Below are 111,701 nucleotides of genomic sequence, written 5' to 3'. Positions count from 1 at the left end.
GGCCTAGGAGTGGGTCGGCTATCACCGATTTCACAACTGAAACCATCTCTTAATGGGTGCCGAGTTCTCCTACTGCTTGGTCCCTTTTGAGATGGAGGTAGTGATAGGGAGAGTGAAAAATTAGAGTGTAAAGGTGATTTTGTATTGTTGTTTTCATTATCTGTGACAATTGTAATATATAAGTCTACTGCTTTGCTGTACAAGTTGACAAGTTGTTAGTATAAAAGACAAAAGGGAATATTGCTCTGTCAGAGTTTGGTAGAGATCAATGGTGCTGATGATGCTTGAAGATCAATGGTGTTAATGATGTTTGGAGATCAATGGTACTGATGAATCATGACTGTTATCAGAGAGTACAAGACGATTTGGAAGGTACAGAGGGATTTTAATTTGTTTCTCGGAATTCTGTTTCAGCAACCAAGCTGTTGAGTTGTTGTTTTCAGTCTCTCTCAATGCAGCATTACCAATTCTTCTAATTAATGGTAAGTGGAAGTCCCTTTTGTTCTGAATTCTGTTCCAACTAGCCAAGCTGTTGATCAATTGTTTCTACTCGGTTTCAATACATTACCAATTCTTCAGTATAATGGAAAATGGACATCTCTAATTTTGTTCTTCATAATTATAGGAAGCTAGCTAGCGGCCTGCCCAACCTGCTCCTTACCCTTTTTATACATATGAGAGTAACTTTTTCACATGGTTTGGTTCGGTTCTCAAAATTATCCACCCACATGGATAGATGATATGACCATTGAATAGCAAAGGCATGGTCTGGAATGGATTAGCCACTTTTCAAATTTTTGTAAATTAATATTGGATTAAATACGTGTATCCCTTAAAATGCACCCAATATTCCTGGTATCTTCTAAGGTTATGATAATTCCATGTACCACGCCTGAAAATTCCACGTATCATCCCTACTTTATCCCATTAAAACCATTTAAATCCAAAATACTAGAAAATGACTAAACTATCTTTTCTTCTATCCTTTCTAAAATTTGAAAAGACCTAATGACCCTCCTAATCTATTTGCTAAAATTTAAAAAGACCAAAATACCCTCATCTTCCCCAAATCATCATCTTCTTTTACATACCCACCACCACCACCACCCACCATTAACACCATCACCTCCAACTTTGATACTGCTGCCTCCAACTGAGAATCTGAAAACCAAAACTGAAGTTAAATTTAGAATCAAACAAAAATAGTCTTATAAAAAGAAAAAAGTTCACTGAGCTGCCACAAATTGGCACTCGATGCTGCTGGTCCGTAAAGCAAGCCTTGGAAGCTTAAGATTGTCGACGACACCTTGTGTAAAGTGCATGACAGAATCGGAGATGATACAAGCTATGGCATTTTTTGTTTTTTTGGATTAAATACGCGACTTACCAAACTGGAATTTCTCCTCCCAGTGGTTTTTGGTAGGATGATGATGATGATGATGATGATTCACACTTCGCTGGAGATCCGATTTGGTACACTGTTGATCAAAATCGCTACAATAATGTTTTATGTATTTAAATATTTCAGGTTTCATTTGTGCTTCAGCTCTAGTTTTTAGCCTCACGGTAGGATTCCCTTTCCGTGGTCCACTTCTAGCAGCCCAAATGCTTTTAGTGATTACTTTATCTATCTGCGTCGACAACATTCGTGACCCTTATTAATTCCATATGGTGTTACTGAAATTTTGAGCGAAATTATACACCGCGCAGGGTTTTCAATGCTCCTGATGTTCATCTTTTGGTTTTTGGCTGAGAATTTGACGAAAAAGATCTGGAGGCAGCTTTTGAAGATGTAAAAAAGTTTTATTGAGAATAGGGAGAATAGGGCAAGAGATCGACATCGGGTCCTGTAGTAGTGCCTGCACCCAGCGTGGCCCCAATAAGATCGCTTGATGGAGGAGCATTTAACTGAATGAAATTTTTTAATTCACCGGGGACTCGGTGGTGGAATCGGTAATGGTGGAGGAGTTGGAGGTGGTGCTGGAGGTGGGGCTTCATTCACGGTGGTGATGGTGGGTGGTGGGTGGTGGGTGGTGGGTGGTGGTGGTGGTGGATATGTAAAGGAAGATGATGATTTGGGGAAGATGAGGGCATTTTGGTCTTTTCAAATTTTAGCAAATAGATCACGGCAATGAGGTCTTTTCAAATTTTAGAAAAGATAGAAAAAAAGATAGTTTGGTCATTTTTTAGTATTTTGGACTTAAATATCTTTAGGGGGTAAAGTAAGGGTGGTACGTAGAATTGTCAGAACCTTAGAAGGGTACGAGAAATATTGAGTGCATTTTAAGGGGGTACGTGTATTTAACCCATTAATATTCAATCAAACACCCATGTATGTCCATGCACATATTCACTGAAATTTGACATGTGAGAACAAACCTTAGAGTCTTCCTGTGTACAAATTTTTGTTCCCATCTAGTGTATGATGTGGCAGTTTAATTAGTTATTTGAAATTTTGAATATTTCAACATGACATACCACAAAAGGATTGTAGTTTTCATAAATCTGAGACTGAGCATCATAATATAATTGTCATTAGCTCAAAAAGAGTTACTACAAAAGGGAGAACAAAAAAATCAACCCGAGATTCAAGAAATCAAACATGAAAAAATTTCTTTAAGAAAAAGGAAGAAGAAATATCTTGTACACCCCCCCCCCCCCCCCCCTCAACTATGACTTATTTTCTTAATATACCTAATTTTTCAAACAATTATTTGACACCCCTTGAAACCTGAGGTGTTAGTTTACTGGTAGAAGTTGAATTGGACACATTTATACACCCAAGACCAGGCCTAATAACCCAAGAAGGTATGTATCCATAAAACCAATATCCAGGGGTGCATGTTTGGCCCAGCAAACCAGGCCCTGAGCCTAGCAAGGCCTGGGTTGGGCTTTACAGCCTGCAGGGCAGGCCAGGGATGAGATTCCTTGGCCCAGGCCAGAGTCGAGCTGGGTTAGGGCTGAGGCCTTGGGTTGAACCCAGCCTAGCCCTGTATATAAATTTTTCACATTTTTATATAAGGAAATTTTCAGCGCCACCCCCTCAAATGGACCAATATTTTAATGTCAGCCCACTAAGGGCCAATATATCACTTTGGGCCCAAAAACTAATGAAAATAACTGAGAGTTAACTGAGTGAAAGTAAAATGACTAAATTACCCTTCATGCTAAAGACATAAAAAATACCCCAGCCTTCTCCCTCTTCCTCTCCGTGTCTTCTCCGTCTCTGGCTACCATGCATCCGTCACCCTCCAACTCTACTTCTCCCTCTCCCCTCCCTCGCCGGCTCCGGCTCCGGCTCCATCCCTCTCCCCTCCAAATCTGGCCCAAAACTCCCTCTCCGACCTCTGCCATGACCCTTCCTCATACACTGGCGGCAAGCTCCTCCTGCAGAACGACTTTGATATGGCCTCTGCCTCCCTCTCTTCCATCCTACACGACCTCGACTTGCTCCTCAAATCCAGTGTTCTCTCTCAACCCGATCCCGGCTCCAGCAAAGAGGAGCTAGGTTTTTTTCCTTTTTTCATCCGCGACCTCTTCGCTCGCTTGCAGATCGGAGGCATCGAGTTCAAGAAAAAGGCCCTAGATTCGTTGCTCCAGCTCCTCAGAGAAGATGACAAGGCTGCTATTTTGATCCCAAAAGAGGGCGACGTTGGCCTCAAAGAAACCCCGAAGAAAACTAAGTGGGTACCTGAGATAAATACTCCAAAGCATGATTGAAGTTTCCCTGATCCTGCAACTCTTTACCCTTCTCAAGCAACTCAATGGCGTTAGAGACTTGTTCAGAGAGGGCAACGCTGGCTTCTCTCTCAGTTGGGCTCACTGGGTCGAAGTAGGGAAGAGCAGAGCAAGAGCCGGGTTGATTTATAATGGGAAGGATTTTTGTGGGAAATTATCAGCTATTTATCCAGGGATTGCATCTTCGAAGAAGGGGTTTTGGGCCCTCTGCTTCGTCTTCTAGACAGGCTCTTAGGGTTTGAAGGAATAAACACACTCCTATCTTATCGTTGAACTTCAAATGTCTGGGCAACTGGGAACCTGCAATCACCGCTTCTTCCTTCTTCCATCTTTGCGATCTTGCACACCGGAGAACCTTCAATTGGCGGACGACTTGCTCTATAAGTGAAGTCTACTTTCCATTCTATCTATTCTCTCTAATCCTCCCTTCCCCTGCTACCTGAGCAAACGCATTCCCTTTCCCCTGCTACCTGAGAGCAACCTTCGCTTTGCTGTACTCGAGAACTGGAAATTAGATGATGAATAGTCAATAGATTATGGTAGATTTCATTTTTATATATGTTTTTTAATTTTTCCTTGTGCATCCAATTCCTTGTTTAATCAAGAACTGGCAATTTATAGAGTTCGATCTACGTACAATTTTTTGGTGAACTTGAAGTAGCCTTTGTTTGTCTGAGTTTAAATAAAAAAAAAGTTTCAGAGGCTGCGAAGTGTCTGTGTCTCTTGCCCTCAATCCTTCTCACTGTGCTTGGTTTTTGTCTTTTTCTTTCTATGGTTTTCTCGAGGTTTTGGTTTAACTGTGGTTAGCGATTGCAGGGGAAGCCATCGAACCAAAGACTCGGGAGATGGAACTGAGGAGAGGGATTTTTTTTTTGAATTTTTTTGAACTGAGGGAATGTGGTGGTACTGTTAGGAATTCGTTATTCATGGTGGGATGGGGGAGATTGAAGAGGGTGGTGGCGGGGTTGCAGGGAGCAAGGGCTGGAGGTGGTGGTGGTGGCGGCGGCTTGGCAAAAGACGGCAGAAGGAGAAGAAGATGAAGGAAGAAAAAGGAATAAAAATAAATAAAGATATAATAAAAAGGGCAAACATGTCTTTAAGAAAAAATCAACTTGCTGACATCACTAATTAACAGAATAAATGCTAACCCCGTTAGTTTTTGGGTCTAAAGTGATATATTGGCCTTTCGTGGGCTGACATTAAAATATTGATCCATTTGAGGGGGTGGCGCTGAAAATTTCCCCTTACATAAACGTAAATCAAAATAAAAATAACATACGTGCCTTGGGATATATAACTTTATTCACATGCGTCACATTCTGGATTCCTTCTCTTAACTTTTCATTGTGAGAGGAAAAATTTTCTTTTTTTCCAAGGGTGGAGAAAAGTGTTAGAGAATGGATTCGTTTTTAATCCCATATTAGAATTTAAGAAGAAAAAAAAAACGGAATTAAGAGTCTATAAACAAGATGGATAGACTCGAAGTTGGTTGTTAATCCCAAAGAGAGAGTCACAGTTAGTCATGAGTTCAACTCTTCTTGGGCCGATCTATTCACAAAAAATATGTTATTCGACTAACAAAATAGTCTAATGACAAAAATAGGGCCAAGCTTAGTCCTACCTGAGCCCGACAGGGCCGGGGCTGGTGTGAAATAATTCAGCCCAACATAGGGCTGGGCTTATATTTTCAAAACTCTGGCCCAGCCTGGCCCTGCTGCACCGCTACCAATAATCCCATCCCATCTAAGCACAGAGACTTCGCTTTGTCTCTCTATCTAGACAAGCCCAGAACAACCAATGGAAGACCATCATTGCTGTGGATTAGATCGTTTGAGTTAGGGCTTTCTGATGCTTGGCTATAAGCCATGGTCAGACCATGAAAACTAAATTTTGAAGTAATTTATCTTGAAAGAGGCTATTAGATATGTTCCAAGTATATCTAGTTGGGCCATGGGGGCAGGTCTTCTAATTCATGAAAATATGAAAGCCCAAATCAAGGCCCAATAGTTCGGTGCAAGGGATATATACAATTGTGAAGATGCCACCAAACAAACTGTAGAACAGGAAATTGTAACCACACGAATGACATCGCATATAGAGGGCAGTTTCCCTTCACCCACGGGGAATGGTGAATCCCTTGCTTATGGGTATTGTGAAAAATGGGAGGACATTATTGACTTCATACAGTAAAAGGTAGAGTAATAATGACCCTAAATGGGTGGGTGTACCCTATTCCGAAAACTTTCTCCTTCCATATCAGTGGTATGTTATGTTCATAAATAAATAAAAAATTCATTTCGTACTCACTCTTGCAACCGCTCATTATAAAACTATAACAGCAAGAAATTAAAATTGGATTTCAGTGTGGATCCCTTTCTTTGGCTTTTGTTACACAAGGCAAACTTGATTACTTTACACCAAAAGTATGATGTGGATAACATACTGAGCATTGAACCCAAAAAAAGAAAAAAAAGGATAACATATTGAGCACCTGGTCTGACAACTGAACTGCCACGTGGATCTCTGTTTTTTTTTTTTTCTGAATATTTTTCTGTCTTGTTGGCCCATTTGTGCTTAGGATTTTGTTGTTACTGCAGAGCATGGAGGACATCATGGTTGGGCTTGGATGAAAGTTGGAGCCCAATATATAAATGGGCTGCGTTGGGTTTGAGTGTCTAGAAGGGGTTTGTGTTCATTTTCAGTGCTAGTCTCATTAGCTAGTACAATCATCTGGTCTTGAGCCATTGCTAAGTCTTAATTAGCCTTGGTCAATGAAGGATAGCCTTCTTCTAAATAGACGCCTAAGAAGTGATCAATATGTGTGTGACTATTGAAAGACATATCTAAATAATTAACACACATGTCTTAGGGAAAAGAAATAGTTTTGGATATGTCTTTTGAAAATAACTCCTGAGCGTGTCTCTTCTTCTTATATAAATAAAAATAAAGTTTAATCATTTTTACCTGCCTTTCCATCTCATTTGATGTTAGGGGTAAAATGCAAGCCTTCCAAGACTCTTGTATTGATACTCCCCACAATAGGTTTTGATTGCTTCTTGGGGTTAATCTACTAGGCTCGTTGGACTGTTGTTTCTCCCAATTGAAGGAAGTTTGCTCTTGAATGTAAAGTTATTTTCTTCTTTTTCTCTTTGCTTTCCCCGACTTCTTTTGCAAGGGGACCCCCTTCTTTTCCTTGTGCTTTGTTGAATATATTGGTTATTCATCCCAAAAAAACAAATATCGAGAAGAAAAAAAAACACCAGAATTATTGAAAACTCAATAAGGCATCAATATAAGTTTAGAAACCCACAAGCACCACTAACGCGATAATAAACTATAGTCTAAGACCTGAACACAACACAAACTGCAAGAAGGTGATTGATTGGTGGAGTTGGGGAGGGGGAGATCTGGAAACCAGAGAATATGATCCACACATGGCCTATACTTCAACTATCACTAAGGAAGCAAAAAAAATTTATTGTCTCCAAACTCAAAAGCATAAGCTATAGCCTTGTAAAATTTGTAAAATCAGATTGAGCTAATGCCCTTGAATTCCTAATAAGGTGATGAGGAAACCCTTGTAGTCCCTAAATTTTTTCCCGCTTATGACATACTCAAGAGTCACACCTTTTTTCTTGAAAAAAAACTCCTTAATTTCCTTCAAATCCTTCTCCGCACGCATAACAATCACACGTGTGATCATGTTCGTATTAGTCCACACCTTAGGAAGTTCATTGTACAGCACCTAAACCACACAATCTAGAAGCCCGTGAGAAGCTCAAAGAAGAAAAGGAAGGAACTGCAATATAATAAACATGTCTCACCTTTGTAAAGTATTTTGGAGGGGCATTGATGCATCGGATAGTTGTATGCAATGCTATTAAGAATTCATCATCTGGAACTTTCCACGAGTCCTTAAAACCCCGAAGAGGTATTTTACGATAAAATTCTCTTCCATTTTGATTAGATTTACAGTCCTTGGTTATTGAAGTACCATGCTCAATCTTGTAGTGACTAAAAGTTGCACTTAGCTGTGCTTTGCTCCTTGTGCCTAGGATTCTAACTATCTCTTCATGGTTACTCCTGTGCTTTCCGTTGATAGCTTCATGAAGAATATTAGCTTCTGCCCTAGCTAGGCTTGCATTTATGTCATCACCACCATACCTGTAAGTGCTAACTAATGCAACCAAAAGCTGAAACATAAACAATAACATTGAAAATCATTAGATGAAATAGCACAGTTCAACCAAAAACTATGATGTGTTAGGGTTATTGCCTGACGGAGGTGCTTTTTGGCATGTAAGGCAACATCTTCTTCCAAGGAACGCTTGTAGCGTAAATGGTAGGCCTGCTTCACTTCCAAGAGTTCATCGGGAGAGTTAGCACACGCAATTTCGATGATCACCTGATAAGCACGATGCCTCAAAGCCAAATTAATTAACATGACATCTCGATCGGCGGGGTCTCGTATCCACCAACTGCTCTCTATGTTTACATAAAATTTAAAATCAAATTAATTTAAGATAAGATTTACTAGAGGAAAATCTAGTAAATATGATTTTGTTAGATTTATATATATATATATATATAGTTGAAGTATAAATAATAACCTCAAAATCCTTAAAAGGTTCAGATTCAAATTCAAAGTGTTTCATGAGATCCTCTTGATAATTTTCTTCATAAGCCTGCCTGATTTGCTTCCTTTGAATAGCATTTCTATGACCAAGTATAGAGATTATGGCCTTCTCATCCGTTTCCAATCCTAACAAAATGAAAATTGAAACAACAAACTACTTAGAATAAATTCCAAACTTGGTGAAATTGATCTTTCAATAAAATTGTTGCTACTCAAACCATCAACGAAATGTAAGTAATGATAAATTGAATAAACTACACAAAAGATGAAAAGAGAGAGATGAGAAAGAACCTTGAATAGCCTTCCTAAGGACCTCTGCATCCTCAATGGGAGAAGGGTGGTCAGGAGCTACGAGGGTAGCCATTTTTTGAGATCTTTCTACTCACACAACCTCTCCCTGTTTATCTATGACCATCTCGTCTCTAGTGAGGCTCTTGGTGTTACTCTCCCTTCCTTTTTATAACAAAAAATGCTCATAAGAACCAGCTCTATTCATAATATTGTATTCCTTAATTTGGCCAGTAATAAATGAGTTTTAAATGACAAAAAATGATAAATGAGGTTGCCTTTTTTATAATCATTATTATGCAGTTGCCTGTTTTTCCAATGGGAGAAAGAACGCTAACTGGTGCTGTGTGTGGGCGTGTATTTGTGCCCAGACACAGCCCCTCGTGAAAAGACCGCCGCACCCTCCTAGCAAGGTGGAAAGGTCCAAGGGTGCGGCAGTCTTTTCGCACCGGGCTGTGTCTGGGTGTAGGTACATGCCCTCACACAGCACCGGTTAGCGTTCTTTCTCCCTTTTCTAATTTAGAGTAATAAAATTGCCTATTTTTCTAACTCTTGTCTATGAAATTTATGAAAGAGAGAGGTTTCCTGAAAGTCACATGGCCTCTGCACCAGCGCAAGGGGCCAATGGGAGTGTCCATAGAAGCATCAACAGGGGTAGAATTTTCCCCTTTCATAGGGATGGAATGGTAATTTCGCACCCCTTGGTGTCTTGACGCAAGAGCCACACTTTCAAGGTTCATTTTTCCTTTATAGAAGGGATGAAATTTCTTGTTTTCTAATTCATTGTTATCAAATTACCTCTTTTGCAACCTTGTTTTCTTTTCTTTCTTTTTTCCTTAATTTGTTTCTTTTGTCTTCTCCTTTTGTTTTTTTTTTGTTTTTCTTTTGATTTTTTTTGCTTGTTTTTTTTTTTTTGTTCTGCTTCTTTCTTTTGTTTCTTGTTTTCTTTGCCCCTGTTTGGGCTCATGAACAGACATTATCCTTTTTTCTTTTCTTTCTTCTTTTTTTTGTTTTTTGCTCTTCTTTTTTTGCTCTCTTTCAACATAATAGATAGTATTGGAATCATGAGGGAAATGGCCTAAGGTCATGCCTGGACTTGAACTCTAGACGACATGAAAACAAATGACCTAGAAAGAAGACGACGCTATTATTCGGGAATGGCGAGCTCGCAAGAGAAATCAAGCCAATGAGGGATTAATATAGAAAAGAAGGACTAAGAGGTTAACTCTTGGGAATCCGCCAGAATGATAGACGGTAGAAAGAGTTTTCAGTCTGAGTAGACCATCTTCTGATGATAAAAGTAGCGACATTCTGAACGTTTTCGAGAAGGAAAGCTCAAACAATGGTTGACCGAGCCTGAAGTTGACTTCTCGGCTGCCTACGTATCCCGAAAAATCAGGAATCAGGTCGGACGTAGTTCCTGCTACAGATGATATGCTAATGTCAAAATTTTGATAGTTAAGTTCCATCATAGCCGAGTGAGCTCGAAGCTACCGAAGGAAATCTCACTGCATCTAGCCTAGGAGGACTTTCTTAGGCTGTAATGGGGCTTAGGACTTGGCTTCAAAGGAAGGTAAAAGGCTCAAAATACGCTCCCAGAATCTACTTGGAATTGTGATGCCTTTTGCCACCAAAGTTTACCCCTCTTTTTTTCATTTTTTGTGAGGACGTCCTCTTTCTTGCCCCTGTTTGGGCTCATAAATTGTCTTTTTCTTCTTTTTCTCTTTTTTTTTTTTTTGCTTCACTTTCTTTTTCTTTTGCCCCTGTTTGGGCTCAGATTGAAATTTTCTCTCTTTTTTCTTTTTCTTTTTCTTATTGTGGGCAATCAAATTCCATTTCCGCTTTGAAATTCTTGTTCTTGCTCTTCTCCTTTTCATTTCTTCTCTTTTTTCATTTTCAAGTGCACTTTTCCTTTTCCTTTTCTTTTTGAAATTCTTGTTCTTGCCCTTCTTTTCATTTCTTTTTTTCATCTTCTTTTTCTTTTTTTGAAATTCTTGTTCTTGCCCTTCTTCTTTTCACTTCTTCTCTTCTTTTTTTTCAAGTGCACTTTTCCTCCATTGAGGCTATTGGCCATTAGTACATAACTAAGCCATTTATCCATCTAATTCATGTATGACCCATAAAATGTGAAACTACACTTTTGTTTTCCCATCGAGAAAGGGTGTGATTGGACAATTAGTCATGGATTTAGGTATTGATATTGTATCGTTCGGCTGATGCATATCAGTATCGATGGTGATGTTATTGATACGACACAGATACTGGTTGATATGGTCAAAAAGTGATTTTTTTGGTCAAAAGTGGTGTTTTTATTGGAATTGGCATGATACACGTGTCAGCAGCGATCGACACCGACATTGATACCATGAACTAAAAGCTTGGGATTGGAGGAAGGGTTTAAGAGGGATGCAATCCCAAGAACTAGAGAAATCAATAGCACAACAATCCAAGGACCTTATGGCTGAGGCAAATGGTATTTTTAATGTGAAATTACATTAAAGGATAGAGATCATTGCTTGGGCCTCTAGAGCCTGCACATGCGCACACACAAGCATTGCCTTGGGTGGGATTTTCGCTTTTCCATGGGGGCAGCAGGCTACTTTCGTGCATTTCTATCTCTAGGTGTAGGAGCCAAACACGCTACATGACCACACAATGTTTTTTTTTTCTTACATTTATTATGCCTAATGAAGTATGACCAAGGTTTTAAGTCTCTTAACCTATCCATCAATAGTTATCGATACGTATCTTATTTTTAGGGTATCGATACGATATGACACAATACGATACCTAAAAAAAGTATCAACTGTATAGGTTCAATACTAATCGATACACTTGATACATCTCTTATAAACTATATTTTACTTGTTACTTATTTATAGTGTGTTATGCTTCAAAACTGTATTTTGCACGTATCCTAGACATTTCCATGTGTAACTTGCGTCTCTTCGATACGATACGTCTCTTAAAATCACCCTTCCAATACGATAGCCGATACCGATACTTTAAACCTTGAGTATGACAACTCATGACCTAGCAGTTGAAACTCTAAAGCCTCATTGTATATATTGGGGTCCGTGGATAAGACAGTGGTGGATTCAATAAAACACATAAGAACGGTTGGGTGTAAGATGGACAAGCTTGCTGTGCTGTTTAACAGCCAGCTTACTCATGCACATTACGATGTGGTGAGCCAGATCTATAACACCCGGATGTCCCAAGGGGCTTTAGTGATGGATTATGTTGTCATGAAATGATTAATCTGTTTGAGAAGTTGGAGTCCATAGGGACAACATTCGATCTATTGTACAAAAAGAATGTTATCTTAAATTCTTTGCCCACTACCTATGCTCCTTTTCTCATGTCTTACAATATTAGCAATAAGGTATTAGAGCTCACCGAGCTGGCCATGTTTTGGTAGAGGCGGAGAAGACCCTAAAAGGTAACAACCTGTAAGTCAATACCACTGATGCTAAGCCTTCTTCAAAAGGGTAGAACAAGAAAAAGGATAGTAAGGGGAAAGCCCTGAAATCCAAGGGAGAGGGGAAGGGCAAAAAGAACGCATGTGGCAAGTGCTTCTTTTACAAGGAGGGTCACTAGAAGAGGAACTGTCATGCATTCCTGGAGACTGTGAAAGATAAGAAGCCAAAAGAATCAGGTACTCCTAAAGAAGGTACATGTGATGTATTTGTTCTTTATGAGTTGATTTTGTCTATTAAACCATCTAATTCGTGGTTGGTGGACTCCAGTACCATTATCCATGTTTGCAATGTAATGCAAGAGTTCAAGGAGATAAGAAAGCTGGAAAGAAATGAGGTGTGCATGAGGATGGGCACTGGGGCTGAAGCCATGGCGATGGCTGTTGGAAGTTATATTTTGAATTTTGATTTTGTTAATTTAGTTTTAAAGGATTATCATTATGTACCCTCTTTTAAGAGGAAGATACTCTTAGTTTCAAAACTTGTTTTGGATGAGTATAGTTTTTCCTTTAATTCTAGATTAGTTATTCGTTTAAATAATTCTTTTGTGGCAATTGGTTATTTGCAAAATGGTTTGTATTTCCTAGATTGCCCGGTTAAAACGAATATTGTTTCAAATGTTAATCTGAAACAGAATCAACTCCAGTGAATATAACGTATTTGTGGCATCTAAGATTAGCTCACATTAACATGGACCGAACCAGTAGGTTAGTAAAGGATGGACCCTTGGATAGTCTAAAGGTCGAACCCTTTCCTACCTGTGAGTCATGCCTTTAGGGCAAGATGACCAAGAAATGCGTTAGCAATAAAGATGCTAAACCCACAAATCTATTAGAGTTAATACACACTGACATGTGTGGACCCATAAACATACAAGCAAGGTATGGATATGAATATTTTATAACCATTACAAATGATTACTCTAGATATGGATACATCTATTCGATGCGTAGGAAATCAGAAGCCTTTGAGAAATTCAAGGAATACCAAGCCGAAGTCAAAAGACAGTGGGATAAATTCAAGTCATTACGATCGGATCATGAAGCAGAGTACTTGTCAGATGAGTTTACAGGGTATCTCACATCACAGGGGATTGTTAGTCAGCTAACGAATCCTGGAACACTACAACAGAATGGTGTATCCGAACGGTGCAACTGGACTCTATTGGATATTGTTTGGACTATGCTCACTTATAGTGAGTTCCCTTTATCTTTTTGGGAATTTGCCCCAGAAACAGCGATGTATATCTTGAATAGGGTTCTAACTAAATCTATGTTTAAGACACCATTTGAGTTGTGGAGAGGGCGTAAGCCCAGTATACAACATCTTAAGGTGTGGGGTTGCATCGCACATGTGCTTAAGCAACAGACAGATAAGTGTAAGAACCATGGATTCCGAAAAATCCAAATTCTCCGACAAGGGGTTGGTTTTGCGCGATGCGAACCGGATCTCGCCGGTGAAACCTAAACCAAGGACCACGATTCCTCCTAAGAGAAGGTGTTTCGTATGTTCTTCGGGGGAGTTGAGAAGACCAGAATGTCGTCAATATACGCCACACAAAAAGGAAGGTTGCCAAAGATGGAGTCAATCCAACGTTGGAAAACTTGAGGGGCAGTACAAAGACCGAAGGGCATAACCGTCCATTGGAAATGGCGATTAAAAGGAGTGGAGAAAGCGGTAAGAGGTTTGGATTCCTCAGTTAGCTTAATTTGCCAAAAGCCAGATTTACAATCAAATTTACTGTAAATAGAGGCGTGTTTGGCACGGTGGATGAGAACATCTTTGCGAGGGATAAAGTATCCATCAAAAATAATGTTTTGGTTTAAACGTTTGTAGTTTATAACCATACGGGCTTTGCCACGTTTTATTTCTGCATGATTGCGAACCATAAAAGCGGGACAAGAGTGAGGACTAGTAGAAGGTTCAATTAGTCCGAGAGCAAGTAATTCAGGGATTTGTTTGTCAAATTCCTCAATATCGGCTTTGAGATAGAGAATAGGTTTTACTCAAATGATCTTATGTGGAGCATCGAGCTGGATGGTACAAAAGCGAGGGCTTTTATCCCACCATAAGAGGGGAAAATTACTAAAATTGGGTTCGAGGAGATCGAGTAGCCAATGGGTGTAGGTGAGGTTAATTCCGATAACGGGAATAACACGCTCATGCTTGAAGTCTTTATCACAAAGAGACTTATGGGTAGAAAGAAGTTTAAGGGTAACAGGACCAATAGGGTGCTGGAGCTATATAGTCTGAGACAGCAAGGTGAAAGGTAAATATTTGTGGAGGAAATTAGTTCCGAGGATGAAATCACCATGCATAGAGGGAAAACAAGTGAGTTTAGGAATAAGAAACTCTTGATTTCCGAGTGTAATGGGAATATTTAGAGCTTTGTACTCTAAGGTCGTTGTGGGACCGGAAATGCCACTAATGAAAGTAGGCATGTCCATTTTTTCCCAAAAAAACCGGGAATTGCATTATGTTTACAAATGCAGCCGGTAGCTCCGGTATCCATAAGGATATCGAGGGCATAAGGTTTAAAACCGGGAAAGGAGAAATGGCCTTTGACATAGGTATAATTTTTTGGATTTTGGTGGGTCTGAAAAATGATATTTGTGTCGTCCGTAACATAACGGTGGAAAAAGTTAATGACTGCTGTGGAGTCATTATCAATTTCAGAAGGTAAGGGACTCTTGTAAAGTCTACAAGAAGGAGGTACCCAATGAGGGAGGGTTTTGGTAGTGCCAGGGATATTACGAGGCACATAGCGAGAAGAGGTTGAGTGTTGAGAAGAAGATGCGCCTAGAGAAGAGGTGCAAGAGGTGCTAGAGGTGTGAGTCAAATGACTAGGAACAGGCGTTCGTCTTTTGAAATATAGGTTATTACCTGAAGATTGTATTTCAAAAGTGGTAGGTTGTTTGTCTGTCAGTGGTTTAGGGGTATCTAAAATATCAGAAATGAGGTTGGATTCGATTCCACCAATAAGAGCATTGATTGGCTCAGAAAGGAATCGGTTATCAAAAATAGCAACAACAACAGGGGTGTCGATGCCTTGGCGAAAAAGCGTCGTGAGTTCTATTTGGATGAGACCAATGTGTATGTATCTCAATTTTGGGTGTCTGGCGGTCAAACGTTGTATTTGAGCCGGGTTGAACAAAGAAATTTCGAGACTAGCGTCGTCTGTGGACTGGGCAGTGGTATTGCCGCAGGCTCGGTCAAAATAACGACTAGTCCAAAGGTTTGAAAGCCGTGAAAGCTTATAGACTTCTTCATGCTTCATCTCTTTAATTTTGGAAAAGAGATTGGGGTCAAAGGAGACATCTTCACGAAGAAGATTGTTGAGGGAGACCAAGTCGAGTTCAGAAGAGTGAATCGGTTGGATCTCAATTGGAGGAATAGACGTCGGTGGTTCCGTTGTCTCAGATTCCATAAAATAGAAATCAGAATCGTCGTCCGATTGGGAATCGTTGGACTCAGAGACAAGTTCATAGAGAAGTTCAGTTGGGTCTGAAACTTCAGAAAAGAAAAGAATGGAGATGATTCCATGAATTCCCAACAATTTGGGGTAAGGATATTTTGAAATATTATGTTTGAGATTCCTTATTATCAACTTCTGTATGCATAGCATCTGCAATCTTGCCAACCAATCTTCAAGTTCAATGTAATGGTTTTTCTGTTTCATTGAAAAAATTTTACTTCCTCTGATAGTAAATCAATAATGTCCTTCCCCATTTCTTCATTCATGTCAGGATCATGTTTACCACAGTATGCCAAGAAAGAAATAAAACAAAATTACAAAAAAAAAAAAAAAAAAGAAGGTATATGACTTGAACTAAAGGAATTAACCCAAAATTGAGTAATTCGAAAGACAAGAAAAAATGACCAGCAAGCTTCACTCGGTAAACTCCTACTCAGGCTTGAGTCATCTCAACTAAGCCTCGTGAGAACTACTTGGAGTTGGCAACACAGTTCCAGAATTTGACATTAATCATACACCGCAACAGAGAAGGAATCCAATTCTCCTAGCATTGTAAACCATCTAATAACCTGAGTCCTTCAACCTAGACATTAGGTCTAGTAAGGTTGATTGGTTACCATTATCAATGATTTTTGGTAGAGGATTTAGCCTCACAATCTAAACCCCCCTCCCTTCTTTTAATAAAGAAACCAGTTGGGTCCTTTTCTGATCTCACGATTTCAATGGAGATTACATCACTATTTAGTATTTATCTAAGAGTTTCTTTTCTTTTTTGGCCAAAAAATTGCCAAGACCTGCTATTACGTACTTGTTATTAGCACTGTTATAAGAGCACCACAGTCACATGGAAAATGACATAGAAGGTACAGGTTTATGTGGATAAGTATAACTAAAGAAAGCTACTACACAATTTTGCTTTCCCTCCAGCTTTTCCAATCTAAAGCTAAAATTCAATCGCATACTGAATTGGGCAGTAGGAGTTTTTTTTTTTCTGTTCACTCTTACAATAAAGCTCCCTCTCTTGTTTTCAGGGAATGTACCAAAAACATTCAAAGGCATGACCAGGTCCTCATCAAAGTCACACAAACTTTTTAAGCCTTCTACCTATAATCACATAATATTTGCAATACGCATAAACAGGTATAACCTTTGATGGCAAACAGCTTACTACCCACATTAAAAGTCAGTTAAAACTTTCCTAACTTTAGCTTACAATCCCTCCACAACTAACCTATGCTAAAAGAACAAAAGGCTCATATAGTATGAGATTTAAAAGTTTGAGAGAGCAACATGAATGTGATGATTTGAAAGAAAATTTGAACTGACATTTGATGCTATGTTCGATGAAGATTACCAAGAGGATATGTATGATTGAAGGGATAGAAAAATATCCAAAACTCATCAAATACCACAATGCTCAACAATCATGGATCAGGAATAAACAAGTAATTCCATACAGGAGAAAGAAAAAATCTCCATTGTTACCAGTAAAGGAATGAGAATATAATAAATCCAACCTTCAGAATTTTTCTCAGAGGGAAAGCTGAAGGGCCGACCTTGACCCTAAGCTTGTGTAGTACAAAATTTCAAATAATCAGCTATAAATAAGCTCTCCAGGTTCCATAACAACAAGTACAGACTACAGACCCCATACAGAGAGGATTGAGGAAGCGGCGTTAAAAAAGAAAAAAAAAATCCAGCACAATACCAAATTGAATATGGGCTTCATAACCTTCAAAATGAGAGGGGGGGAAATATCTCGGCTAAAGACCTAATTCAACCAGACAATACCCATCCACCACACACACACACACACACACACACAAATATCCAGAAGAAGAGGGGCAAAACCATACCAATGTGTAGAGTTGCAGGGACTTCAACCACCAATAATCGCGCGAATAAGCAGAGTTGCAGTGTAATCAATCGCTGGTGTAGCCCTGCAAGTTTCAACAAAAACCAGTGAGAAAAGAGAGAGAGAGAGAGATGGGCGAAGCGCCATACCGTTGAGATCTCGATTAGCCACCTGAATCGAGCAGAAATTGAATTAAGAATGAAGCAGTTCCGTTCAAGCTTCAAGTAGCGCTGCAAGTTTGAACACTAAACCAGTGAGAAAAAGAGAGAGTGAGAGAGGCAAAGCGAATATCCTCTGCCGTTAAAGGTTATCCTCATACAATCGGGCAGAAATCGCAACTGCCTAACGAAGAAGACAACTCTCAGCACAAGCGGTTCCGTTCGAGCTTATCGAGGGGTTTTGATATAAACTGCGAACCCACGTCTTCCTAACTCTTTCCCTTCTAAACGACCAAAATAGCCCTACTAAAGTGCCAAATGAACTTGAACCTTGAATGAACTTTGATGATATAAAATGACATATATGCCCCTAGAATATTAAAATCATACATTATTACTCTGACTAGTGTGAAAAGACCTACTTGCCCCTAGGATGAGCTAAAAGCCTAAAAGCATTGAAACCAATGAAGAGATGTGTGCAAGGCAGGGTGACAAAATTTTGGTGTCTCCAAAATGCCCCTTTTGACTGAGGGCATTGGCGGACAATAGTCAAAGAAAAAAAAGAACCCCAAAATTTTGTTACCAGGGTGTATACACCGTGATGCAGCCCTGGACCTAGACCATGAAGAAGCCACCACCTCACACCCTAAGGTTCTTCGAAGATCGGTTCGGGTCATGGAGAGGCATGCCAGGCAAGGCCAGCCCCTGCAGGGATAGTCCATCCATTCCTTATCTTTCCAATAATTTTAAGGAAAGAAGTTGCACCTAAAAGAGGGAAGATTTGGATTGATTTGAGATTATCTCAGTTTCTTAATAAATAATGCTTAAATAATAAATGATCAATCAGCTAGCTAGTATATTGGGTTGATTGAAGATTTGATTGAAAATTGGATTGAAGGGTGGATATCTGATTGAGAGTATATTGGGTTGATTGAAGACAAGATTGGATTATGATTAAAGTATTTTTGCTGATTGGAGATTCTGATTGAAGTATTTTTGGCTGATTGAAGATTAGAGATTGAAATCTTTTCTTTCTTTTCTTTTCTTCCTTATTCATACTCAGCTTTAAGTCTATATATGTAAACCTCCATGATAGAATGAAGGCAAATTATGAAGTTTAATGAAAATTGCTCAATTGAGTATTTGGAACTCTCAATTGGAGTTTCCGTTGCAATTTTGATTTTCTTGTTCGATTGATCTCACGTAGGGAACGTGATTTCGACTCTCCCGATCCATAGCTTCCAATGAGGTTGCATTACATTGCCAATATGTTGTTCGAGGACAGCCAATATTGCAAAGAGAGATGCAAAACGAAAGTTAAAAATAACCAATATTCAAAAAGGATACAATCAAATGTAATCAATATAGGGAAAATTACACTGCCACCCCTGAGGATTATACTAAATACAGTGCGACCCCTGGTGTTTTCAAAATATACATCCAACACCTTTAAGTGGACAGTGTCAAGTATAACATTTAAATGGCAATTTCCATCGCGATCCTCTACTGTCGAGCTGTCTGGCCGGACCGTGCAGCCCATACACAGTGAAGCACGTAATGACTGCCTTACCCCCACTCGGGCAAGGCGGTCACTGCACGCCTCACTGTGTCTGGGCTACATGGTCCTACCGGGCAGCTTAGCAGTAGAGGATCTGGATTGTGGCAATTTTGCCCTTCAATTAAGGTAACTCTATTCTAATTTTTTATTTTTCTAACATAAAAAAGTGGGACTCACCACTATTTCTTACTCTTCTTCTTTCTTCTTCAACCACTGCCCCACCACCGCTGCAACCTTTGTCCCACTCCTTATGATGTAGGGTTTCTAGTGCATTTATCACGCAATCGAGAAGATCAAATGGTTTCTCCTTTCTTTAATTCTGAATTTTCACAGAGAATAAAATGGGTTCGGTTCAAATGGCATGTGAAAAAGGAAACACATCGATTTTCCATCAAATGGTTTCCCCTTAATTTCTTTAATTCTGAATTTTCACAGAGAATAAAATGGGTTTGGTTAAGATGGCATGTGAGTTCATATTTTAAGCCTATCGCCTGCTCTTCCCTTTTCAAACCCTTGTTCCTCTTCTTCTTAATAACGAACCCCATATTAGAATTCCTGTTTCTGCAGTAGGATCCTGAGGTGAGATGTGTACAGCGTGGGAGGGAGATGAAAGAAAATTGTGAAAACAATGAGAGTAGAGTGTGGGGTTGGGAGGAAGAAGAGGGAGTGGGGTGGTGGTGGCGGCGGCGGCAGGAGGCAAAATGTGTTTTAGAAGAAGGAGAAGAAGAAGAAGGAAGAAGAAATAAAAGAAAAATAAAAGGATTGAATAAAGAAACAAAACCGAGGGTAGGTTTGAATAAAAAAATTTAAAACTAATGAGATAGGAATAGCAGGTTTTCGGTTTCTCCATTCTTCTTCTTCTCGTTCTCAACCGAGACTCCCATCCGTCTCCGCCACCTCTACAGCCACCGGTGCCCTTTGCGATCCCTAACCTTTGCAATAATTGACCGGTGCAATCGCCGCCCAGCTGTGCACCACGTCGTCGATGATGGCCTCAGCAGCCACAGCGAGAACCTAAGGCAGGTCATCAGTGATGGGCTTGAAGATGGCCCGAGGCAGAACCCTAAAGCCATTGTCAGGTTCGAGGAGCAGGGGAAGGGGGTGTGAAGTTTGGGTTGCCCTATGAGCAAAATGGTAAGCTCACATCCTATTAAGGGTATATTTGTCATTTTAAGGCATCAATGGTTAACACGTCAGCAACTAATGGGAATGTTCTAACGGAGTAGGGCTGAGTGTAACAAGTATCCTAAACCCAGGGGGTTGGGTGTATATTTTGAAAACACAAGGGATGACATTGTATTTAGTACAAACCTCAGGGGATGACAGTGTAATTTTCTCATCAATATATGGGACTAAGCTAAACACAACTACAATTACTACAAACATAAGAGGTGTGAATGTGTTCAATCCGGAATCAATGTTCAAGATTGGAATAACAAGTATAGGAGTTCGATCAATCTAAGGGTCGAGAGATTCAACCAATTTGTACACGAGTACAACGGTGATTGAAAAGATTTTGATCAAACCACACGTGAGTGTGGCAAGGGTCGAAGGATATATGGGTTGACTAAACTATACGCGAGTATAGCGAGAGTCAAATAATTTATGGTTGACCAAACTATATGCAAGTATAGCTGGGGCCAAAATAATCGTTGACCAATCTGTACGCGAGTACAACGGGGGTCAAAAGGGCTTTGATCAATCTACACGCAGGTGTAGCGAGGATTAAGGATGTAGGGGTTGACTAAACTATATGTGAGTATAGCGGGAGTCGAATAATCTATGGCTGACTAAACTATACACGAGTATAGCTTGGGCCAAAATAATGGTTGACCAATTTGTACATGAGTACAACGGGGGTCAAAAGGGCTTCGAACAATCTACACACGGGTGTAGCGGAGATTAAGGATGTAGGGGTCAACTAAACTATACGCGAGTATAGTGGGAGTCAAATAATTAAGGTAGATTGATCATTCTATATGCGAGTATAGTGGGTAAGGGTGTCAATCGGTTCGGTTTCGGGCAATCGGTTCGGTTTCGAGCAATCGGTTCGATTTCGGTTCGGTTCCATGAAGTGATAGTGTGATCCAAATCCGAACTAAGAACCGCCTCGGTTCTAGAATTAAATCCAAATCCGAACCTGCTCAGTTCAGTTCGGTTATGGTTCCAATTCGGTTATAGAATACAGTTCCAATTCGGGTCTTGAAACAGTTTTAATTCGGTTATACAGCTCAGTTCTTATTCGGTTTGCTAAACGGTTCTACTATTTGGCTTTAAATTCCCAGCAACATCTACTACTAAAAGTCCTATAAATGCCCATCTTGTATTTTTGGGCCTTACATTTTTAAATGCACACTTTGAAAATCCATTTAATTCAAAAATTATAAAAGGCTGGAACTTGGAACTTGGGAGAAACGAAGAGTTGTAGAGAATAGAGCTAGTAAAACCTTTTAAAAATTATAAAAGGTTGGAACTTTGAACTTTGGAAGGTAAAGAGTCCCCTGCAACATAGGAATGAAGAAATAAAGCATTAAAGCCTAAAGGTCAACTATCAAACGTAAAGTTTAAAACTAAAAAAAAACTAGGGATTTAGGTTCGATCATTCGGTTCGGTTTCGGTTAGAACTGACGATTCTTACATCGAAACCATATCCGAACAGAATAAAATTAAAATCTTACTTGGTCGATCCGAATCTGAACCGAATTAATTCGATCCGATTCAGTTCGGTTAATTTGGCTCAGTTTTGGATCCGGTATTCGCTTCCAGTTACATTTTGACACCCTTAATAGTGGGGTCAAAAGAATAAGGGATGACCAATCTGTATGCGAGTACAATGTGTGAATCTTGGTCTTTTGAGAGATGTTTCCTAGTAATTTTATATACATGATTGATTTTTATTTTTGTTAGAAAGCATGCTTAGGCTTTTGTTTTACATGCTTATGTATGATTTTTTATTTAGTGAAGTTGAGACTTTTGGAAAGCATGTAGGGACTATGTCATGTTTTTAGGGGCTGTGTCGTGTTAAAATTAAGAAGAACCATTATGATTCATATGCTATGAATGCTGTTTAGTATTATAAAGAATGGAATCATGTTTTGATAATTGAAAGAAAGGTGCTTTGATCTATGATTCACAATGCTATGTAAGTTTTAGAGTTTTTAGAAGTTGGGATTTTTTGCTTACTAGCTAGGAATAAGTTTATAGCATGATTTTGGGAGTGGTTTATGTGAAATCTATGTTAGGATCATGCTATGTTATTTAAAAGTGAGATGCATATATGGATTTAGTGATGTCTCGGGTTGTTAATAATTAAGAGAAATGGATATATGTTTGAATTCTTGAAGTTAGGGGAGTGTTTGTTATACCTTGTTTTACATCTTGATTAATGATCAAGGGACTGTTTTGAGTAGTTTAATTTTAGTTCCATGTTTTGAAGTAGAAAGAGAAATATATACCATAGTTTAGTCTATTTTACTTACCCATGCATGCTAGAATATGTTGGGTATCTTGATTCTTGAATGCAAAGGGCAGGGCTGCTGCCACACATTGTTAATATCATGATTAATGGAGGACTATTTTGTACTAGCAAGTGGCTGGAAAATTTTAAGGAAGGCTGCTCATAACCTATTTTGGGTTTTCTGAATCCAAGTTGCTAATAGCATGACTGATGATTTCTTTGTGTATGCTCGTCATCACTATATATATCCATGATTACCGAAAAAAACAACCTTTATGACCCAAAGCCTTGTATACTATACTATATTCCCCTCATTATACTTTCTCAAAACAAGAAGTGGCTAAACAGAGACCACTGTTATGATCAAAGGAGTATTACTACTTCTCTTGATAGTAAATAAAGAAAATTCTTGAGGAATCGAGAAAAAGCTTGGGTTGAGTCTGTTCGGGTGAGTACTCTCTCTCTCTCTCTCTCTCTCTCTAATAGACAAAAAGGGACCTTTTCATGAGGTAAAGCGGCTAAAACCGAGCTTAACAAAGACGCCCTCTAATTTGTAAGGATCAGAGAGAGAGAGAGAGAGAGAGAGAGAGATTTTTCAAAATATGATCTTCAAAAGTAATCACAAAAAAAAAAAAAAAACTAAATGATTCAACGAAATACCAGCACTATATTATTACTGATAGAGTTTATGAGTAAACATAGTTCATATTAAAGACACATGCATCCATGAAGTTTGCCACACATGAAACGTCAAACTACTGGTTGGAGCAATCAGCTGGCTTGAAATACACCTTCTTATCATCAAGATCATGGCCAACCAAGAAATCTATTTGAGCCGTGCTCCCAAAGATATCCGGAGCATCATCTTCATTCGGGACAAAGACAAAGCATTCGAAGTCTAATATTTGAACAAATATATTCAGGTGTTTCAACTTCAGGTCGACACCACCAGAAAAATGGACAATGATTGACACATTGACATTGGTACCAACTTCGTAGCATAATGTTAATGGTTCAGTTGGGCAGGGAACACTTTCACCATCAATCAATTTCTTCACTTCGGATTCAACATTATTGTAGAAGTCGGATTGGAGATATGTCAAAGGTGTACCTGAATCAAAGATAATATTTCCCTGCTCCAATCGTCTCTCTTCCACCCGAAATTTCATCGCCGGTTTACCCTACTGATGCTTCATATCTCATGATAATATCATTTGGTACTCCACCGGTGGAAAGACTTACAACTGTTGATACAGGTAGTGATCTAATTTGGATTCAATGCGAGCCTTGCCCACAATTTGGATCCCCTACTGCCGAGCTATCCGGTAGGAGCTTGCTGCCCAGACACGCTGTTGCATGCAATGACCGACTTACCCCCACTCGGACAAGGTGTTTGGGCAGGGGAAAGGCGGACATTGCGCATAACACCGTGTCTAGGCAACAAGGTCCTGCTGGGCATCTCGGCAATAGAGGATCCAAATTGTGGGCAAGGCTTGCATTGAATCCAAATTAAATCACTATTTGTATCAACAGTTGCGAGTCTCTCCACTGATGGAGTATCAAATGATATTATCATGAGATATGAAGCATGAGTAGGGTAAACCGGCGACGAAATTTCGGGTGGAGAAGAGACGATTGGAGCAAGGAAATATTATCCTCGATTCAGGTACACCTTTGACATATCTCCAATACGACTTCTACAATAATCTTGAATCCGAAGGGAAGAAATTGATTGATGGTGAAAATGTTCCCTGCCCAACTGAACCATTAACATTATGCTACGAAGTTGGTACCAATGTCAATGTGCCAATCACTGTCCATTTTTCCGGTGGTGTCGACCTGAAGTTGAAACACCTTAATATATTTGTTCAAATATTAGACTTCGACTGCTTTGTCTTTGTCCCGAATGAAGATATGAAGCATGAGATATGAAGCATCAGTAGGGTAAACCGGCGACAAAATTTCGGGTGGAGGAGAGACGATTGCAGACTGTTTGATATTATTGGCACAAGACACTGATTGACAAAACGCATTCTCCAGACGTTCAAAATAAGTCAAATATGGGTCATAGCATGGAGAGAGCATTGAATCCCGGTGGATAATATGGACACTTAACCCACCATTATCACCGGCTTCAACTACAGAAAATGTGGAAACAAGGTAAACAGAGAAGAAGACTATGACAAGAGCTGCAGGTAATGGTGAGCAAGAACTAAAAGCAAACGCCATGATTCTATCGAGTGTTGAGCAAGATGTGAGAACTGGAGAGTTCTTACTGCTCTACATATAGAGAGAAAGATAGGTGAGACTTCACGTACGTGAACGATTCACAGCCGTTCAGATATGATAGAGAGAGTACAAGACGATTTGGAAGGTACAGGGAGATTTTATTCTCGGAATTCTGTTTCAGCAAACCAAGCTGTTGAGTTGTTGTTTCCAGTCTCTCTCAATGCATCAGAGAGTACAAGACGATTTGGAAGGTACAGAGGGAATTTATTCTCGGAATTCTGTTTCAGCAAACCAAGCTGTTGAGTTGTTGTTTCCAGTCTCTCTCAATGCATCAGAGAGTACAAGACGATTTGGAAGGTACAGAGGGAATTTATTCTCGGAATTCTGTTTCAGCAAGCCAAGCTGTTGAGTTGTTGTTTCCAGTCTCTCTCAATGCATCAGAGAGCACAAGACGATTTGGAAGTGATGGGTCACTCTTCACTACAACCAATCCTTGTATGACACGTGGCCAAACCAACCAACTACGGATCGATCAAGCTAAGGTCGGGAGATTAACATCGAGATATCGACCTCGGATAAGCCATAAAGTAACCAGAGGGGTTGATTAACTTAACCCAAGAAAGGACTCCGGTCAGGTTAAAGACACACCTCTCGCATGTCCCTAATCACACTTCTCCCTCACATGACCTACCTCTCGCATGTCCTTAATCACACTTCTCACATGACTTAGGGGAAGATGAGGACATTTTGGTTTTTTCAAATTTTAACAAATAGATCAAGGCAATTAGGTCTTTTCAAATTTTAGAAAATAGAACAAAAGGTAGTTTGGTCATTTTTTAGCATTTTGGACTTAAATGTCTTTAGGGGATAAAGTAAGGGTGGTACATGGAATTTTTAGGAGTGGTACATAGAATTGTCAGAACCTTAAGGGGTACGAAGAATATTGAGTGCATTTTAAAGGGTATGTATATTTAACCCATTAATATTCAATCAAACACCCCATGTATGTCCATGAACATATTCACTGAAATTTGACATGTGAGAACAAACCTTAGAGTCTTCCTGTATACAAGTTTTTGTTCCCATCTAGTGTATGATGTGACAGTTTAATTAGTTATTTGAAATTTTGAATATTTCAACACGACATACCACAAAAGGATTCTAGTTTTCATAAATCTGAGCATCATAATACAATTGTTATTAGCTCAAAAAGGGTTAATAAAAAGGGAGAAAAAAAAATCAACCCGATATTCAAGAAAGCAAACATGAAAAAATTTCATTAAGAAAAAGGAAGAAGAAATATCTTGTACACTCCCCCCCCCCCCCAACTATGACCCGTTTTCTTAATATACCCAATTTTTTAAACAATTACTTGACACCCCTTGAAACCTGATGGTGTTAGTTTATTGGTAGAGGTTGAATTGGAAAAGTCCATTTTACCCTTATCATCTTTTCAATTGAAACTTATAAAATGTAAAATTACCAAGTTACCCTTTCAATGTTTTACCTAAAATAAACCCTAAAAACCAAATCGATTCTTAGCATCGTTTGAGAAGAAGCTTGGTTGGCTGCTCCATCTCCATCGTCGGCGATAGGAGAGAGTGAAAAAGCCAACTGAAAGTTGGCTCTGGTTTGATTCCAAAACGGCCAATACTACAAAAGATAACCAACAAGCAACCCAAGAGAAAACGTGTAGCAGAAAATCAGAGCCTCAAATGAAGCCAATAACCACTTCGAGTAGGGCTTAGATGTAGCAGAAAATAAATTGCAGAATTTATAAATCTTCAAGCATCACTACCAAAGGGTAGTTTAGGCATTACAAAAAAATTAACCAATGATATCATCACTAAACTAACGGACATGACCTATTTGAAAGAAATGGTAAAATGCAGGAGGTGTTCAAGTAATTATTTAAAAATTTGGATTCTTTGACAAAATGACAATAGTTTGGGGGTGTACTAGTAATTTTCCTTTTTAACATCTATTTCTTGAGTGGGTGCCATACTTATAAATAAAAGAGTGCTTATTAGGAAACACAGCAGGAAAAATATATTTATTTCTCTAATCGTACTAGCCATACGATTAGAGAAGATGGAAGGCCATTTTCATCATATCCTGTTTGTCATAATTCAGTTTCATGAAACCAAGCTGCTGAGTTGTTTCCGGTCTCTATCTACCAATTCTTATAATGGAAAATTGTAATTCCTTATGTTCTTCGTAATGGCTAATGGTAAATGGACATCCCTTTTCTCCAAGAAAACTAACTGCTAATGGAACTCTTTCACATGGTTAGGTTCTCAAAATGATCCACCCACATTATCTGTCATATGGGTAGATGATGTAACCATTATTTCACCATTTGAAAAACTGTCTAACTGAAATTTGACATGTGAGTAGAGACTTTTGGCTCATCTTCTCCTTCCTATAAATAGAGTAAAATTTGACATGTGAGTAGAGACCTTAGGCTCGCCTTCTCCTTCCTATAAATAGAGTGGTCTCCTTGTTTAATACACCAATTCCCATTGAGCATCTTGAGTTATGTTCTCTCTACTCTGTCATGGGTAGTCTCTCGAGCACTCAGAGTCCCAAACCTTTGGAGAAGCTCTAAAATTTAGGGGGAATCCCAAAATATTCTGGTGAAGGAAGAAATTCCCCAAAAAATCAAAAATAAAATACTGAAGTTCTCCTAAAGTTTAATATTTCATCCGATTACCGTAGAAGTATCGGGTTTCCACAAAATTGCCCTGATAAACCCTTTTTTTAACACCAAAAATGTGTTTTTCTCTCTCATCCCTTTTGTCCATATTTACTAAGTTTTATACCTAGATCAATAATATGTAGACACTTTGTCTATTTGAGCACCCGGATTAGGGTTTTTTGCCCTAACCCAAGCCCTTATTACAATTTATTAAGATATGTCATGTAATTACCATCTATGTTATTATGTTATATTAGTATATTACATACATGCATGTGTATTTCAAAATTTCAAAATTGTATTTGTAACCTATGTAGGTCACAAAAGTGTTGTAATCTATTTTCTTATTCCTTTATTACCCATTATGAGAATCTGCAAACAACTGCTAGATTAGTTAGTTGGTGGCATTGCAAGTTGGTGCATGCACCCCAGGAGGTCAAGGGATCGATGCTCCTGGATTGCATATTGTGCCAAAAAAAGATACCTTTCTCCTCCTCCCCTCTCCCCCCTAGTTGTAGATTGTGGGCTTGTCTTAACCTTCCCCTTAGCTTGTAGTTGGCCTATGGGCCCTTGAGTAGGATAGTCCGAAAATATATATATATATATATATATATATATATATATATATATTATGAGAATCTCATTATTGGATAAGAGGATGACAGAAATATAATTGTATATTTAATATGGAACAATTTGTGAGGCCCACCACTTATGCAGTAATTGCTTTCATAGGAGTATAAATGTGATTACAGTTGTAACACCCCGTTTTTCCTAAACACTTATATTATTTTAGGGAGATAACATCACCCCATTGTTTTAATTTGGGAAAATTTCACAGACACCCCCTAAAAGTATCCAATATCTCAGAAACTTGCCATACTTGGTCAAAATGGCAAACTTCCCCCCTGATGTTAAGCAGGGTGATCCCCAAGATAAAATGTCGATTTTACCCTCTTGGAAAGATTACTAGGGCAAGACTGTCTTTTTTCCTCCTCTTCTTCTTCTTCCTCCCTGTTTCCTTCATCGTTCAATTTTCCGGCAACTTTTGCCGTAATACAACAATTTTTTCAGTTGGACCTGCTACTTTTCCTCCATCTGAGCACTCCAAGGTTGGCTTCTCCCTGAAAATTTCCCGAACCTGTAGTTACCTGACATCGTTTTTCTTGTTTTCTTTTGAAACCATGGAAGATTTGACTTTTTTAAGGTTTTAGTGGAGTTGTTCTTTAGAATGCAGGGATTTTCTATTTTTGTGAGCTTTTTATCTCCTTCTCTTGTTTATTTATTTTTATTGATTCTTCCCGTTGGAGCGTGAAGAACAGAACCTCCGTTTCATGTTGTTGTTGGTTTCTCAACTCGGAGGTGCTCGAAATGGGTATGGAAGAACTGCGATTAAGACTCCTGGAGAAGCATCTGGATAACCAGATGTAACTTTACCGGTCCCATTTTTTTCTCTAACACCCCATTTAAACCTCTTTTATTTCTTTATCTCTCCCACTCAACCAAATCCAAATCCAACATCTGAAACCCTTTTCATTTTCTCTTTGATTGACAGCGGAAGAAGCAAGAACAGGGAAGGGGGGCCATGGGACTTCTTCTTCTTCTATGGAATCTTCTGTCAGCAAAGGCTTGAATTGAATGTTTTAATTCAAACATAAGAAAGTAAAACAAATCATTTTTCTTGTTAAAGTTACATCTGGTTATCCAGAAGGTTTTAGTTACGATGAAAAACACGGGAATCAGTGAGTATTCTGTTGGAAAAATGACTCTGAGGTAACCTAGAATTGGGGAAAACTCCACATTTCTTGACACCTAAAGATAGCTTTAGGAGAAGAGCAAGTAGCAGATTAAAACTCCAATAGAAAGCAAGAAAACCTTTCACTTTCGATCAATCGAGAGAGAGAGAGAGATGGACTTACACAAGAGCTTTCATGTCGGTATATTTGGCCTTCTTTTGGATTGAGAAGATCACCGTGACTTGTGAATCTGAAGCCAGAAGAGCAGCAGCGAGAACTCCTAGTCCACAAATGGCACACCTCAGGACGAATGGTCTGTATTTGGAGGTTGCAGCGGTGGAGCAGAAAGAAACGAAGAAGAAGAAGAGATTTCCCAGGTAAGGGTAATTTTGCCATTTAAAAAGAGTTAACAGATACTTATCTGCAGAGACTAACGGAGTAGACTAAATTGAAACAAATTCATAAAAATAGGGGGTGTCTGTGACATTTTGACCAAATATAATAATTTTATGAGATATTAGATACTTTTAGGGGGTGTCCGTGAAATTTTTCCTTTTAATTTTATTACCAACGGATACATCAGGGGGAAGGCTTCGAAGGACGCCGGGAGTTGGCATTATCACATAAGGAAGTTTTAATTTATAGGTGGGTATTCAAATTTTTGGCGTGAATATTAAGACAAAAAGAGATTCTACGTTAGAGGCTGGTAGAGTCACTTCCAAGCTTGATGTTTATTTATCAAATCCTAGAAATTTTTGAGAATTTTTGTTCCTAGCTAATTTGTGGGCCCCACTTGGTGACTTGGATGACACATCATCATAGGTTATGTATCAAACCCTAGCAATTTTTGAGAATTTTTGTTCCTAACTAATTTGTGGGCCCCACTTGGTGACTTGGATGATACATGTTATCATAGAAGATGGGGACACCTTAAGTGACGACTACATGTGCGCCAAGTGGAAGAAGGGAGGATGTGAGGTGGATGCCTATGTGGCGATGAATCTGCCATGTGGAAGGCAAGATTCCAAATAGAGGGTGGATAATGGGTTTGAGTAATTAGTAAAAATATAACTAGTCAAAGGCAGTTCAAACCACCTTAGGGCCTATCCCCATCCCCTAATCCCCCCTATTATACAAGTTCTTAATCCAAAATAATTAGTCAAAGGCTAAGACTGTAATTTTTTAAATTAAGTGTACAGTGGTCAAAGTGTGGAATGGATGTCTATTGGTGGACTAGGGTGGCAAGGTAAGATTAGCAAGGGGTAAATGAGTATCTTCACCTTGGTCAAAGGATCTTAAGGACAAGCTAAGTCAAGGTGAGGGTAAAAAAGTAACCTTACATTGGTCAAGGGGGTAGAACCAAAATTAAGGCAAGCGTATCAAAGAAAATATATCTTATTGGTTAATGAAGGAGTAGGGATATAAACAGATTGAATTCGGTCAGATAGTCATATTGCTACTATCATATTCGTATCCGATTATATTCGGACGGATTCGGATAATATCTTTTTAGTTTCAGATGGATACAGATTTTCAACTATCCGCTGACATCTTTACCAATAGATGGACATTATCTTAACTTATAAAATTATAAAAATATAAAAATAAGAAAACAAAATCCAGTAAGGTAACTTAATCGGATAGACGGACACAAAGATATATTTCAAACATTTTATTGTTGTTGAATTGTTAAATGAATCGGATAATGATCGATCGGATAAGGGGATTATCATATTCGTATCCAAGTAGTTTTTAAATAGATTCAGATTCTCCTAGATAGCTACGAACGCAAATCGAATGTGAATTTTTAAATATCGTGTTGACATCCTTAAAAGGAGGCATGTATGGGTAGTGAAGGTAAGATAGTTATTTCATAGGAGATTTGAAAAGATGAGTTAAACAAGTTAAATAAATCATTTAGGAGATAATTTTTAGGAGAGTAAAAGAAGAGAGAGAGAGAGAGAGAGAGTGGATTGAGGAAAACAAGAGAAAGAGAGAGGAAGAAAACGACCTCGAGACGGACAGAGAGGAAATCAGAGGAGTGGAACAGAGTGGCCTGAGAGGGAAAAAAATCCTCTCCAATGCTATATTCTTGTGGTGCTCTGCAGTGCGAGCCTGAGAGCTCGACATGTGAAAGTTACGACATCCAATGGTATCAAGCTCGAGAAGAAAGAAAACAAAAACTGTCTTGCATCGCTTACACCATTGGATGATGTTTCTTCCATATGTCAAGCTCTCAAGTCCGCACTGCAATACACCGCAAGATGCCCACGCTGCTAAGGATTTTGAGAGAAAATCATGGGAAGGACAAGATGAGTGACACTGGATTTTGGGAAAGCTGAAGGTTGGACTCTTGGAGGGCCAAGCTAAAAGAGGACATTGGATCTTCAGAAGGTAAATATTCATTTTACCATTCTGATTTTGGGTTCTTAGGTTAGAAATTTATAAATAAAAAATAAAAAAAAAGAGAAAGAGAGAAAGAGGGAGGGACCTGGCTCCTGTCCAGCCGTGGCAGGAGCTGAGCGGTCTAGCCCCACTAAATGACAACAAAAACAGGGGTGAGATGGTCATTTCACATGTGGGGCCCAAGTGCCCCCCCCCCCTCTTTGTGTGTATGTGGTGGTAAAAAAAAAATTTGAAAATGTCTAACGTGCTGCTCTTATATTATGATTAGAGTTTTATATTTATAATTAATATTTTTAGGCATGTAAGTATCTATCATGTTGTTATGGAATATATGTTAGTTATATATTATGATATCACATAAAATATAGGTTGTTTAATAGAATGTTAAATAAGTGGGACGATATATGTATATAGCAGAATATTGAAAGTCATAGTCACTTGAATAAGCTTTATGTAGCTTATAGAAAGAAATTTTTTAGTATGCTCTATACTTTATGATAAGCCCCAAATATGACTACATGTAGTGGCATTGCAATATAGAACTACATTTTGAATTAACTTCTTAAATAAGAGACTGGTTATGTCATTAATTAAAGTAGTAAATATTGGGTTGTTTACACAAGTTGGGCGTTGATAGAACCCAACACATTTAGATGATATTTAATATGGACTCTATTATGAAAACAAGGGGTTGTTTATGCATGCTAATCCTAATGGGACATGATGGGTCCACAAGATTGTATAATGAACCATATTAGAAAATAGGGTAAATTACATATCACCCCCTGATTTTCAATCGAAACTCAGATCACCCCTAAATTTTGAAAAAACTCAATTATCCCTTTCTACAGTAACTAGGGATGTAAACAGATCGAATTCGGTCGGATAGTGGCATTATCATATTCGTATCCGATTATATTCGGACGGATTCGAATAATATCCTATCGGTTTTTGGACGGATTCGGATAATTTCCAGATAGTGATTTTTTAAATACAGGTTCTCCTAAATGGATATAAATACGGATCGAAAACGATTTTTTCAACTATCCGTTGACATATTTACCATTTTTATGATGAGGGTGAGGGTTGAGACTTGAGAGTTCAGTAACTACCATTTCTTCTACTCTTCTTAGTCTTTTATTTTCTTACGGTTTTTACTTTTGATTTTTTAATAGATATGTAATTCCATGTATCACATTGCATAAAACAATATATATAAACCAATAGCAAATCTAGAAAAAGAATCACATTATCATAACTTATAGATTTATAAAAATAAGATAACAAAATCCAATAAGGTAACTTAAAAGGACAGACAAACACATAGTTATATTTCAGATATTTTATTATCGGCGGACTGTTAAACGAATCGGATAATGATCGGTCGGATAGGGGGATTATCATATTCGTATCCGATTAGTTTCAGACGGATTCGGATTTTCCTAAACGGATACGAACGCGGATCAAATACGGATTTACGAATATCCATTTACATCCCTAACAGTAACGATGTTAGTCTACTGTTAGTTATTGGTGTGAAAAGACTATTTTACCCTTGTACTAAAACATTAGAATTAAATTTATAATACTACCCTTCCTTTATCTTCAACATTGGTCAAGGATAGTTTAGGGATTTAAATTTATTTAACTGGCTGACATCATCCCTTAACAGCATAAAACATTAAAACTAACATTAGGAACTAATTTGTCAAGGTCTAAGCCAGGGGGTGATCTGTAATTTACCCTAGAACATAATATCAATGCATGCGGCTGAAATTGGGATTAAACAAGAGAGAATTGATTCACTCATAAGTTATAGTGGCTACGTGACATTTACCATGGACCTAAGTGAATTATTTAGAATATAATACACCTACAAGGGACTTGTTTGAGAGGATAATAAATTTATGGGATACCATGAACTTAGAAAGAACCTAATATGAGCATATGAAATTTACCATATATTCATGGATCAAAATGATGTACATCCTGGACCAACCTCACATTTTTAAATAAAATAAAATTATGACCCACTATGAAATTTCCTATATATGAATTTGGGTAGGATACCCCCTATAACCCACATCATAGGTAACACTTAATCAAATATGCACTTTATTAAATTGATGGGCAAATCCAAGGTACCTCATTCCCAAATTCAATTTGATAATAATGGGTACATACATATTAATTAAATCACAGATTTCCATGATAATTATATACAAAGATTTAAATACCAGACTATAAGATGTTAAAATCCTATAATCTTATCTTCGGGCAACCAACCATATCCATCTCTAGTTACCGTCGAATTTGAACCCACCAATGCTTGGTAGCATCAACAAGAATATTTGTAAGTCTAATATGGATATGGGTATCACATTCTCCCCCCCTAATAAAATTTTGTCCTCGAAATTTTCACGTGCATATTAAATAAAAAAAGCTGAGGGTATCTGGACCTCATGTCCCCCTTGTGTTCCCATGACGTCTCTTGAATGGAGTGGTTTTCCAAAGCACCTTTACATAGGAGATGAAACGATTCCGGAGAACGTGATCCTTACGATCCAATATCTGAACTGGTGCTTCCTCACAGGATAGGTCCTTTGACAGCTGTAGTGGCTCATAACTCAACACATGTGAGGGGTTTGATGGGTATTTCTTAAGCATCAACACATGGAAGACATTATACACTGGAAAATGCTGGTGGCAATGCAACTCTACAAGCAACTGCTCCAACTCTGTCTGGAACCTCAATGGCCCAATATATCTAGGGATCAATTTGTCCTTCTTCCCAAATCTCATCACTCTCTTCCATTTATACAGTATGTTGTCCACTAGATGCATCTTGGTCTTGATGGAAGATCCTAAAATATAGACATTTGGTTGTTTTGGTTATTGTTTGAGCAAAACACCAAACAAAATACGAAAAGAAACAAAAACAGAGCAAGATGACACAGAGAATTAACATGGTTCACACACCAGTATGGTGTGCTACATCCACGGGCAAAGGCGAAGCTGTTTCACTATGTAAATCGGAGAAAGTTACAATGGAGAACCCTCAAGAACACTCAAACGGCGCTGCTGCTCTCTCCCTGAAACCCTAAAACGAAAAACCCCAAATTTCTCACACTTTACAACAAAGCGGGTAAAGAATATAAATACTCCTCCATCGGATCCGGATCGATCCATCGGATCAGGTCGAACTATACCAAATCTCAGAAAAAGTTTCATTCAGGTCGCCACCAAAAATGTCAAAGCGGGTCATTCTTCGAAACGGGTCCAAGAATTTGAGACACGCATAACAGTTATTAAATCCAGATTGGATGATGGCTCTTCCACCCTTCTTTGGTTAGACAATTAGCATTCCTATGGGGTTTTTTTTAATGTGTATGGAGGATCCATTCATTATCTTTCTAAGACTAATAAATGTGCCAAGGTATCTTCCATTCTCATTGATGGTTGATGGAACCTTGGTCCAATATTTCCTCCTAGTATGTTTGAGGTACGTTTAGCCTGTGAGGGGATTAGTAGAAAGCCTAAAGGTTCTTTGGATTTGGTTTTATGGAATGCTTTCCACTTTGGGAGGTTTTCCTCAAACTCAGCCTAGAATCTAGTAAGATCTTCAATGGATCTGATGCTCTAGTTTGACGTAGTGTGGTTCAAGAATCACATCCCTAGGCACAATTTTATGTGTGGAGAGTGTTGACTCCCAACTCAGTACTTTCTTCAAAAGAGACAAGTTCCCTCTCCCCTTCTTTTTGTTTTTGTTGGAATAAAGTCGAGGATATTGAAAACTTATTCTTCGGATGTCCATTCTCTTCTTGTTTATGGGGAGGGTTAATGCATAAAGTTGGCTTAACAACCAGAGGATTGGGAACCTTGAGGTAGAGTGGAGATGGATAAAGAAAAATTTTAAAGAGTAACCATTTTAGATTCAATTGCAAAGGTTGCGTTGGGAGCTTCCATCTATCACATATGGATGGAACGAAACCATAGAAATTGGGCTAGGCGGTCTAGTTTGGGCTAGGCGGTCTAGAACTATTCACCAAATTTGGGATTCCATCCCATTTAATGTTAGGGGTAAAGTGCAAGCCTTCCAAGACTCTTGTATTGATATCCCCACAATAGGTTCTTGGTTGCTTCTTGGGGTTTATCTACTGGGCTCGTCGGACCGATGTTTCTCCCAATTAAGGGAGATTTGCTCTTGAATGTAAAGTTGTTTTTTTTTTTTTCCTCTTTGCTTTAGTACATGCAGACCTAATCATTAGTACATGCAAACCTAATCAGAGAGTTTGAATTCCTTGGTGCATGTTCCTTTGGGTTTGAGATTTGGAGAGAAGGAAGGCCCTTTGAAGGTAACTTAAAACCTTAGAGTCTCCTCTCTCGAATCCTCTTTTATCGTGAGTTCCATACCCAAGTTCAAATCAGATCTGGTGACTTTTGCCATATACAATTTCAGCTCTTTTTTTTTTTTTATTTATTTTTTGTTTTAGGGATTCCTTGCTTCTCTACTTCAATTGATTCGCTCATAGTCCTCAATCTCGCAAATAACTCCATTGTCGGAGGGATTCCCACCTGCATTTCATCTCTGCGAGATTTAAAGGTGCTCAATCTCTCCTTCAATAGCCTGAAATATGACATTTCATCCATATTCATATTGTCGGAGAAGCTACTTGTTCTGGACTTGAGTTCCAACGAATTCTCTGGTCTTCTACTGAGTAAAATTGCAGCAACAATAGAAACATCTGGTCTAGTACTTCTTGACCTCTCTCACAATCGATTTTCAGGTGAAATACCAGTGGTTATTACAGAGTTGAAGGGCTTACAAGCGTTGTTTGTTTCACATAATTTGTTAACAGAAGAGAATCCAGGAAGAAGTGGTTCACTTGTTTTAGTTGGAAAGGTAAAATGGTCTTAAAATTGTATTTATAGAGAACCAAGACTTTATTTGAAGTCTTAGTGTAAAGCGTATATTGGTCAAAGGAATTTCATATGTTAATATCGTTAAAAAATGGGTAACGATTGATATTATGATAGTTAATGGGTGTTTTTTATTTTTTGGTAACAATAGTTAGTGGGTGTACCTTAAAATATAGGTAAATCTTAGTGGGTGGCACTGATAATGTTCCTTAAATTAATGCCATCCTACTAAACACCAAAATATCAATTTTAACTTAAAAAGTAAAGAAAAAAATATTTTAACTATTAATTAGTGATGTCAGCATGTTAGTATTTTTGTAAAGAAATTTTTACCCTTATTTTTATTTTTTTATTCCTTTTTCTTTTCCTTCTGTTTTTTTTTTTTATGGCCGCCGCCACCACCACCAACAACCCTCTTTCTCTCACTCCCCTACAACCCCACCACCAAATTTTGGTTTAAAAACTAATGCAAAAAGCATTTTAACTGTTAATTAGTGATGTCAGCATATTAGTATTTTTGTAAAGACATTTTTGCCCTTGTTTTTATTTTTTTATTCCTTTCTCTTCTCTTCTGCTGTTTTTTCCAATGGCCGCCGCCGCCGCCACTGCCACCGCCTCCGACCCTCCTTCTCTCACTCCCCTGCAACCCCACCACCACCCTCTCCAGTGTCCCCCGCCCCCCATCAAACCCTCTTTTTTTTTCTCTCGTAATCTTTGGATTTCTCCATTCTAGGTTTCTGCTATAGTTATTTTCTCTCTTTCTCAGATATTATCCTATTTTCTTGTTGCTAATTGCTATTGACGTTCTACCCTCAGAGTGGAATCCCAATGAATTCCTGCTAATTCTGATCCAAGAGGTCCATAGAACAACTGACAAAATTCTTGTGGAAGAAGTAGCAGAGATATCTGAAGACTCTTCAACCTCTGTATCGAATCAGTACCATAGAAAATGAGGGCTTTCTCATCTATCCACTGCATTAAGCCCTCACTTTTACCAAAAATACTTTAATTTCCCCCCTAAAAAATAGTAAATCGCCTTCTCTTCCTTCAATTTCCCCCCAAAAATTTCCTCCTTTTTTAGCAGGTTTCAGAATTAGGGTTCCCTGGTTCTTCTTCTTTTTCTATTTTAAGGGTTGTGAAGTTGCAAAAATCGAATTGGGGATTAAGGATTGATTTGTGAGACCCGTGGAAATCAGCAGCTACAACGTTGTAACAAGCCAGGGGATTAAGGATTTGTAAATAGATGGAAGTAGAGGATCCTCTGCTCTGTTCTAACGAGCCAGGGGAAGAAGGTGGGTGATGGTGGCGGTTGCCAAAGCCTGTTCTCCGAGCCAAGGATGAAGGGGGGTGAGTTGTTGTAGGGGAAGCCCTTGAAGGTATCCCAGAATTCCAGTGGCGGTGGAGGAAGGGGAGAGAGGAAGCCGGTGCGAGAGGAAGGAGGAAAGGTGCAATGGCGCCGGTCAGTTGCAGGCTTGCAGCACGTGGGCACAAGGGTGAAGAGGTTGAGAGAGAGGAGTGGCGGCGTAGGGAGGGAGATACTCTTGCAGATTGATTGAATGGTTGGGATGCCTTCCATTTCATCCAACGGCCTAAAAGATGATAGTGATATACGGTATTTTAGTCATTTTCATTGTACACTTGACCCGTTAGTTTTTTGACCAAAATTAATATACATGTATATTTTTATAAGGGACCAAAATTGTAGGCCTGTCAACGGATTGGATTCAGCTCAGATACGGATCGGATGTAATTGGATTCGGGTATTCTCTAGTCGAATATGGATACCTCTAAATAGATTCGGATGGATTCGTATGCGGATCGAATTCGGATTTTTGACCATCCATTTACACCTCTGCCTTGTGTAACCCGAACCTTCCTCCCCCTGGTGGATACAATTCACTCTCAATCCATAGTTTTAGATCATGGTTCTCTTCTCCTCATATTCTAAAACTTGTTGAATTTTTAAAAACTCTTAAGATCATTATTTACTTAATTTTTTATAATTAAATATTCAAACTCATATTTTTATCGGAATATTCGGATTTTTTTTCAAATATTTCTAATCGAATACGAATGCAGATAAATTCGGATTTTCAATTGTCGATTTACAGCCCTGCAAAATTATTAATTTCGTGGGGTAGAGGTCGGTGGGAAAAAAAGTGAAGTGCTGGTCACCAACCATTAAAGGCATTAACGAATAGTCCGAGAGTGAGAAGTTTCGTCGCTGAATCCACTTTCCTCTTTTCATTGGACTTGGTTGTCACTCCCTTAATCTTGAAACCAACAACGTATGGGAATTGGGATCCTTCCCCAAAAACCCCCCACCCCAATTTTCCCTTAAGCCAAGTGGAAGAAGCAACAGTCAAGAGTATTTTTTTTTTTTGGGTAAAAGCAACAGTGAAGAGTGGACGACATGAGTTACTGAGAGGCCAGTTTTTGGAGAAACAGTCGCAATTTCTTTCTCTATCTCTGCTAATCAACCATGCCGGTTTTGAAATCAGGGAGTAGGCCACCATGGGTGGGTCTAGGAGCAGCAGTTTGGGTTCAGATAGCAGTTGGGAATGGTTACAACTTCCCTCTCTATTCCCCTTCTCTTAAATCTGTTATGGGTTTTAGTCAACAGCAGCTTACCATGCTTGGAGTTGCTAATGATATCGGAGAAAATTTTGGTATTCTTCCGGGTGTCGTCTGCAATAAATTACCACCTTGGGTTGTTCTATCCATTGGAGCTACAGCTTGTTTTTTGGGTTATGGAGTTATCTGGCTTGCTGTGAGCCAGACTGTTCAGTCTATGCCTTATTGGGTGGTGAGTTGATTTCCTCCCTTACCCATTTGAGAATATGGTTTTGCTTTTATTTACATTTTGTCTAGTGAATTCTTTTATTTTTATTTTTATTTTTATTCTAATTGCAACTTTGATGAGTAGAGGATGATTTTATGTCGTTTGTTGTGCAAGTGTGGTTGGTCGCTTCTGTTGCAGGTTATGATATGTTTCTTGAAAGGACTTCGAAAATAAAAGCTCACTTTTGGGCTCGATTAAAAGTTTGTCTGTACTTACGCGATGCAGTAGTCTGTGGTCGTTGCCTTTAGCAGTTTTTAACTTTCTGCACTTGCTTAAGTAGTTCTGTGACTTGTGGAATTTTATTGATCTTGAGCTTATACTACAAATTAGAGAAAACCTTGGAAATTTTCCACTTTATACATTATGAATACCGAATGAACAAAGTAAAATGACAATCGTGATTCCCTTCGGAGCATTGGATTCGTAAACCCGTTGGAGCCTTAATGCTATCAATCTAGTGTGAAGTGTCCTCTAATTGGTCAATATCGCAATTGAAATAACATAATGATCCTTTAACACGACCACCAGACAAAAGCCATGGATGGCATTTCCTTTGTGTTACATTATCTATTTATTTTTAGAGCAAGAGATCGCTACTTGGTCACATGGTCTCTACACCAGCGTCTGGGCCAATGAGGGAGCACGCATGGGTATCTATCCAGGGGGTAGGGGTGTGATTTCACGTTGCCCTGTGAGAGGACGTAGGGGGGGCCACCAAGCAGTGATCGTTTTCCCTTATTTTTATTAGACGAGTGAGATTTGATCCATGCATATCCAAGATCTTGAACTTGCATCAAGATCTAGTAACACCCCCTCCCCCCCCCCCCCCAAAAAAAAAAAAAAAAAAAAATTTGCATCAATATCCTTTATATCTGAGTTCCTTTGGCCTTGCTCTGCATGATATTTTTCTCTTTACTTTTGTCTGGACTTGTGTGGTATCTGATTTTGAAAGTATTCATAGATTATTACTTTAGCCGATTAGGAATGCCATAGCCTTGAATACTCATGTAACGCCAATATATTTTTCCTAGGAGGTATTCTCAGATCTGAATTTTATATCTTGATGCTGTTATAGATGGAGTAACTTTCATATTGAACTTTTTAATGGGTCAACTCATACTTCTTTCTTTGATTTGTATCAAGTTCTTGTGTTTACAAATTTTATTTTTTTTTGGTGAATAAATAATTCATTACCAAAGAAGGAGAGAACAAGCAAAACAACAAACAGAGCCTTGCCTTTACAAAATGGGAGAGGCATGGGCATGAAGGAGAGAGGGGGATAGACCCCCAAGAATTTACAACAAGCCTATTTCTAGAGGAGTCAATACACTGGGTTGTAGATCTCTAAATCTTGGACTAGACTTCAAAGAGAACAAAAAGAGCTAAAGAGCAACCCAGTGTACAAGGCTCCCGCTGCTGCAGGGTCTGGGTGGGGCAATTGTATGCAGCCTTACCCCCTGCTTCACAGGAGAGGCTGTTTCCAAAAATCTGTTGGAGAGATCTAGACTTAGAGATCCAAAAAAAATGTAGCTACCAAAATCTTATATTTACATTGATCCAAGCAGGAATGGTATCTTTCAAATCTTATAGTTCTGTACCTGAGCACACATGAAATGTCTTACTTATTGAACTTTGGGGTTAGAAGATGGGCTCTCAAGTATTCCTATGTCTTTGTTGTGCATGTAAATATTCTAGTCTTGCAAACTAAACGCCAAATTACTTCATTTGCTGAGGTGTCTTTCAGTTTTCAGGTGACTTTACTGCTTGCTTCTCATTTAACTAATGTTACTTTCAAATATTTAAAACCTCTTCTAGAGATTAAGTAGGAATAGCATTATTCATGCATTCTAGATTTGTGTTTCTAAATGGAAATATTTACACTGTGGTTGACACATGGACTATTATGTGAACTTCAGGGAAAGCTAGGCAACTGTTAGAAAATCGATGAATCCATCTAATTTAGAGGATTTAAAAAAGAAACCATTTGGTTGCAGTCACAGATGTTCTGGTGATTGTCCCTTAAGGGTTCATGAAATGCAATTGTGATAATTGTTTTTTAAGAATTCCGGTTGGAGTTGTTTGCTTTTTTTAAATCATCTTGTCTGAAGATATTTGTAAGGCTGGTTGCTGGTTTTAATGGCTTGGGTACATTATCCTGATTTCTTGAGACTTGTAGCTAAAATGATTAGTAAAATCTTCAAAGGAGTAGGGAAGATTCAATTTAAGGTCTCAGAGTAGGGAAAACTGGCATTGAAACTTTCTCATATTAATGTGCGATACAGTAAGCTGTATAGTTAAATATTTAAGCAATCTAATTCAATGCTCTTAGTTGGTTACTAGTCTTGATATCCCTGTTACAGTGGATGAATGGTTACTCATTTTTGACAGGCTAATGATAGTTTTAACTTTTACTGTAATTGGATGTAGATTGTTTTGTAGGGTTTGATGAAGGATCAATCTAGTGCCTGTAAGATTGAAATCTGAGGATAATTTGAAATATGATTAGAGTTGAGTTTGGGACATTGAAGCATATCAGGTTCCAGCTTGGGTTTATCTGCTATCGTAGAAAGTGATGAAAGTAAAATAAAGATAAGCTAAGGTGTGAATTTTTTAGGCAATTTGGTTGCCATTATAAGTAGAAAGAAAGTGAAGTATTTTGAGAGAGAAATTTCTTCAGTCCAAATTGGATATTTTAACAATACAAAAGTGATGGAAAGTTCTCCTCTCTGGGAATATAACTTGTCTAAGCAGCTAAATGCATAAAATTGGTTTCTATCAGAGAATAGTTTTAGTTTCATCTCTACCTGCTCAACTTGCAACCAGTCAAAAGTATGAAGATACTAGGTGAAAGCAAAAGTATTTTCCAACAAAATGTTACTGTTGTGCTAGTCTGTCTGCCTAATTTTTTATTTTTTTGTGAACTTTCCATCCAATTTGGACCGAAAACTCACTTTCTCTCAAACATTATTAGCGTTGGTAATTCACTTAACGTTCTCTCTACTATTCAGAACAGACCAAACAGCCAGCAGCAACTCTTTCTTTAACTTGACTTGCCTCAACTTTACTGTACTTTTATTTCACTTTATACACAATCACCCCTGGGGAAAAGTTTGGGTTTAGGGTTAGGGAAATCAGGGCTTGGTGAATAAGTGAGAATTATGGATTAAGAAATCAACATTGATATAGTTGGGGTGAAGTAGAGTAAGTAGGTTGAAAGGCAGGTAGGTTCTGTGTTCCAGGGCAGCCTGAAGGTAGCAAGATGAATGAATTGATAAATATAGATTTAATGGAGTTATATTTAGTTTCTTGAAGAAAAAAAATTGACCGAGATTTAAAGGACAATGAAACAATTAATTTGGTTTCTGTTTTTTGTTTGATCACAGATTTTTGTTCATTAGCAAACAGAAAATTTAGGATAACTCTGCAGTCCAATAATGAACCTATTTGGCCTAGTTAGATATTCAAAAGTCAAGTGAACTCACTTCAATCCAAGGTTTGACTGAAGTAATCATGATCAAAGACACTACTTTGTCATCCTCCACATTCCTTCATGAAGAAAGGACCATCATGAAGTTATTATCAGGCATGACAACTCAACTTCTTTTTCTTTTTTTTTTTGGGGGGGGGGGGGGTTTAATCAACCTCATCACCACTTTTCTCTGGGATGAGGCAAATGATTGTGGGTTAGTGTTTTTCATGATATTTATGTCTCTAAACTTTGACATTAGCTTCATGGAGCTCTTTTCAATGGTATTTCTACGCTTACCGTAGGATACAAAGGTAACCACTCTAGTTGGTGGTATGATGTACTCAGGGCATTAATGTCCTGATCTCGATAGTCAAACTCATTTGCTAGCATCATTCTTTGATCAGAACAGATGCAATTGAAATGGAGACCTTTGAAGTTTTGCTGGATTAGGTCCTGGGGGATAATGGTGAAAGACCTTGGGGTTTCAAAACTATGGGATGGTGCTTGCCTGTCAGAGCAAATTCCTCCCATGGATATATTTTTATATTTAACGAAGGATATTTGCTGGGTGCATTAAATTGTAGACTGGTAAAATTACTGTAAGTTTGGTGAGACCATCTTTTGGATCTCGAGATATAATTCCATTTTCGCAAACAAAAGGTGGAATCTGTGCTGAGCATTATTCCATTTGACCAAATCCCAAGGCATTTGTATCAGAAAGTGTACCACCCTTACAGTAGTCTACAGAATATTGAATAAAATAGTGGTTCTTGGATGAACATTAACCATGGTGGGGAAATGTGTTGCATATCATGGTCCGGATATGCTAGTTTTTTTTTTTTTTTAATTTGAAATGTTCTCTAATAATATATTGCGTGAAGTCCCAAATGGAATCAGCTCATGTCTTGATGGGATGATTAATGTTTATTATCGCATGTAATGTAGAGGAAGGTCGCGTTTGGCGTGTTGGTCAAGTGCTCACTTGCTGAACACTTGGTCATGGGTTCAAGTCCTGGACACAGCCTCTCTGGAAACAGGGGTAAGGCTGCGTACATTTGACCCTCCCCAGACCCTGCTAAACGCGGGAGCCTTGTGCACTGGGTATGGCCTTTTATCGCCATATAATGTATGATGGACAGGAAAATGTATATAATTTAATGGAAGTGCTTTAATGGACCAAATACAGAGTAGATATGACTGGATCTGTATCCTGATCTATGTAATACCTAACTGCTGGCTTGGGTACCGGATATCCATTAAAACAGCGGAAAGGCAGAGAAATACAAATTCCTGCTTATGTCATGTGTGTTTATTTGGTTTAAGATCAACTTATGCTCTCTCTCTGTGTGTGTGTGTGTGAGAGAGATCAATTTATATGTATTAAAATGTAATATTTTCTACAACAATAATAACACAAACACACACACACACATAAATGCTCATAAATTACCGGAGCATGGAGTGGATATGGGAGCAGGAACAGGGTGCAGCAATTTTTAAAAGCTCTGGATGATGGAGACTCTTGGGAGGGGATAATATACACGTATTTTTTTAAAATAAAAATAAAGAGATCGAATTGTTCTTGTTGTTGCTATCATGATCATCACCATTGTTATTATAATTATTAGTTGGAGCAGAAAGGGTGGAAACACAAATAACTCATTTACATATAAATGTGTAACTGCTAATAATTTAGAAGGTGAAAAGGAGTTTATACTGAGAGAAAGTCATCAATTAGCTAGCATGCCAGTTTAGTCTTACTTATTCATGCCTCAAGTCTTATTTTTGCTGATGTTTGATCTCTAAATTATCACTCGTCTTATCTCAATTTTCCCTAGCAATTTTTTTTTCCTGCAATCTCTATTAATTTTCTCTATTGCCACTTTCAGTTTGCATATCCTGCTTAACATCTTACTTTCATTACCTACTCCGGCTTGGGCTTTATCTTTATGTGTGTCTTACAACAGTGTTAATATTATGGCAGTTATGGCTTGCTCTTTGTGTCGCCACTAATAGCAGTGCCTGGTTCAGCACGGCTGTGCTTGTAACTAACATGCGGAACTTCCCTCTCACCAGGGGCACTGTTGCTGGCATTCTCAAAGGATATGGGGGAATAGCTGCTGCAGTATACACAGAGATCTACATTGCAGTGCTGCAAAACTCTTCTTCAATGCTCTTGCTGTTCCTCACACTTGGAATTCCTCTTGTATGTTTTGCAGTAATGTATTTTGTTAGGCCTTGTACGCCAGCAGCAGCTGGAGATGACTCTGCAGAACATGGCCACTTTTTTTTTGTCCAAGTTGCTAGTGTTGTTCTTGGCATCTTTCTTCTCACAACCACTATATTGACTGATGTGCTCAACTTGAGTGCTCCTTTATCCTACATATTTGTTGCTATCATGGTTCTCCTTCTCATGGCTCCATTTGCAATCCCTGTAAAGATGACACTCTACCCAACTAATCCTAAGAAGCCAAGTACACTTGGCCTACCTATCGGTTCATCAGATAGTCTAATTCCAGGTGAAGGCAATTCAGACAAAACAAAACCATTGTTGACTCCATCTTCATCAGCAACACAGCTTGGAAGCTTAAATGACAGTGATGATGCTTCAGACATTGATATACTTCTGGCTGAAGGGGAGGGAGCAGTGAAGAAAAAGAAGCGACCAAGGAGAGGGGATGATTTCAAGTTCCGTGAAGCTATTGTGAAAGCAGATTTCTGGCTTCTCTTTTTGGTTTACTTTTTTGGGGTTGGGTCTGGAATAACTGTTCTCAATAATCTAGCTCAGATTGGAATTGCACAAGGTGTGGATGATACAACAATTTTGCTCTCTCTCTTCAGTTTTTGCAATTTTATTGGCCGTCTTGGTGGAGGTGCTGTTTCTGAGTACTTTGTCAGGTCAGTATTATTTTTCCCCTGGTATGCTATTTTTTGAAATCTCTCTCTCTCTGTGTGTGAGAAAATAGCACATGAAGTTCAATTATGCACTTACTGCTAGACCATAGCCTAAAAATCACTGACTGGAAACTGCTGATTTTGATCAATCAGCAACATCCGGCAGAAAGAGAGTAACAGATTGGACAATTAGGATTGGAAATTTATTTGATCCTTGCTCCATGACCATCTATTTCATACAAATTAATGAACTTCATAAGCTCATCACCCTGAGACAATATTTCTGAAACCGCTGATTGGAGAACCCTTACTTTTACATTTAGAGAATGATTATGATGATCCAATGGTTTCGATATCTCTGCTATGGCCCGTCAATAAGGCGATCCTTACTTGGTGCTGTCTGTGTTAGTGAAACCATATACTGTTGGTTGTGGCAGTAAAAGACTACAGAGGCTACTACACATCTACTATATTTCCTTTTGATCCCAGATAAGTTTGTTTTGATGTGTGATAATATTTTCCCTGCAGGTCGAAAACAATGCCTCGGACAATTTGGATGACATGCACACAAGTAATCATGATTATTACATATCTTTTGTTTGCTTCAGCTCTCAGCGGTACCCTTTATGCTGCTACTGCTTTACTCGGGATCTGCTATGGAGCTCAGTTCACTATCATGATCTCAACTGCCTCTGAGCTTTTTGGGCTGAAGCATTTTGGTATAATTTACAATTTCATGGGGATTGGCAATCCTCTTGGTGCATTCCTCTTCTCAGGTCTTCTTGCTGGTTATGTATATGATAAAGAGGCCGCGAAACAGCAGGGGTTGAATTTGCTCACAAAGAGTGCTTCCTGCTTGGGTCCTAATTGTTTTAGGCTTACATTCTTGGTTCTAGCTGGCACCTGCTGTCTGGGCTCTGTATTGAGCATAATCCTCAGTATTAGAATCAAACCTGTTTATCAAATGCTATATGCTGATGGTTCCTTCCGTCACCCTCAAAATTTGAGTCACTGAAGGGAGTTCAGTTTTTTGGGACATGAATATTAATAAGATGAAATGCTTCTATGGCTTGCTTTCCAATCTGTCCTTGCACCCTTACATGCCCAAGGGAATTGGGAGTTCCATTTCTCCTTGAAGATCTTGAAGCTTTGGGGTTATGTGTAGCATGCTCGAGGCAAGATGCTTCGTCCATTGTTGTAATTTGATCTTCATTCTAGTCCAAAAAATATATATATTAATGGTATTGGAGGGTTCATATTGATAATGCTTGGAGTATCAATTTTTTGTTTTAAATCTGTCTTTATTGTAAACAGAAGGTTGCATCTATAGCTGATGCATTCAATATAGTCTTACAATGATTGGTGTGGTAGGTACCATATTTTAAGGCTGGAGGGATGTATTTTACATAAAAAAATCTCTGTAAACTGCAAAATAACAGAAGTTCATTATATACTATTGTCTATTTATCTTCTCTGCCCTGTAAAATTGAATAGTGGCTGGATTTATCCTGCGAACTTGTTTCTTGCGTAAGAGTTTTTTTAAGCCACAACTGTGCTTGCATTACGTATGGTGGATAGTGGTTGAGACATTGATTGGATTCACTTAATATCTTTTTTGTGCGTGTGTGTCTGCAAGAATTTTTATCCGTTGCTGTACAGGCAGTGCTGCTGTACGCATCGTGCAGTGTAGCAGCAGCCATGTCTGCACAGCAGGCTCCACTGTACAGACATGGCCGCTGCTGCATCGCATGATGTGTACAGCAGCGGGTGCTGTACTGGAGCGGATAAAGGTCCGTGTCTGCAATACCTGTAACCTCCCAAAAGGACTTTCTAGTTATCTTTTATTTGTAAGTGATCACAGAAAATTAGTGGCTACTCTTGAGATCTATATACATGCCTACACTTCTGTTGAAGTCCTCTTTGATGAATAACTAATTAATATAGAAGGTATAAGGCAAGTGTCGGGGCTGCTCCGGTAGCCTTCACATAAGCATACCAAAGTTACCAAGTCCCAGCTCTAATACCATTTGTTGGAACTCGGTTACTCAAGTTAATAAAAGGTTGTCGGTAGACCTAAATGCCTGAAATGCTAATTTGCATCTATTGATAGAATCACTGAGTAGATGAATTTCATATTCCGGGTTTATCAAAAGAAACCAATGGGCGTTTGCTGAATTTCTTGAGAGCATATAGGAAGATTTAAAACCACTCAGGGAATATCTAGATTCATTACTAAACTCTATCGGATAACATGGTTGTACACACTTGCCTACTATAATCATTTCCATTACAAACTAAGCTCTTCATGCTTTCTTTCCTATCACAGCAACCAAAAAAAAAAAAAGGAAAAGTGAGGTGGGGACTGGGAGGAGGTAAGTAAGAAGGAAAAGAAAAATACTGAAGCAAAGTGGACATCTTCATGACAAAAGCAGACCCTATGGAAGGTAAAGTGGGTTTCTTCATTGCCCCCATCATTACAAAAACAAAAAAAACAAAAAAAAGGCAAAATTCTCTGGTGGAAGAACTGAAAAACCATCTCTCACCAATTGTAAGAAGATTGCAGTAAGAAACTTCATGTTGGTTTCAAATCCTGAAACATAGCATCCCACCTGATCTCTTGAACAGCACTAGCCCAATACGCATCATCATCATCAACTTTGTCATCGTTGTGAAGTTGATAGACCACTGGACTACCTCCACTACCATTAGGAGGCCCTGCAACCTTTGGACTTCCATTTGTAAGCATCAACCTCTCTTGCTTCAGTGTCATCACCCTCTTATTCCTCTTCAACATGGCTCCTCTCCAACGCTTACTATAATTAGGCTTCGAAACAACGACGAGAGCAGAGTCATTGCGATGAACCCATGTGTGGATATACTTAGAAAGAGATCTCTTGGTTTTCTTCACTGCAGCTATAAGCTTAGACACAGCATCTAACCTTCCACCCTTCTCCCTCCTAACAAGCTTGAGTATTTCTAGCCTATGTTTGGCTATGGATATGCCCATACTCTGTAAGAACTCATGGTTGAAGTAAGTTACATCTTCTTCCTCAAGCTCATTATGTGCAAAAGCAAGGCCATATTCATATACCAGAGAAGGCTCAAGGTCAGTTTTGGATAACCAAGAGAACCAGTCCATGGTTTTCTGTTAAGATTGGTGTCTATGTGAGATGGGTTTTGGGTATATATAAAGCAGGAGATAAGATGTAGAGTGTAGACCCATGAATGGGAGTGGAGGAGTTGTTGGGTTCACTTAAATTCTCTTGCTTTTGTTCTACTCTTTATCTGTAATTGCAAGGTAGTTGAAAGAGAGAAATGAGAGTGAGAATTTGGTTCTTGGGACCCTTTAGTAGTTATTCACCCTAAAAACCGGTCACATGATCAAACACTTGTGAGTAAGCCACAAGGTTTCCTTTTGGAAAGATTGGCATCAATCACGGCTTGGAAAATGGTTAGTCTGTGGGTCACATTTCCTAGAGTTGCGTGTATTGTGGGGGGAGGTGAGAAATGTATATAAAGATTATAACTTCAAAATTTCAAACTTTATTCTCTGCTTATTTATTGAGTTAGGTTACACTAAATTAAAGCAACCTCTTTTCCAAAGTGTGGAAAATTTGATTCTAGTCTATACCTTTATCCACAACATTCTTTGAATGGTTGAAGTTCTGATTGTGGAATCTAAACCATCCAATCCAAGAGGATTTGAATCAGATGGGTTTCTGGGTTATCACCAAAGTGGTCTGTATCAGTGTATGAAAGGTTTGTCTATGGCCACCAGTGAATCTACTTTCTGCAGAAAAAGCCATTTGGGTGAGACTTGCAAAAGATCTATATGCGGCTGTGTTTGACTTTAATTTTGGAACTTATCACAAACTAATTTTTAGTTTATTGAGTGATTAGTACACCATAATGATATTGTAATAGGCATGTATCTCAAATTTTCTTTTTGGATCCAACAGTTGTGGAGATTCATGGGCATTTGTGTTCCTTATAACCTCACAAAATCATTACATTTAGGCCATAGATTAGGCATCTTATTTGCATGTATTTTTAAGTGGCTTTAACAAACTCATTTTTGTAACTATTCTGATCAATTCATACTTGGTATGTTTTAAAGTTAATTACCCTCAAGTTGTAATCATAGTTACAAGAAGATTAAGAAACTGGTTGGACCATGGTCTAGTCTGGATTAGTTTGGTTCAGCCAAAGGTGCTCTTTAACATGCAAAGTTTTGCTTGGGTTATCGGTTCAATGGGGCTGATCTGGTCTATCTTTTATGACATTGTAGAGTATAAAACCGCATCATTTCAAGATACTGTTAGTGATAGTTGCAGCTTGAGAGTTTGTGACCGTAATAATTGAATTAAGAAACAAACTCTGTGGTGGATAATAATACATCTCTCTCTCTCTCTAAAACACAAAACCCTAATTAAATGGTGATGATTTGATCCATCTTGTGTTAGTTGCATGCGCAAACAAGCACACCCTCCCATGGATTTCAAACTTGCATGGAAGGAAAACAAATACTAAATAATTGAGGTATTGGGTCCACGGTTTTAAAAATCGGATTGGAATCCGATTCTGCGATACTGAGTTTGAGTGAATCAGATCGTACTCAACCGATTTTGGGATATTAGAATAGACTAGAGGTGTCAAAACCTAATCCGAATCATTAAAATAGATTGACAAAAATCCAGACTAAACTAAATTGATCATTATCAGACTGGTTTTGGACTGGGGTATGACAAGATCGGGACAAAACCTGACCGCACTGCACCGACCAATATCTAGACTGAAAACTAAACCGAATGAAACTTATACAAAAACATTTAATATGAGGTTATGAATAGGAGAGTTGATTATTCATTGATTTCAATATCAGGGAGAAGATTTTTTTTTATTTTTTTTATAGGTAGTGAGAAGATTTCTTGTTGTAAGAGGACGTTACAAATCGATAAGTACTAGGTTATGAATAGGGAAATTGTTGATTTGTAACAATATATTAATTGATCTCATTGTTCATTACCTAAAATTTGTTGGACAGTTAAATGAATGATTTGATAGTAAAATTCATTTTGTGATTTCAATATTAGTTATTCTTTCATTGATTTCAATATTAGTTATTTTCCCCTTGCAATGATAAACAATAATTTTTAAGCTACAAACTCTATTTCATTGATTTCAATATTTGTTATTTTTCCCTTAAAATTTATTCTTTTTTGTTCTAATTACAACATGAACACATCAAATTAATTTTCCTATTCTTGGCTATAAATGTAAGATTTCAATGTGGTTGAAGCTTGAAAACAAATCGATCTAAACTAGTATTAATCCGATGTTGAAAAATTGTAACCATCTGAAAACCAAAACTCTTTAACGATTTGGTTTTGGTTTCATTCATTCTCAAACTAAAACCGGTTTAACCTGATCAAAATCAGACCGAACCAATCATTTGACATCCCTAGAATAAACCAATCCCGTACCTCACCCTGAGTTTTAAAACTTGCTTGGGTCGACAGTTTCCTCAACATGTCGGTCATGCGAGAGTTCAGAGAGATTGGAGTGGACCTATTACCTGTTTTGAGAATTCATTGATGGGATGATGTTATTACCAAAACAATTTTTTCAAAAAAAAAAAAAAAAAGATAGGATGAGATTGTGACCTAGTGATTTTATGGTCTAAGTATAGGGAACGTAAGTCAGTAACTAAAATGGCCCAGCCCAGCCCAAATGTCAAATCACAAAGTTGGTTACTTGGTTGTTACGGATAGGTAAGGACGAGGCCAGCCCAATGGTCCATGGTCAAAACATGGTTAACTTAGGTGAAAGCGTAGGCCCACAGTAGGCCCAGCCATTGAACGTGGCCATAGCCAGAGACCAGCCCGGTCGGTTTCACGTGTGTACATGTGGTCACAGTCCACAAGTTCACGGCTCTTCTACTTATGGGTCGGGTCCATTCGTAGTACTTAATGCGAATTAATGAATGAAAAGTCCCAAAGACCAAATTTCGAAGTCCTTTCCCCACACTTCTTTAACCCTCAAGAGGGAAGCCCCAACCACATTCTAGGGTCTTTATAACTTCCTATCTAATAAATACACCATTAGGAACGAGGTCCTTGTGAGAAATAATAAAGTAAAGAGTGTAAATTGACAAGTCAACTTTCAGTTTGGGGTCAGGGCCAGGGGCCACTTAATGTGGAAAAGCATGGAAATAGAGAAACTGGAAAATCATGTGTGGAGAATCTTCTAGAGAAGGCTACAGCTAAGGAGCTAACACAGCCGTTCTGTAGAAGGAACCTCTTTTATGTGTCTAGTGGGATCCACTCTAGTGTATAGGTGTTAGATTGGATCAGCCAAGTACGAGATAAGTTAAAGGATTTGATTTAATGCGTTTCACCAGTTTTAGAGCTTTTGTCGTATCAGTTAAATATGTAACATTTGGGATTTGGGACCGCACCCATGGTTCTAAGTATCTATATCATATCGTCCGTATCGGGCGATACATATCGATTTTGCTAGTCGTCGATACCGATATCGTGTTGATACCGTATCGATTTTACTGGTCGTCGATACCCATTCTAATACCATGCACTAAAACCATGACCGCACCTTAAGAGCAACTCTCACACACCTTAGTTTAATCTCTGTGAGGAGATGAAAATCGAGCCAAGATATGTGAACGTACAAGAATGACTCACAGCCGTTTAAATGGAATTTACTCTGTGGGACGTACGAGAGTGACTCACAGTCATTCAGATGGAATTTACTCTGTGGGACCCACATGCAGTGGATTCCATCTAAACAATTGTGAGCCGTTCTCGTACATTCACGTATGAGAACGTGACCCCAGCTTGAATTCCTAAAATCTCTAGCATTAGAGAGCGATTTCAAGGAGACATCGGTCCCTCTACCAAGAGAGAGAGAGAGAGAGAGGGATATGAAAAGCGAAAATCCCAACCCTATTGATGCTTCCGTGTGAAAAGCTAAAATTCCAATCCTATTGATGCTTTCGTGCACGCTCCCATTGGACTTGGGGCCACGTTACCTTTCAAGGAACCCTCTCCCATACATATGAGAGAAAGTTGGGCACGCGGCTGGCTTTCCTGAAGCTAATGGCTATGCCCAATGGAGAGGGTGGAATGAGGAAGAACAAAGGGATCATTTCCACCAGGTTGAGAGAGAAAGAGAGACTGTACTAGTGCCGGCCTGAGGTAGTGGGTGGTCTCTTGGATTCCATCTGTGCGGCTCATGTCGGTACAAGAATGGTTCGTATACGAGAACATGAGCTGCACTCCATTTTTTACATTTTAATGGCTGTTTTAGCCAAAGACGGAGCAGACCAGTTTTGGGTGACCCAACTTCAAGTGATCCGGGTCAGCCGTCAGCGACACACATGCACATGCACTTGCCCAAACGCTGTCGCCCACAGATTAGACCGTAAAATGGGTAACTGTGGGCGATCAGCTCCTTTGGGCGGTAATAATGAGTCGAGTGAAAAGCTGCGAAAAACTAGACTCCCCCAAAACGTTTCCCAAGTCCCCCACTCTCTGTATAAACCCCAAACGCAGTTCCTTCCTTTTCTCGGTTAAAACTCACATAGAGCTCACCAAACTCGTTCACTACTCTCGATCTCTCCTCTCTTTCCTTGATTTCACAACGATCCTTCTATCTCTCTGCTACTTCAAGGACGAATCCAAACGATGTATTCTTGCGCTTCGCTGAAGAGATCTGCGACCTTGGTCCACCTACTCCCCGGGATCCAGCACTTGAACTATCGTTCCATTTTCAATCAAGCAGAAGGCTTGTCTTCGTCTTCATCGAGCTTGTTTGCTTCGTCGAGCATTGTGGAAGATAAGTGGGAAAACTCTGGTTTTGGATTCTTTCTCAAGTCCGTTTCAGGGATTGCCGTCGGTTCGGGCTTAGGGTTCTTGTATTGGTATTCTTCTTTTTCTTCTACAACTTTAGCCGATTGCTCGACTGCAACAAAGACCACAGCGGAGGAGGATCCGCAGCTTCATTCTAGTATTCAAGATGCGGCTGAGGGGAAAAAATTTCGGTACCTCTTTGGAGGTATTTTCTTTTTGTTTCCTTTCTACGTACTTGTGTCGCTTTTAATTTTCTACAAATTTTGACTGTTTTTGATATTTTCTTGTTAGATGGTTTGTTTATGAGGAACTGTCTTTTCTTTGGGTAACTCTGAGCTTGTTGTTGCATTGGTTTGAGTTGCGTACTCAGTTACAAGCCGTTGATACTTACCCACATTTAGACTACATAGAAATTTCGTTAAAAGCCAATATTGATGTATGTTCTAATTTGTGGTTGATGATTGTGCCATCTTCTGTTTCAAAGAAAATGAAAAGGTTGCGATTGTGTTTTCTATCCAATGAAGTCGTTCGGTTTTAACGTTGATTTCCTTGCGGTTAAATCAATGACTTTGTTTATGAGGAAGATATGTAGCCTAATCCTAACGCCTCCTTAGACTTTGTGATTATCTTGCGAAATGGTGGGTTTTTAAAACGTCAAGGACGTTATGTTTGATTTTTAGATGACACAATTAGGTGCGTTCATATTCTTAATTTGTATGATTTGGTTATTTCATTTTTGCACTTTTTAATAATTTCATATGCTGTTCTGCCTGCTACTGATAGTTCATATTGGACTAATATGACAAATGGTACATTCTTTTGAAGGATAGTTTCTTCATTTGTTGCTGCAATCCTAATCTTCAGAGGAAAATTATGAGACTCTTAATTTGACATAGAACTTAGAAGACAGATTATTAAAATTTGTCTTGTCCTTAACTTCCTTTATATTTTTGCATCACTGATTGTAATCCCCCCCCCCCCCTCTCTCTCTCTCTTCATGGTGTGGTATCTATTGCATGCTTGTAGCTGTTGTCATCTGTCTATTTTCTTAAAACTGTAACACTCACATGGATTTTTTCCCTTCAAAGTCAATACCTTATATAAAACTGCGAAAAGGCAATTGGTCCTTGAGTGTGATGGGAGAAAAAAATTACTACCAGATTTTCTCCTTTTCTTTTCCTTTTCTTTTTTTGGATTTAAAAAGCAAAATAAATCTTGTATTTTATGATATGCATTACATAGAACGTTGAGCATAGAGGTTGGATTGCGGATGTATTCAAAGGAGTTAGTCAATTACTTGGTACTATCCTCCACACAGTGAGAAAGCCCCCTTACCTTATGAAACCAACTTTTTTTGTTAATTTTGTTTTTCTTATATGTAGTGCATTATTTGACTTAGCAACTTATTTGATATTTAATAACTGTTCAGACCACTGGCATCTTGAAAATCATCAGATATTTGGTTATTATCTGGCTGGTTAGTATGATTTGACAAGTTATCATTGCTTGTCAAACTCTTCATTTACTAATATAAAGTCCTCATTGAAGTTATGTTTTATCAGTTGAAGTATGCCATTTTTCTCTCTCACCGCTCTTCATGTTCTTGTTGGTTCTGTTTCATTTCCTTTATGTTGAAGTCATGATTCAACATATTACCTAATTATTGCTTGCTTTTTGGTTACTGCAGATGCATTTAGGAGGAAGGTTTTCTTTAAATATGAAAAGCGCATCAGGATGCGAAGTCCTCCCGAAAAGGTAATCAACTTTGGGCAACTTTGTCTTTAGTAGTACAATCATGCAACAATACTTCCTTTCTTCTTAGCAAACTCAGTAACTTGATGTCTTTATGTATGTTAGAATCCAATGTATTTTCACTTTGTACTCAAATACAACGCACTATATTTGTTTGAACATTGAGGATCGTTGGAGTTTCACCTGGTTTGGTCTCAAGTTCCATGGCTTATTCTATCTGTACATTCATATTTGTCCTCTTTTGGTTATGGATCTTATTTTTCACTATTCAACATAATATCATCCTTGGGCCTAGGGATTGAATTGCATACATCGGACTCCTTAAGCTTCAAACTGTACGTAGCATTGAGATGGTGACCCAGTTAACAGTTTTTTTAGGGACTGAATTACTACTCTGTAAATACTAAATACGTTATGCTCATTGATCCATTACCTTTGCAATGTCGTCAGGTTTTTGAGTATTTTGCATCTTTTCGGCATCCAGGAGGGGAGGTATTCATGACACCGGCAGACTTGATGCGAGCAGTTGTTCCTGTATTTCCTCCATCTGAATCAAATCTCATTAGAGAAGGGTATTTGAATGGGGAGAGGAGCCCTGGCGAGTTGCGATGTGATCCTTCAAACTTTTTTATGCTTTTTGATACTAATAATGACGGATTTATATCTTTTGCAGAGTGAGTTGCCAAGCTATACTCTCTGTTTCTCAACATGATTTGTTGAATATGAGGATTTGATTCAATCAGATGTTCAGTTTTTTTTTTCCACTCTTTTTTATATATAAATTAATTCATTTTGTTTCTTATCAGGTATATCTTTTTTGTAACACTCCTCAGCATCCCAGAATATAGCTTCTCCGTGGCATTCAAAATGTTTGACATTGATCATAATGGGTATGTGTCTCTTAGACATTCTAGTTTGCTAATTTTTGACAATGGCATTGTGGCCAAAGGGCAACATTATGATCTTTTGTTTCCCATCCTTGCATCTTTTTGCTGTATTCTTATTCTTTCCCAATAAGCTTCCAATCCTCCCCAAAACTTCAACCCCCCCAAAAAAAAAAAAAAAAAAAAAAAAGAGAACTTGGGACAGTTAAAAAAGGAACAGCCTACTTCGTTCTCATCACCTGCTGCCATAGTTGTCAAGGCGTTGCCTAGGCATCTAGGCACCTTGATCCTTGGACGCCTTGGTCGCGTAAGCCGACACCTTGATCTCCATGGTCACCTTGATTTTGGACCGTCTCCACCGCCTTGGATTGCCTAGACACCGTGACAACTATGCTTCCTGCCCTTTTGTTATCTCCCCTTTACTAAGGTGACTAGTAATGGATATGGATGTGATTGATGACTGTTTTTACACATATACTATATTGTTGCCTTTAGCCTTGTGAAAGGCGAGAACCCTTTTTTGTATTTACACTTTTATGGTTCTCTAAAGTATGCAGAACCTATAATATCTATGCAATCTATGGGACATGCCATCCATATTTAATAGGAAGTAAATACAGTAGATCAATGGTAAAAGGTTTGCACTACCAAGGCAAATACGTGGGTTTGAATCTTGAAAGCGGCCACTTTGTGTAAAAAAGGCCAAAGGTTAGGTTCGTTTCCGAACTCAACCCTCTAGGATCCTGCATTGGTGGGACCAGCACTGGGTTATGGCCCCTTTTTTTTAAATACAGTAGGACATAGTTATCAATAAAAAATTTAATCTACATTAGGAAAGGATTACGCAATAATATTCAACTACTTTTTCATAGTCTCCCCGCATGTGGTGCACACCATTCCAGGGTGTCCCAGCTCAGTGTTCATTCACAAATCCTGTAGTGAAATTGAGACTGCTTGATTTCGGAAGCTAATTGATGCAGTAGCACTTGGCTAGTTGGACAAGTATGACTGGGTTTGGAAACCCAAAACGAGACCGAATTGGTCCAACCCGAGTTTTGAGTCCAATAAAGGCTGGTGGTAGTTTAATCTTTATGTCTTTTATTTTCTTATGTTTGCTTTGGGTAGGATACATAGGAGATAGTAGGCTAGTTATTTTTTAACTCTATTTTAGTTTTAGAGTTGGATTAGGAGATAAGAGTTTGATTGCAAGTTAGTTTCAGTTGTAGAGTCTGATTAGGATTCTTTATTTTCCTTTGGGAAAAAGGAGCTTGTCTGGGAGTGTGGCTCCTGCACCTAGACATAGGTCCCCACAAAATGATCACCCTTCCCCCCATGAAAGACGGAAATCCCACCCTATTGATGCTTCCGTGCACGCTACCATTGGCTCGTGCCAGTGTAAGGGCCACACTCCCACCGCCTTGGGTCGCCTAACCGCCGTGACAACTATGATTCCTTTATATAATTGCATGTGCCCAACGAAAGAAACAGATTTGAAAATAGAAAGTTGATATTGGATTTTGATCAAAGTGAGTGTGCATGACTCTTTTTCTCTCCGACAATTTTGAGTTCCTTCTCAGATATCTTCCCCTCTCTCACCGGCCATCCACCAATTTGGTATAAGAGCCAAATAATCCCTCCATCTCCCTCTCCATTTCCCTCTCTTTGCTAAGGTATGATCTGTATTTCCCTTTCCCCTTCTTTTTTTCGTTACTGTTTTCATCCCCTACATCATTTGAAATCCCAATCCCCTCGGCTACACCTTCCCACCCATCCCTTCGATTCCCGCAACAACCCCCTCACCTTCTTTTTCTCTCTGTGACATCGAGCGAGCCCCCCTCCCCTTGGGTTCCACTAGCAAAGAGAGAGAGAACATACCTGGTTTTCTGCCCTCCGTTGCAGTCGACTCCCTGTCCTCCAAAGTGGCCGGCTTCCTCGGAACTCTTTGGTTTTCCACCTTGCACAATCGCAAGGTTGAAGACAAACCATCCCCTTTCCCACGATAAGTTCTCCTCTTAACCCCACTTTCCATATTGCTCCTCCCTCTCGTCCTTACTACATCTTCCCATTAATTTATTTCCCATTCCTAGTTTGCCCTCACTACCTTATACGTTATCTTCCCCACTTCTCTTCTCCTTATTCCTATTTTTCTTTTATTTTCCCATTTTACCCTCACCTTTTTAAGTCTTTTTTCCTTTTAAGACATTTTCTTTTTATTTCCGAATTACCCCCTTCCTATATTACCCACGGTAATGCTTTGAAAGGTTTATTTCCCATTATACCCCTCCGTCCTCTATTAAGTCATTTCAGATTCCTTATATTTATAGTTGTGCCAATCTCTCCTAAACTTAAGTTATTTACTGTTTGGTCACTAATACTTTGATTTGAGTATTCTCTTGCTCGTGTATGCCCCTAGTGATTCCAAATAGGGTTTCTGAACCCCGGGATCGTCACCAATTTGGAGATTATAACCATATCCTCACCATGGTGGTAAACAATGAGATTCTCCAACAGCTTAAATCCTATGAAGATGAAAGCAGGATAGAAATTGCCAACCTCACACGGATCGTGTTGATATCCTCAACACAACTATCAGTTCCATCTAGATAATGATGGCATCCATGCAAGCTTCTTTTGACTGACCGGTGGCTTCTGATAAAGGAAAGAGTCTCGTACAGTTTAGGGATTCTTCCAATTCCATCCCACAAGGTCAGTCTCATGTTACGCATCCGTCACCACCACTGTCGCATCTTGCACCACCACCATATTGAGTTGGTCAATATGACGGTCCTCTTTATGGAGTTGAAAGAGGAGTGAAGCTGGAAGTCCTCGATTTTTATGGGGATAACAATCCATAGATGTACCTTGACTGGGTTCACAATTTGGAGATCTTTTTCAGATGGTATAGGTTGACTGAGGCCAGAAAGATCTTATTTGCAAAGGCTACGCTGAAGGGCACGGCTTGAGTCTGGTGGATCAAGTACCAATAGTAGAATCAGATTCAAGGCATTGAGTTAATCACTACTTGGTCTGAGATGAGTGAAGCCATGAACTGAAGATTCTTGCCTACCTACTACAAGCAGCCATAGTTGTCAAGGCATCGCCTAGACGCTTTGACAACTATGCAAGCAGCACATGCACCTCAAGTTTGCACAGTTGAGGAGTATGTTGCCAGGTTTTACTATTTAGCCATTTATTTTGATTTTGAGTGGGATGAAGAGGTATTGGTGACACAATTCCACAATGGTTTGCACTCTCGAATTATTGTTGCATTAGCATCAAGTCGACTGCATACAATGGAGGGTGTTGTGAAGTTGACATATGAGGAACAAAATAAAGTCTGAAGCGGCCATACACCGACTTTTATAGATACTTTTCCTAGGGGTGATAATTCCATTCAGCAACAGTCTTCATCCCAGGAAATTCATTTGGCAAGCCACAAGCTAGGGGTTCATCACTAGCATCTTCACAACCTAATCGACCATTCTCCACCTCGACGTGGTTTCACCAGACCGCCTGTGATGCCAAAGGCTAGTGCTTAGTGTCCCAACCATTTGGTAGCTTAAATTGATAAAGATTGTTTTATACCTTATGTCCCTGAAGAGCACCTGAATGTTGAGACGGTTAATTTGGAGGCAGAATGTGAGCCGGGTGATGTCTAAGACAATGATAGTGATGAGGAGCACCAATCTTGTTATGTTCTTCGTCTTGTGTTGACCACTCACAAGGTCACCGAGGATGAGAATGGTGCCGCAGCAGTATCTTCCAGACCCGTGGGAAGTGCAATCACCAATTACTCAGCATGGTGATCGATGGCGGTAGTTGCACTAATAGTAATGTCGTCTTTAAAGATGTTCGTTAGCTAGGATTGCAAACAACGCCATATCTAAATCGCTATAAATTGCATATGTGAACAACACCAATCTCAAGATTATTGATAGGTGTTTACTCACACATTCTGTTGGTGAGTTTGTGGATATAGTACAATGTGACGTCCTCCCTTTGAATGTGTGTCATAATCTCTTTGGTCGATTGTGACTATTTCATAAAAAGGCTCAGCATTGTGGGTATGCGAATACCTACTCTTTCAAGCACAGCAACAAAGAAATGAAGTTTCTTCCACTAAAGATCTCTCCAACATTAAGCTCAAGAAGGTAGTGTGATCATTCCCTCCTCCAGTGTGTCGACTCAGATGGCCTCTTTGGTCCTTACCCAAACTCGACGGAGTCTAGTTCTTTTCAGAGGAGAGTTGATGTAGTAGCACTTGACTGTTTGGACAAGTATGACCTGGTTTGGAAACCTAAACCTAGACGGAACCAGCCCAACCTGGGTTTTGGGTCCAATAAGGTCTGTCTGGTAGTAGTTTAATATTTTCATATGTTTGCTTTGGGTAGGATACATAGGAGATAGTAGGCTAGTTATTTTTTAGCTCTATTTTAGTTTTAGAGTTGGATTAGGAGATAGAGTTTGTTTGCAAGTTAGTTTCAGTTGTGGAGTCTGATTAGAGTCTTTATTTTTCCTTTATCTAATTGCATGTACCCAACTAAAGAAACAGTTTTGAAAAATAGAAAGTTGATATTGGGTTTTGCTCAAAGTGAGTGTGCGTGACTCTTTTCCCCTGCAATTCTGAGTTCCTTCTCAGATATCTTCCCCTCTCTCACTGACCCTCCACCACTAATTCACGCATAGTCAGTGCTGTCTGTCCTATCGATGACTCTTTCTATTCATTAGTCCAGCAAGATACAACCCAGTATAGTTCTCAAGGTGACAAGGCGACCCAAGGAGGTGGAGGGGCGCCTAAACGCTTAGGTGACACGGCGTTGGCCTAGGCGCCCAAGTGTTATTTTTATTTCCCCTCTTTTCTAACATCATTTAGTATGCTACAACATATACCTTGTATCATCAAAAGTCAATATTAAGCCACATCAAGTCATCAAAAATCAACTTTAAGCCACATCAAGTCATCAAAAATCAACATATAACTAGAAGAAGCCTGAAGGGGTATGATTATCCTATAACTCAAACATGTGAATTGAATTGATTTGTCAGAATCTTCTTCTTCATTTAACACTTACCTTGTGTTGCAGTATAGATTTTCATTACTATCGTCATGATCCTAGGAGATGGTCTCTATGACTTTGTGAAGGTCCTCAGTTGAACTCTCTTTGGGTTGTTTCCACAACTCTGCGGTGAAGTAGAAGAAGAAGAATAGGGAGAAAGAAGAATTGAAGGCAGAAGAAAATGAAAAAAACACAGACGGGCAACTGGAGAAGAAAGGGAAAAAAAAGGGAGAAGAGGAAGAGGAAGAACCAGAGAAGAAGAGGAAAAAACACTACTGCAATCGAGGTGCCGCTGGTAAAGGATAAGTATACTGAACAGATAAAATATTAAACCAGTAGAACAGAGAAAACAAAAAAAAAAACTTGACACAGAAGAGAATAACAAAGAAAAAAAAAGCGCAACAGAGAAAAAGAAGAAGAAGAACGGAGAAAATAATAAAACAAAAGAAATGAACTTATCGGGAGAAAAGGTTGCAGTCTGTCACTGGAGCCAGGTTCGTGGTTGTTGGAATCGCTGGATGAGTCAAGGGTTTCATCTTCTCCCCCAGCCAAGGCTTGAGCAGCCAATCAAGGGTTTTTTTCGATTAATTTTTTTTTAAGTGATTCTAATGATTCCGTGTAATGCGGTGTATAATAATCATGTATGTTGATCGTTTCGAGGCTCAGGCACTACCACTGCACTAAAACCAATAAGTGGTAGTGAGGGCCCATCCCTATTGCCTTAAGCAAGGAAGTCAAGCGGATAGACCCAGAGTCGCGAGGAGACCCTGTTGTTAGGGCCAACAATCTCCTCCTCAGCGTTTGCCAAGTGACTCGAACCTGCAACCATGGTTCTGGTACCAATTGTTTGTCCTTTTGAGGCTCAGGCGCCACCATTGTGTTAAAACCAATTGGTGATAGTGAGGGCACAACCTTGTTGCCTTAAGTAGGTTGGGTGGTTTGACCCATAGTCGCAAGCAGACTTTGCTTTTAGGGCCAACAATGTAAATTAGTCAATAGAAAACATAAGAAATGGAATAAATTTAAAAATAATAACCAAAAAAAAAAAACAAAAACAGTGCCTTGACACTAAGGAGACAGCCGCCTAGACCCCCCTCCCCACACACAAAAAAAAAAGTTCAGATGCTGAGATGGTGCCCAGGTGACGCCTTGACAACTATGTGCACCCCCACTATAGCTAAATGCCCCTATTTGAGTAAGGTGCGTGCAACCTATAAGCATGCTCTCGTGTCAAAGCATGCTAATGCATCTTAGTTGGTTACCAGTATCAGTATTCTATTCTGACTGTAGAAGTGTAGAGGTATGATAAGAATATGTTGTATGGGAGTGTGATATTGTTTTTAATGGGTTTGAAGCCTAAACCTTGAGGTGCAGTTGGAGAAACTCAACGTTAATCTTAAAAGCTTGCAAAGCTTATGTCAAATGCTTGCCTCAGACTGTGGGGTTCAACTTGATCTGTGTGCTCTTGCATTAACTCAAAACATTATTATTTTCATTACATTATGACTTGATACTGGGTATGGCCTTTTTTTTTTATGACTTGATAAATGTTCTTAAGAAAAAATTAACATTTTATAACTTCTGTTAAACTCTTTATCTGCTATATCACAATGTTAAATGGTTTTCTTAGTTACCCTGTTGGTTTTGCTTCTTATTCATTTCTGCCAGAGCCATGTATTCAATGCTGATCAGTTACATCCATTTACAGAGAGATAGACCGGGAGGAATTTAAGAAAGTGATGGCTTTGATGCGATCTTATAACAGGCAAGGTGTTCATCATAGGGATGGACGGAGAACTGGGCGTAAAGTTGGGACTTCTGTTGAAAATGGGGGTTTGCTGGAATACTTCTTTGGCAAGGATGGGAAAGCACGCCTCCAACATGGAAAATTTATCGAATTTTTGAGAAATTTACATGATGAGGTATGTCTTCGCTTCATCTTTTTCCCCCCCTGTTGACTTGATTCTTGAACTAATCTACAATGAGGGTGCTCTTAACATTTGTAGGATCCTTCTTTGTTAATACTTGAGGAAAACCTATTGTTTGATTTCTGAACATGAATTTTTTTTTACATGATATCATCTATGCATGCTCATTCTTCCATAAACCTTCACATTTTCAAACGTTTGTTCATTCCTCATGGCACCCTTCCCCTAAGTGAAATTTCAGTTACATGAATCATTGATGATGTAGTTCAGAGGTAGAAGGGATCAGTCCAATCAGGACCAGAATTTATTTTTTTTTGGGGGGGGGGGGGTGAGAGAAAGAGAGGTTGTGGTGTGAAGATGTGGAGCGAGATGTTAGGATTCCCTCAATATTCCTCTCTTCTTGATTGTGGAACAAGAGCAGAAAATTGCCGTCCATGATGAAAAAACTCTCTTTTTTCTTCTTTTATGAAAATTTAAAAAAAAATTATGAAATGCCATTAGTCAGCAGGGAAAAATTAATTCCTGAAGGGGACAAGGACCACATTTTCTTAAGATGGTTTATATAGAAGAAAGATTGGAGAATGACCAAAAAAAGAAAAGGAGAAAAGGAAGAGTGGATCTTGATTGCAGGGTCTAATATGTCGTGTGTGTGTGTGTGTGTGTTTTGAGTGGCTATGTCTAGGATTAGAATAGTGCCAACAAACAGGGATGTAAACAGATCAAATTCGAATCGAATGTAAGACTAGCCGTATCCGCATCTAATTAAATTTCTAACAGATTCGGATAGTTTCCGGAAACCGATTTTTCGAATATGGATTCTCCTAAATGGATATGAACAAGAATCGAATAGGGATTTTCGACTTTTCATTTAGATCCCTACTAACAAACCTATTGCCACCTGGACCTCAAGAATGGAAAATTTTCCAGCTTAGACATATAGGCATCTGAAAAATGTTTGTTGTAGCTATTGTTAAGCCTTTTTCTGCCTTGGTTACTAGAGGCACTATTATGTATGACCTATTACCCGAAAACAAGTCCTTTACCATGGCAAGTAGATATTTGACATTTTTTGTGGTGTTACTAGGTATGCCTGTTCTATTCAGATCACTAGCTCAAATATGCAACTGTCGAGGCCTTTGTTTTCCTGGTTGCTATTCTATCAATCATCATGCCAATTTTTTATTTCGGTAGCAGTGAGTTTTATGTTCTTCTTTATACTGACAGTTCAGATGATCATTATATCTTCTTGATCTTCTTAGATCTTGCGGTTGGAGTTTGCTCATTATGATTACAATTTATGTGGAACCATATCGGCAAAGGACTATGCTCTGTCCATGGTTGCTTCAGCTGACATGAGCCAAATAAACAAGTTCCTTGACCGGGTTGAAAAACTGAACAATGAACCACGTCTTAGAGACATCCGAATTACATGGGAGGAATTCAAGGATTTTGCGGAGCTACGGAAAAATCTGAAGCCATTGTCTCTGGCAATTTTTGGTTATGGAAAAGTAAATGGTTTATTGACAAGGAAGGATTTCCAACGAGCTGCATCCCATGTACTACTTGCTACCTTCAGCTCTTTCATATGTTGTAGATGAGAGTAATTTGTCATCTTATACCCTAACAGATTGGTATATTTGATACAGGTGTGTGGTGTGCATCTCACCGACAATGTGGTTGACATCATTTTCCACATGTTTGATACGAACCATGATGGGAAATTAAGTGCAGAAGAGTTTGTGAGAGTTTTAGAGAAACGGGAGAAAGACATTGCTGAGCCAATTGAGGCAGGTTTCATGGGATTGATTTCTTCCTGGCTAAGCCGTTCAAAGAGTCACTCGTTAGCTTGAGAGCATGTCTGACGCATTAAGTACTGCATGACCATTAAAGCTTACATAGAGGCGTTAACCTTTGGCTCTGATATCTTGGGAGATTGGGAGATTACTGTACAGTGCTGGGTATTAGTTACAAGAATAAGTCCCGTCTTTAAGCTCTTTCACAAGTCGCTACATTTTCTTATGCAGCTTGTCTATAGATGCAACTTGGAACTGTATAGATGATGATGATGTATATATTTCTCCTTTCCAATTTCAGTGTAGCGTTGTTCATTTGTGCTATTATCATGTAAAAACTAAAAAGGGAGAATTGCTCCTCAATTTAATCCTATAATTTGTTTTAATCCTCAAATGGCTACCTGTATCCTACATTCTTCATTTGGCACTTAATAAGAAACGGCTGTGTGCTTGGTTTGTTTGGTGCTTTAACTTCAGACTTTTGAGGACATTTACACATTATTTTATTGTGTAGAATTGGGAATAATTTTCGTTCTAATTTTACATTACCATGTGTTTAATGCCTGGAGTCAAGATTCGAAGGTTCCGAAAGAGTCTTTCCATCCATCATATACGAATCAACATCAAAATATTCCCACTTTCAAGTCTGACAAATCAGAAGACTTTCCATCTCTATGTCCAAGTAAATTCCAGATAATTGTTTTTGGATTAGTTTCTGGACGACGGTGACTTGTTTTAACACAATAGATCATAGCCATATGAAATGAGAAATAGGAATTGGGAGGGACCCTTTTCACTATCCATCCATGAGTCAGACTATCATGGTTACTAAATGAAGAGTTCGCCTGTTAACTTTTACTCCGCTGCATTCTAATTCCCGTATGGCCGTATCATGTTGAAACTTTTTCAGTATCACCATGAAAATGCTTTCTTGTATTGCATAGAAAATAATTTGGGGTGGCCGTCCTGTTAAGCATACTAAAGTAAGATAAGCACCTGATTTTAACCATATGAAAGAGATTGATGTTGCAAGTGTGAATCCTTTGTCATACAAGGTACCCCCAAATTTCTATGTATTCTTGGTTTGTAAATTCAGTGAAATGACCACCCTTCTCCTCCCCTCCCCTTGGATGCTCATGCGTTGCTCCCATTGGTCCTTGCTGGGCTCACACAGCTTCGCAGCAAACCCCTTCTACAAATAATATTTTCTTGCCAGATGGTAGACTTGTGTGGACATGGATGGTTCCAAGTTATAGAGATGCCCACGCCTATCTCTAGGGTCAAATTTCAACCCCAAACAACTTGTACTAAGAATGGGTAAAAGTAGTTGAGTTGAGTTTTATAAAATTGCAAGAATTCCAGTTCACTAACTTTAAACTAAATTAAAGGGCACGTACGTCCACTAACCATTCTGTGCTGGAACTTGACTCATGCTATTAATTGATGTGTGGTTGGTGGTGTTCTCTCTATCAAATGAAGCTACCCATGTTTGCTTGCTGATGTTGCAATTAGTTGTGATGGATGGATTCCAACTACCGAGAGAGAGAGAGAGAGAAAGAGATCATTATGAATATAACTGAAAAAGTAATGCATGGGCAAGGAGATCTTGAATTTTCAGTACTTTAGGGTTCTGATTGAAATGTTAATGCAATATAGCACTTATTTGATGCAATATAATATATATATGGTGATGAATGAGTAGGACAATGCTGCTTTTAAGTTGTTTGTTTCCTTTTTGCTGCTGCATTATTATTGATTTCTGATGAATTGGATTTCGGTTAGGTACATAGAGTTATATATTCTGCATAATGGAGAGAAAATGGTCTAAAAGTTAAAAGGTAAGTAAGGAAAATATGATATAGAAAAGGACCTTTGAAAAATACCAATAACATAACTACCCTAAATGTCACAACTCACAACCATCTATGTATGTATGACTGTATGATAATATTTTCACAGATTTGACTTTTTAATTATGTCTAACTAATTACTCCTTTTTCTTTTTGTCATCAGATGTTAGTCTGCTCCTTTTTTACAGGAAATTTGAAGCTGAGTATTGCTGAGTATTTTCAGAGAAGTGAGACTTTAAAAGGTCCTACCAGGGAATAATGGGATTAGTGTATATAAAGAATGTGCCAGATAAGTAATAATGGTTTATTTTCTTATTTGGTAACACATAACATGGACCATACTATGATATAATCTAAACTAACTACCATTTCATTATGAAACATCATTTCTCTGGTATTGTTTTTTCATTTTAGGTTGTAAAAAAAATATCCTTAATTCCTCAAAAATTTGGCAGGGGCCACGTTCCCGGACAGAAAACTCTCCCCCTTTCTTTTTTAACCTGAAAGTACCACTGTGCCAGTATACATCTAACACAGAATTGATCATTAGAACTTGCAGATGCCATTGTAAGGATCGAATTCTCATCGAGTTTGTCAAGGAGGAGGATGAGACCTTATGGAGTCGCAACTTTATTGAATACATCCACAACTTGACCATTAGTAGGGACGAAATGGACCATCGTTCAGCAAAAAGTAAAAAACGAATGTATTATGTTTCTCCTTCAGGACATCAGAAGCATGAAAGATGAGATCTTCTGTGAACTATGTCCTAATGCTGTGACACCACAAAATCAGATGCAAGAGGCCAACCATGGATGCAGTAGTTCAAGCACTATAGAATGTGAAGATAAGCCACAGGCCCATAGAACAGAAACATGCCATGACAAAGATCTATATGTTTGTTTCCATTGCACACAAGTGACTTCTAATGTTTTTCCTTCTGAATGACTGAACAGTTTCCCCAAAGAATTGCAGCTCACTGTTACACAGCAAATATGTTTTTTCCCCCTGATTTTCAATGTTAATCCTTGTGAATGATTGAACAGTTTCCCCAAGGAATTGCAGCTCTCTCTTAGTCCAGAAAGATGCAATTCCCATTTTTGGTGTACATATCCTCCCTCCTTTTAATAAAAAAATTTATTACCAATACTGTAGATAACAAAAATCCCAATATGGAGTATAATGATAATATATTTGAAGAAAAATGCATCAAAAGTGGCTTCCCATCAATTGGACGGTCCATATAGATGTGCAAATGCAACACATATAGCAGGAAAATCCATCATTACCATTACAATACAATCAGCTTACAGATATAACATATTTATAAAAGGAAAAACAAAATAAGATAGAAAGTAGTACAAGATTGAAATTTAAATTGTTGACCTAAAACTCTCACCTTCTGATTGAAATCAACACTGTACAACTCTACATCTTCAAAATCCCTTGGCTATAATGAGAATTTCACGAGAATCAAGCTTTCAGAAGAAGAGAAAACCAGAAATATCTTTGGCTGAGGTTACCAATAATCCCCACACGAACAAATCCCATCCCTGAAGTGGTGGAAACGGTTTACATCTCGAACAAGAATTTCTCTATCTGTAAACTTGGAAATGAATTTGGTCATAGAATGACAATCTTCACACAATCTCAGGTTCTTGGTAATCCGGATTGTTTCACCATTACTACTGTTGATGAGTCCAAAGGCAACTGCCAGCTTCTCACTGTGGCCCAATACAATTTGTTCCTTTTCGGCCTGATCAAGCTCATAGAGCACAAACTTGGTGTCTGGAACATAACCTTTCTCCTTCATCTCCATTAACAACTGGACCAACAAAGCATGGAGCTGTTCAATCTGTGGGGTTAGTTCATCAACAGAGAGAAATGAGTATATCTTCTTCTTTATTTCAATCCAACTACAACCAGGGACTTTTTGTAATCGTTGAGCATCCAGAAGCTTCTTAACTCTACTCACTTCATCCCACTTCTCAGCTTCTGCATAGGTATCAGCCAAAAGCACATAATTACCGGCATTTGTAGGCTCAAGCTTGAAGAGCCGAAGGCTAGCTCTCTCTGCAAGCTCGACATTGCAATGAATCCTACTTGCGCCAAGAAGAGAACCCCAAACTGTTGGTCCTGGTTCAATCCGCATCTCTTCTATAATCTTGACAGCTTCTTCTAATCTGCCAGCACGCCCTAGAAGATCCACCAAACAAGCATAGTGCTCCGCACTAGGAAAAATCCCATGTTGAGAAACCATAGCTTTGAACAATTTCTTCCCCTCCTCAACAAGCCCGATGTGGCTGCAAGCTCCCAAAACACTCACAAATGTAATGGAATTGGGTGAGAAGCCGCTTTCAATCATCCTTTGAAAAACCTGGATTGCTTCCACCCCAAAACCATGAATTCCATAACCTGAGATCATGGAATTCCAAGAAACAACATCCCTTCTATCCATCCGACTAAAGACACGAACTGCAATCTCTAGGCTACCACATTTTGCATATGTGGACACAAGGGCATTTATTACTGTTAGGATCGAATCAAGGCCCCTTCGGAGGACATAACCATGCATCAATTTCGCTTGTCCCAGAGCAGCCAAAGCAGCGCAAGCTTGAAGAACGCTAACCATAGTCACTGAATTTGGAACAGCACTTTGGGTTTTGGCTATCATCTCACGAAATAACTCTAACGCCTCAAAAGGTTTCCCATTCTTTGCATAGCATGCAATCATGGCACTCCAAGAGACCACATTTCTCTCAGGCATCTCATCAAACAATTGTGCTGCCTCAGAAACATAGCCATACCTTGCATACACGTCCACCAAAGTAGTGGCAACATGAACATGAGACTCAAAACCATGTCGTAAAATGTGACCATGAATCTCTTTTACCTTGTGCAGAAGTAAAATCGAAGAGTATGATGATGAAACACATGCCTTAAGTATATAAGGGTAAGTGAACCTGTCGGAGGGAATCCCAGTTTGGTTCATCTGACGGTAGAAAGAAAGTGCTTCCTCCCCACGACCTGCCAGTGCAAGCGCTCTAATGAGTGCATTCCATACAAAGACTGTTCTGTCAAGGGTTTTATCGAAAACGTAACGAGCATTCTCAATAGAGTTGAAATGGGAATACATATTGATGAGTTTGGTCGCCAAGAATGAATCTTGATCAAACCCATCTTCAACAATGTGACGGTGTACGGTTAAACCGTCGGACAGAGAGTTCCGATCTATGCAAGAGAGAATTAAGAACTCGAAGGTCTGCTGGGTGGGGTTGGGTTCACTGGGGAGGATTCGAAGAGCTTGTTTGAGATTGCCTTGCTTGCAGAGAGATTGGATTAATTGATTATTGTTAGGACTCTGTAACGCAACTGAGACATTATTCTTTGATGAAAGGGCAACCAGGGGCGAGTGTTTTGGCGCGAAAGATACCTGAAGGGTTGGGGGAGTTTGAAACGTCAACATGATAAATTGGCGCTGGTGGCGTTGGACCGTTGGTTGATACTTTTTCTCTGGCAAGTGATAACGAGGTGGTTAAGGTTTCGTTTGTTATAGAGGATTCAAATTTCTGGTCTTCTACCACTCATTAGCGTTTCAGTGAGTTGAATCGGAGCAATTTCGAGTTCCCGAATCATTCCTTTCGAAAATCTGATCCACTCATGGGTGATCACGATATTTGGTGAGCAACGAATGTGAGCCATTGACTCACTAAGTTGTAAACAGTACGTGGTGCTCATTTACTCACCCTTAACCAAAGACTCCAGAATATAATTAGGATAATGGGCAGGCTCAAGTACTGGTCTTACTACCATAGAGCCCCGCTTAGGATCAGAGTTTTAGTAATCGGTATTGATCTCTCAAATATCTAGATCGGTCAGATTTTTATCTTTGTCTGTAACAATCCATCAATACAAGATTGGACAGGAATCAATATCAATCTCCACCATACAGGTATGAATTGACTGATCAAACTTATCTGATACTGATTCCTCAAACTATATTTAGGATTGGAGAAGGTCTTTACCATAGTACAAGGTTGCGTACATGTTTCAAAAATCTAAATAGCCTCCGGTGGATTGGCCGATTCAAATTGGAATGAGCAATCCCCAAGTTTAATTATTCTCGATTCTCAAAATTATAAATGGATTGCACAAAAATAAGTGAGGATCTTCTTTCTTGGCCATTATCTCCTTACCTTGGTTACTAAAAGCACAAACAATGATTCACCCAAAAAAAAAAAGCACAAACAAAGAAAAAATTTACCTCTTCTAGCTAGATCTGTAAAGAAATCCATGCCCCCCCTTCCTCCCCCCCCCCCCCCCCTTTTTCTCTCTCTCACTCTCCTTCCTTTGGATCCTATTTTCAGCATTTCTTGCCAATTTCAACCAAATTTGTTTGATTTTACAGCTGATCCGAATAGAAATCGGATCAGAATCCATAGAGGCCAATCCCACTGATCCGAATCCATAGAGGCCATTCTACCAATGGGTAGAAAACATTGAAGGGATAACGCATTCTAAAGCATGAATTCAGTTAGAAGTAGAAAAAGGATGATCAGAAACTTGCTAGAATGGATTTGGGGTTTTAACTTTTAAGGAACAAAGAATATTGGATAAGCACACCCATATCAGAGGGTCTGGCTCTCCTCCAGCTTAGGCTGGAGCTGGAGGATCCAGCCCAGCCAAAACAGGGGGGTTTGGTCATTTCCGGGGAGGGGGGGGGGACACCCCTCATTTGGCTTGGCTGGATCCTCCAGCTCCTGCCACGGCTCGAGGAGAGCTGAATTGCATACAAGATAGCTGGATGAGCACGCTGTTAGTCAGATAGTGCTGAAATTTTGTGAATAGACCCTAAAATCTCCTACTCAAATGTCAAGCTTTAAACTATACAGAGTTGATCAGTTGGCAAATAATGCATTGAAAAGACTACTGAAAAGTGCACACCAATGCTTGTATGACTAAGAAAGTTCATGCCAATACATGGCGAGTCCAAAAAAGTAAAATGTATAAATATAATATTGCAAGATCACCCTTCCATGTGGTGTAACCAGGTGGACAACCCATAAATAGTCTACAGACAGACCAGTCCCCCAACAAAACAGAAGTAAAACCATTGGCCTTTGGTGGACTGGCTTTACTCTTCTTCTATATACAAAGTAGTTATTCATTAAAAGGAACTACTAGACAAGCTCAATATCTGTGTAACACACAACTGGTATATAACAGGAATAGAGACTCGGGAACAAAAGGACAACTTTAGCAGACATACAATATTATTGCAAGATACCATGGAGACAGATTAGAGGTTTCACCCAATGATTCAATTTTCAAAAAGTGCACATTCCAATGCATCCCCTCTGGGCTTTCTTCCTTGCTGCAGAAAGCAATATATATCCAGACACAAAGATAAAACAATTATGACTACTATACCATGTTGCATGAACAGAGAAGAATGAGAGCCTCTCCTGCATGTTCCTTGCCTGGGCATCCAGCATTTACCTGTGCAATGGTGGAGCTCCCTACTAGATCACAAGTTTACAAGGGCAATATCATTTACTTAGAGATTTAGGATAGATCACTCCTAGAACCAAATACAGGAAGCATCCCACCTGCTATTAGTATCCTAGTTGACACTATTTTTTTTTTTATTTATTATTATTACTTCTTCCTACTGCTATGCTAGAGACAATACCATAAGATGTCCCCTCCAGAGAACATGAGTTTCATTTTTGTTTTTTTATCTGCACCATATTTGTTTATTTTTTTGATGGACTATGTTAGTGAACTTAAGTTTTTACATGTGGAGGAAAGGATAATGTCTGTTCTGCTTGTCATACAAGGTTTAGTTGCCAATCAATCTACAACATGGTTTGAAGAATCAAAATCAGACTGCTGATTCCAGCTGGCGATTCAAATCAGAATTGGCTGATACCGATCCTGATTTGCTTCACCGATTCCCAGCAAGATTAATTCTGGCCGATTCCAGTGAAATTGGGTGAACCTTGATCTGCACTCGCACGCACTCCTTGACATAGAAATTTGCAATCCCCCCCCCCCCCCCAACCCCCCCAACCCCCACAACCCTGATGGGATTGACCAAAATTACACCAAGATGATCCTAAACATCCTCTAAAAGGACTATTTACATCAGCACCTGATTATATATCCATTGATTGGGAATTTGGACAATCTAACTTGTGAAGTGTATAGATTGCAGTCATTCCAAATAACAAATCATCAATCTGAGAATCAAGGTTTATACACAGGTTCTCTGATAGGGATTGATAAAAGGGAGTTTGGAGTTTAATATATCTGTGATTTTGGCTAGTTCATGTTACATGAAAAATGCCAGGTCTATTGTACTTTTTTGAATTCCTGTCTTTCCAAATCACTGAAACTACTACCGTGACGATAAGAAACCAATGCCTATGGAGTATATTCTCCTTGGGTAGGTACATCAACTCAGAATTCCATCAAAGATGAATTTGAGAAATTACAGGAGAAGAATAATGGTAGGACAGAATTGATCTTCTGGTTGGTTAACAGATCGAAATTTTCTGCAGAAAAGGTGCATGACATTGTTACACAAACTGAAAGGAGTTAAGCCCAAGTTACATCATGCATATCTCAACACAAATGATAAATGCAAGCCATCCAAATGTGAGCATTCAAACCGACATAACACTGAGCAACAACCCATGAATCAGAAAATAAGTGATATCTGACCCAACTAATTTATGGCATATTTTACAAATCGTGTAAACCAGTTGGAAGAGTACTTTTATCAGAGTATTTATTAGCAACATCGTTGCAGCATCATAAAATTGAAGATTGTGAAGAAGATTAAGTGGCTAGAATAACATAAAACATAAAACTGTTCTATCATAAAGGTATAAACTGTTCCAACAATTTTAACTTCCACAAAATAATAAAAATCTGTGGCGCCTCCATAGGAACCCTTGCGGTCTTCCCTTTGCATTTAAGGCTGTTTGAATTTAAGAAGATTATTAAGTGGACTAAAGAATGTAAAACCGACCCAATTCCAGCACAAATCCATCACATATCAAAATATCTTACCCTCAATCGTGCCTCCACAAGAACCTCCCCCTCCAGCATAATAGATTAATCCGGATTTTTCTGACTATGATCTAACAACTCCAGGAAACACATCAACAAGAGACATGCCCTCCACAAAAAAGCATCAAGTGGTATCTTTCAGCACAATCAGTGAGCTCTCCAGTCTCTGGACAGCCATGTCAAAGCTGGAGATAATTTTCTCCCATCACCACCCAATATCCTTAGCCATTTAATTTTCAACTCAAAGTTATAACAACATCAACATATGCGTGTAGAAATATCTTTCCCAAAATTTCTGTCAAATCCACAAACTGATTACCTTATAATGAAGTATCAAAAATCAAACGGGGAAGTGTCATCCAGATTAGCTGTCGAGGCTATATATATTTCCAGCTACTCCTATGATACTAACTGCTGTTGCCAATACCAGCATCACCCAAGACAAATGCTTCTCTCCTTGGCTAAAATCCACCCCTTGCTGGTTCAACCTTAATGCAAGCAGAGATGGAAATATGAAACCCAATGAGACTGCTGTCGTAGCCCCTGTAAACTTAAAAGCCGTCCAAATGTTGGGAATCATAGTGGAAGCAATATAGATAAGCGTCAACAACACCCCTGTTAAGGCCAATGACCTCTTCCTGCTCCCTGACAGAGGCTCTGATCCCTCAAACACCAAGGCATCCACTGTTTGCCTTAGGGAGAAGTGGATAACAGGGAAGACAAGCACCAGATGAAGAATGTACCCAACACGAACAATATAGTTGAGGGCTGAACTGAAACGGATCCCAAGGTCCCTATCAAAGTTGGTCAGCACATCTGATTCTGTATCTTCCCCGAACAGTAGATACCCAGATACAGCTGTTGCGGCATAAACCAAAACACACAAAACAGTAGTGATCCTCCCTACCCGATTCATTTTCTGAGGAGATCGACCTTCGAGCTCATTATAGATGGGCTGCACATTAAAGTGACATACATATGCGTTCGTCATGATTGGGATCACTACAAGCAGATCCATTATAGCCTTCCTCGACCCAAAGTCTGGGCTCAACCTCGGTGGTGCTATCCACCCTTCAACAAGCTTCACAGAAGCTATCGCACTGGCAACAACAACAAAAACAACAGCTAGAGCCACTGAAGCAGCTGAACTCAAGCTCAAGGAATCAATCTTCTCCAAAGAGCAAAGCGGCGCAAGAAAAAGCACCACAATGATTAATACCACTATCTTCCTGTGATCCCAAAACCCATTTCCAAGCCATTGATCAAAAACCCCAACATGATCCGGAGAACCCGACATGACATCGCCCATGATTATCAAATAAACTACCAAAACCCCTGCATTATTGATAATTATACATATCTCACACAGAATCCTCGCCGGACGACCCAACACTGACTGAACAACATCACCGTAAGAATGCGCCTTGCGAAGAACAGAGAACCGAACAAGTAATTCAATACTGATCTCCGACAAGATCCCCATCAAAACTATCATAATAAGCCCAAGAACTATCCCAAGGACTTTCATGGTGGCAGGAAGGGCCATAATTCCAGCGCCAATAATCGTTGTTGAGAGGTTGAAAACGGCTCCAGGGATTCCAGATCCGCCATCCTTGACATCGCTAACCATAAATGTGATATCATCATCATCATCATCATCGATGTGGCTGACTTCTGCATCTCCTATTGGAAGTAATTTTACAAAGTTCTTTTGGGAAGATATAACGTTTGAGGAATCAAGATTATCCTGAGAAACAACATCGTCACGAATTTCTACGAATGAACTCTTCGGAAGAGCGGAATAATGACTGTGCATTCTGTCAATTTATCCCCTGCTTTTACAAATTAAAGAGAGCATAAAGCACATAAAAGAAGGGGAAGAAAACAGAGGAATTTCCAGGGTTTCAGATCTTCTTTCTTTTGCTCTCAGATCAAAGAAGTCACGGACAAAGAACTTACTGACATTGATGATCGATGCGACGATCTTCTTGCCTGGATGGTTGAAGAAGATGGAATTTTTCCCCTTTTTTTCTAATTTTTTTTATGGAGCTTGAAGGGGCAGTAGAGATTAGACAAACCCTAGATGGTAGAAATGAAATGAGAATCTGTCACAGCGCATCTTTCTTTCTGCTAGCCAATGAAGGAAGGAGAGGGAGAAGGTACAAGGAAGGAACATAAACTACGGGAATGTAGAGGGAGAGTTTCCGATTGGGCATAGTCTTTTGTGCCGTTGCCGTTGTTTCTGACCAAAATCACCAATAAAAGATGGAATAGGAGAGAGATATTTGGCAGTTAAGAAACGGAGACTCGCCGCCGTTGACGGATTTTACCTTATTATTCCACTTTGTTGTTAATTAATGGAGGGTTACAATTCGGGCCGAGTTTGATCGGGTTGGATAAACTTACCTGACGCAAACACAAAAACTAAAAGACTAAAAAAAAATACTGTCAGATTGTGTAGCATACGCTAGTACTTCCATATGTCTATCTCTTCTCCTTCTATATGTCTATCTTAGCGTACTTCCATATGTCTATCTCTTCTCCTTCTATATGTCTATCTCTTCTCCTGCAATGATGTATCTATCCTTTTTATGGGATGCAGGAGGGAGAAAACGTTAGTGTATGCTACGTAAGTTACACAATAATAAAATTTCCTTCTTTGAAGGTACGTTGGAACTTGGGAGGCAACATAGTCAAAACTCAAAACTATTACCTAGCAACAAACAGTCGACAATAATGTTCTCCAAGGGATGGATTTTGATACGAAATTCAAAATGTTAATGATCATCAGGGTATCACTTTCAATGCATACAGTCTTGAAGCCATGAGCATGGCCAATGATCAATGCACGTCACATAGCAAGCGCTTATGCTACTACTACATGATTGTTTTCAATTCAACGGCAAAGCAGCAAATAAAGTGGCCTTGGTAGTCTCTGCAAATGCCTCCAACTCCAGCGAGACCTGGATTACCGAGACTTACTCCATCCACATTAAACTCGACTACCTTGAGAAGGGGGGACCATGCAACTTGTCAAAGACATCATTGATAAGGAGTGTTGAAGGAGGTTAAAAGAAAATTAATAGTTAATGTAAGTGCAACACATTATCAAAAAAAAATGTAAGTGCAACATGTAATGAGCTGGACAACATATAAGGGGCAAATGTTAGAAGCATCTAAGGAATCCAATAATCAAACCAAGTGTTGATGTTCCTTCCATTGCCAAGTTGAACAAAGAGCCCCTTCTTAAGCAATTGTTGGGCCCCCTTAATTGGATTTGAGTTCAGATCTGTTACCCACATGGGGACGGGTGGGGACAGATCTAAACCATCCATGGGGGTGTGGGTCCGACACCCCATGTAGAATTCAGATCGGTCCCCACCTGTCCCCATGTGGGTAGCTGATCCGGATTCGTTATTAGCCCCAAGAAGCATGCATAGATTTAGAGGCATGTACGGAATCAGTTTGTGGAAACTACTTGGTTTTCATCAAACAACCCCATTACCCCATAATTGAAGTGTTAGGATGCAAAAGTTCTTAGGCCTTCTTTGCTAAGAAGGTTTGATTCATGGGAGCCGATAGTTTCAAGGTTTTAATTAACCCCCACCTCTTTATGGGAACCAATCTGCAGAAGGTGAAATCTTAGTTATAAATTTCATTTTGACTCAACTGAAAATAAAACTATCTAATTTAATTTCGGTGGCGAAGACATTCGTTTTATCGAAATTCTTCATTTGAAGAAGGTTTTGGTTATTTCGAAGCTTCTAGGCTATTTTGGCCCATTTAGATTGTTTCAGCCAAAATAAATGGGAGTTGTGGAGTTAAAATTTCTTTTGTTTTGAATTAAATCTATTTGGTTTTAATTGTACTTGGATGCTACAACGAAAATGGTTTTGGCAGTCATTGGAAGCATGTTAAAGTTGCACTAGACAAGAAATCACTTAGAACCAAGATGTGAAGAAGATGAAACTCTTACAAATATTGATTTGAGGATCCATAATATAGGGGGTTGGAATTAAAATTGAAGTGAAGCCATACCAGAGTACTTAAACACTCTGCTGGCTACCAAAAAAGCTAAAAAATTCCCCTTCCCCATAATGTGTTCTAGGCATATAAATTTTCATGTAGCATACTGTTCTGAATCATAATGAGATAGCACTTCAATATCTGTGATCATGGCTATGTCTTTATCTCTGAAGCTGTCATCCACATCTACGTCCCTGTAGTCCTTGGGAAGCTTGTTACAATTGATGGTGTGCCACACTGGTCTTTCCTCTTGAAACATGCTGTAACATAAATACAGACATCAGAATAATACATATGATGTTAATAAGGGATTACACATGTTATGGTTGGGCTGCAGTGACAAAGCCAGCTATTTCAGTGGATATGCATCTCATTGTCCTAAAAATTCGCACAAATACAAGTAAAACAGTTATGTTAGGTTTTTTGCGGAGAACAGTCCCCCTGCAACCAAACAGTCAGATAAACTCTTTACACCAGACCAGGAGACAACATTTTCTGCAACCATAAATGACATGTGGTTTTAACTCAAGGTAACAACTGCAGCATGCCATGATAAGGCCAAAGAAGGGCATCATAATTTTTGTTATCTTGAAGCACATTTTATAGTGCCGGCGCCATCCTGTAATCAATCACCAGCCAATTTAAGCCATATCCAAAATGATAGCCCAACTATTAAGTAGGGCAGGGCTAAAAGTGTATATCACTCAGAGACCAAATAGCCTAATCAAATTCTATTGACAATAAAGGAGAAAGTTAAATAACATGTAATAGGAATCGAAATAAAGATGATCAACATATAGCAGTTCAGTTTCACAGCTTTGGTATGCCCGGAATCTAGCAAATTAAATAATGCTCCAGGAGAATAATGTGGACCAGAAGTCACATATTATTGCCCACAAGAATCAAATATAGTGGAGATCAAAGCTCTAACACAAGGTGTATTCACATATTGCTCAGAAGAGCGGTAACAAAACTGATTGTGGAGACTGATTTAGCTTTAGTCATCTGATGGATATCACGAACAGATAAATTTTTGTCATGATATTCACATCTAATTAAAAAAGAAAGGCCCTAGTGCTCCCAAAGGTACATCTTGTTCTTTTGGAGTCCAAGGTCTTGTAATTGCTCTTTCAGACTTGTTAGCTAAGACAATGGCTGTATTTTGAGCCTCTCCACATAAAATTTTGTAGGTTGGGAAATATGGGCTCTGTACATAAGTGTGCCCATTGGGGTATTTCATATTTGTATTTCTTATTGTTCCCATTGTGGGATAGATCACTTCTTTGACATTGTTCCCAATAAATTACTTTGCTGACTGTTTTAAAAAAAAAGTGGAATAGAAGTTGGAGAACAAATGAGGAGAGTATAAAGTTCCTACAATTAAGAGATTTATGAAATACCATCCTACAAATTTCATCTTGCTGCCACCAGCAAAAGGCTTCAATTGCCCCGCCGAACTAGAGCTCAGAGTTTAGGTTTAATTTTCAAATCATACAACACTCAATTTAAATTTTCATTGGTTTTTGACTGCCAAAGCATACTTTTTTTCCTACTCAATCTGGTACTCACACAGTAAGAATGTTAGCTAGTCAGAGAAAATGGAAAAAAAAAAAAAAACAGAAATATTCAACCAAAAATTGCCTTCTTACGTCAAGGGATAACATTTTAGTTTCAACTTCAAATGGAAAGGGAAATGAAACAAATACACACACAGACACATACACGTGGAGAGAGAGAGAGAGAGAGAGACAAGGGACAAGTTGGCTTACGGGTGCTTGCAAAGCATTGGCCATTGAATTGTGAGTGCATACTTGCAAGTGGATAGTTCTGTGATTGAACTAATCATAACTCTGGACTCAGAGCAGACAAATCTCACCTGTGTATAAATTCAGGAAACAGTAAAACAAGATTAGCATAAATCTGCAAGTGATTTGAAAAAAAGATTAAAGAAATTCAAACTGATTTAATTTCTTTATACCTCGGTTTCTCGAGGGTCATTTGTGAGATCACAGATAGTTCCGTTTGTATACTGATGTGCATGATACCTATATGACATTTTGATGTTAATGATCACTATATTTGCTAAAACATAAGATATCTCCCCTTTTACTCACATTGAGAAATTTTTACCTTTGAGATGCATCTTTTGAGCGAGGATCTTTCAATGTAGATACATCAGTGAGGTTATGGTTGAAAGCAGCAGTAGATTCAGCATCATAGACACCTAGAATAAATTCCTGAACAGCCTGTAAAATGTGGAACAACAGTGAGGCTTTGTGTTACTATATCCATGCTCATGAGCATGCCTGATATAATTCCTTTGAGCTGTGAATACAAAGGTCATCAACCCTCCAGGAAAACATAAACATTAATTAAAGTTGCATGGGTTCAATCACAGCTTACCACCAAAAGAGTTTTTAAGGTAATAATACAAAGACCAGAAACATAAATTTGGATGATACAAGCATTTCTCATTGATCACTTTCAGGTCCTCCACTGTGGACCCTTTATACGGTCCTAAGCCCCTTTTACACAAGGCATCTCCTATTGACAGCTGATATAGTTCACATCTCTGTTGTTCAGTGTCCCCATGGTTTCCTTGCCAAAGAGTCTTGATAAAATGAATTTTTTGCATGTTGTGAAGCATAACTGTTTTATGGCATACAACTATGAGTCTCGTAGCCCAAACCAAGCTATATCACTCATCAAAAAAATAAAGCCATAACAAGGTGTTAACCAGAACTAAAATCAAACTTTTAGTTTTTCTTTCGTTTCCCTTCTTTGGATAAATGAAATAAAAATATAAAAGGGGAGGGGGGGGGGGGGAGGGGAAGGATCCATGTAGCCAACCCCCATTTAGTTGGGATATGGCTGAAATTGTGTTGTTGTAATTTTCTGTTCTCAGATGAAATCTTTTTAGACAGGCTTACCATTAGTTGCCAAAACCATGTTCAATTAGATCAACTTGAAAGTAGAAAAAACAAAAATGAAAATGTGAAATACTATGAAACATACTGGACAAAGGCTTAGTTTACACACACACACAATGTAGTTAGAGATTACTGAATATATTCAAGATCACAAAACATGGTAAGATTAGAATTTATATATTTCCAAAGTCAGTTGACAACAAAGGGATATTGAGTGAAGGCATATGGAATGGAATACAATTTAACATAGCCACATGAGTTTCTTCGTGAAATGAGGCATGAAAGCCCACTTGAGTCATGCTCTTATCATTTTTCTTGGGTTGAGGATAAGAAAAATGACCCATTGAGATCTAATGATGCAGATCCTGGTATCAACATAAATTCAATCGAGGAAGAAGACCAGCTCCAAAAACTGGCCTGGGGTTCATCATTTAATCAGTTTTTGGATTGGAGATTTTCTGGTTCTCTCAAAACCAGATTCGTGGGGTCTATCTAGGCCGTTTCTTTTCCTAATTTATTATTAATAAGTTTCCTACTTTCTTTGTAAAGGTTGGAATGTTTGTTATAAATTCCAGGCCTGTTTGGAGTCAGTTTTCCAAGAGGCCTAGTCAGTCTAGACTTCTCCCATTACTTGTGGTTAGGAGAAGCTTTCCTACTTTGTTTTTAACTAATTTCTTTTCATGTTTTGTCTAGGAAAGGTTCTGATTGGCTCTAAACATTTCTAAGACCAGTCTGAATCATCCTTACACAAGGCTATATAATCATGTAAGGGGTTTATCCCTCCCCCACAATTTTGATGAATGGAATTGGCTTTCAGCCCTTTGGTTGTGTGTGATTCAGAGCTCTGTTTGCTGTGAGATACAGTGAAGCCTTGGTGGGATTCCAAGCAAAGCTTGGTGGGACTCCAGGTCAGAAATTCAGGTGGGATTCCTGAGTTGCATATCTTTCTTCCCTTCTATCTTCTTCTTCTATCGACTACACACATCAGATCCTTACTTTTCCTATCCTACGCATATCAGTTTCTTCAATCTTTTTTAGTTCTGTTTGTTAGGTTAAAAATACTATTCTGTTTTACAAGTTTCTGCCTTTCTTATTTAGTTCTCCGCTCTAATGCAAGTCCTAGGTTCCACTTAATTTTTGTTTTCAAAATTCCCTATTTCCATCGATTTCAAAGTTTCTGACTAATGTAATTTCTTAAAACTTCAGTTTTGGTTTCTGATTTCAAGTCTTAGCTTCAGATTATTGTTCGACTGCTATTGCTGAGTCTCTGTTGCTATTTTATCCATTATTCTTCATTTGTTGCTATTCAGAATCCTCTAAATTCTGCCATCGATTTCTAGTTCGAGCTGTCCTACTTCCAACAGGATTCCGCAATAGCTGGTGATCTGGCCATTGGATTGCCATCATATCCTACTAAGTTATTCTCCTAAGCATACTGAACACTCTATCAGAATTCAGGCCCAATCAGACTCGCTTTATTTCTGTTATTTGATTTCTCTTGAACTCTAGTTTGTTCCTTTATCTGCGATTCAGGTTTCTTCTTGGTTTACTGAACCCTAAGTCCTTATGTGCTTAGGAACCCATTGTCTAATCCCTTGTTCCTGAATAGCTTTTATTAGATATCCATGTTTCTTACTTTTATTCAAACTGTCTTTAATGATATGCCAGTTGCCAAAAAATTTCTCTTGCTTATGTTTAGTATGTATACAAGGATGAGCATGCAGCCAATGAATATTGTCTACATCATTAACTGTTTATTCATACATGCACGTATTAGCATATACAACAAGTACACAATCTATAATTGTGTGCATTCACAAAACATAGGTTATGCAATTTGTGTGCATTCAAAAGACTAGTTCTTGTTATGGCACCAAAATAAATCAGGACACATGCTCTAGAAATTATGGAGTAGCTCGAAATATTAGAGAGAAAAAACTTCGATCAAAATTTCAGTGGCAGAAAGGATGGCCTCGTGATAACTCATTGAGTGAACAATTAGGAAGGCAATTAAGAAACTACCTTCTCATCCTCCAAATGAAATTGCCGCAACTTTTTTTGATAACAAAATTCATAAGACCACCAACCCTCATGCTGCAAAAGAAGAAAGATAAAGCTATTAAATTTTGATAGTGAATGAAGAACAATGTTTATGTAAATGCATTTATGGGAAAAGTGGGTTGATTTTGGAACTGGGTAGGATGAATTTTGCTTTTGTTTTTGGGTTTGTGATATTGTAAAGAGGGGATGAGGGTAAAGTTTTCTAGGGGAGAGGTTTAGGATCTGAATATGGACCAATAGGAAGTGTTCAACATCCTGAGTGTATTGGTTGCTTTTTGCTCATGACTAATACAATTTCGTTACTTTTCTCAAAATAAAAAAGGGAAAAAGCTCAACGTCTGCATGCCGCAAGCTAGCACCCACTGTGTCTATCTCTCTCTGTCCCCTCTTTGAAATGACTCCCTGCCCCTCCTATATGATGCCCCGTCCCGCGCTCCCATTGGTGCCACCCACTTGCTTACCACATGCAGGCGGTGCCTATCCCTCTCCCCACAAAAAAATACAATGAAAAAATATTTTTCCAATTTCTAGGGCTGTAACCAGGTGAAATAGTGGTTTATCCTATAGCCAACCTGATTATTTAACTGGATATCCAACATTCATTTAAATATCTGATAGCTGCTTAATGCCTGATCCATATCCAGACTAATTATTTGAATATCAAATATCATACTAAATTAAATAATCCAACAACATAGCCTTATCCCAACTAAATGGGGTCGGCCACATGGATCCTTGCTCTCCAATTAAGTCTATTCGAAGTCATACATGATACAAGGCTTAAGCTAAGCATTTCTTTCCTCATGATTTCCGCTATGGTTATTTTAGGCCTACCCCTGGCTCTTTTGGCTCCCTCAATCTGAATCAAGTCACTCCTCCGTACTAGGGCATCTGAAGGCCTCCATTGAACATGGCCATGCCACCTTAAGCTTATCATGGATTGGAGCTACTCCAACCCAGTTCTAACATGGTCATACCTTACTTTATCCTTCCTAGTTTTCCCACAAACATCCATCTCAACATCCTCATCTCCGCTACGATTAGTGGAGAATATGATGTAATAACTAGGAAAAATTAAACGTGTGAATTAAAAATAAACTCACAAATTTTCAATACCAATAAACTTATTTACTTTTGAAATGACTTCTAAAAGCTTAAGCGTGCAATGTCACATATGTAATTTAAATATATTCAAGGATAGCAGACCCATTTAGTTGGGACAAGGCTGAGTTGTTGTTGTTGTTGATACCAGACCCAATAATTATTCAAATATGCTCTAATTGGGTTAGATGCCACTATCCAACTTGAACAAGCCAAATCGAAATACGCAGATGGATAACATTCGACCTATTGACAGCCCTACCGAATACATATTTGAATTATTGCATGAAATGAAGCCATTAATTCCTTGGCAATACTTATGCTCATGATAAAAGCCTATTCGAAAACAACAAACTTAGCTAAGACAGATATAAGTGATAGATCCTCACCCTAACGAGGCATTCACCCTTTAGCACTTCAAGTAGCTCATCTGGAGTCTTCAACTTCAACCGTCTCTCTGTTTCCACAATCACATTGCTAGTGTTTTGTTGAGTGACTGGCTTCCCAATTTTGGGTTTCTCAACCTTTGGCAAGAAACACAAATATTTCTGTCCCTCTTTATTGGACATCATCAATGATTCCTGATCTTCATCCTGCAAAACCAAGTTCCCCCCCCCCCCCCCACCCCCACAATATTCTGTCATTATAGATAACGTTGCCTCTCAAGGGCCAAAGCACCAACAACAAAACCTTACCATATTAGTAGAACTGTAAGCGACTTCAATAAATTAGCATTAAAGCAGAGCAAATTAAAGTGATTGCAACTGAAGTTTTGATGTTTAATAGTCTAATACTTCACTTATCTAAAAACTCAGTATGCCTTATGGGTGGTCAAAACAAGAGCTTCAAAAATGAAAGTTAAAAAAATGAAAGGACTCTGATAGGAAGTTTACAAAGGATGGCTATATCAAATGCTGTAAAGGCCCTAGAGACCAAGACCATTGAACTCCAACAAACCAATTCCTTGCAAAAAGAGGAAAGTCGAGAAACACATGCTATTTTCGGAAACATGCTAGATTTGGAAAGTGAAAGGGTCTAAAGTACAAAACCTTCTCCGGAAACTTATGGGTATCATTTAAGTATAATCCTTTCAATGAACCATAGAGAATCTTGACTTGCATAATTTTTCATGCTCCAACATCAGTGCCATACATAGGTTAATATAATAATTGTAAAATATTAATTCTTCATATGTTTACATGCTACAACATTGTCATATATAGGATAAAGTAATAGCACACTTAAGTCTCCCCCCCCCCCTCTCCCCTCCTTCAAAAATGGGTTTTATTTGAAGGAAGTGAAAGAGTAAGAGAGGAACCCAACAGTGCAGACAAGGGTACGTCCCAATTTCACTTCCAAAGTCACTACTGTTGTTAACAAAAAGACCATAAGCAATCGATGGTTCGGTCATCAAAATTTAAGAAATCGCATCTAAGCATCTGTGCAAACTTCTTCTAACACCATAACAGACCGAGCACTACTATTCACAGAAATGAACTGAATGCATAAGTATGAAACATATGATTTAGCACCAAATAATATGTGAAAATCTCTGAAGTTCGCTTACAGGGTGGAAAGGTGACTCATCAGAATGGAATTCTATCTTGTATTTTGGCTCATGAGAGCTGCGACCAAATGTCCCACCTGCTGTTGAAGAGTTAGCATGCGAAATAGAGAGGAGAATCGATAGACATTCTACTTAGCAAGCACTAAGAGTTTTCCATGGATACAGCTGTAAGCAAGATCATCAGTAAGCTAATAACAAGAATAACAGTTGAATGCTGCGAAAACAATTGTGCCGCCAAATGATGATGGAGACAAATTAAGGGATTATATGATTTCACATAGCCTGCATAACCCTACTCGCCATTCTAAACCTAATTAAGGTTCCTTCTACAAAAAGAACAAAGGGGGAACTTTTAGGTCTTATATATCGACAGCAAGAGGGGAAAAAATACAACTACTCATAATCGCAGAAAACCAACAACATCCAATGTGCATTCAGCTAATCAGTTAAAAATCAAGTCTCTGTAACGTTTGAGTTCTGATGAACTAATAAAATTCAGCTAAAGGACCCACCTCAACTCATATATATTGAACGGAAACCATAAAACGAAAAATTCAGAAAAAACTGAGAAAAAAAAATCCACAATCCTAGAGCTCCCTGGTACGTTAAATAATAATTCCTAACCAGACAAACTGGAACCAATATGGGAAAAAAACTTCATATAAGATTACGCTCGAATTACCAAAAGAAATTGACCAATGTTTTTTTATCAAACAAAAGAAAAAGTTGAAAACTTCAAGAAAATTGTAACGATTCTAGATAGATAAACAACGAGGAGATTGATTAATCGGATACCTGCATGAGCTGCCAAGATCTGATCAGCTAATACATGGTTCAGGAGATTAATCAAAAGAAGTATAGTTAACAACGATGACCTCATATCTCTCCCTCTCTCTGTGTCTCCGCCTTCACCACTCCTTTCCAGCAGCAATCTCTATGAGTAAAAAAATCCAATTGGAAAATGAAGTCCTTAATTATATGCAAGTCTATCCAATGGCGAACCAACGGTAGAAATTGCCGAACATATTATTGTAAGAAGTAGAAGCTTGAAGAAACAGTTTGGTTGCAGTTTCAATGGGCTTCAACAGAAACCAGCCCACTTTTGCTCGCCCCCTTTAAATGGGCTTAAACAGGAATCATCCCAGCCTCTAACTTTGCCATGAAATTTGTTTTGTTCCGATAATAAAAAATTCAATTTTTTTAGGGCAAATTTTCACCAAACTTTGAAAAAATATCACAGACTACCCTTTACTTTATGATTTTATTTCAATTTAGTCCATTCCGTTAGGTCTCTACAGTTAAGTCAATGTTAATTTTTCTATAATGGCGAAGTTACCCTCACCACAGGGTGAACTTCCCATAATACCTTTAAGGGTAAAACACAAACACAACATCGATTTTCTTCCAGGTCTGTTCCCTCTCTTCTAATCTTCTGCTATGCTTTTTCTTTGTGTTGTTGATCTTCTTACCGGAATTCCTATTCTTAATTGTTGAAATTTCTTACCGTTACTGTTGTTGTTTGGCGATACCCTTGGGTCTAAGAAGACGACCTGTGGATCCACCATTTCAGCCCCTTTAAGCCTGAGATTTTGGGTGTGAAACCCTCCACCTTATGCAACCCTAGCCCTTGTTTCTCAAGCCCTAAACCCAATCCTGCTGTGATGTAACTCACTATACCCAAATCTGAACCTGTAACTATCGCCCAACCTGATTTCAGGAATTTTTATTATTAAAATATTACCTGTTCTTTGGGACTCACTGGGCTGAAGGAGGAAGAAGCGAGAACAGGGATCTTCTCCAGGCAATCAACGCCAATCTGGGTGGACTGACCTTCAAATCTGTTCGTTTTCATATTTTTTTCACTTTTATCCTCAACAATTCCTTTTTGCTCTGAGCAGATCTCTAAGAAATGCTTGGACTCTGCGTTTGCAGCTATTCCAGAAGATATATCTCGTCGAAAATCGATTTCTAGTTCGAACGATTCTAATTACGTATTGGTGAACTCCTCTATTGATCAAAGCAAACAACTCTCGGATGTGACTTTCTCAACACAGTTTCTCTTTTTATCTACCAATTCTTTCGTTTCTCTGATTAGTCCTTGTTTCAACTCAGGTCCTCGAGCTTTCGATGAATCCAGATTTCCCAGTCTCATCTGTAACATTTGATATGTTCAAAGTCTCTCCATCGACTACGATCGTTGAGGAGAACCAAGAAACCAGCAGTGGTATGATCGAGTATAATGGATCCGTAATCGACTGCGACACTCCAATGACCAAAAGTATTGATGTTGGAATAGCAGTAAATTTCATCAGAGAAGCTTTGTTTTAGGCCACGAGTTCCCTTGTCGTCAATCTCCGATCAAAGAAGAAGAAACCCAGATTGTTCAATTTAATGGCGACCCAGCAAAACTCGGAGACGGAGAAGGAAAGGATAGGGAGATGCCGCTGATAATAATTGCCGGAGCCCGAGCCGGAGCCGGAGGTGATGGTCGCGCAAGCATCCAGTTCACATATACAGTTTTTTTATTTTAATAACTAAGGGGTAAAATGGGTATTTCACCTTTGGGTCCTAACCCTGTTTAACGTCAGGGGGGAAGGTTGCCATTATGTCGAAGTTTGGCAAGTTCATCACATATTGAATACTTAGAGGGGATGTCCGTGAAATTTGCCCTTTTTTTTATAAACTGTCCAGCTATCTTGGAAATATAATCATGATTTTTTTTATCATCATGATTTATTTATGACTCTCTCTCTCTCTCTCTCTCTCTCAATTTAAAAAATAAAAAAGATAATTTACACATACCACCCCTGAGGTTTAACGAAACACATACATAGTGATACATCCATCCTACCTGTTTATGACTAACAATGTTAAAAACGTGATGGGAACTGACAAAATTACCTTTGTAAAAAAAACACCTTCAACTCATCTTCCCAAATCGATTGGGGAGGATGAGTTGCAGGTATTCTTAAGGGAACACCATGGAAATCTACATCGATTTCATGGGAACCCATTCCTATTGATATTCAGGCATGATAAACATGTATCCTCTTCTTCTTCTTCTTCTTTTACACCACCACCACCCACCATTGCCACAACCACCACCACCACCCGCTTATTGCATTCTTGAACGACCTGATGGACACCCCTTCCTTGCTGTTTTGGCAGCTTGTGTTAGTGCAGATGTTGTTGAAGAAGGTTCATGATTCTAATCGGAGGTTTACCATATCAAATAATAGGAAATGAGTTTAGGATTTCAAGTTTTGGGGAAATTGGGAAAGATGAGGGTTGTTTGGTTCTATGAATCTGAAGATCCTAAGAGCCGCTTAAGCCATCGTTTCCAAAAAGGAAAATGAAAAACCTGCAATCTCAACAGAGAAATGATCATACTTAAGCCATCGTTTCCTCGTTAGAGACTTATCAATTTTCAAAATAGATTGCAATCTCATAAACAAAACCAATCAAAAAAAGAAGTAGAAATTTGCAATCTCAGTTTATAAAAGGTCATATACAGAATAGATTGCAACAGAACTTTAAAATTATAAGAGGAAACCGGAAAACATTAAAGTAAGAATCCAAGTTTCTCATAAACAAACCAAACGAAAAAGGAGGGCAAAAAAAGAAGTAGAAAATCTGCAATCTCATTTGATAAAAGGTCATATAGTTGAGAATCATTGTTCCCTCAATAGATCAATTATTCATCACAGATGTTTATCAAAAAAAATATTATTCATCACAGATTGCAATAGAAATTTAGAAGAAAAACTAAAATTGAGAAACAGGAAAAGCAAGAACCTGAAATTACCAAGAAAGATCATCTCATCACCTTCCTTTTGCATGTTTCAGATACATTGAATCTATAAAACAACACAGATGAAAAAAATATAAAACAAAAAAACAAGGCTAACCCGGAAAATTAGAAATTTTTTCGATCATAAAAACAAAGATTGGTTTCGTGGGTGATGAATTGATGAAGAATCAGATGTGAATAAGGGTGTCAATCACCAGCAAGCATCAATAGATGCATGTAAGACTGGGGCGACAAATAACTTCATCATGTTCTTCCAAATAGATTTCCATGGTGTTCCTACAAGGATATCTGCAACTCATCTTCCCCAATCGGTTTGGGGAAATGAGTTGCAGTTTTTTTTCCCAAGGGCAATTTTGTTAGTTCACATCATATTTTTAACGTTGTTAGTCATAAACTGACGGAATGGATGTATGTGTTAACGTTTGTGAACTTCGAGGGGTACACAGAATTATCCAAAACTGGGGGGTATAATTATACTTTCGTTAAACCTCAAGGGTGGTATGTGTAAATTATGCAAATAAAATTTTCTTTTCTATCTAATTCCTGCCAACCAAACATTGAGTTTGGAATCCGAATCCTCTACCCACTTGGTAACCACTCAAAGGATGATCCAACCGTCCACAAGATGTGGGGGGGGGGGGTAAGTCTCTTGTGTTTATAGTTTGTTTGGAATAGGTGCAGTTCGGGACTTGAACCCGTGACATCGTATCTGGCATTGATACCAAATATTAGGTACTTGATTGATATGCCAAAAGCTTCAGAACTAATGGAACACATTAAATCAAGCTCTTTAACCAATCTCATATTAGACTAGCTCAATCTAGCGTCCATACACTAGATCGAGCTCCACAAGGCACATAACACTATTCAAGATTTTAAAACTCATAATCGAACACATAATCAACGTTCATTGATACTGATTCAATACAAGTTGGAATAGATCAGAATTGATCAAGAATCAACCGAAATCCTAGAAAATAGAATTAAGAAGAAGAACCAAGCATTTCCACATATATTTTGATTATGTTTTACATATTTTTATTCAAAAGTCTTGTACAAGCAATAAGAGTTAAATTTCATGAAGATTTTCTATTATTTTATTGATTAAATAATAAAAATATTATATCTAAATGTATTCATCACCAATTTAAAGAATGAGTTCTTAAAATCAAAATCAGAATCAGCTAATTCTTTCAAGGAAAAGAGTTATGTACAATGCTAGCACAAAAATGAAATTGCATATCCCTTTGTATATCTCTATTCATATGAAAGGGTGATATATCATAAATGCCCCTCCTCTTTTTGTGAGATTTAAAAAGAGGTTCACTGTTTTATTTTATCCGAAACTACACATAGGCAGTGTAGGAACCCTCTCCCTTCCTTCAATTCCGATTACGAAATTTAACTTGATCTTTCATAGCCTTTAATATGGTTTTTCCCCCCAAGTTCCAAATCCCCATGTGACATGGCATGGGACATACATGTGCAATGGAAAAAAAAAATATATATATATATATTTGGACAAGAGACTAAACTTATAATAAAGAAAATCAGCAGAGGAGGATCTCCCGCTGAGAAAAGTCATATTTACAAGAAAAGAAAATGGATTAAGCCACCGGGTTCTAGATAAAACAAATTTAGAAGCTCCTGTTGCAAGGAAGTGAACTTTCTTATTCAAAGATCTAGGGATAAAGCGAAACTCAACGTTTATAAAACTTGAGAAAATAGATAAAATGTCCTCCACAATGGAGAATGCAGCCCAATCAAGGGAGGATGGGATCTCGTTAAGAGAGCTGATAAGGGCCTGGCAATCTGAGAATAAAACCAGGTTTGAAAAACCCTGGCTGTTAGCTATCAGCAAAGCGTCACGAACACTTTCTGCCTCCATAGACGCTGCTGAGATACTTGAACCAGCCTTGCATTTAGCCGCAATGAAACGCTTAACTCCATCGAACAGAATTACTCCCCTTCCACCTTTCATTGACTTGTTGTTCCATGCCCCATCAGTGAAAGTCAAAACAAAAGTTGGAGAAGAAACAGGCAGACTGAAATAAAAAAACAAGTAGTATGAAGAAGGATTATTATCGGGCAAATGTATCAATAAACTGTATAGTAGTATCACAAGCTTAATTCTTCAAACTTATCGAAAAAAGAAAAAAAAAAAATTTATCGGGCAAATGAGGATTATGAAATCGGTTTGTACCCAGTCTACCTTCTTCCACAGAATGATTAAAAGCTTTGATGGTGGCAGCAAGGTTCGTATTTTCACAGTTAAATATTACCTTATTTCGGGTTTTCCAGATTTGCCATAGAAGAGACGACCATTGGATATAACAGTCGCGTTGGTCTGGAACATCCCTGTACTCATCAAACAAGAAACAAATCCAATCTTTAAAATCATTAACTTGAAAGGAAGATTTGTCCAAACGGAAAGGGGAAGCCAACCAACATGAAGAGGCAAAAGAACACCGAAATACAGCATGCACAATGGATTCCTCATTCGACTAACAAATGGGGCATTTAGCATTATGGGTGATGGTTCTAATAAAAAGTAAATGATTTACAGCTAAAGCATTAACACAACATCTCCATAAAAAGAGTTTCATTTTTGGCAAAATGTCTAATTTCCAAAGTTGTTTCCAAAACAAAGAGTTTGATGCAGAAGCACAGTCAGATCTATTTCTAACAATGTTAGAATTCAAAGCTAAGTAATATGCAAACTTTACCGAAAACTTACCATTTTTGGAAGGACCCCAATACCATGAGTCCGTTGAAGGAGATATAGGAATAGGGATTTGCAGAATAGCTTGAGCTTCCCTATTCACAAAAGAAGAGCAAATCAGGTGAACATTCCACTGTTTAGACGCTTGAAGAATGAGGTCCTCCACAAAATTGATATTTCCATTTAAAACTGGTCTTCTGATCCTTCCCCAGGAAGGGAAGGAACTCAAGCATCAAGGAGAATGAAGGTAGATTTTCCATCTCCAATTTTTTCGGATACCTTCCAACAAGAGGGTCTGACCCCTAAGGAGGCTTCTCCAGGCCCAAGAACATTTCTGACTAGGCAGAGCATTCAAGAAAGATGAGTTAGGGAAGTATTTTCGTTTGAGATCTTTAACCCAAAGACTGATAGAATCCTCCAACATTGACGGACCAATAAAGCCAAGTTAAAACTCCTAAAATCTCTAATTCCCAATCCCCCACTTGACTTACTCATGCAAAGGTTTTCCCAACTCACCCAAACGATCCCTTTCCCAGTTCTATCTTTCCACCAAAAATGTTTAATGATTTTGTTTTTTAGTTAGTGGGGGTCATAATAGAAACTCACAAACAAAGGTTGTACGATTCCATGCACTTCACTTTGCCTAATCTCTTTTCTAGAGATATCATGACATTTAGTTGAGAGAGGTAATTTCGGGGCCAGTGATCAATCTCTGGTCGTGTGGCCCTTGCATCACTGTGGGTCAATGAGTATGTGAGTAAGAGCATCAATATGGATGGTATTCTTTATTTTAAAAGGATAATGAGGTAATTTTACATGTTCTTATATCTCGGTGCAAGAGCCATGCACCAAGCAGTGTTCTTTTTCCCTTTCATTTATGTTGCACCATCTCGTGTATTAACATTCATCTGTATAATTTTCAGCCCACCGTGTATGCTCAGGCACCCTCATAATCTCGAGAATTTTGAATCTGATAATTGAAGTAGCCATTCTTGCCTAGGCCATGCTAAAGTCATTTTGCCGGTTATTATTATTATTATTATTATTATTTCAACTCAACTCAACCTTATCCCAAATAATGTGATCGGTTACATGAATCATATTTCTCCAATCAACTCTATTCAAAATCATACAAGATTCTAGTCCTAAGCAAATGCCAGCCAAATCTTAATAAGTGAATTTGAACCAGAATCAAGGACTAAAATAAGTTTTGAATTGAGTCTTTTCTGACCCAATTTGAACCATCCGGTTCAGCACATGCCATACCATCCAAATCTTTCTGGTTGTCGCCGGCCCGCCGGCCCTTTTTCACTTTACAGTTGACTGGTGATATGACCAATGAACCACCAAGTAGTAGTCACTAGCCACTCCTGTCAGGTAGGAGTGTAGAGACATGTAGCCATGGGGTCCATACTAGTTGGGCTTCGTTAAGCCCTTGACGTTAAAACTGTACTCATACGATCCCTACTGGTGGCCCCCAAGATTCTTACACCACTGTGCAAGGAACAACGTGAAAGCGACCACTTTGATGAAAGCCGTCCAAATAGAATATTCTTGAAATCGGACCATTGGCCACTAATGGAAGTTACTTTTCGCAATTTATTGGTACTTTTGTCATTTCGGTATGAACGCTACGTTCCCTTCCGTTATATATAGCAGTTAAAATAAACGGGGTTTCGGGATTATTAACCTAAGTCTTTAACCAAGACAAAAGCTTACGTGGCAAACATGTCTCTTGAAATCCAATCCAACGGTCACAAAATCATCCGCACGTGTGTACGTGCTTTTAACGCAGTTTACTCCAAAAACTTCAGTAGAAATAGAAACATCAGAAATTGAATGACATGAGAGCATCTTCGATTCCTCCAATTTTACAGATGTAAAATAGAATGAAGAAATTTTGTGGGTTTTGTTGGTTCTGGTTTTTTAACTCATTCAAACGTTTCCAAGATGCTTGGAGTTCACGGAAATGGCGGGCCCCTACCCTGATTTTCTTACAATAATTTAAGACTTTAATTAAGGAAGAGGGAAGAAATGGAGAGAGATTGGATTTTGCAGCTTCTGTGGCGTTCACGTTAAGCTGCGAAGAACTAATGTGTTTGGTTTTCATTTCGTTCATAAAACCGAAGCTGCTAAGCCTGCCATTGCTGAGAATAAAGTTTCGTTGAGGCTATCACCTGGGTTCTCGAGGAGGATTCGCCTTTCAGATAAGTTTCCTGATCAGATATCGTGGTTATTGCGAATAGAATAAAAGAATTTTTTTTTTTGTTTCAGAAACGCTTGTTCTCTTGTCGAATTGGGAATTGGGAATTGGGAATTGGGAATTGGGATTCTCATTCCTGATTAAGAAATAAAGGAATAGTATTTTTTTTAAATTATTTTTTTGCTGTTTCATTTGAATTTGTACTCTGTCTATATTGGGTGGTTCTGTATCTGTAGTTGTAGAGGAATTGGGGTGTTTGAGGATTTTTGGTCAGAACATAATTGTGGGCTGGGTGTGGAATTAGGGGAATAGGAATTTGTGGCTCTGGATTGATAGTATTGCAGAGAAGCTCGGTCTCGACTTACCAGGGGCCGATCGTCGTTGATTCTGTTTGGGTTTAATTATTAGAAGGTCTTTGATTAGGAGAAAACTAGAGTGCTTTCTGGATTAGCGATGGGGAAGTCTACAGGGAAGAAGAAGACACAGGCAGAAGGGAAATCTGGTGGTGCAAATGCGAAGCAGAACAAATTGGGGGACCAGGGCACCAAGGCCTACGACAAGGACACAGCCGTCTTCATCAGCATGTCTCAGGGGCTGAAAGAGGAAGGGAACAAGCTCTTTCAGACGAGGGATTATGAAGGAGCCATGTTGAAGTATGAGAAAGCCCTCAAATTGCTGCCCAGAAACCACATAGATGTGGCCCACCTCCGCAGTAACATGGCTGCTAGCTACATGCAGATGGGTCTGGTCGATTACCCCAGGGCCATCAGAGAGTGTAATCTGGCTCTTGAAGTTGCTCCAAAGTACAGTAAAGCTCTCTTGAAGAGGGCTCGGTGCTATGAAGCTATTAACAGACTTGAATTAGCCTTGAGAGATGTTAATACGGTTCTTAGCACGGAGCCTAAAAATCTCACAGCATTGGAGCTTGAAGAAAGTTTGAAGAAGGCAATTGAGAAGAAGGGTATCCAGGTGGACGATAAAGGGATCATTTTGGCCCCAGAGTACGTCGAACCTCTTCCTGATTCACCTCCATGTAAAGTAGTTAAAGAGAAGAAGAAAAAGAAGAGCCATACAAAGGAGGAAAAGAAAGCTGAAGACAAAACTGAGGAGAAGAAAACTGAAGGTAAAATTGATGAAAAGAAAGCTGAAGATAAGGTGGTTGTAGAAGAAAATGTTAGTAGTATCAAGAAAGAAGAAGCCACTAGAACTGTGAAATTGGTGTATGGAGATGATATAAGATGGGCCCAATTACCGGTTAAATGTAGCATTATGCAGCTGAGGGAGACGGTTAAAAATCGCTTCCCAAGCTCAAAGGCAGTTCTCATCAAATACAGGGATCCAGAAGGTGATTTGGTTACAATCACCACCACTGAAGAGCTGAGATGGGCTGAAGCGGCAGCAGATTCGCAGGGTTCACTTCGACTGTACATTGTAGAAGTTCATCCTGAGCAAGAGCCATTATTTGAGGCAATAGAAACTGGTAAAGATGAGGAAGAGTCCTGGAAGAACCGAAATAAAATTGCCGATGATGGGAATGGGGAAATGGAAACAGAGCCAACTTGTGTTGATGACTGGATCATCCAGTTTGCTCGTCTGTTCAAGAACCATGTTGGGTTCAATTCAGATGCATATTTGGATCTTCATGAACTTGGGATGAAGCTTTATTCAGAAGCTATGGAGGATACTGTTACAAGTGAAGAAGCTCAAGGCCTTTTCGATATTGCAGCAGAGAAGTTCCAAGAGATGGCAGCTCTAGCTCTGTTCAACTGGGGAAATGTTCACATGTCGAGGGCAAGGAAGAGGGTGTTCTTCACAGAAGATGCTTCAAGAGAATCCATACTTGAACAGGTTAAAACGGCATATGAGTGGGCACAAAGAGAATATGTGAATGCAGGGAACCGATATGAAGAAGCTCTAAAAATCAAACCGGACTTCTATGAAGGCCTTCTAGCACTTGGGCAACAGAAATTTGAGCAGGCAAAACTTTCTTGGTATCATGCTATAGGGAACAAAGTTGATCTGGAGACATGGCCAGCTTCAGAAGTTCTAGAGCTTTTTGACGGTGCTGAAGATGATATGGAGAGGGGAACAGAGATGTGGGGGGAGATGGAGGAGCGGCATCCTAACGAACTCTTGAAACCAGATAAGGTAAAAACTGAGTTGCAGACAATGGGGTTGGATGGGCTATTTAAAGATGTATCAGCAGAAGAAGCTGCAGAGCAGGCTGCAAATATGAGATCTCAAATAAATCTTCTATGGGGTACTATGCTGTATGAGCGGTCAATTGTGGAATTCAAATTAGGGCTGCCTGTTTGGGAAGAATGTCTGGAGGTTGCTGTTGAAAAATTTGAACTTGCTGGGGCTTCTCCTACTGATATTGCTGTTATGATAAAGAACCATTGCTCCAGTGAAAATGCACAAGAAGGTAATTATGACAACCAACTGACAAAAAACTCTTACAGATCTTTTTTTTTTCCTTCCTTTTTTGGTTTAAAATATCTGGACCATTTGGCTATAACTGCAGGTTTGGGGTTCAAAATTGATGAGATAGTACAGGCATGGAATGAGATGTATGATGCTAAAAGGTGGCAGAGTGGTGTTCCATCCTTCAGGCTGGAACCATTATTTCGAAGACGAGTTCCAAAACTTCATCATATTTTGGAGCATGTGTGATCTATCTTTTTTTGATTTAGCTGGATCAGAGTTTGAGCCAGAATTCTTTAGAGCAGTGAAGGGATTCAGTTTTTCTGCTCCATTGTCCAGTGGCTGCATTGGTGCTGAATGAAATAGGTAATCTCCATACCCATTAATTTGTCCATTTAAATAAATATCTTTTAGTCAAAGCTTTTATGATTGTCTAAGTACCACAATCTTAAAATTGCAACTGAAAATTTGTAATGATTTTGAAATTTTTATTTGTAGATCTGTTCTCACTGAAAATGTTTGAGGAAAGGATCAGGATAATAGATTTCTACAGTGTAGGTATGCAAAGGGATCAAGATAACATGGTCGGGTTTAACTTGTGTTATAATTCTTAATTGTAAATGCTATAATATATTTTAATAATAATTCTAATATATGAATAAATAGAAACCATAATGCCAATAATAATAATATAATATTACTAACTGATAAACAGCTGCACAATAATGCAAAAGATTAAGGTGACTGAGACCAGCATTACTTTTCATTTGGTGGACAGGTAGTAGATATCTTCTGGTTAATGAATCTTATATCGAGTAATGGGGTCCTTTGAAAGCACCACTCCGGAAACTTTGAACACGATAAAGAACAGTTTGTCAGTCTCTTCAAATTCTTACCAAAAAAAAAATCTCTTCAAATATAGACTCTGTTTTCTCATGCATTTGAATTTCTTTAGATTCTTTGCTCTTTTTAAAAATTTTCACTCAGACTACGGAACTTACACCCTTCAAGGGTATAAAGTTTAGGTTCTCCATAAACCATGCTTTTGATGAGATTTTTATGAACCATCAAAGAAAAGTTCTACAACTTATATTTTCTAGTGAATATTGCAGATATTTAAGTGGAACCATTGGTCTGTGCATCTATAAATGATAACCCAGATTTTAAATCATGGCACTGGTTATGGCCATGCCGTGGTGCCATCACCTTGCTGCCTTCCTCAGGTTAAGCTGCTGTTAGTATCTTAAAAAGCATGTTAGGCTTCACGTTGATCTTCACATCTTGGCACAACATTTAACACTTCCGTGACCAGTTTTTATTTGCAAAAACTAGGGATCCTATCCAAAGTGATGGCACAATGGTAAGGTTGCTCCATTGCACCTAGTGGTTGCTGATTTGAGTTTGGAAACAGCCTCTCCGCGATGTGGGGATAAGGCTGCGTACATTATGACCCTCCCCAGACCCCGCAGTGGTGGGAGCCTCCTGCACTGGGTAACGCCCTATCCAAAGTCCAAACATTATCCAGCAACAGTTACTAATGATGCCTTCCCCTTGCCTCTATCATAGATAGTACCTTTGTCATCAGCTTTTCTTCTAACCTAGCTATTATATACAATGATTCATACAAAATAAGGAAAAGTTCAGAAGATAACTCATATAATAGATTATGGAAATCAAAGTCCAAACTCTGTATTATAAAGTTGGTTAATAATTGGTCAAGGTTTGTCTTCTGAAATTGAGTACAGTTGAGACCATAGATCCTAAGAGTATCTGTATCTGCACCTGTTAGATATGTGTGGTCCACCAGAATGGCATGGTTGAGTTGCAACCTCTTACGTTGAGAATGGATGGAGCATTTGGTGGGTTGCACTCGGTTATAAGGTTGACTAAATCCCTATCCATTTACAGTATCTGAAATTGAACAGTACAGGAAGTAACTAATCTTCATTAGACTTCTTCCTGGATGATTCATGAATATATACTAGAATCCAATGACAGGAAGTTACTAATCTCATGTGTGTGTGTGTGTGTACTCCCTGGTGCTGAATTTGACTCCATCCTCTCCCACTTTATTGAATTCCTTCTTTTATTTTTACTTAATACCTGTACTTGCTACTCATATGTGTTTTTTTTTTCTAGAAGAATGGTATACCTGACAACTATTATATGTCATTTTGTATAAAATTACTAGAATAAAAGCTGTTAGGTTCTAAATTTTATCATATTTTGTATTATATTATGTTTCAATTTGTAACAAAAAGGTAATTTTGCAGAAAATACTTTTAGTGGTTCATTGAAACAAATGAATAGGGGCATTTAATGGCCCTTAGAGTTTAATTCTGTTCTCACTATAATTTTAAGAAACTCTTCCTCAGGTGGTTGTTCTTTGCTGGTTTCTTTAACAGTTAAATCCCATATAAAACATTGTGTACTTGATATTTAATCCAGTTTTAGGACTCTTTTTTTTTTGGGGGGGGGGAGGTTACCATTTATATTTTTATTAGGGATGGATTACCATTTATAATTGAATATAATATATATTTTTTTATTTTTAGGTGACTGTTGATCACAAGTTCAAATTCTAATTTTTCATTCGAATTTGCTGCCTCTGGAGTCCACTTTCAAGGTTGATTCCATCTATAAGCATGTCTGGCTCTAATGAGATATATTTTCATTGTTTCCATTCAGGTTTCTTATGCTAGATCGGCTGTTCTTGATTTTCTGTTAGAACCAAAGAAGAGAAGAAGGTTGTTAGTTTTGGAATGGGGTTTTGTGTGTAAGCCGAGGAGCCAATTATGTCAATTAATTCTTCATCTGGGGAACAAGAGCTCACCTCTCAAAATGATCGTATGAAGAAGCAGAGACTTCTTTTTGTTGGTTTCTGCATCTGCCCCTGGTTTCTCTCCAGATTTTCAACAGGTAGGTAGAAGATTGCATTTGTAATTTATTCTTGAAATAACACCTGTAATGATATATGGTTTGTTTGTTTAAGGGGTCTATAATTTATTGATACACGCCAGTTTTCTCATTTGTAATTTTTGTGAGTGTTACACAGAGGAAAACAGTTTTCTTTTTATCTGTACATGTCCTTTATTTTCTGATTTAATATCAATTTTTAAATGTCCTTCATTTGCTGATTAATCTCAATTTGATAACAAAACTCGTTTTCCATTGAGTTCCAATATTAGGTATAGATTGTCGTCTTAAATTATTCTGGGAGAAACTCTACAGTTAGGAGCAGGAATGCCTTTTGTTCTTGTATGATTAGGACTGAGTTTATTTCTCTGGTTCAATTGCATTTAGTCATCCTAACAAATTTTTGGCACAACCTGCGATTCAATAATCAAAACTCAAAATTTTTAAACTTATGTCTACTTTTTCTGTAGTATAGTTCATAACATCCCTGAACTCTTAAATGGACCTAATTCATCTCCATGATGATTATAAGATAGTCATGTTGGTTATCAAATTATCATTTGAAATGCACATTCATCTACCAATTACTTCCAAGATTGTCATCTATGACATTCTCTAGATGACAAAAAAGTTTATGCTCCACTGAACTGCTAAGGGAGTCCATGGTCTAGAGCAATATACCATGTAAATAAAATAATGAAGTGTCTGAAATGCCCTCAGGCTCATGATTGTGTTCCATCTAACTCCCCAAAATGGTGGTGGTTGGACATACCATAGCGGATGCACACATGTGTGGCTTGGTGGCATGATGGTAGCCTTTGTTCCTGGCATGGGGCATACCGAGCACTGTGTCATAATACTGGCGTTCTGGAACAAGAGTACGGCAATCTGAAGTACCACAGTATATCTTTTCTAGGGGGTTAATGTCTTCTTCTGGAAAAAGGGCAATTTCTTAAGAGCTAACTTGAGGAGGGGTGGTGTGCCTCAACCCCACCCCCCCTCCCCCTCCCCTTGGTGCCTTTGCATCGGGCAAGGCATTGTGGCATGTCACAAGCAAGGTTTGGAAGGCATCGTGGCTGCCACAGGCAAGGGATTGTGTGTGGGATTGGCCTAATCTTGCATGCATTGGTAGCAGTGTAGCACAGGTATTCTATGGGTGGATATCATGGGCAAGCACTGATGAGTTTTGAGTGGGCTATGAGTGCTTCCCTCGTAGGTTTGGGTACCAATGGGGACCATGTTAGCGGGAGGTGCTAGCTTGGCGCATTTCCAAGAAGGCAAAGGTTCGGGTTTGTGGATGTTACTAGCACCTCCTATGTGTCAGTAGCAATACATTGCTTGAGTGAGTGGGTTATCCAGTGTCATGTGAGGTGGGTGTGCTTGCCTTGGGCATTGCTTGGGTTCGATGTGCCTTGGTTGTGTTTGTGTTGGGCTAGCTACTAGCACATACTGTATGACAATGGTGGCTCAACATCGACAGGTGTGTCATAGGTTTTGCAAACCTTCGGTATGCTTTGTGTGGAGCCATGTGGACGATGAAGATGGTTCCATGGTGTAGGACGAGCATCTATGCTAGGACACAGAAGCAACTTGTAGGTTGTTAGACTTGGCCTGTCAAGTGGTCCTAGTTGTTACGAGAGTATCTTAGTAGCAATTGAATGAAGTGACAGTGTGGGCTCGGTCAAGCGAATCTCAACGTAGTGTTATGACTTGTGCACAAGTCATGTCCCGTTGATTATTGTGAAGACAATTTGGTAAATACTTAGGTGGCTTGGGTAGTGTTAAGCTAGCCTTGGTCAAGTATTGACCAAGTCACTAAGGCGCCATACAGGCAAATTTGAACCCAAAAAGAACTTGTCTGTGACACCTCACCCTATATATGTCTGCCATACAAGATGGCAGTGACCCACATTGTATGGAGTCCAAAAGTCTATCATGGCTTCCCATCCGCTGAGAAAAGTTCTCCTTTAGATTTTACTTTTCGACAGCTTGTGATGTTAAAAAGTGTCACTCATTGCCTAAATTGATATGTATCCAATGAACATAAATTCTGGTTCCATAATAGAATGTAGAGAATATTAGAGAGAGAAGACAGAAAACAAGTTCTTGAAATGATGCAGTTAAAAAAATTCCAAAAGATGGATTTGTTTAGGTTTAGGTTTAGGTTGATATTAAATTTAATTCAAATTATTTATTTATTTATTTATTTCCTTTTTGTTCTTTTAAGGCAGTCATTTGTTTCAATCTAAAATTGCATAAGCATTTAGAAATGCGAAAACATTTTCCTGATATGCAATACCAAAGTTGAAAATGGAGGGCCTTACCCCCCATCATATGGCTTGGTCTTTTCCTCGGCAATAAGTGGTATAAGGAGTAAGGACTTCCTCATCTGTCCATACTTCTATATGGTCTTTTCCCAATGACATTGCTCTATCATGTCCTTGTATGATGGCTTTGGCCTCAGTTTCTTTTGCTGTTCCTGAGGAACCACAGCCATATAGGCTGAGTATAGTTTTCCATTATCAACAAAAACAGAAGCCCATACTGATTCATTGGTTAATGCATTGAAGCTCTCAAGTGACAGCAGAAATTATTTTAAATGAAGGTGTGGATAAATGTCAGGTTGGCTCATATCTTAATTAATCAAGTTTCTTACCAACAGCCCTTAGGGTTTGGTTTTCTTATTAAAAAATACACTTGCTTCAACAATTTTTTTTCTTCTTCTCAAGACTGGTCATGTTTACATCTAATATGAGATTTCCCAAGAAAAAATCTTAAAATGGATTATGCTGAGATGTGTTCAGTTCTCAATCCAATAGGTTCTGCTGCAAGGTTTCAAGATGTTATTTACAGAGATCACATTTACCCTGAATTAGTAAAATCTTGACAATGCATTGTTAGAAGAAGAAGACCATTGATAAGTTTCAACATCAAAGAATAGAATTTTGTCCATGGGAAGCTTGATCTGAGGCTAGACCCTGAATTCTGTTCCCTAAAGTAATGGGCACAAAATTTTACAGTATTGATACCTTTCATATGTGCACGCCTTGCATCCTCCATATAATGTACACATTCCCACTCACAGTACTTCAATCACTGCTGTGCACTCTCCCATGGTTGTGATTTTCAAATCACTAATTTTTCACTTTAGCAAACTCTGTTTGGGCTAAGAGTTTTGAGCAAGGGACCTTGGTGTCTATCAATCCGAAAAATTAAAATCCCATCCGATCTACACATGGCAAATATTTGTGGAGCATTGTTAAGCTCATCAATACGGATTATTCTGATAAGTTTTGCCCCAAGTAAAGATATATAGAAATACATTCTTATCATCACCAAATTTCTCATATAATGTTTAAACGGAGAAAACTGATTTGAAGTTCTACTTAGATAAATGAATGAAAGCAGTCTTTCTCATTGTGCCATGTGGAATGATGATGTGACAGTTCTAACTGTTGGATAAAGAAGACATGATCGAGAATACCCACTTGTCAAATCTTAAAGCCTAATTCAAATTCTCACGTGATTTGGGATGTATTCTCATGTATGTTCATGCTTGCCTATAGTACTCGGAAGTCTGACCACTATTGTGTATCCTTTCAATTCGTGAATTTAACCATTATTTGTCATTGGACAAACTTTGTTTGGACCCCATTCAATCTATCATGTGTAGATATTTGGGTTGTTTTGATGAGCTTATCAAAGTGGTCCGTTTTGTAAAGTTCTACCCAATGTTAAAAACATCTCTTCCTTAATAAATTTTCATATATTCATACATTAATTGCATATGTACCAAACTTTTCAGGACTGATATTATTTTCACAGGAAAAATGTGGGCCTGCCGTTGGGGTGCCCACTCTGTGTCTTACTCTCTCCCACCCCCATGGGAAGGACCACCCTTTCCCTCCCATCCCACCCCCCATGGAAAGGGCTTGTCCTCCTGCGTTCAGTCTTGTGATTGATGTATACCGCTAGCTTATCAAAATGCTCAACCCTCTCCCATAAAAAAAAAATATGTTTTTTTACTTTATTAGAAATAGCAATGGATTAGATTAAATTATTAAACATATCAAACATGGCTTTTCGTACAAATTACCAAAAAAAGAACATGCCTTTTTGTACGTACCTAAAAGAAATTAAAAAGAAGCCTCTCCTCCCCTGCCCCCCCCCCCCCTCCTCCCAAGCAAGCAAGGCACATCTTTGGTCATATGGTAATTGAGGTGGATCCTAGACAAAGTTGGTAGGGTTAGGCCCCAAAATATTTTGAAAACCAACCTTAGAATTAATCCTACAAGGAATTTTGGGTATTATGAAGTAAAATTTTCTCCTTCTTTTTTTTTTTTTTTTTTTAAATAAAATAATATGTTTCTCGATTTAATACATTCACAAATAAGGACTTGTTACCCCAAGCAGGTTGCTCAGTTGGCAAAAACCAACACCTCGCAAAGAAGAAGTCATGAGTTTAACTCTACTTGGGGCCCAACTATCAAAAAAAAAAAAAAAAACAAATAAGGACTTGTTATTAATGAATTATATTTCACAAAGCTAAAAAGATTTAGGAGAAAGTTTTCCTCCACCGTGCGAGAAGGAAAACCACAATTTGGCTGCCATAATTACTCCCTATAGAAAGAATTCTTACCAAATTGTCCAATTAATCAAATTGATGGTCCTTTGATCTTAAGTTGTTCTATTCATCCTCCAATCTATGTGATTGCCCTATCACTAATCCTCTTCTTAATTAATGTTGTCCTTTCAAATGAGGATTAGTAGGGATTATGACATGGGATAGAACATCTCTTGATCTGTGATGGTAGTTTCGAGCCTTCTTCAAGAAATGCAGGTTGGATATCAATTCTACTATGTAACTCTCAGTTTTGTTGTGGTTTACACACAATGATTTGTTTAGGGCCACCACAGGACTCGGAGATATGGAGAGCGATTCAATGACTGCAACGAGCAAAGGAACAAGACTGGGCATTAGTAACGATTTGGACAGATCATTAAGTAGATGGTTGAATTGGATCATTCAAGATATTCAAGAAGGGTGGCCTTGGGGAGCGTTTAATATTTTGTTGGATGTTTTTGTACTAATTAAGTTCTTTGATGCTGTTCATATTCAAAAACAAAGTAGGGATTTTTATTTCTATTGCCCATAAATCACAAATGAGCCTGTAAGGCTAGAGTAGAAAAGTTGGGTCAACTTATAAGGGCTAGGTGAGGCCCCATGGGTCAAGTTGCTTAAGGTGGGGAAGCTAGCCCTACCTATGTTGATCCTCCTCTAGCCCAATGACCTCTTTAGGTTTGGTCGGGTCCATACTTTTACGGGCCTGACTGATCTTGGGCTTTATCATGGGGAAAGCCAACCCATTAAACCTGCATTTTTATTTCCATTATAAAGCACCAGGACTAGGACAGTAGGAAGGAAAGGCACAAATAACAATAATTGGATATAAATGGCAATATTATGGCAGAATAATGGAGAACAAAGATCCACTACACCATAAAGATTATCTATAAATAGCATCATTTTGATTCACTATATATATATATATATTATATAAAAGGTCAAAAATGGCTAAGAGGTTCTCTGTGATCCAATTCAGATACCCCTCTTCCAGTCTTCCCCTCCCCCAAAAAAAGCCAAAATCCATAATAAGAAAGAATATAATGGAAGATATCAAAATCAGTCTTGATTAGAAATTAATTTAACCGTTTCTTTACTTTTAAAAATTAATTAACTAGGACTGTGAATGGAAGCAATATAATGACCTACAACTCCCTTCTTTAATTTAAACACATTTTAAATTGCTTCTCTTGCTAATCTTAGTTAACTAGTTCTTGCATACAAACACGACGCCTGTGATGCTTAGGGGTTTCCTTTTTTTTTTCGTTTTTTGGGAATGGTTCTCAGCATATTGTCTATAAGTGCCACATGGCAATTTGGTTAGTTGTCATTGGTTACTTTTTAGCCTGGTTTAACCACACCTTATGTCAACATAATGCTTTAAATTGGTTCAAAAGTAACATAATGATTTATATTTATTCAAAATTCATCTTTCCTTGTAGAACTTGGACGGTTGGACCATCTAATAAATAATGCTTAAATTGTGATGAAAGATATGGTTAGAAGAAGGATTAAATCTGACATGTTCCCTATTTAGAGAATTCCCAATGAATTCCTTGTGTTTTGATTTAGCTGTTTTAATATTATTGCATTTTAGCCATCGTTTGAGATCTATATCATTGTCATGGATATTCAATTTGTTGTGTCAAGAAATTTCCTCGAATTATCTCCTTACGTTGTAGCTTGCACAAAGGAGCAGAGTAAACACAAGAGAGCCGATTTGTACCAATAGGGATTCTTCGATGTCTAAGTCAGATCTCTCTAAGGAGCAATTGTTAATAATCAAGATGCCTCTGTAAGGGGTTACACCTGAGTTCTTATAGTGTTTATGGCAAGTAGAGGCAGTGGAGGAGAGTCCCATCTATTAATCTTCTATTCATGGTAGGAACATCACTGGTAGAGTCCCTTTAGGTATGTAATCCCTAATTGATAGGAGTCGTGGGCGCTACTCTTGTAGTTTCCTTATAGGAATGAATTAGTATAAAGATATATTGACTCATGCTTACGTGGCATGTAGTGCCACTCTTATGAGTTGACTCCTTATTAGAGTGGGTATGGGCGTGATCTGTTGGACTTTTGGTCGTTAATAGATTGCAACGCTCTGATGACATGGCATGATGTAATTGGACGGTTATATTTGAGTATAACACAATTCATTCATTCATGTAAATAGGTCTAAGAATAATTTTTGGCCATTCTATTTCTAAATAGCTAGGCTGTGAGTTACTCTCAACAAGATCTTTGGAATCTTCCTTTTTGAGGAACTTTTGAAACTTGTCAATCACTTTTTGCCGGATAAAACTTAAAAAATGGAACCCTTCCGAAAAAACTCAATTTTGGAAACTGTTATGGCATATTGGAGTTAAAAACATTTAAATTGTCAAATGGTTAGAATGATTAAATGATCCTTCCACATAATAGATAGAAGGGCATGAGATCGCTACTTGATCGCATGGTCTTTACACCAGCGTTTAAGTTGAAATAACTGCTGACAATCATTTTTGCCCTTCCATCATGTCGGAAACCGTTCTCATTATGTTCTTGACTAAAGTTATCAAAGTAATACTCTCCTATTCTACCTATTCTATTTTTGTATGCATTGCTTATATATCTTTGATCAAAGAATCCTCAAATATGCTATCTAGGGATATATTTGGGAGAAATTACCAGTTTATCCATATATGCATTTCAATATACCAAACTACTCGGCCTAACTTTTGTCCAACTATATTACACAAAATAAAGTTAGTTTATTACTAAAATACTGTAAGCAATGCTCTCTCTGAGACAACTCCTTGTCTGCATATTTTTTTGACATTTTTCTCTCAACTATTGCAACAAAAATGTCCAAATGGATTGTTAATGGTCGAATAACTATCACCTCCAATTCGCTGTCCTCTCCAATTTTCTTCAATTCCTCACATAGGAGTGGAAATGACCACCCTACCCCCTGCCTGAACACATTGCCCTAAGTGGGGTAGGGTGGTCATTTCTGCTCCAATGTGAGGAATTGGAACAGGTAGCGAATTGGAAGGGATAATGATTCGTTAATCGTGTGTGTCACATTTATGCTACAGTTCCCTCTTCCTTCCACGGACTTGTTATGGTTATCCATCACACTTGTACTCACACGATTACCAAACACCTTTTGGAAATTTATATGGCGATAACAAGGATAAATATATGAAAGATTGGGTATGTGGTTTGTTAAAAAAATTCTTTTTAAATAATCTAAATATTTTCCCATTCATTTATAAACGTAGGAATATTTTTTTTTTGGTAACTATACGTAAGATTAATTACTATTACTCTCTTATACTTGCTCTGTATTTATTCAAAATCCCTACCTCTTGATTCCCCACAGAAAAGCAAACTTCCACCTCTTTCTTCTTTAGTAATTCAAAATCCCAAAGTAACCCTTGGTCCCCTCTCCTCCAATAGCACCTCCACCTCGACAACCCACCTCTACATCTTTGATCCCCACCATCCCCCCCTCTATGGCTTTGTAAAGTTCTTAATGTCAGATGAAAGAAAGCCATATTGAATAGGAAAGACCCATAGATTACAAAAACTATAAACTTAAAAATAATATTTTATTTCATATATAAAAATTTGCATTTAAGGGGAGAGATAAACATATAAATCAATTATTACATCATTATATTTTTTTTTTTCTTTTCTTAACATCTAAACATAGTAATTTTAAGGAAAAAAGACTACTCAAAATTATTTTCACCCCTAATAAAAAGTGAAAATCCTGCCCTTATTGATTCTTCCACATGCTCTCATTGACTCTGCACTAGCGCAGAGGCCATGCTTCCAGACACACAACGCATTCCATATTTTTGTTTTGTTTTGTTATTGTTCCTTAAAATGCAAGCAAAGTGGGCAAAGCTGCTTTCTTTCTTTCTTTCCTTAATCTCGAGCGCATCTCTCTTATATGATATCTAACTAACATTCTAACCCCACACCCACAAAAGGTTCAAAACACGTTTATCCATCGACGAACCTCTCTTAGCTTATCTCCAATCTCCATCAATCAATTCTTATTTCTCGTGATAGTTAGAGTTGTTAAACCTTTAATCTCAACTTATATTTGTCACGACTACTTCTCTTTACACGATAAATTCACACATAACATAGCATTAATACATAACGTAAGATTATGGCATGGGACCACCACCTCCTAATCCCCTATGTTCACCCCCCCCCCCCCAAAATCACTGTCCGTACCATATGACATATTTAATATCACACACACACACACACACACAGGCCAAGACAAACAACTAAACCACCCAAAACTAAGAAGCAATATTGAAGCATTATATATATATATATATATAGTCAATTAGATAAATATTCTATTTTCTCTAGATAGTTCATGTCTCTTTTTGCTCTTTATTTACAATGAGAAGATGATGATGCATGATGACCTCCACTTCCATCCATTACAACTATCCATACACTCTGGGGACCTTCAAGGTCCTCGATTTGGTACCTTTTTTTTATTTTGACAATGATATATACGTACAAACGAGAGGGTACATGCATGCATGGGCCGGGTGGTATCCATGGCCCATGCATACCACCTAATTATTATTATTATTATTATTATTTTATTTTATTTTACTAAAAAAATATTATTGTAATCAAAATGGTGAACTAAGAAATTGTAATTTTTTTTTGATAGATTAAAAAATTGTAATCTTATTACATTTTTTTTTAAAATGAAGTTCATGTAAATATTACATTAAATGCTATATTGAATAAATTTTGGGAATACGACAAAGGATTGTAGTTCACAGTTTGTTGACAACAAATTGCACTTGGAATGAAATTGATTCTCGATTCTTTCATTTTCCATAATGCATTGAGAATATTGTGTTTTCTGAAGTAAAAAAGTCTCACTTCTCCATCTTAGATAGAGGGCAACCAGGCTAGGCTTCAAAAAATCGATCCAACCCAAGGTCCTCAGGCTCAGGCTAGGCTGAACCCTGTGATGTGTGAAGGTTAACTGGGATATATAAATAAACTTAGGCTTGACCATGTTTTAATTGTTTTTATGTCATTTCTACACAATAATGGATATAGATAATTTTTTATTTAAATATTTCTATATAATACATTAAATTAATGATATATATTAAAATATAAATTATGATACTTAATCCAAGGCCTTAGCCCATGCCCGCCCATTCTAATTTCAAATCTGAAAATTTTAGTTTTAGTCCAATCCTCAGGATTAAAGCCTAAGTAATGCCTAAAACTTTCCGTCAGAAATAAACTTGTTAGGCCAAACTTGCACCCCTAGTCTAAAGTGTCACTTTCTCATTCTTAAGGATTAATTTACAACAAATTTGTTTGGACAAGAGATTGTTACTTGGTTGTGCAGTCCTGCATCAGTGCGAGGATCAATGAGAACATACACAGAGACATCAACATGAATGAAATTTCAAAAAGTGGAGTCCATCAATTGAAAGATCTAGAAAAGAAAAACCTTTTGATCCCAGTTCCCAGGTGGGGGCCTCTCATGATCCAATCGATCTATATTCTCCTCTTTTCTCTCTTTTATGTTTCTCTTCTACTTTTGCTTCTTCATTATTCTATTTCTTTCGTCGATGTTGCAGGTGAAAGAGGATGATATTTCCTCTTCTTTTCCCTTTCTTTTCATTATGGGTCGTATTTTTTCTTAATTTTTAAAAGGGAAAGAGAAAGTCACCAGCTCGTCTGCGGTGCACACTGCCACACTGCCTTAGATCTTGACATAAGAGCATGCAAAATGATCGTTGCATCCTCTTGAAACCTCAAAAATGACTAGGGGTATAATGATCATTTCATATGTTCCTGTGCCAGGGCACAAGGTGGCGTGTTTGGTGACTCTCGCATGATCGGGTGGCATTCTTTTTCCCTTTTTAAAAAATAATAATAAAAAAAGGTTTAAGAACGTCTTTTATCCAAGGTGTGGATCATAGTTTGAGGTATTGGATCAGATCAGCCGATTTTGAGTGGATTGAATCGAATTGGTCGATTTTATAAGAAAATAGGGATAGAATTGTCATATTCACCCGAGTTTGGGCAATCCTGATCCAATCTGATCCAGCCGATACCGAGATCACGAACCATGGTCTGGACACTGCGCCTAAACACGGCTGGGTCTGAAATGACCAAACAATCTCGCCATGGAGCCTGAAATTTCTTTATTTAAATGGGGGTTGGACTGTCATTTCACGTCCAACTCTATTTAGGCGTAGTGTTCACGCCTTGGATACGACTGGTCAGCGCGTTTTTTATCCCAATAAAAAATAAAAAAGTTGCCACTTGCCACTGTCAAACATATGAAGCCAACCAGCCAAGGAAGGAACGAGAGGGAGGATTGACGATGGATAATGACGTTGACGTTGACGTTGACATGACCCTGTGGGTTCATGAACCCAGCCTCATAGGTGGGCCATATGGGCCCATCTTCTCCTCACCTCAGGCTCTCACAGTCACGCCCAGGCCCACCCCACCTGTCCTTCTGCGGCGCTTTATCATTGTTTCACACTTTCACTTCAACTTCAGCTTTCATTTGCAAGTGTACAACGAACGCGTAAGAAGACTCTCTCTGTTCAGGAGATCGGAGATACTCATCCATGCATTCTTTATGGACTATGGGTCCCATTTACCTTTGATAGTTCATGAATTATGTTTTTTTTTTTCTTTCTGTTTAAGAAAAAAAAAAAACACAGATAGTTCTCACCCATGGGCCATGACCCAACCCACAAACCCGATCCCAGATGTCCACCATAGACAAGGGTTTTAGGAATTGGGTAATAATAAGGCAAATAATACATCATGATTAGGTTTAGGCTTCACAGCACAACCCTATACGTTTAGCTTATGTACCCTTAAACATTAGATTAAACCAAATTACCACATAAAGTGGTATTATTATATTGGGTATACAGAATGCACGTGCAAAGAAGTTTGGATGGACTAATTCACAGTTTGGAAGCCCAATTATATCTTTGGATACTAAAGATCCATCAAATTAAATGGGCTTTTTCAGGAACTCTTTAAATAAATAAACATCGACAAAAGAAAACAAACCCCTCACATGATGGGAGTGTCAAGTGTGCTATGTAGGGCACGTTTGGTAACGATCTCGGGAGCTGTTTTTCAAGCCCGGGAGTGTCTTGGGACCAGAAAAATGGAATCTAATGTTTGGCAAAACTGATTCTGATTTTCACTCCCAAGAACGAACCGGGTACCAAAGCTGGTTTGGAGAT

At 38.5% G+C, this 111,701-nt stretch overlaps 8 protein-coding genes and 1 non-coding gene across 11 annotated transcripts; 3 read left to right on the top strand and 6 right to left on the bottom strand.

Annotated features, from left to right (window-relative positions):
* Positions 1 to 7,276: 7,276 nt before the first annotated feature.
* Positions 7,277 to 8,206, bottom strand: LOC122668222 (annexin-like protein RJ4; the record flags this gene model as incomplete). Its single annotated transcript, XM_043864814.1, has 3 exons — positions 7,277 to 7,483; positions 7,563 to 7,931; positions 8,015 to 8,206. Coding segments are annotated over 3 exons (768 nt in total), but the record flags the coding sequence as incomplete, so codon positions are not given.
* A 30,822-nt stretch (positions 8,207 to 39,028) lies between these two features.
* LOC122670049 (protein NUCLEAR FUSION DEFECTIVE 4) lies at positions 39,029 to 46,902 on the top strand. Its single transcript, XM_043866996.1, has 3 exons — positions 39,029 to 39,439; positions 44,929 to 45,842; positions 46,368 to 46,902. Exons 1-3 carry the CDS (start codon positions 39,116 to 39,118, stop codon positions 46,852 to 46,854), a joined length of 1,725 nt encoding a protein of 574 aa, XP_043722931.1. The 5' UTR covers positions 39,029 to 39,115; the 3' UTR covers positions 46,855 to 46,902.
* Positions 46,903 to 48,031: 1,129 nt separating this feature from the next.
* Positions 48,032 to 49,102, bottom strand: LOC122666725. 2 transcript variants are annotated; one of them, XM_043862783.1, is made up of 2 exons: positions 48,540 to 49,102; positions 48,032 to 48,497 (listed from the first exon to the last, which is right to left on the bottom strand). In XM_043862783.1, exons 1-2 carry the CDS (start codon positions 48,976 to 48,978, stop codon positions 48,412 to 48,414), a joined length of 525 nt encoding a protein of 174 aa, XP_043718718.1. In that variant the 5' UTR covers positions 48,979 to 49,102; the 3' UTR covers positions 48,032 to 48,411. The 2 variants fall into 2 exon arrangements, with proteins under 2 accessions (XP_043718718.1, XP_043718717.1); XM_043862782.1 differs by having other exon boundaries at positions 48,032 to 49,099.
* A 4,375-nt stretch (positions 49,103 to 53,477) lies between these two features.
* On the top strand, positions 53,478 to 65,311 carry LOC122670089 (calcium uptake protein, mitochondrial-like). The gene is made up of 7 exons (XM_043867052.1): positions 53,478 to 53,909; positions 55,392 to 55,459; positions 55,907 to 56,130; positions 56,263 to 56,346; positions 63,106 to 63,319; positions 64,585 to 64,881; positions 64,972 to 65,311. Exons 1-7 carry the CDS (start codon positions 53,540 to 53,542, stop codon positions 65,173 to 65,175), a joined length of 1,461 nt encoding a protein of 486 aa, XP_043722987.1. The 5' UTR covers positions 53,478 to 53,539; the 3' UTR covers positions 65,176 to 65,311.
* Positions 65,312 to 68,161: 2,850 nt separating this feature from the next.
* LOC122666797 (pentatricopeptide repeat-containing protein At3g46790, chloroplastic) lies at positions 68,162 to 70,495 on the bottom strand. The gene has a single exon (XM_043862867.1). It carries the CDS (start codon positions 70,432 to 70,434, stop codon positions 68,488 to 68,490), a length of 1,947 nt encoding a protein of 648 aa, XP_043718802.1. The 5' UTR covers positions 70,435 to 70,495; the 3' UTR covers positions 68,162 to 68,487.
* A 3,096-nt stretch (positions 70,496 to 73,591) lies between these two features.
* Positions 73,592 to 76,036, bottom strand: LOC122666798 (amino acid transporter AVT6E). Its single transcript, XM_043862868.1, has one exon. The coding sequence runs from the start codon at positions 75,859 to 75,861 to the stop codon at positions 74,410 to 74,412; it is 1,452 nt and encodes a 483-aa protein (XP_043718803.1). The 5' UTR covers positions 75,862 to 76,036; the 3' UTR covers positions 73,592 to 74,409.
* A 1,968-nt stretch (positions 76,037 to 78,004) lies between these two features.
* Positions 78,005 to 86,657, bottom strand: LOC122666799 (protein OS-9 homolog). Of its 2 annotated transcripts, none has more exons than XM_043862869.1 (8): positions 86,526 to 86,657; positions 85,731 to 85,810; positions 84,553 to 84,756; positions 83,024 to 83,095; positions 80,202 to 80,317; positions 80,050 to 80,116; positions 79,841 to 79,947; positions 78,005 to 78,331 (listed from the first exon to the last, which is right to left on the bottom strand). In XM_043862869.1, exons 1-8 carry the CDS (start codon positions 86,608 to 86,610, stop codon positions 78,166 to 78,168), a joined length of 897 nt encoding a protein of 298 aa, XP_043718804.1. In that variant the 5' UTR covers positions 86,611 to 86,657; the 3' UTR covers positions 78,005 to 78,165. The 2 variants fall into 2 exon arrangements, with proteins under 2 accessions (XP_043718804.1, XP_043718805.1); XM_043862870.1 differs by having other exon boundaries at positions 85,731 to 85,807.
* A 3,048-nt stretch (positions 86,658 to 89,705) lies between these two features.
* On the bottom strand, positions 89,706 to 89,792 carry LOC122670167. The gene has a single exon (XR_006334144.1). It is a non-coding gene; the product is annotated as a small nucleolar RNA U31b (small nucleolar RNA).
* A 4,833-nt stretch (positions 89,793 to 94,625) lies between these two features.
* LOC122666795 (protein PHOX1-like) lies at positions 94,626 to 99,963 on the top strand. The gene is made up of 3 exons (XM_043862866.1): positions 94,626 to 96,891; positions 96,991 to 97,256; positions 99,579 to 99,963. Exons 1-2 carry the CDS (start codon positions 94,920 to 94,922, stop codon positions 97,137 to 97,139), a joined length of 2,121 nt encoding a protein of 706 aa, XP_043718801.1. The 5' UTR covers positions 94,626 to 94,919; the 3' UTR covers positions 97,140 to 97,256; positions 99,579 to 99,963.
* The last annotated feature ends 11,738 nt before the right edge of the window (positions 99,964 to 111,701 follow it).

This window comes from Telopea speciosissima, chromosome 7 (genome assembly GCF_018873765.1).
Source record: "Telopea speciosissima isolate NSW1024214 ecotype Mountain lineage chromosome 7, Tspe_v1, whole genome shotgun sequence".
Lineage (NCBI taxonomy): Eukaryota > Viridiplantae > Streptophyta > Magnoliopsida > Proteales > Proteaceae > Telopea > Telopea speciosissima.
The sequence above is the reverse complement of the archived record's forward strand: the minus strand, read 5'-3'. Positions and strand labels throughout refer to the sequence as shown.

What these genes read in the sequence shown, in the direction of transcription:
- LOC122670049 (XM_043866996.1), top strand. Translation starts at nt 39,116, where the DNA reads ATGCCGGTTTTGAAATCAGGGAGTAGGCCACCATGGGTGGGTCTAGGA. An exon ending in AGTCTATGCCTTATTGGGTG is followed by an intron (nt 39,440 to 44,928) that starts GTGAGTTGATTT and finishes ATATTATGGCAG; the next exon opens with TTATGGCTTGCTCTTTGTGT. An exon ending in GTTTCTGAGTACTTTGTCAG is followed by an intron (nt 45,843 to 46,367) that starts GTCAGTATTATT and finishes TTTTCCCTGCAG; the next exon opens with GTCGAAAACAATGCCTCGGA.
- LOC122666725 (XM_043862782.1), bottom strand. Translation starts at nt 48,978, where the DNA reads ATGGACTGGTTCTCTTGGTTATCCAAAACTGACCTTGAGCCTTCTCTG.
- LOC122670089 (XM_043867052.1), top strand. Translation starts at nt 53,540, where the DNA reads ATGTATTCTTGCGCTTCGCTGAAGAGATCTGCGACCTTGGTCCACCTA. An exon ending in ATTTCGGTACCTCTTTGGAG is followed by an intron (nt 53,910 to 55,391) that starts GTATTTTCTTTT and finishes TGGTTACTGCAG; the next exon opens with ATGCATTTAGGAGGAAGGTT. An exon ending in TCCAACGAGCTGCATCCCAT is followed by an intron (nt 64,882 to 64,971) that starts GTACTACTTGCT and finishes TATTTGATACAG; the next exon opens with GTGTGTGGTGTGCATCTCAC.
- LOC122666797 (XM_043862867.1), bottom strand. Translation starts at nt 70,434, where the DNA reads ATGTTGACGTTTCAAACTCCCCCAACCCTTCAGGTATCTTTCGCGCCA.
- LOC122666798 (XM_043862868.1), bottom strand. Translation starts at nt 75,861, where the DNA reads ATGCACAGTCATTATTCCGCTCTTCCGAAGAGTTCATTCGTAGAAATT.
- LOC122666799 (XM_043862869.1), bottom strand. Translation starts at nt 86,610, where the DNA reads ATGAGGTCATCGTTGTTAACTATACTTCTTTTGATTAATCTCCTGAAC. An exon ending in AGGGTGAATGCCTCGTTAGG is followed by an intron (nt 83,096 to 84,552) that starts GTGAGGATCTAT and finishes CTTCTTTTGCAG; the next exon opens with CATGAGGGTTGGTGGTCTTA. An exon ending in TTCATTTGGAGGATGAGAAG is followed by an intron (nt 80,318 to 83,023) that starts GTAGTTTCTTAA and finishes CACATTTTACAG; the next exon opens with GCTGTTCAGGAATTTATTCT.
- LOC122666795 (XM_043862866.1), top strand. Translation starts at nt 94,920, where the DNA reads ATGGGGAAGTCTACAGGGAAGAAGAAGACACAGGCAGAAGGGAAATCT. An exon ending in CAGTGAAAATGCACAAGAAG is followed by an intron (nt 96,892 to 96,990) that starts GTAATTATGACA and finishes CTATAACTGCAG; the next exon opens with GTTTGGGGTTCAAAATTGAT.